The 121,896-nt window shown below is 40.2% G+C and overlaps 8 protein-coding genes across 12 annotated transcripts in view; 7 read left to right on the forward strand and 1 right to left on the reverse strand.

The window, feature by feature from the left end:
* Window positions 1-911, forward strand: part of LOC114556810 (C-type lectin domain family 10 member A-like) — a 5,011-nt gene extending 4,100 nt beyond the window's left edge. Inside the window, exons 6-7 of the mRNA XM_028579853.1 lie at window positions 561-673; window positions 750-911. Of these exons, the coding sequence (XP_028435654.1) occupies window positions 561-673; window positions 750-885 (249 nt within the window). The 3' untranslated portion in view covers window positions 886-911. The remainder of the gene's footprint in view (window positions 1-560; window positions 674-749) is intronic.
* Window positions 912-6,931: 6,020 nt separating this feature from the next.
* Window positions 6,932-8,693, forward strand: LOC114556811 (C-type lectin domain family 10 member A-like). Its single transcript, XM_028579854.1, has 5 exons — window positions 6,932-6,950; window positions 7,043-7,453; window positions 7,544-7,710; window positions 8,472-8,579; window positions 8,661-8,693. Exons 1-5 carry the CDS (start codon window positions 6,932-6,934, stop codon window positions 8,691-8,693), a joined length of 738 nt encoding a protein of 245 aa, XP_028435655.1.
* Window positions 8,694-14,838: 6,145 nt separating this feature from the next.
* Window positions 14,839-17,116, forward strand: LOC114556812 (C-type lectin domain family 10 member A-like). The gene is made up of 4 exons (XM_028579855.1): window positions 14,839-14,857; window positions 14,950-15,360; window positions 15,451-15,623; window positions 17,111-17,116. The coding sequence occupies exons 1-4, from the start codon at window positions 14,839-14,841 to the stop codon at window positions 17,114-17,116; spliced, it is 609 nt and encodes a 202-aa protein (XP_028435656.1).
* A 10,475-nt stretch (window positions 17,117-27,591) lies between these two features.
* Window positions 27,592-33,778, forward strand: LOC114556813 (C-type lectin domain family 17, member A-like). Its single transcript, XM_028579857.1, has 7 exons — window positions 27,592-27,658; window positions 28,875-28,952; window positions 29,029-29,151; window positions 31,336-31,536; window positions 31,627-31,799; window positions 33,450-33,562; window positions 33,639-33,778. Exons 1-7 carry the CDS (start codon window positions 27,592-27,594, stop codon window positions 33,772-33,774), a joined length of 891 nt encoding a protein of 296 aa, XP_028435658.1. The 3' UTR covers window positions 33,775-33,778.
* A 2,873-nt stretch (window positions 33,779-36,651) lies between these two features.
* Window positions 36,652-38,169, forward strand: LOC114556814 (NKG2-D type II integral membrane protein-like). The gene is made up of 4 exons (XM_028579858.1): window positions 36,652-36,670; window positions 37,424-37,587; window positions 37,680-37,792; window positions 37,869-38,169. The coding sequence occupies exons 1-4, from the start codon at window positions 36,652-36,654 to the stop codon at window positions 37,990-37,992; spliced, it is 420 nt and encodes a 139-aa protein (XP_028435659.1). The 3' UTR covers window positions 37,993-38,169.
* Window positions 38,170-41,719: 3,550 nt separating this feature from the next.
* On the forward strand, window positions 41,720-78,130 carry LOC114556640 (asialoglycoprotein receptor 1-like). 4 transcript variants are annotated; one of them, XM_028579645.1, is made up of 8 exons: window positions 41,720-41,796; window positions 52,654-52,731; window positions 52,813-52,938; window positions 56,508-56,765; window positions 56,861-57,033; window positions 58,045-58,114; window positions 77,829-77,871; window positions 77,948-78,130. In XM_028579645.1, the coding sequence occupies exons 1-8, from the start codon at window positions 41,730-41,732 to the stop codon at window positions 78,081-78,083; spliced, it is 951 nt and encodes a 316-aa protein (XP_028435446.1). In that variant the 5' UTR covers window positions 41,720-41,729; the 3' UTR covers window positions 78,084-78,130. The 4 variants fall into 4 exon arrangements, with proteins under 4 accessions (XP_028435446.1, XP_028435445.1, XP_028435444.1 ...); XM_028579644.1 differs by lacking the exon at window positions 77,829-77,871 and having other exon boundaries at window positions 58,045-58,157; XM_028579643.1 differs by lacking the exons at window positions 77,829-77,871; window positions 77,948-78,130 and adding an exon at window positions 67,964-68,107 and having other exon boundaries at window positions 58,045-58,157.
* A 6,354-nt stretch (window positions 78,131-84,484) lies between these two features.
* On the reverse strand, window positions 84,485-102,616 carry LOC114557901 (deleted in malignant brain tumors 1 protein). 2 transcript variants are annotated; one of them, XM_028581615.1, is made up of 23 exons: window positions 102,534-102,616; window positions 102,371-102,419; window positions 101,590-101,731; window positions 101,356-101,433; window positions 100,768-100,794; window positions 100,358-100,672; window positions 98,195-98,485; window positions 97,765-98,076; window positions 97,067-97,354; window positions 96,487-96,801; window positions 95,943-96,242; window positions 95,357-95,665; window positions 93,633-93,947; window positions 92,357-92,671; window positions 91,146-91,445; window positions 90,275-90,583; window positions 87,849-88,163; window positions 86,908-87,216; window positions 86,517-86,810; window positions 86,077-86,412; window positions 85,875-85,982; window positions 84,893-84,977; window positions 84,485-84,772 (listed from the first exon to the last, which is right to left on the reverse strand). In XM_028581615.1, the coding sequence occupies exons 4-23, from the start codon at window positions 101,405-101,407 to the stop codon at window positions 84,628-84,630; spliced, it is 5,040 nt and encodes a 1,679-aa protein (XP_028437416.1). In that variant the 5' UTR covers window positions 101,408-101,433; window positions 101,590-101,731; window positions 102,371-102,419; window positions 102,534-102,616; the 3' UTR covers window positions 84,485-84,627. The 2 variants fall into 2 exon arrangements, with proteins under 2 accessions (XP_028437416.1, XP_028437417.1); XM_028581616.1 differs by lacking the exon at window positions 101,590-101,731.
* A 13,241-nt stretch (window positions 102,617-115,857) lies between these two features.
* Window positions 115,858-121,490, forward strand: LOC114557571 (CD209 antigen-like protein C). The gene is made up of 7 exons (XM_028581113.1): window positions 115,858-115,942; window positions 116,404-116,475; window positions 120,055-120,144; window positions 120,600-120,755; window positions 120,847-121,010; window positions 121,093-121,205; window positions 121,282-121,490. The coding sequence occupies exons 1-7, from the start codon at window positions 115,915-115,917 to the stop codon at window positions 121,403-121,405; spliced, it is 747 nt and encodes a 248-aa protein (XP_028436914.1). The 5' UTR covers window positions 115,858-115,914; the 3' UTR covers window positions 121,406-121,490.
* Window positions 121,491-121,896: the final 406 nt, after the last annotated feature.

Raw genomic sequence — 121,896 nt, forward strand, 5'->3', positions numbered from 1 at the left:
CAAATGTGTTTTAAGTTTAGAAACATGTTGAGTCCCCCCTCCCTTGCCTCACAATGGTTTGGTCCACTGCTTGGTTTTCTGCCTTTACGTTAATGCTAGGAAGAAGTCCCAGGGACTCGTGGGATTCTTTTCTCAAAATTCAGATGCAAAATACGATGTATACATTTCAACTAATATATTTTCAACTTGCTCAAACTCAATAGGCCAAATTCAGCTGCAAAATGTGATGTTTAAAATTCTGTGTTAACATCCGGGAACCCAAGGAAAAGCAATCAACTCTAGATAGCAGACAGATCTGTGTGAGAGCAGCTTCTGAAAGGAGAGATACGTCTCTCTTTAACATGCTTGTAAATAATAATTAATGTCATATGTTTCTCTGCGGCCTGTGTGTGTGTGTGTGTGTGTGTGTGTGTGTGTGTGTGTGTGTGTGTGTGTGTGTGTGTGTGCATGTGCATGACCTGGACTTTTCCAGAACGCACAGATTGTCAGTCCGTCCCTGTCTCAGTGTGATTATTTAGTTATAGTGTTTAAATATCTGATAACTGTTTCTCTGTTGTCAGACTACACTCAATACATACAGCTGGCGTAGTTCAGAAACTGTTGGATACTGGATTGGCCTGAGAGCTGAAGGTGGGAGATGGAAGTGGATTGATGGAAGTGATCTGACTGTAAGGTAAGAGACACATTCCTAAACACTTTGAATCATAAAATCTATCAGCCTTGATCTAAACATCATGTTCTTCCCTCAGCTACTGGACACCACAACCTCCTCCTCCTGCTACTGATGGTCAGTGTGTAATGTCTGTCCAGAACAATAAATGGATATCAGTGAAGTGTACTGAGAAACAAAGAAGGATCTGCAAAATGAAGGCTTTATCTGTTTAAACACTGCAGTCAGACTGCATAATAATATCAACTGGCTTATAAATATCAAACTATTAAGACTTCTACTTCATAATTTAAATGTTTTGTTTTCAGAACTAAAAATGTTCAGGGGATTTATTTTTATAGAAAAATAAGAGAATATTTAAAGTGAATTATTTTGTAAAGCTTGAAAAACAGACACTTAGATTTGAATACATTTAGATATTTGATTATATAGGTATGCTAATGTAAGTCTGTGAAACATACAGTGACTAGACTGAAGGGACACTGTTATCATTGATACCTGTTGAATGGGCTTTTGTTCTGCTTTGTTAGAGATGTGATGCTTATGATTAGTATATCAGCAGATTGATGACAGGGACAGACAGACTGCTCAGTTTCCTGTCTCCTATGTATCATGGAACATATATTGTTGCTACTCATTGGCCAAAATGGGGGCACTGCATCACTTGTTCTCAACAGAATGTCCTCAGAGCTTTTTGCTTCGGCATGTTAGGAATATTAACGTGTAAAATGTTTTCTATCCGACACACTGTTGTTATTATCTTTTTGTTATATAATTCTGATTGAAAATATTTTCACCAATGTAGAACGAACAACATAATTTAGGAAGTTGCAACCTATTGAACAGGACAGGGGCGGTTCTACGTTGAATTACACCCAGAACGAGACCCCCTTCGAGAAAATTATAATTCTCAATTGCACAAATCCTTCATTAGAGCATTTGAAAAACACACTTAATTTAACTATTATTACAACTATTATTATTTAACTATAGCAATTACAATAGGAAACACACTTTTTAAGGTGCACAATCTCCACCTCCAACATTGCCAAAAGACAATGAACACAATTCAGCACAAAATATGACAGTAGGCTATAGGTTATCAGAACTTAAAATAAATATACACTATATATATATAAATGTGCCAAATATATACAATGATCAAAAATTTAACAAGAGCTGAGAGCAACAATAATATACAAATATTAAGAATAATATACAAATAAAATATAGAAATATTCTAAATAGCACAAATCCTTCATCACACAAATGTGAAGACTAAAGATAATCTAATTATTACACTATAGCACTAAGAACAGAGAACACACACTACAACTACAACTTGACCTTTGTGGCCTTCTTTGATGCAAATTCATCAATGATGTCATTGTATGAAATCTGCTCCCTTATTGAGTGATTGATTTTGATGACGGCAAGGCCAGTGATCCTTGGGACATGGTTGACCTCAGGTATGACTTGATCAACTTTAGTTTGGAAAAGCTCCTCTCTGCTTGAGCCACAGTGACTGACAGGGACGGACTGGGACCAAAAATCGCACCTGGCATTTTGGCCCAGACCGGCCCGCCACATAAGATCACAAATACCACCCGTCTTTGCTCTCCCCTGAATGTGTATAGCAACTCCTACTCCTTAAAACTACTAACGCCATGTAATGAGTAAGCAAGAATCGGTGAGAGTTGACATATTAAATACTCCAAAACAGTGCCATTTATTCATACAATGAAACGGTTTACTCCTCATTTCTCGTGAATTCTCGTTAAGAAAGTTTGCACGTTGTGCAACGTTTATACTAATGCAATCATACAGTAGCATGCCTACATCTTTAATTGTTGTAGTGTTATCATCAACAGTTTGTCCACCACTCACCACTAATCAGGTTTTGGCTCAGTTTTATCAAGGGGCAAAGTGTTTTAAGGGGAGTTGTGCTTACCGCAGGTTCTACTCTCACTCTCTCATCTCACAACCTCAAATCAGACCATCACAGTGGAGCGGATGGCCTCCTAACAGCTCTCATACAGGACTGCAGCAGGACTTTAAACATTTATTCAGGATGAACAGAAAACCACAGGAGGAAATTGGTACTTTAAAATATTCTAATGTTTTTGTGTGTACGTGTAAAACATTATCTAATGCGCCCGCTCTACCAACTGATCTATCCGGGAAGCCCTGTTTCTATGTGACATTTTATATAGTTGCCATAAATAAGCCAACAGCCAACATTGAATGAAAATCTCTTACATGTTTTTGTTTTTTATTGTAAATGTCAGAATGCTTTAATCAACAGAGGAGGAACAGCCGTATTCAGGATGCTGTAACATGTTTAATCCAGATGAGACAGAAGCAGATCTGGTCTCAGTGTGTTCGCTGCATTTAGAGTTTACATGTTCCCTCATGTTCACATGGGTTTCCTTCCCCAGTCCAAACACGGGCAGGTCAATCTGTTTCTGCCTTTCACGCAGTGCATGCTGGGATATGCTCCTGTTAACAGACATAAGCAGGTACAGGGGAGGAGAGATGGATGTTTGTTCTCAGTATGATGAACAATGAACTTCTGTTTGAACAATTATTGATTTGTTCATTCATCATTACTGCTTAAGAATATGTGATAATTAGCTGTGTTGAAAGTTTGAATGTTTAAGAGCTCATCAATACATCACTGTGTCCATCAATGCTGCTCGTCTTAATGTAGATATTTATTCTCACCATGTTTGGTCACAAAACAACACACACCACCATAACGTTATTGATCACGGTTTGACCAAAAAGTAGAAATGTTTGTCAGATGGGTCTTTAGTCTCAGCAGAAAGAAATGATTGACTCTCTTTGATTATGATAAAAGTTATGGTGGATTGATGAAAGGTCGACTGACTGACTGACTTTGTTCCCCTTGTGGTCGTCGTACCAAAACACTCACTTCACATTCACTTCCCCTTCACAACAACAAGGTTATTTAACCTGATAATTTGGGAAAACGACAGTCACAACCTGGAAGTAGAAGTCCAGTAAAGAGTCTCACAGCGGAGCAGACGGCCTCCTAACAGCTCTCATACAGGACTGCAGCAGGACTTTAAACATTTGTTCAGGATGAAGAGAAGACCACAGGATAAAGCTGGTACTTCTACATATTCTCATCTTTATGTGTGTACCTGTAATACATTATCTACTGTATTTATGTATCAGGATCTTGTCTACATTCTTTGGGTTTTGTAATGTTAGATGCTTTTGATTGCAGAACTCTAGCACCAAGGTTTATTAAAATGCCCAAATGAATTAGGATTTTTCCACTCTGCTCAACACACTGGGAATGTTAGGATTTCATTTCAGAACTAAAACCATATCTGTACCTGTGTGGTCTTTAGTTCTGCTTTAGTTTGATATCGAGGACTACAGGTGAACAGATCAAAATGAGATCAAAATAGGCTGACTGTTTCTTAGAGAATGTAATGTCTCTTTATCTGCAGGTTGAAACTTTACTCCAGTGTGTTCTACATATTGGCAGTAAAACTGCATATAAACATATGAACATTTGTGTTTGATGTTGATCTTTCAGAGGAAATTAAGGAAGTAGCTGACTATGTTAATGTACCAGCATGCATTGTGGAGAAAGTAGCAGCCCCTCCAGGTACTACTGTATATTTACATTAGGGCTGTCAAACGATTAATTTATTTTAATCGCGATTAATCGCTGAATTTCTATAGTTAATCACAATTAATCGAATGTTTTATCACATGATTAAAATTCTATTATTTTGCATTTCAGAACTTTTTTTAAGTACATATTAAAAATGGAAAACAATTCTTACTTACTTCTTAGTGTATCTTGATTGGGAATTAAATGAATGCAAATAAAGTTACTTTATGAACTTGACTTTAAGATTTGTATTTGTTTATTATTTATTTACTGTACACAAAAGAAGAAAAAAAGAAAAAAAGAAGGGTACTAAACAACAGTCAGGAACTTGTTTATTGTTAAGGCCATGGTCAAAATTAAAGATTTAATAATAATGTAATAACTATAACAATAAAGCACTGTCTGTGTTGTTTAATTCCGACAACGGCAGCAGCTGCGCTGCAGAGCAGACTGTTACATCCCGGTGTTGTAATCCTCTCCAGTGAAATACAGTCACACTTTACACTGTTTAACATTAGCTGTCAGTATTTTAACCGTGATTAATCCAGCTGCTAGCTAAAAGTAGGCTAACGTTACCTGCTGTAAGGTGTAGTGTAAAGTCAGGCACCGAAATGTTAGTTTTTATTTGGTCTCGTTATTACCGTTTAGGTCGTCACGTTTCAGTACCCAACCCTACCTACCAGAGTCAATATAGTGTGCAGTAACTTCTAAATAATTTTGATTACTCACTGACGTCCAGTGATCACCGGTTGATGAGACAGCGTTTGCACTTTGGTTTCGACAACAGGTCGGCGAGTAGCACTCTCCAAAATAATGTTTTGACTGAGCCCACTAGCATCAACCTGAGTCACGTTAACTGTGCTATGCTTAGCTCGTGTAGGTGGTAGCTCAAGCTTGACGTGCTTCAGTGATATTTTAATTAGGCTTTACACAATATGGCTTTTGACTTGTCTACTGAGCCGTCTGGGAGTTTTTGGAAAATAAAAAGCGCCATTCAGAATTGTGTTGCTGCTGCATTTCTCCATCATGCCTGCAGCAGTAGGGTGTGTTAGGAGGAAGTATGACGGCTTGATGATAAGTAAAGGTGCGGCAAAGGGTCAAAATAGTAGCCTGTTAGGCACGACGTGAAGCCCAGTGAAGTGAAAATAAATTAATAAATGGCGGCATGCCATTAATGTGATTAAAAAAAATTAACGTGTTATACTCTGCCCTTAATCGAAACCGCGATTAACGCATAAATGCTGACAGCCCTAATTTATATTTATGTATATTATTTGTGATTTTTGCAAGGTGAGATGCTTCTGATGCTTTACAACATCAGTTTTAAAATTCCCAAATTCGTTCTGACTTTTCTACTCTGCTCAACACACAGGGAATAATAAGATGTCATGTATTTGTTTCTCAGAGAAAACAGAGAGGAGCTGTCTTTTAACAGCACTGTGGATAGAATGGCAGCCAGCTCAGCTATAATTTAAATGATAGTGTTCTCATCAGAAAAAAAAGATGTATTAATGAGCAGAGGTTTTTAAAGTGTGAGATGAGCCTCCCCACATAGACTCCAAACAGTTTCAGGGCAGGTTCAGTGAATGTACTGTAAGTGTTAACATATGACTTTTAACAAAAGAAGATCATAAAGAATAGCCTAAATGTGTGTGTTGTTGCTGTTTTCCCCACTTTCCTATAGTCAGAAACTAATCACGCCTTACAGAGACTTATTTGATGTACCTGGTGTAGTCTGAAGTTATGTCAAACAGCAATATGAGGCTGTTTTGTTGAGGGATCAAATAACATTATCAGGATCCTATAGGCATCACAGTCTCAGACTTTGGAAACCCCTGACTTACAGTATTACGGAAAAGCAAATTTTGTATTTCAAACAGATGATTAGATTTAGTCTCATGGGTCTTCAGTCTCAGCAGAAAGATATTTGATTGTGATAAGAAGTCCCAGTTGAAAAGCTGGAGTTGAAAGGTGAACTGCAGCAGCGTGAGGAGATGTTGCAGACAAACAGTGAGGGTTAAATCCTTCACAATGACTCAGCATTAGCTGCTAACCAAACAACAACTCTGTCACAACTTTAAAGAGGAACTAAAAACATATCAGCCCCATGTGTGGTTTTTAGTTCTGTTTTAGGTTGGTATTGAGGTTTTAAAAGTGTAACGTCTCTTTATCTGCAGGTTCAAACTGTATTTCAGTGTGCTCACAATTTTGACTGTAAAATTGCATATTAACATTTGTTATTGATGTTTATCTTTCAGCGGAAATCATAGAAGAAGCTAGCTATGTTAATGCACCAGCATGCACTGTGGATAAAGTGGTGGCCCCTCCAGGTATATTTGTACACATTCAAAATTGTTAAACATGAGATTTATTTATTAATATTGTTAAAAAATTTGATATTGATGGAGATTTAAAATTTGAGTGTTTAAAAGCTCAGCTCCTTTTTTTCTGTAGGACTTGTACTTGAAATGTATTCAAAGCACCTTTGACTGTTAAATCAACATCATTAACTCAACTGAGTTCTTCTTTTTCTCTCAGACCAGAGGTCTCTCTTCTTCTCTCAGTCTTTTCCACTGATAGCAGTGTGTTGGCTGATACTGTTAGTCATCATGGGCCTTCGTATCTACTGTGAGTACCACTGTCTTAGCTTGTTGTTGGTAGTCCTTATTTAAAGGACAGGTTTGCATTGTTCAACATTGTTCCTCTCTCCGTCGCTGTAGTTACTTCTGTCATTACTGAAAACGATGCAAAGCTGATGTCAGAAATCCAGCAGCTGGAGACACTGATGCAGCATCTGAATTTATCCAAAGACAACGAGACTCTACTGGCTGCCATTCAGCACCTGACAAACCTCAACGACAAACTGAGCTCAGACAATGAGAAGTTGAGGAGGGACTACAACAATCTGACAGTCCAGTTGGGCGACCTGACACAAAACTATACTGTCTTAGAAAGCAAGATCACAAACCTGACTACAGACGTCCAGAACCTGAGAACACAAAACCTGCAGCTGGAGACACAGAGGAAGAACTTAACAAAACGAATACAAGACATGGAGACAAACTGGAATGAGCTCAACGTCAGCCGAGCTCAGTGGAGCATTGATGCCTACTGCCCCAAAACAAGTAACGGTATGTTCAGATCCTATTAATTAGATCCAATAATAATATTAATATCACAATGCAGTAATGTTGTATATTGGTTGGTCTCTGTTGTTTCAGTGAGACAGTGTAAAGCTTGTCAGGATGGCTGGGAACTCACCGGGTCTAACTGCTATGTGATTCATGACGATGCTGATTCTGCTGATCAGAAAACCTGGGAAGAAGCTCGACAAGACTGCAGAGGAAAGAGTTCAGATTTGGTTGTTGTACATAGTCAAGAGGAACAGGTAATGAGAAAACTGTGGACATTTTTATGACACATATAGAGGTGGAAATTGGGGAGGAATCGAGGGGGTCAGGACCCACCCCATCTGAGGGTTACCCCCCTAACAATTTCATTAAAACCACGCTGTGTATGGTACATAATTAAATACTTAAATTAATAGCGTAAGTAGTAAAATAATACAAACACAAACAGGGCAACAAATGTGTTTTAAGTTTAGAAACATGTTGAGTCCCCCCTCCCTTGTCTCACAGTGGTTTGGTCCACTGCTTGGTTTTCTGCCTTTACGTTAATGCTAGGAAGAAGTCCCAGGGACTCGTGGGATTCTTTTCTCAAAATTCAGATGCAAAATACGATGTATACATTTCAACTAATATATTTTCAACTTGCTCAAACTCAATAGGCCAAATTCAGCTGCAAAATGTGATGTTTAAAATTCTGTGTTAACATCCGGGAACCCAAGGAAAAGCAATCAACTCTAGATAGCAGACAGATGTGTGTGAGAGCAGCTTCTGAAAGGAGAGATACGTCTCTCTTTAACATGCTTGTAAATAATAATTAATGTCATATGTTTCTCTGCGGCCTGTGTGTGTGTGTGTGTGTGTGTGTGTGTGTGTGTGTGTGTGTGTGTGTGTGTGTGTGTGTGTGTGCGTGACAGCCAACCTGGACTTTTCCAGAACGCACAGATTGTCAGTCCGTCCCTGTCTCAGTGTGATTATTTAGTTATAGTGTTTAAATATCTGATAACTGTGTCTCTGTTGTCAGACTACACTCAATACATACAGCTGGCATAGTTCAGAAACTGTTGGATACTGGATTGGCCTGAGAGCTGAAGGTGGGAGATGGAAGTGGATTGATGGAAGTGATCTGACTGTAAGGTAAGAGACACATTCCTAAACACTTTGAATCATAAAATCTATCAGCCTTGATCTAAACATCATGTTCTTCCCTCAGCTACTGGACACCACAACCTCCTCCTCCTACTGATGGTCAGTGTGTAATGTCTGTCCAGAACAATAAATGGATATCAGTGAAGTGTACAGAGAAACAAAGAAGGATCTGCAAAATGAAGGCTTTATCTGTTTAAACACTGCAGTCAGACTGCATAATAATATCAACTGGCTTATAAATATCAAACTATTAAGACTTCTACTTCATAATTTAAATGTTTTGTTTTCAGAACTAAAAATGTTCAGGGGATTTATTTTTATAGAAAAATAAGAGAATATTTAAAGTGAATTATTTTGTAAAGCTTGAAAAACAGACACTTAGATTTGAATACATTTAGATATTTGATTATATAGGTATGCTAATGTAAGTCTGTGAAACATACAGTGACTAGACTGAAGGGACACTGTTATCATTGATACCTGTTGAATGGGCTTTTGTTCTGCTTTGTTAGAGATGTGATGCTTATAATTAGTATATCAGCAGATTGATGACAGGGACAGACAGACTGCTCAGTTTCCTGTCTCCTATGTATCATGGAACATATATTGTTGCTACTCATTGGCCAAAATGGGGGCACTGCATCACTTGTTCTCAACAGAATGTCCTCAGAGCTTTTTACTTCAGCATGTTAGGAATATTAACGTGTAAAATGTTTTCTATCCGACACACTGTTGTTATTGTCTTTTTGTTATATAATTCTGATTGAAAATATTTTCACCAATGTAGAACGAACAACATAATTTAGGAAGTTGCAACCTATTGAACAGGACAGGGGCGGTTCTACGTTGAATTACACCCAGAGCGAGACCCCCTTCGAGAAAATTATAATTCTCAATTGCACAAATCCTTCATTAGAGCATTTGAAAAACACACTTAATTTAACTATTATTACAACTATTATTATTTAACTATAGCAATTACAATAGGAAACACACTTTTTAAGGTGCACAATCTCCACCTCCAACATTGCCAAAAGACAATGAACACAATTCAGCACAAAATATGACAGTAGGCTATAGGTTATCAGAACTTAAAATAAATATACACTATATATATATAAATGTGCCAAATATATACAATGATCAAAAATTTAACAAGAGCGGAGAGCAACAATAATATACAAATATTAAGAATAATATACAAATAAAATATAGAAATATTCTAAATAGCACAAATCCTTCATCACACAAATGTGAAGACTAAAGATAATCTAATTATTACACTATAGCACTAAGAACAGAGAACACACACTACAACTACAACTTGACCTTTCTGGCCTTCTTTGATGCAAATTCATCAATGATGTCATTGTATGAAATCTGCTCCCTTATTGAGTGATTGATTTTGATGACGGCAAGGCCAGTGATCCTTGGGACATGGTTGACCTCAGGTATGACTTGATCAACTTTAGTTTGGAAAAGCTCCTCTCTGCTTGAGCCACAGTGACTGACAGGGGGACGGACTGGGACCAAAAATCGCACCTGGCATTTTGGCCCAGACCGGCCCGCCACATAAGATCACAAATACCACCCGTCTTTGCTCTCCCCTGAATGTGTATAGCAACTCCTACTCCTTAAAACTACTAACGCCATGTAATGAGTAAGCAAGAATCGGTGAGAGTTGACATATTAAATACTCCAAAACAGTGCCATTTATTCATACAATGAAACGGTTTACTCCTCATTTCTCGTGAATTCTCGTTAAGAAAGTTTGCACGTTGTGCAACGTTTATACTAATGCAATCATACAGTAGCATGCCTACATCTTTAATTGTTGTAGTGTTATCATCAACAGTTTGTCCACCACTCACCACTAATCAGGTTTTGGCTCAGTTTTATCAAGGGGCAAAGTGTTTTAAGGGGAGTTGTGCTTACCGCAGGTTCTACTCTCACTCTCTCATCTCACAACCTCAAATCAGACCATCACAGCGGAGCAGACGGCCTCCTAACAGCTCTCATACAGGACTGCAGCAGGACTTTAAACATTTATTCAGGATGAACAGAAAACCACAGGAGGAAATTGGTACTTTAAAATATTCTAATGTTTTTGTGTGTACGTGTAAAACATTATCTAATGCGCCCGCTCTACCAACTGATCTATCCGGGAAGCCCTGTTTCTATGTGACATTTTATATAGTTGCCATAAATAAGCCAACAGCCAACATTGAATGAAAATCTCTTACATGTTTTTGTTTTTTATTGTAAATGTCAGAATGCTTTAATCAACAGAGGAGGAACAGCCGTATTCAGGATGCTGTAACATGTTTAATCCAGATGAGACAGAAGCAGATCTGGTCTCAGTGTGTTCGCTGCATTTAGAGTTTACATGTTCCCTCATGTTCACATGGGTTTCCTTCCCCAGTCCAAACACGGGCAGCTCAATCTGTTTCTGCCTTTCACGCAGTGCATGCTGGGATATGCTCCTGTTAACAGACATAAGCAGGTACAGGGGAGGAGAGATGGATGTTTGTTCTCAGTATGATGAACAATGAACTTCTGTTTGAACAATTATTGATTTGTTCATTCATCATTACTGCTTAAGAATATGTGATAATTAGCTGTGTTGAAAGTTTGAATGTTTAAGAGCTCATCAATACATCACTGTGTCCATCAATGCTGCTCGTCTTAATGTAGATATTTATTCTCACCATGTTTGGTCTCAAAACAACACACACCACCATAACGTTATTGATCACGGTTTGACCAAAAAGTAGAAATGTTTGTCAGATGGGTCTTTAGTCTCAGCAGAAAGAAATGATTGACTCTCTTTGATTATGATAAAAGTTATGGTGGATTGATGAAAGGTCGACTGACTGACTGACTTTGTTCCCCTTGTGGTCGTACCAAAACACTCACTTCACATTCACTTCCCCTTCACAACAACAAGGTTATTTAACCTGATAATTTGGGAAAACGACAGTCACAACCTGGAAGTAGAAGTCCAGTAAAGAGTCTCACAGCGGAGCAGACGGCCTCCTAACAGCTCTCATACAGGACTGCAGCAGGACTTTAAACATTTGTTCAGGATGAAGAGAAGACCACAGGATAAAGCTGGTACTTCTACATATTCTCATCTTTATGTGTGTACCTGTAATACATTATCTACTGTATTTATGTATCAGGATCTTGTCTACATTCTTTGGGTTTTGTAATGTTAGATGCTTTTGATTGCAGAACTCTAGCACCAAGGTTTATTAAAATGCCCAAATGAATTAGGATTTTTCCACTCTGCTCAACACACTGGGAATGTTAGGATTTCATTTCAGAACTAAAACCATATCTGTACCTGTGTGGTCTTTAGTTCTGCTTTTAGTTTGATATCGAGGACTACAGGTGAACAGATCAAAATGAGATCAAAATAGGCTGACTGTTTCTTAGAGAATGTAATGTCTCTTTATCTGCAGGTTGAAACTTTACTCCAGTGTGTTCTACATATTGGCAGTAAAACTGCATATAAACATATGAACATTTGTGTTTGATGTTGATCTTTCAGAGGAAATTAAGGAAGTAGCTGACTATGTTAATGTACCAGCATGCATTGTGGAGAAAGTAGCAGCCCCTCCAGGTACTACTGTATATTTACATTAGGGCTGTCAAACGATTAATTTATTTTAATCGCGATTAATCGCTGAATTTCTATAGTTAATCACAATTAATCGAATGTTTTATCACATGATTAAAATTCTATTATTTTGCATTTCAGAACTTTTTTTAAGTACATATTAAAAATGGAAAACAATTCTTACTTACTTCTTAGTGTATCTTGATTGGGAATTAAATGAATGCAAATAAAGTTACTTTATGAACTTGACTTTAAGATTTGTATTTGTTTATTATTTATTTACTGTACACAATAGAAGAAAAAAAGAAAAAAAGAAGGGTACTAAACAACAGTCAGGAACTTGTTTATTGTTAAGGCCATGGTCAAAATTAAAGATTTAATAATAATGTAATAACTATAACAATAAAGCACTGTCTGTGTTGTTTAATTCCGACAACGGCAGCAGCTGCGCTGCAGAGCAGACTGTTACATCCCGGTGTTGTAATCCTCTCCAGTGAAATACAGTCACACTTTACACTGTTTAACATTAGCTGTCAGTATTTTAACCGTGATTAATCCAGCTGCTAGCTAAAAGTAGGCTAACGTTACCTGCTGTAAGGTGTAGTGTAAAGTCAGGCACCGAAATGTTAGTTTTTATTTGGTCTCGTTATTACCGTTTAGGTCGTCACGTTTCAGTACCCAACCCTACCTACCAGAGTCAATATAGTGTGCAGTAACTTCTAAATAATTTTGATTACTCACTGACGTCCAGTGATCACCGGTTGATGAGACAGCGTTTGCACTTTGGTTTCGACAACAGGTCGGCGAGTAGCACTCTCCAAAATAATGTTTTGACTGAGCCCACTAGCATCAACCTGAGTCACGTTAACTGTGCTATGCTTAGCTCGTGTAGGTGGTAGCTCAAGCTTGACGTGCTTCAGTGATATTTTAATTAGGCTTTACACAATATGGCTTTTGACTTGTCTACTGAGCCGTCTGGGAGTTTTTGGAAAATAAAAAGCGCCATTCAGAATTGTGTTGCTGCTGCATTTCTCCATCATGCCTGCAGCAGTAGGGTGTGTTAGGAGGAAGTATGACGGCTTGATGATAAGTAAAGGTGCGGCAAAGGGTCAAAATAGTAGCCTGTTAGGCACGACGTGAAGCCCAGTGAAGTGAAAATAAATTAATAAATGGCGGCATGCCATTAATGTGATTAAAAAAAATTAACGTGTTATACTCTGCCCTTAATCGAAACGCGATTAACGCATAAATGCTGACAGCCCTAATTTATATTTATGTATATTATTTGTGATTTTTGCAAGGTGAGATGCTTCTGATGCTTTACAACATCAGTTTTAAAATTCCCAAATTCGTTCTGACTTTTCTACTCTGCTCAACACACAGGGAATAATAAGATGTCATGTATTTGTTTCTCAGAGAAAACAGAGAGGAGCTGTCTTTTAACAGCACTGTGGATAGAATGGCAGCCAGCTCAGCTATATTTTAAATGATAGTGTTCTCATCAGAAAAAAAGATGTATTAATGAGCAGAGGTTTTTTAAAGTGTGAGATGAGCCTCCCCACATAGACTCCAAACAGTTTCAGGGCAGGTTCAGTGAATGTACTGTAAGTGTTAACATATGACTTTTAACAAAAGAAGATCATAAAGAATAGCCTAAATGTGTGTGTTGTTGCTGTTTTCCCCACTTTCCTATAGTCAGAAACTAATCACGCCTTACAGAGACTTATTTGATGTACCTGGTGTAGTCTGAAGTTATGTCAAACAGCAATATGAGGCTGTTTTGTTGAGGGATCAAATAACATTATCAGGATCCTATAGGCATCACAGTCTCAGACTTTGGAAACCCCTGACTTACAGTATTACGGAAAAGCAAATTTTGTATTTCAAACAGATGATTAGATTTAGTCTCATGGGTCTTCAGTCTCAGCAGAAAGATATTTGATTGTGATAAGAAGTCCCAGTTGAAAAGCTGGAGTTGAAAGGTGAACTGCAGCAGCGTGAGGAGATGTTGCAGACAAACAGTGAGGGTTAAATCCTTCACAATGACTCAGCATTAGCTGCTAACCAAACAACAACTCTGTCACAACTTTAAAGAGGAACTAAAAACATATCAGCCCCATGTGTGGTTTTTAGTTCTGTTTTAGGTTGGTATTGAGGTTTTAAAAGTGTAACGTCTCTTTATCTGCAGGTTCAAACTGTATTTCAGTGTGCTCACAATTTTGACTGTAAAATTGCATATTAACATTTGTTATTGATGTTTATCTTTCAGCGGAAATCATAGAAGAAGCTAGCTATGTTAATGCACCAGCATGCACTGTGGATAAAGTGGCATCCCCTCCAGGTATATTTTTACACATTCAAAATTGTTAAACATGAGATTTATTTATTAATATTGTTAAAAAATTTGATATTGATGGAGATTTAAAATTTGAGTGTTTAAAAGCTCAGCTCCTTTTTTTCTGTAGGACTTGTACTTGAAATGTATTCAAAGCACCTTTGACTGTTAAATCAACATCATTAACTCAACTGAGTTCTTCTTTTTCTCTCAGACCAGAGGTCTCTCTTCTTCTCTCAGTCTTTTCCACTGATAGCAGTGTGTTGGCTGATACTGTTAGTCATCATGGGCCTTCGTATCTACTGTGAGTACCACTGTCTTAGCTTGTTGTTGGTAGTCCTTATTTAAAGGACAGGTTTGCATTGTTCAACATTGTTCCTCTCTCCGTCGCTGTAGTTACTTCTGTCATTACTGAAAACGATGCAAAGCTGATGTCAGAAATCCAGCAGCTGGAGACACTGATGCAGCATCTGAATTTATCCAAAGACAACGAGACTCTACTGGCTGCCATTCAGCACCTGACAAACCTCAACGACAAACTGAGCTCAGACAATGAGAAGTTGAGGAGGGACTACAACAATCTGACAGTCCAGTTGGGCGACCTGACACAAAACTATACTGTCTTAGAAAGCAAGATCACAAACCTGACTACAGACGTCCAGAACCTGACAACAGGAAACCTGCAGCTGGAGACACAGAGGAAGAACTTAACAAAACGAATACAAGACATGGAGAAAAACTGGAATGAGCTCAACGTCAGTCGAGCTCAGTGGAGCATTGATGCCTACTGCCCAAAAACAAGTAACGGTATGTTCAGATCCTATTAATTAGATCCAATAATAATATTAACATCACAATGCAGTAATGTCGTATATTGGTTGGTCTCTGTTGTTTCAGTGAGACAGTGTAACGCTTGTCTGAAAGGCTGGTTAACCACCAATTCCCAGGCAACCAACTGCTATGCGTATAATAACCCTTTTCCTCCTGATCAGAAAACCTGGGAAGAAGCTCGAGAAAACTGCAGAGGAAAGAGATCAGATCTGGTTGTTGTAAATAGTCAAGAGGAACAGGTAATGAGAAAACTGTGGAAATTGTTTATGACACATATAGGCGGAAATTGGGGAGGAATCGAGGGTGTTAGGACACACCCCCATCTGAGGGTTATTCCTAAAAATTTAATTAAAACCACACTGTACATACATAAATACTTCAAATAATTGTCTAAGTAGTAAAATAATACAAACCCATACAGATCAACAAATGGGTTTTAAGTTTAGAAACATGTTGAGTCCCCCCTCCCTTGCCTCACAGTGGTTTGGTCCACTGCTTGGTTTTCTGCCTTTACGTTAATGCTAGGCAGAAGTCCCAGGGACTCGTGGGATTCTTTTCTCAAAATTCAGATGCTAATGCACAATACAATGTATACATTTCCACTAATATATTTTCAACTTGCTCAAACTCAGTAGGTCAAATTCAGTTCAAATTCACATCCGGGAACTGAAGGAAAAGCAATCGATTCTAGATTCAGAGCAGCTCTCGGACAGAGAGATACGTCCCTCTTTAACATACTTATAAATAATAAATAACGCGTTCATTACGCCCGCAATTGCTTGTGAAGCTTTTTAACTCCGAAAAAGCAGATATTCACAGGTTCACGTTAATCTTATAATGGATATTTGTGTTGTGTTATTTAAATAATTGATGGAGGAAATAAACTCCTCTTGTCCCCGAGTCTCTTGAAAGAGCTCCAGCCAGCTGACAGCGGGGTCTGTGAGCTGCAGCTGGCTGCCGCGTCCGAACAAATGTGCAAGTCGCCATCAATTTTCATAAAACTGCCCATATGCTGTCTCTATATAGCAGAGTAATAGCAGACAAAAATTGTAAAAAGCTTTCATCGCAATCCACTATGGCACACTTTAGTCTAGAATCGATTGCTTTTCCTTGGGTTTCCGGATATGAACACTGAATTTTATACATTACATTTTACAGCTGAATTGGCATATTCCCTATTGAATTTTAGCAAGTTGAAAATATTAGTTGAATTTTATACATTTTATTTTGCATCTGAATTTGGTATATTTCATTTTTTTATTTGAATTTCATATTCTGAATTTGTGATAATTAGAAAATTAAAGGTGAAGATAAGTTGTTGAACATTTAAAGACAAACATTTTAAACACAAATTTGAGATACATAATTTCAATGCATAAATATATTCAGTGCTAGAAATTGGCTTTTTAAATTTCATAATCCAATGAAAGAGATTTACTTCCTTAGGATTGTTAACGTTGGCTAGCTTGCTAATTCCACCCACCGTGCTTTCATGCTACACACTGGTTATAGAAAATGAGCCGAACAAAGTCAGTCATCTAAATATAAAACAGCTTTGCCAGCCTACTTACTACACACATCTGCTACAAGTACAATGTTGTATGTATTATCTGTGTCTCCTTCAAAAATTGCTGTTAAGAAATTTTGATTTTAGTGTCCTCCCCATCTGTTAGATGAAATTTACGCCCATGAACACAATTATTAAATTGAAATGTATTTTCTCCAGGTTTGAACACTAAGAGTCTTTAGATAACAGTTTGATTATTTAAGTACAGTGTTTAAATATCTGATAACTGTTTCTCTGTTGTCAGAATGCACTCAGTGCATACAGCGTGGATAGTTCAGGAACTAATGGATACTGGTTTGGCCTGAGATCTGAAGGTGGGAGATGGAAGTGGATTGATGGAAGTGATCTGACTGTAAGGTAAGAGACACATTCCTAAACACTTTGAATCATAAAATCTATCAGCCTTGATCTAAACATCATGTTCTTCCCTCAGCTACTGGACACCACAACCTCCTCCTCCTACTGATGGTCAGTGTGTAATGTCTGTCCAGAACATAGGATGGAGATCAGTGAGCTGTACTGAGAAACAAAGATGGATCTGCATAATGAAGGCTTTATCTGTTTAAACACTGCAGTCAGACTGCATAATGATATCAACTGTAAAGTCTTCTAATTCACAATTTAAATGTTTTGTCTTCAGAACTAAAAATGTTCAGGGGATTTATTTTTATAGAAAAAGAATGAATATTTAAAGTGAATTATTTTGTAAAGCTGTTTGTGTGTCTCAGAATAAAAACAGACAGATTTGAATACATTTAGATATTTGATTATATAGGTATGCTAATGTAAGTCTGTGAAACATACAGTGACTAGACTGAAGGGACACTGTTATCATTGATACCTGTTGAATGGGCTTTTGTTCTGCTTTGTTAGAGATGTGATGCTTATAATTAGTATATCAGCAGATTGATGACAGGGACAGACAGACTGCTCAGTTTCCTGTCTCCTATGTATCATGGAACATATATTGTTGCTACTCATTGGCCAAAATGGGGACACTGCTTCACTTGTTCTCAACAGAATGTCCTCAGAGCTTTTTGCTTCAGAATGTTTGGAGTATTAACGTGTAAAATGTTTTCTATTAATCTATCTACAAGCAAATGTTTTATTATGTTGAATAAAAACGCTGCAACAAATTATTATTGTCTTTTTCTTACATAATGCTGATTGAAAATATTTTCACCAATGTAGAATGAACAACATAATTCGGGAAGTTGCAGATTGAAACAAAAAATGACAATCACAACCATAACCTGAATAAAATAGGACACAACCTCAAATCAGACCATCACAGTGGAGCAGACGGCCTCCTAACAGCTCTCATACAGGACTGCAGCAGGACTTTAAACATTTGTTCAGAATGAACAGAAAACCACAGGAGGAAATTAGTACTTAAAATATTCTAATTTTTATATGTTTATATCTTATCTACTAGATATTTATATGTACCAGGATGTTGTCTACATTCTTTGTGTGTTTTCAAATATGAGATGTTTTTGATGCTTTACAACAGCACCAACGGGTTTTAAAATGTCCAATTACATCTCCAATTCCATCTTTTGCATTATGAGTTTTCCACTCTGCTCAACACATTGGGAATGATTTCATGTGTTTTGTCTAAGGAGTAAACCTCTACATATGTGCACCCGCTCTACCAACTGAGCTAACCGGGCCACCAATAGTATTTTAAAAAGGAAGATTTTAGGATTGATGATTATGGATCTTGATGCTTTGAATGACTGCCAGCAACTGATTTTACAATGTTAGCATTGATCATAAAATCCATCTTTTCTCAACATATTTGCCGTAAAACTGCATATAAACATATAAACATTTGTTTGATGTTTATCTTTCAGAGGAAATGGAGGAAGAAGCTAGCTATGGTAATGCACCAGTATGCACTGTGGATAAAGTATTAGGCCCTCCAGGTACATGTCACACATTTATGATTATTAAGCATGAGATGTATTACATCATCTTCAGATCTTTATTTATCGGTCACAACCTTTTATCTGTGATGAATTAAAAGCTTAATGTTTTCAAAGCACTTTTGACTGTATTAAAAGAAATATGTGGAATTTTCAGAAAGTCCTTGTTACTAATGACACAGTTGGCTGTTAAGTGAACTGCAGTCAACATCCTGTTGCTCGCACTCCATCGACGTCAGCGAGCATCCTGGGCATCATCATCATCATCCAAAACAGTGACATGACGTAAACAAGACTGAACTTTGTACTGTTCCATCATTTATTGTTGGCTAAAATTACCACAGTTTGTCATTATATTTAAGTTAGTAACAATCTTGTTTGCTGTTGAAGTAATTTGGCCAACTAAGTAATCCACTCCCATAGACTGGACTCCTAAAGGCCTTTTTATAGTTGTGCGTCGAATCGACGGTGCAGGGTCCGGAGTAGACGCAGACCCCTCTGCGTCTACGCCGGACCCTACGCCGTAGCCTGACGTGCACCTCTCGAAAAATTTAACTACACGTCGCAGCCACGCACATAGCTTGGCCGTGGCTTGGTAGCGTTGCATTTTCCCCCACATCATTTCCTGGTTCTCCTTCTCCATAAACAACATGAAATCAAGGAGAGGGTTAACTTCTCCTGCTCCAGATTTCCCACCGTGGTCAGAAAGCTCAGGGGAGGCACGTTGTTTCTCTCACTATGACTCTAGAGTCGGTACTCGCTCCGAAGCTAATCCCCGGCACTCTCTCACTTCTCCCTCTAGCACACGCTCCCCACACACACACACACACACACACACACACACACACACACACACACACACACACACACACACACACACACACACGCGGCTCGCTCGACGCACACACCAGCGCACAAGTATAAACATCAGGCCACTTTTAAGGCTACGGCGAGAGCTCTGCGTGGAGCCTCCACACAACTGTAAAACGGTCTTAAGACAGATACTGATCCACCCTGGCCGCACACCCATAGGTGCGGGAAGTGGGGGTGCTGCAGCACCACCTGGTGGCGAAGCTTTTAAACTGACAATAAAATGATAGCTTATAAATATCTCTGGTTGTTGTTTCTGTCCCACGACATGTTGTTTGTCATGTTTGGGGTGTGTGGGATGAAGAGAGGGATAATTTTAATAATTTTAAAACAACAAGCATTCCACTCAGTCAAAGAACTTGCTTACTTTGTATCAGCTCTACATCTACAAACAAGAGGGCTCTTCACCGAGGTGGAAAAGCTGATCCACTTGTGCCTCTGCCTCTGTTTATGTGTGTGCATGTAAAACATTATCTAATCTAATCAAAAATTGTCTCCATTATTTGTGTGTTTTGTAATATTAGATGCTTCTGATGCTTGACAAAAGCACCAACAGGTTTTAAAATGTCCCAATTCATTTCAAATTCCATCTTTTTCATTATGATTCTTTTCACTCTACTGAACATGTTGGGAATAAGATTGAATGTACTTTTGTGAGAGGCAACTAAAGAAGAAGCTGTTAATTTATCAAAGACTTATTTGGGAAAAAGCAAATAGTGTATTTTAAAAAGGGGGATTTTATTTTGGCTAATAATGTATATAATATTAAGACAATACCAACCATATTTGTGTTGGAAATTTGTAGGTGTACAGATTTAATTATTGGTAAATTATCAAAGATGTTTTATCAATATTAATAAAATTATGAATATGGTTATGAAGAACTTCAACTATCAAATCAGCAAACAATCAAAACGGGTTCACCATTCTGCAAAGTCAGGGACCAATAATCAAACTGTGAAATAGTCTCATTAGGTGGTATTCCTTTAAAATACAGATCTTAACTTGGTTAGTCTATCTGGTATTCTTTAAAGGAACAAAAGGAAGGGTGAATTCGAGCACTGACCTGTGTTCAACCAGCAATTATTACTATAAGTACACAAATAATCACAGACAACTGCTAATTAAAGTATAGTAGAATTTATTAACTTCAAAATCATCAATGGCCGATTTAACATCTTAAAATAGAAGATAAAGTGTCGCATCACATTATGAACAAGTAAGTAAGTGGTCTTGAAGGGGATTCTTTTTTTTCTGTCTCGGTCTCGACTACTCCAGGTCTTGAACTTATTTCGGACTCAACTAAGGTGGTCTTGACTAGAGAAATAATAATAACCAATAATAATAATAATAATACTATCACAATGCAGTAATGTTGTTTATTGGTTGGTCTCAGAGAGACAGTGTAAAGCTTGGCAGGAGAACTGGAGACTCACCGAGTCTAACTGCTATGAGATTCATGATGCTGATCCTCCTCATCATTTCCATGCTGGATAAAAAAAAAACTTCTGTAAGGGCCACGAAGACACCAAAGACATTAACGGAATAACGCAAGTGTTAGTGTTTAGTAGCAGAAAATGCAATGTTTCCCTTATTATGGTTATAAAATGATTAAGTCAGTAATCAGAGATGCCGTTCTCTGTCGTATACAACGAGCTCAGGCTCAGACGTATTTTCTGTAGGTCTTCACTGTGAGTCTGTAAATCACAGTGAGTCTGTAAGTTACAGAGTGTTTATTTTTATTATAGTGTACAGTAGTAGTAGTACAGTGCATGCTGGGATTTGCTCCTATTAACAGACATAAGCAGGTACAGGGGAGGAGAGATGGATGTTTGTTCTCAGTATGATGAATGCACTATGTCATATACTGTTTATACTACACTACCTGTCCATACTGTACGTTTTTTGCACTTTTGGTTAGACTATCTGCATTGAATTGTCTCTGTACTTGTACTTTGCACAATGACAATAAAGATAAATCTAAAATTTTAATCTAAAGGTGACTTTTCATTATCAATATTCACTGTGTAATGACTTAGAAAAATATATAATTATGAAGTTTGACCACATAAGTAATAAAACCACATGACAGACCAAATGTAGATATAATAAATATTGAATAATTTGGTTAATAAATATTGCTTTATTAAAACTTGTCATGCTTGGTGTACAACGAGTGTCAGACAAAAAGACACTGCAAGTCGTCACCAATGAAAAGTGAACTCCTGCTGAGTTCAATGATACCTCACACAAGACTCTACAGTTCATTAGCTGTGAAAGGGGCGTGGCCAAAGCATTCGGGGCAAACCTTTACCAATAAAAAGGAAGTCTCAGCAGTTCATTGATACCTCATAAGACTACCTTAAACAGGTTTGAAAGGGGCCATGGCTTAACATAGGGGGCGGGCCAAACCACCAGCAATGAATAAGGAACTCTCTGCTGAGTTCAATGATACCTCACAAGGGTCTACCTTAAACGGTTCAAATGTTATGAAGGGCATGGTCAGAGTAAGTGGGCGTGGTTAAAGTATAGGGGGCAGTATCAGTATCAGTATCACATGTAGACCACACATTATGTCCATGTAAATTGGATGATGTTTTATAAATCATTGCGCTATGAAAAGTCAATTCTTGTCAAGAAATTTTGGCCAAATTGGACAATTAAAATTACAACAACTTTTTCGTTCATCAATAAATGCTCAAAATAGCCGCCACACCACGCCCACACGGTTGGGCGAAAATTTTTGCTATTAATAACTTTTCATTGTTAAGGTCTTTAGATGACATAGACCAAATGTGAAGTTGATCTGATGAAATCTCTAGGAGGAGTTCGTTAAAGTATAGCACCTTGACTTTTAGGCCTACTTCCTGTTGCCACTAGGGGGCGCTATGACTTTGAGCAAATATCGGCCTTTATATGTCCTCAGGATTGGACATTTTTTAATCCTGAAAAGATTCGAGCCAATTGGACAATGTACACTCAAGTTACACCCACTTCCTCTTTCGGTGGCGAAACGCACAGAATGGCCGCCCCACCACGGCCATGCCCTACGACGAAAAGTTTTTCTTTTAATAACTTTTCATCTCTAAGGTCTTAAGATGGCACAGACCAAATTTGAAGTTGATCAGATGAAATCTCTTAGCCTCGTGAGACCGTCCTGATGTTGCGAGCTCCAGTTTTCCACTCGCAGATCAGCCTGACATCTTCAGATAGAGAAAATTTGGAGCCGTTCGCCCAACAACTGACCAATCAGCGTTGGTTTTAGGGCGGGTTTAGGTGTGACGCCACGAGAAGCGTCTATCACCAACATAGGTGGCGATAGACAGATGGTTTATCCAATCAGCTAACCAGTATTTTCAGACAGCGGTAGCCCTAACTCTGTTAGCCGCTTGCTAATGCTTTTTTCTCTTGGATCCTTTTTTTGGAATACGGACCAGGAACCTGAAATGGTGCCTTTTATTTGTAAATTCTCATTACACCAGCGGCAAATATCCTTTAGGGACTATTTGCTATTTATTAAAGGACCGCCAAAAGAGTTTTGGGATCTTTAGCCAAAAAAAGACACAATCCTCACCTTACCAGTAAAAAAATGATTATGACTCTCCATAATGATTTGGAAGAAATGCACAACCCTCTTCCTTCAACTTCTTGATACTTTCTGTACTGTCATGCGCTTGGCAAACACATACATATGCCCATTGTTTTTCTACAGCAATGACATATAGGTTTATACCTCTGCATTCTGATCTGATGCATCCCACTCCTCTGTTATGGTGTGGTGGCCATTTTAGTAGATTTACTCACTAACATTGTTGTGGAAACACAATAAGCATGGAAACTAAATGCACACTTCCTGCATTACTGCATTACTTCAAATACTAAGTTACTCCTCTAGTAAACTAGTATTCACATGACTTAAAACAATAAAGTATTGAGACCATTCAGCAAGGCACTCTGGGTAACATTCAACACACAAACTGGTTGCTATGGACTCGTCACTAGGCTTGCTCCACTTAGCCGTTTAAACAAAGTGGAATAAACGTATAAAAGTCCAAATCTACACAAAACTTGCAATTAATTAGCAAGCTGACATCAAATGTGGCATTTTACCACCGTTATTATTACCTTTATTGCAACCTTGGCACAGCAAGGTGTCCAGACATAGTGCAACAGTCATTTTCGTTTTTTGCGTCCTGCTGCTCCCATCGTCAGCCAGGAAATATTTTTTTTACTAAAGCAGTATATGAAATCAGATGTATTACCTACCACCATTTAATTGTTTTGTGTTATTTAAGATATTTATAAAATATCTGATCATGCCAGACGTAATTATTCCACTCATAGGCGTCGATTTCGGTGGGGACGGTGGGTATGCGTACTTACCAGATTTCGTCATGAGTCATTTTGTACCACTTTTTTTAGCTCTATTTAGTTAAAAAAAAAAAAAGTCCATAACACATATAATTCTTGAGCGACAGATGCCAAAAAATCCACAACAATCTCTATCACCACAGGGCAGGCACACACACACACACCCAGGGGGCATCTCCCCCTGCCCCACAGCAACTCATGGGTCAGACCCATCTGGTAGCGGGGGCCGAGACTAAGAGCTACATGGAAAAATATGCACCAAACAAGCCACTTTGAAATGTTGCTGTTTCATGAATACAAAAGTTGGGTGACCCCCCCCTCTGGACTGAAAAATGTTGGATGACCCTCCCCTCAATAAAGAATAAAAAGACATGACCCTCCCCTATTTTCCTCCGGTGGTACATTCCATAAATACCAAACGGTGCCTTATAAATATCAAACAGTGAGGACTTCTTCTTCACAATTTCAATATATTGTTTAAAAATATTTACAGGGGTTTAATGTTTTTTTATAAAAAAGAGAAAAATTTATATTTACAATAAATTATTTTTTTAAAGCTGTTTTTCTCTAAAAAACAGACATTCAGATGTAATGTATAGGTAAATTAGTTGTTAGCCTGTGTAAAATACAGTGACTGGTCTGAATGGGGACTAAACTGTTAATCATTTATACCTGTTGAATGTGCTTCTGTTCTGCTTTGTTGATTATAATTTGTATATCAGCAGGTTGATGACAGGGACAGACAGACTGCTCAGTTTCTTGTTTCCTATGTGATATTTGAAATTGTTACTCACTGGCCAAAATGGGGGCACTGCATCACTTGTGATCACCAAAATGTTCCCAGAGCAGTTTTCTTTAGAATTTTATAAAAAATATGATTTTGTATGTTTTCTATTCATCTATCTAGAAGCAAATTTATGTTTTATTAAATTGAATAAAAACGCTGCGATACACTGCTGTTATTGTCTTTTTTCTTACATATGACTAAAAGTGTGTGTGTGTGTGTGTGTGTGTGTGTGTGTGTGTGCTATCTACTATATGTAGCAGGATGTTTTCTACCATTTTTGTGTGCTTTGCAAAGTAAATTGCTTCTAAATACTTGACAACAACATCAAATGGTTTTAAAATTCTTAATTCTTTTCAAACTCCATAATTTGCATTCTTTTGACCACATTGGGAATTTTAAGATTTAATGTATTTTTCAGAGGAAATTGTGTGGAAAGGTTGCCGATATATGGACTTATTAAGAAAAGCAAAGGGTGTATTTTAAAAAGGATTTTAGTTTGTCTAATGGGTCTTCAGTCTCAGCAGAAAGATATTGGATTGTGATAAGAAGTCCCAGTTGAAAAGCTGGAGTTGAAAGGTGAACTGCAGCAGCGTGAGGAGACGTTGCAGACAAACAGTGAGGGTTAACTCCATCACAATGACTCAGCATTAGCTGCTAACCAAACAACTACAGGCTCTGCAACCACCGACTCTTTCAAGAAGGGCCCAAAAAGCTTTCTTTTTAAGCAACCATTCTAATACATTTTGTATTTGTTTTGCTACTGTTTTTAGCCTGTTTTTAATGTGTTTTACTCTGCAGCACTTGTTGAAAGCACTCTAACAGTTAAAAGTGCTCACCAAAGAAAATGTATTATCATGAACTGCTCTGTAACAACTTCAAAGCAGAACTAAAATACATTTCACCGTCTGTGTGGTTTTTAGTGGTTTTTGCTTCTGATACTTTGCATAAGGGCCGGCCACTGATTTTACAATATTGATCATAAAATCCATCTTCAATCATGGTTCTTCCATTGTGCTCAACATACAGTATTGGGAGTCAAACTGCATCAGAGGGGGGACAGCTTAAAGTACCTTTTATGATTTATGTATTTATTAATTGATTGAATACAAACCTTGGCTGAACAAAACACATAGGTTAAACACATATTCATGTCTTAAACTACATTTATATGAGCATTGTGTGACAATGTGTGATGTTGCAGCTATGTCAATCAAGTGTCAAAACCACTCTAGCGCCACTGTGGGTGTGCTTATTTGGTTATTGTGGGGTCATTGTTCGTTTTTTTTAGGGAAGGCCTAAAAAAGTGAATTTTGTTTTTCTAGTTCCTATTTGGACATGCATTCTGTAGTTCATACAATGTTAATAGGGAATTTCTTTTTTATAGATTTGACATAGGAGTTTAAGATATCAGATCAATAACGAATGATCGTTTTTAGCCTTAAAAAGGGGAATTAAGATGTGCCTCAATTTTCTCTTTTGACACCAAAGACAATTATCTCAGTCTTGTCTTTGTGTAGCTGCATAGGTTTTGGTACATCCAGTCATTGATTAGGTTAATGCATAGACACAGTAAGTCTATGGTGGCAAAGTCACTTGATATATATGGTAGAGATTTGGTAAGTGATTGTGTTTTTGTGTTATTAAGCTTAGTGAAGGCATATATAAGTTGAATAAGAGAGGTCCCAGAATTGAACCTTGAGGTAACCCACATGTCATGTCTCTTCCAATGTAAAGACAGTGCCAGAGAGTCCAACCTAGTTTTCCAGTCTGTCTAAAAGTAATGCATGGTCAACAGTGTCACAGTGTCAAAGGCAGGCCTAAGGTCTTGTAACACTAAGGCTGGGGTCAAAAACCTGATTCAAATTTGTCAAAGAGATCATCATTTAACATTCTTTGATCTAATAAGTATGTCAGGAGGGATAGAGACTTTTAAGAAAATACAGAGATGATCAGACAGAGCAGCATCAATAGCTGTAACAAATGATGACCCCTTGTGATGAATAAATCTAAGGTATCAGGATAGTCAGTGTGTCCAGAGACATGTTGAGACAGTCCAAAGGTGACAAGTAAGTTACTAAGTTCTTTAATATTGTTTTCATTGGGGTTATCATGAGAAATTTAAAAACCACCTGATATCGACAGACCGTCATATTCCATAAAGATTATGGACAGCAGTTCAGAGAATTCATAAAAAAAATAGAATACTTTGCAATCTCTGTACAATCGGGAGTAAAACATGAGAACATTCCAGGACAGCAGCAGCATTTCTAAAGGATACCAGTTTACATTGAACAGGTCTGAAGAAAGTATAGCTACTCCTCCTTCTTTCTTATCAAGTCTGTGGGCATCGATGGAGTTAAAATTTGGGGGTGCTGATTCAGTAAGGATGGCCACTCCGGTGATGTCATAACCTTGTAGGGTCATGGACTTTCTCAGGCAGCTATGCCAGCACGTTGAATGGCAAAGTCCAAACACTATACACAATGTGTATTTGCATGCATGACTAGCTGATCATATTCAGCCAGTCATGAATGCAAATTACTTTTTCAACCAAATGCGGAAGTTATTCTTTTCAGACTTACAGAGGAACCAAACAGTTCTCCAATGAATATGCGCGGTGGATTAATTTCAGCAGTACTTCTCTGTCTGCAAGTCAGACAGAACCCAACAGAGCGACTGTAACCATGGCGGAGGGGGAGGTTAACTACGCTTCAGTTGTATTCAAAAGTAATAATCATCCTCCACCCCATGGTAAGTTTAGTTTTTTTTTTTTAAATAGAGTGCATCAAAAATACCTTATACCCAATATCTTAAAATGAATCATGCTATCAGTATGAATAAGATACTGTATCTTTGTTCATGTGATCATATGCAATATTGATATCTTGTACTGGTCTTTGTTTCACTAATATTGAATAGAAAATACAGTTCTGATCAGAATAGTGAATCCAAATAGGTGCATAATTTTGGTGATGCCGGTAGAATAGAGTCTAACTGTAGCATATTTAGGATCTGATATGGAATTTAATTAGGTTTTTGTTTACTATAATTATGTAAATTATATTATTATAATTTTATACATACATTTTGTCTTAACATATATAATATTGTCTAAGTATATATATTTTTGGTCCAATAGTCCTACGGCATTATATGTGGTTTCTAATATGGCAATAATGTAGGTGTATGGTGTGTAATTAGGGTATAACTCAGTTTTTTTACTATCTAAAAAGAACGTATTTCTAGTTTTTGTCTAATTTAATATAACATACGTCTTATTAAATAAACCAAGAAAACCCACACAATTCAAATCATGCACATTCTTCAACTACGATAAGAGAAGATTGATTCTGTCCTCTGCATTGAATCCTTCTACCAACTAATCCACTGGAATGGCCCATTAACTGCAGTTACCATTTCCTAAACTCATGATGGATGTAAACTGATGGTCTTTTGTTTAGTATTGACTGTTTACAGTACATAACCCACAGTGGAGATTCCACCCAGACCATAGCTACTAAACTACGAAAATGTGTATCCAAATATTTAAAGTAGTTTAAGTATTTCCCCTTAAAAGGCAGAGTTTCCTCTTTTAATCAAAGATCCGCTAACTGAGACAATTTCAACATCTGTGATTTTAAATGACAAGCCCCTGTGTAAAATTACAACAACCATGACTTATGAAACATACTACAGCTTTTTTATTGTGCGTGCACAAGTTGGTAACAAGTTATTATCTTGTTTGCACAAGATTAAAAAAAATATCACCTAGATAATTAACTTGTTCCCACAAGTTATCTTGTGCTTACAAGATAAAAAAAAAAGACTTTAGGGCCTCCGTATATAAAGCGATCCTCATCAGGAGGGATTTTTTTTGTTACTTTGACGTAAAAAAATAAGCCTTTAAAGTCTTTATTTCACCATGATGCAGTAATTAACTATGAGATTGTGTCTTTCAACCTTTCAGCTAGAAAGGAGGAGGAAACTGTGTACGATGAAGTGAAGGGGCAGAGTAAAAAAACTGAAGAAACTGCTGACACAAACGGTAAGTCATAAAATAAAAATAAAAAATGTACTACTATTACTTACTTGGCAATAAATCCTTTTCTTATTCTCAGCAGGATCCTTGCTAGAAAATAAAGCAAACAACAAATGTCTCCGGTATCAGCGGCTGGCCTGTTGTTTGGGGATCCTTTGTGTCATTCTGCTGTTGGGCATCATAGCAGTCATCGTCCTCTACCACCGTAAGTATACTGAACAGGCAGTCCATGCATGAACTCACACTTAGACATGAGACAAACCTTAAAGAATAACAGTATTAGTTTTTGTCTGAAACCAATATTTGATACAAGTCATGATTTTCCCACATTCAGAATGAGACAGAAGCCCCAATGAGAAAATACACATGCATTGTATGCTTAAAAGGAATTAAAGGTTAAGTCAAGTGATATTCTATATTTTTTGTCTTGTCAACAAATCCCATGATCAGACCCAAACCAACAATAAATGTGTCCATTGTGATTTATCAACTCGTTCCCAGTGTCGGATACCAACACAAAAATCACCCTTTAGCGTCTCTTTGGAATGCAAAGCAGCAGCACGACCACGGCGGCGTAAGATGACGTAGTATTAAGAGCGACAACGGTAGCGAGTAGTATGAAAAAACGACGTGACGCCAAGAGTCCCAACCAAGCGCGTCTTAATATTAGGGGTGGTACGGTTCATGAAAAAACACCCGAACCCCTTGGTTCACTAGTCTCGCTTCGGAGCATGTGTGTACCGCGCGGTTCGTCAGTACACTGTTAATGTGCACTAACCTCTTACTGCCGTGGTGCCCACTTTCGACAACTATGTTAAAACACTTACTGGAAATGACGAGCGGGATAGGCGTGACAAACGCAACCCATGGCAGCTGATTGGACGATTGCGTCACATGGGTCTGGCTGGTCCCTAATTTCAAAACAGACTGTCATGGCGGCTCGTTCAGAATACGATCTCATATTGTACTAAAATAGTTCACGAAACGTGTTTCTGAAAACATTTTAAGAGAGAAATAGGCCATGCAGTTGCTGAATCTGTCTTCATTTCAGATCTACAAAAGGTGAGTTTAAAAGATTTTCGTCAGATTTTGAGAGACACCGAGCCGAACGCTCCTCAAGTGGAGTGGGGTGTCGCTGCAGGTCACGTCACGTCACCTGCAGAGATGTCAAGTGGGAGAGAGGCTGCCCCGAGCTGGAGGATGGGCCAGCGTCGTTTATAGTCTGGTGTGTGGGAACATTTTGGATTTCATGTTACCTATGATGAAATAAAACAATATAGAACTGCCACTGTGTGCATGTTTTGTGCAACATGCATTCAATATGCTAATTTTAGCTATATGCTGAAGTATATTCTGGAGTGTTAGAGATTAAAAGAAAAAATAACAAGAACCGTACAGAACCGAAAACCGTGACCCTAAAACCGCGATACGAACCGAACCGTGGGTTTTGTGAACCGTACCACCCCTACTAAAAATGGTGCTAAAGGAGAATTTTTTGCATCAGTGACAAATGCCAAAGACACCTGACCAAGCATCACTTTTTGGCAGGATGGGAGTGCGAATGTGTTGGATACATCTTCTTCCATTGTCTGCCAGAAACTATTAAACACACATCTGTGAGCCACACTGTTGCACTGGGTGACATATTGCTTCATAACAATAAATATGGCCAGTCTCAATTTGAGTCAATCCCACATAAACCGTCCTGCAACCATAAAGACTTGCAAGTGCATCAAATCAGTGACTGATAGACTTCTCCAACAAGTACATTATTCTATTCTACTATTTACTGCTGTTTGAGTAATGTTGACCTAAAACTAGTGGTCAGCTGTTTTAGGCAATGTGAGATATGTATAGTCTTTAGTATGATCTTAAGGACTTGAAGTCAGAAAACATTGTGAGACAGACTAACAGTTGGTTTAAGTCTTTTCAAGGGACTTGTTGAAATCTTCCAAAAGGCTGGAAAAGCTTCCAAAGGTGGCTAAACGACAACAACAACAACAACAACAAATATTGCATTATCACTATAATTAAAAAGCTAATTATCATTTTGCAGTTGCTACACTAAGTCATCAGAGTGATGAAAGTGGGCTGATGGCTGCCAATCGTAACCTGACAAACCTGAACAACAAACTCAGCTTAGACAATGAAAACGTGAGGAACGACAACAACAATCTGACAGTCCAGTTGGGAAACCTGACTAACCTCAACAACAAACTCAGCTTAGACAATGAAAACGTGAGGAAGGACAACAACAATCTGACAGTCCAGTTGGGCAACCTGACTAACCTCAACAACAAACTCAGCTTAGACAATGAAAAGGTGAAGAGGGACAACAACAATCTGACAGTCCAGTTGGGCAACCTGACACAAAACTATACTGTCTTAGAAAGCAAGATCACAAACCTGACTGTAGAGGTCCAGAACCTGACAACACGAAACCTGCAGCTGAACTCACAAAACCAGCAGCTGGAGACACAGAGGAACAACTTAACAGAACAAATAAAAAACATGAGAACGAACTGGAATGAGCAAAACGTCAGCCGAGCTCAGTGGAGCATTGATGCCTACTGCCCCAAACCAAATGACGGTATGTTCAGATCCTATTAATTAGATCCAATAATAATATTAATGTCACAATGCAGTAATGTTGTATATTGGTTGGTCTCTGTTGTTTCAGTGAGACAGTGTAACGCTTGTCCGAATGGCTGGTTACCCATCGGGTCCAAGGCAACCAACTGTTATGCGTATAATAACGCTGATCCTCCTAATCAGAAAACCTGGGAAGAAGCTCTAGAAGACTGCAGAGGAAAGGGTTCAGATCTGGTTGTTGTACATAGTCAAGAGGAAAAGGTAATGAGAAAACTGTGGACATTGTTTATGTTAACACATAGAGGTGGAAATTAGAGAGGAATCGGGGGGGTCAGGACCCACCCCATCTGAGGGTTATCACCACTTAACAATTACATTAAAACCACGCTGTATATGGTACATAATTAAATACTTCAAATAATTGTCTAAGTAGTAAAATAATACAAAAGCAAACCGGGCAACAAATTGTTTTTAAGTTTAGAAACATGTTGAGTCCCCCCTCCCTCGCCTCACAGTGGTTTGGTCCACTGCTTGGTTTTCTGCCTTTATGTTAATGCTAGGCAGAAGTCCCAGGGACTCGTGGGATTCTTTTCTCAAAATTCAGATGCAAAATACAATGTATACATTTCAACTAATATATTTTCAACTTGCTCAAACTCAATAGGCCAAATTCAGCTGCAAAATGTGATGTTTAAAATTCAGTTTTAACATCCGGGAACCCAAGGAAAAGCAATCGATTCTAGATTCAGAGCAACTTCTGAAAGGAGAGATACGTCTCTCTTTAACATGCTTGTAAATAATAAATAATGCCATATGTGTCTCTGTGGCCTGTGTGTGTGTGTGTGTGTGTGTGTGTGTGTGTGTGTGTGTGTGTGTGTGTGTGTGTGTGTCAGTCGACCAGTGAGGTCATTACGTCCACAATTGCTTGTGAATGTCTTTAACTCCGAAAAGGCAGATATTCACAGATTCACGTTAATCTTATTATGGATATTTGTGTTGTGTTATTTTAATAAACAACCGAGGAAATAAACGCCTCTTGTCCCTGAGTCTCTTGGATGCCGCATCCGAACAAATGTGCAAGTCGTCATCAATTTTCGTTAAACAGCCCATATTCTGTCTCTATATAGCATAGTAATAGGGGACGGAAATTGTAAAATATTTTCATGGCAATCCACTATGGCACACTCCTGATCTATAGTCTAGAACTGATTGCTTTTCCTTGGGCTCCCGGATAGTAACCCTGAATTTTATAAATTACATTTTACAGCTGAATTTGGCATATTCCCTATTGAATTTTAGCAAGTTGAAAATATATTATTTGAATTTTATACATTGCATTTTGCTGAATTTGGTATATATCTTTTTTTTATTTGAATCATATTCTGTGTAATTTAGAAAATTAAAGGTGGAGATGAGTTGTTGAACATTTGAAGACTAAAATTTTGAAGCAAAAATTTGAGATACATAATTTCAATGCATAAATATATTCAGTGCTAGAAATTCAATGGCTTTTTTAATTTCCAAATCCAATGAAAGAGATTTACTTCCTTAGGATTGTTAACGTTGGCTAGCTTGCTAATTCCACCCACCGTGCTTTCATGCTACACACTGGTTATAGAAAATGAGCCGAACAAAGTCAGTCATCTAAATATAAAACAGCTTTGCCAGCCTACTTACTATACACATCTGCTACAAGTACAATGTTTTATCTGTGTCCCCTTCAAAAATTGCTCCTAAGAAATTTTAATTTTAGTGTCCTCCCCATCTGTTAGATGAGATTTACACCCATGAACACAATTATTAATTTGAAATGTATTTTGCAGGTTTGAACACTGTGAGTCTGTAGATAACAGTAGTGTGATTATTAAGTTATAGTGTTTAAATATCTGATAACTGTTTCTCTGTTGTCAGAATGCACTGAATGAATACAGCGTGGGTAGTTCAGGAACTAATGGATACTGGTTTGGCCTGAAAGCTGAAGGTGGGAGATGGAAGTGGATTGATGGAAGTGATCTGACTGTAAGGTAAGAGACACATTCCTAAACACTTTGAATCATAAAATCTATCAGCCTTGATCTAAACATCATGTTCTTCCCTCAGCGACTGGACACCACAACTACCTCCTCCTGCTGCTGATGGTCAGTGTGTAATGTCTGTCCAGACCAATAAATGGATATCAGTGAGCTGTACTGAGAAAAAACAATGGATCTGCATAAGGAAGGCTTTATCTGTTTAAACACTGCAGTCAGACTGCATGATAATATCAACTGGCATATAAATATTAAACTGTAAAGACTTCTACTTCACAATTTAAATGTCTTCAGAACTAAAAATTTTCGGGGGATTTATTTTTGTAGAAAAATAATAAATATTTACAGAGAATTATTTTGTAAAGCTGTTTGTGTGTCTCATTAAAAAAAAAACAGACAGATTTGAATGCATTTAGATATTTGATTATATAGGTATGCTAATGTAAGTCTGTGAAACATACAGTGACTAGACTGAAGGGACACTGTTATCATTGATACCTGTTGAATGGGCTTTTGTTCTGCTTTGTTAGAGATGTGATGCTTATAATTAGTATATCAGCAGATTGATGACAGGGACAGACAGACTGCTCAGTTTCCTGTCTCCTATGTATCATGGAACATATATTGTTGCTACTCATTGGCCAAAATGGGGACACTGCTTCACTTGTTCTCAACAGAATGTCCTCAGAGCTTTTTGCCCCTGCATGTTAGGAATATTAACATGTAAAGTGTTTTCTATTTATCTATATAGAAACAAATTAATGTTTTATTACATTGAATAAAAATGCTGCGACACATTGTTGTTATTGTCTTTTTCTTACTTAATGCTGATTGAAAATAATTTCACCAATGTAGAATGAACAACATAATTCAGGAAGTTGCAACATCATTGAACAGGATGTGAGAGACAAGCAGACTGAAAGAAAAAATGACAATCACAACCATAACCTGAATAAAATAGGGCACAACCTCAAATCAGACCATCACAGTGGAGCAGACGGCCTCCTAACAGCTCTCATACAGGACTGCAGCAGGACTTTAAACATTTGTTCAGGATCAACAGAAAACCACAGGAGGACATTGGTACTTTAAATTATTCTAATGTTTATATGTTAACATCTTATCTACTAGATATTTACATGTACCAGGCTGTTGTCTACATTCTTTGTGTGTTTCAAATGGGAGATGTTTTTGATGCTTTACAACAGCACCAACGGGTTTTAAAATGTCCAAATATATCTCCAATTCCGTCTTCTGCATTATGAGTTTTGCACTCTGCTCAACACATTGGGAATGATTTCATGTGTTTTTTTTCTCAGAGTAAATCATGGAAAAAGCTGACGATTTATCAACTTATACAAATAGTGTATTTTAAAAAGGAGGATTTTAGGATTGATGATTATTTCTCTTGATTCTTTGAATGAAACTGATTTTGCAATGTTAACACTGATCATAAAATCCATCTTTTCTCAACATATTTGCCGTAAAACTGCATATAAACATATTAACATTAGTTTGATGTTGATCTTTCAGAGGAAATGGAGGAAGAAGCTAGCTATGGTAATGCACCAGTATGTACTGTGGATAAAGTGGCAGCCTCTCCAGGTACATGTCACACACTTATTATTTAGCATGAGATGTATTCAGATCTTCATTTATCTGTCACAACATTTTGTCTGTGATGAATTAAATGTGAATGTTTAAAAGCTTAATGTTTTCAAAGCACTTTTGATTGTATTAAAGGAAATATTTAGAATTTTCAGAAAGTCCTTGTTACTAATGACACTGTTGGCTGTTAAGTAAACTGCAGTCAACATCCTGTTGCTCGCACTCAATCGACGTCAGGAGCATCCTGGGAATCTTCTGCCAAAACAGTGACGTGACGTACACAAGACTGAACTTTGTACTGTTACACCATTTATTTTTGGCTAAAATTAACACAGTTTGTGACAATCTTGTTAGCTGTTGAAGTAATTTGGTGAACTAGCCAACTAACTAATCCACTCCAACAGACTGGAATCCTAAGACAGATAAGGTCCACCCTAAAGCCCGCACAGCCAAACACAAGTGTAGCATTCAAGCATACACTGTCAAATGCAGTGAGGAATGCACAGACATGTATATTGGTGAAACAATGCAAGGGCCATCGCTTCAGGTCAAGACTCAGCCGTTTACTTAACATCTAAAGCCGCCGACACATGATCCGTGGTAAAAACGCCTTGTGCTGGACATTCCATTGTTTTCCTATAGGAAGAGAGGTGCCGCAAAACTAGACCGAGCGCTACACTTGGCATCATGCACCTATCGGTATTGCCTCTGAGCGCTGGGTCAATGTTCAAATTAATTCAACAGCCACTTATCCTCCCACTTACAATCCTGTCCTACGCTCGCATTTGGCCTCGTGAGAATGCCAACGATGGTCATTCACACTTGGCCTCGGGTGTCTCCAATGACCATCATGACAGGCTGTCATTACAACAGGCAGGAGTTACAACAAACAAAGTTGTATCAATCATCTTGACAATGACCCCACAGGGGATAAATAGCTTGTTCCCCCTACGCTTCAGTCACAACTGAAGAAGTATTTTGGATGGAAGACGAAACATCTTTGGAGTGCTTTAACCACGTCCAGATGCCTTTGAGTTGAACCCTTCCCTGGATAACTATGACCTGGATCACTGAGAGCCTTCACATACTCTTCGATAGTATTTTGTTACTGATAATGTTAGCGACCAAGAAGAGTAAGGTTAGGCAGCTAATTGTTACTTAACTATGCTGCTAGTTTTTGCCGTTGGTTGCTTCGTTGCGTTCAGTCCCAGAAGTCTGGATGAATTAGCTGACGTTGTTCACTCAAAATAGTATTTTCCTATGTTAACTAGTTGGTAATTCGTCTGCGTTAGCAAACAAGTTACAATCTGTTCACACATTGGCAATGCAACACAATTATTAAATTTCTTCACAATGTACCTTTAAATCAACATAAATTTGACTGAATCCTTATTTTTCTCTCAGACCAGAGGTCTCTCTTCTTCACTCAGTCTTTTCCACTGATAGCAGTGTGTTGGCTGATACTGTTAGTCATCATGGGCCTTCGTAACTACGGTGAGTACCACTGTCTTAGCTTGTTGTTAGTCCTTATTTAAAGGACAGGTTCACATTTTGTCAAGTCTGTCAGATGCCCATATGTACATAGAAACACTTCTTGCTTGGTGTATTCCTTCCTCCTCTTCATACTGGTCTTGTGCAACAATGAAGACGTGACTTTGGAAAATATTTAGACTACTTGAACCTCCTGTTATTTTCAGGTAAAGTTATGAATGTGTTTTATCACAGAAGTAGGACTGTGGACTTTGTCCTCTATCTGTTATATTGGAAGTACATTAGAAAGGGATCTCTTATTCTCAAGTATGAACTTAATGATCAGAGCAAGAAAACCCAGTATCAATGTTCATATGGACACCTGACTATTATTTAAAGATATATTTATAACATGTCGACCTATTTTTAATATCAAATATGATCATTTAAATTGCTTCTTTCATTGTGTATTTCTATAATATAATTCTTGCCTTCAAACAATATCTCAAAGCCCAACACTCTGTCATTATAGTTACCTCCGCATTTCTGAAAATGACACCAAGCTGAGGGCAGAAAACCAGCAGCTGACATCCCAAAACCAGCAGCTTAAGGCACGAAACCAGGAGCTGGAGACACAGATACGAAACATGACGACAGTTGATGATTACTGGCCAGAAGAAAATAAGGTTTGTTAGGATCCAATTAATGAAGTCAAACAATATGCAATAGAAATTATATCACAATGCAGTTGTTTATGGTTGGAGTCTGTCGTTTCAGAGAGACAGTGTAAAGCTTGTCAGGAGGACTGGTTACTCAACGAGTCTAACTGCTATGAGATTCATGACGCCGATCCTTCTAATCAGAAAACCTGGGAAGAAGCTCGAGCAAACTGCAGCGGATATAACGCAGATTTTGTTATTGTACATAGTCAAGAGGAAAAGGTAATGAGAAATCTGTGTCAAATTATGACGAAATTGTGAAAGTGAAATGTACATCATGTTTAAATACCTGATAACCGTTTCTCTCTTGTCAGGATATGATCAATGGTTACAGCTGGGGTAAGCAAGATGAGAGTGGATACTGGATTGGCCTGAGAGTTGAAAATGGGAGATGGAAGTGGATTGATGGAAGTGATCTGGCTGTAGAGTAAGAGACACATTCCTAACACTTTGAATCATAAACTTTTATCAGCCTTGATCTAAACATCTTGTTCTTCCCTCAGCTTCTGGATAGGACCTCCCTTTGTCGGTCAGTGTGCAGTTTCTGTCCAGGGCGTAGGATGGAGATCAGTGAGCTGTGCTGACAGAAAACGATGGATCTGCAAAAAGAAGGCTTTATGTGTTTAAACACTGCAGTCATATTCAGCATGATAATATCAACTGGCTTATAAATATGAAACTATGAAAACTTTCAAAGCTGTTTGTGTGTCTGAAAAAACAGACACTTAGATTAAATGTAACTGAGTTAGATATTGGATTATAGAGGTATGGTGTGTCTGACTACTGACACCAACATTTAAGAAAATACAGTGATTGGCCTGAAGGGGCACTAAACTTAATTATCAATAACTTTAAATATGATTTTCTTCTTCTTTGTCAGAGATGCAATGCCAGACACCGGTTAGTAGAGGATTTTTGGCAATGCTTATTATATTTCCTGTTTCTATGATATTTTATTTTGTTGCTCCTGATTGGCCAACAGAGGGCGATGCATCACTTGTTCTCAACAGAATGTTCCAATATTTCCTTGTACAGCTGATGGTTAAGTGTTATCTTTCTATCTAGAAGCAGTTTCATATTTTAGTCCATTACATTGAATAAAGTGTATGCCAGATATTGTTGCTTTTCTCCGGGGTTTTTTCTCAAAAATGTCAGTGCGTGTTAATCAACTAAGAGAAGGAACAACCTTATTCAGGATGTTGTAACATGTTTAATCCAGATGAGACAGAAGCAGATCTGGCCTTCAATTCATTTCAATTCAGTGAACTTTATTTATCCATCAGGAAGTTCATTTGTGCAGAGCATCAGTGCATGTCCAATCCATATACCCAACAACACAGTTCACATTCACACAGTCACAAGGGTGTAACGTTGGGTTCAACATTGGGGGGTTGAGATCTCCACTTTTGAGCAAAATTGAAATATTTAATTTTGTGCATTCTGGTGAATTTTTGTGCATCAATTTATGGTGCAAATGTCTTTATTTATGTAATGGAAATTGTGACGGCCCTGGGCCTGTTGTACTTGTGTGTGGTTTGTCTTGTTATCTTGCAGGTGTAGCGGAGGTGATGATGATATGATTGGGAGCACCTGGCCGGTCCTCCCAGGCTATTTAACCCCACCTGCCCCGAGTTCAGACAGCTGCATTCTCCTGACTGTGCACCAGCATGTTTAGTCTCTGTTTAGTTAGTTCCTTTGTTAGTTACTGACAACGTGCACCTCACGTTCTCCACTACATTCATACACCCTCATTCACCACTGATACTGAATATCACACCTCATCTTTCTCTTGTTTGCAATATGATTTAATAAATGTCACGTTATTATTGTTAAGTTGGTGTGCATCTTCCTCTTTTGTTGTGGCCCGTGAGTCGGTCGTAACAGAAACTATAATAGTTTTTTTTTTTTTTTTTGTTGTAACCCCCCATCCTCTGTAAATAATGCTTATGCACAGTCACACTGTTCACAGTTCCCATGTACAGTTCACATACTCAGCAACACAGCACAATATACCACACATATCACGTACCTGCAGTCCAGAAGTCAGAAGGTAAAAAAACATGCAAAGCACAACATACAAAGAATGAAGAATAGGCAATAAAAACATTAAAAGAATGTAAAAAAAAAAAGTAGATATGTATAGGCTATATGAATTAATGAATAAATAGATAAGCTATTCCTGAGTTTATAACTTATGGATGTAGGCACAAAACTCAACATGGCTCTCTTACCCCAATGATCCACTCGGCTTGTCTTTGCTGTGTTCCGGCTACGCTGTGGTTTTGTACCGTCCTCCACAACGTGTCATACCTCATCGGGAGTTTCTCAGAAGAGTAGCGTCTTGCTGCCCGACTCAGATTATATTGTGTCTACTTTGTACTTTACAGAACAATCATGTGTTTATTAAGGTAGAATCTACCTTCCACTCCAGGCACTCCTGTAGTTAATCTCCATGTCTTCCTTTTTCTGGCATTGTCTTTATAAAAAATATTTGTGATAGCTATTATGTTTTTCCACCACCCCCAAGTGGAATCTCTCATTGGGGGGGATTATCTAGCATTGACTTGAATGGCTGTGATTGCTCGTGGGGGCACGTGGTGTATCCAGAAAGCAGCGCAGAGGTGCCCAGTAGAAATAGGGGTTAGACCTGAATGAGAGTGACCTGTGTCTCTGACCTGAGGGTAGAAGACTGTGCAGTGTGTGTGTGTGGGGGGTGGTGTCTTAAGCTATCTGTGTTCCTTTTAGTATAGTCCTTCTGTTGTGAATACTGATCAGTTATTTTTATTTTTTTGTACTGCTCATTGATATGACTTTGTTTAGTGGGTTATAATGGATGTTTGATAGTGACCCAAAACAGGCTGATATATTCAGTGGGTTCGCTGCTTTTAGAGTTTACATGTTCCCTCATGTTCACATGGGTTTCTCCCACAGTCCAAACACGGGCAGGTCAGGTTAATGTGTTTGTGTGTTGAATCTGTTTCTTTCTGCCTTTCATGCATTGCATGCTGGGATATGCTCCTGTAAACAGACATAAGCAGGTACAGGGGATGAGTGATGGATGTTTGTTCTCAGTATGATGAACAATGAACTTGAAAAGTAGAATTTTAATTTTGTCTCAGCAGATAGAATGTATTGAATCTATTTGATTATGATAAAAGTTACTGTCTGTTGATGAAAGGTTGGCAGCAGCAGCATGGGAAGATGCTGCAGACACACAGTGTGGGTTACCACCATTAAAGGAGAAGACTTGAGACATTAGCTGCTAACCAAACAACTATTTCATAGCTTCAAAGCAGAACTAAAAACCAAACACTTTTCTGAGAAATGGAAATTAGTACACTGTCAACTTTACCATTCCCCTATCAGCCTTCACACAGGCTCTGTTGTTTTAAAAAGATAAATGTTTCTGCTGGTGAGATACTGTAAGCATTTTTTTTAATAATGCATGATGCTTTTAAAGCATGACAACACATTGACAGGAAATGCTTTTGAAATGGCAAAATTCTCAGCCATGATTTAATCAAACATTTGTGAATCAACACTTATTTTAGGCCACTAGAGTCTGTACGTTTCTAGGATGGAGATCAGTGAGCTGTGATGAGAAAAAACAATGGATCTGCAAAAAGAAGGCTTTATCTGTTTAAACACTGCAGTCAGACTCTGCATGATAATATCAAGTGGCTATCAAACTATGAAGACTTTCAAAGCTGTTGGTGTGTGTCGGAAAATTGACACATGGATTAAAAGTATAAGTGCAATTAGATAATGGATTGATTTTTCTCTTTCTATTGTAAATGTCAGTTTATGTAACATGTTTAATCAAAGATGAGACAGAAGCAGATCTGGCCTCAGTGTGCTTGCTGCTTTTAGAGTTTACATGTTCCCTCTGCCTTTCACGCAGTGCATTCTGGGATACGCTCCTGTAAACTGACATGAGTATAGGGGATGAGTGATGGATGTTTATTCTCAGTATGATAAACAATGAACTTATTGATGTTCAGTCATTATTATTGCTTGTGAATATGTAATATATGTGTAATTCATGACTAGTAATCAGGTCATTGATTAGAAATGACTTAGATAGTGATCTTACATTGAGCAGTGTTGCTTTTATGGTTTTAGTTACAGTACAGATATAAGTTTTAAATAACAGATAGAAGGCTTGTTTTGTTAACAGAGCATGTTAAGTACTAAAGAAAACACTGTATATGGTTTGGAAGATCATATTCAGCCAGTCATGATTGCAAATACCTTTCTCAACCAAAAACAGAAGTTGTTCTTATCAGAGAGATGCGCTGAGGTTTAATTTCAGCAGTACTTCTCTGTCGGTAAGTCAGACAGAACCCAACAGAGCTACTGTAACCATGGCGGAGGAGGAGGTTAACTACGCTTCGGTTGTATTCAAAAGTAAAAATCATCCTCCAACCCAAGGTAAGTATAGTATTTTTTATATATCAATAATAGATATTTTGAAACGTATGCTGTTGCTATGGATCAGATACTCTATCTTTGTTGATGTGATCATATGAAATGTTGATTTCTTGTACTGGTATTTTCTTTACTAATACTGGATAGAAAATACAGTTCTGATCAGAATAGTAAATCCAAATAGCTGCATAATTTGGTGGTATGTGTAGAATAGAGTCTAACTATTTAGGATCTGATATGGAATTGTATTTGATTTGTTTTAATATAATCAAGAAAAATAGTGTCTAACAGTGTATTAACATATATTTTTTTTGGGTTAAGTTGCGTTTTAACCCAAACCTAACCATAACCATAACGATTGCCTAATCCTAGTGCCTTCCAGGCAGCGCTGCCTGGAAGGGGACGTTGGGGGTTAAAACACCGATAAACAGGATCAGCAGAGGCAGATAGATAAAGAGACGGTCAAAGTGTTTTAAGTATTTCCTCTTAAAAGGCAGAGTTTCCCCTTTTTGTCTAGGATCCGCTAAGTGTGAGACAAGTTCAACATCTGTGGTTTTATCTGACAGTTCCCTGTGTGAAAATTTTTTATTACTTATGAAACATACTACATTATAGGACACAAGGACGCAGCCCTTAAAGTCTCAAATAATCTTAATCAGCTGAGTTCTGAAAATGATATGTTGGCTGTGTGCAACATTATTATCATATGAGAAGAAGAGATGCATTGTACCATCACCAATTAAAAAGGAACTCTCTGTTGAGTTCAAGGACACCTCACACAAGCCTGAGTAAGTGGGTGTGGTTAAAGTATAGGGGGTGGCTCAGTATCACTGTGCTGTTAGATCGCAAACGGAGAGACTTTTGTTTTGAGAAAAAGAGACTTTTATTTTGAAAAAGGAAGTTGAGACTTTCCAGTCCTCATGCCAGAAATCAGGAAGTGCAAAGTTATTTTCAAGCACATGCAGTGAGAGGCTGTGAAGCATATGTTGTGAGCTGCTGTTGAAAATAGATGAAGTGGGAAAGGACTTTACTTGCTGGGCATTTCCAGGGATGCTACTGGTGAGATAGCCTAATGGTTTGATGTTGATATTTGTCAAAAGTTTAATGTTAAATGCAAATGTTGATGGTGAAATTGCTAAAGTTAATGTAGTCAATTTCCAAATGCCTTGCACTCATGTTAGTTCATGTGACAGTGTGATATTGGTAGCATGGGAGTAATGCCATGGTAATGACTTGATAATGTTTTTGAAGTAATGTTGCTTATTGAAGTTAATGTAAGGTTAAGGAGAACTTTATATTTGTTTGTATATTTGATAGTAGGCAGTTTTAAGTAATTGCTGTATTTTGTGTTTTGTTTTCTCTTTTCTTGTAAAGGTTTTCAACCTAACCAAATGAAAAACTTCTGATTATTTGCCTAATTGAACATGGAAAACTGTCTAAATAAAGCAAAGAAGGAAGATTAAAGAAGAAATCATTTGAGTTGATTCCATTTAACCCTGGTGATGGCCTAGGCCTTTTTCAAGTTTGGGCAGAAGTAAAGTAAAACCCCCTGTGAACTTGACAGTTGAAAACCAACAGTACAGTTGAAATAAATAAAAAAAAAAAAACGACAACAACACCACGGTGCAGTTGAAGATTGGAAGATTGATCCTTTTTGCTGAAGAAGAAGCTGCATCAAGACTAGAAGATTAACGGCTTCAATGAGTCCAGAGTGTGGATGCAGAGAAGAGTTGCTGAACAGCAAGGTTATTCAAGAGGCACCAGGATTCCAATCAGTTCATCTGATTCAATAATTCAAGAGTTGAAGAGAGATAATACATTATCGAAATCAAGATGGCAGTCGAAGCTCTCGGCAAGACACTGGAGCAGTTAAAGAAAGACAGAACAGTTGCAAAGATCTCCTTCACTAAGCAAGCTAACTATCTCTGTCGGAGAGCAGGTGATTTAACTGAGTCAGAACTCAGACAAGAATTTGTGAAACTCTCTGCCGATTCAAGGAAAGTCCTTGAGGCCAATGATGATTACAGGACTGGGTTAGAAGCAGAGCTTGCAGGCATTGAAGATGGGGAAGATGCTGAGCTAAGTACAGAACAGGATACAAGCCTAAACGAATCTGCCAGTGAATGTGAGCAAAAGTTCAATAACGTAAAGCAGATTGTTCAAACCAACCTCTGGAGCAGATATGGATCAGACACGCTAGAGGCTGCCTTTGAAGAAGAAGAAAAAGCCGGTAGGCATGCATATGGAATACCTGTGGAAAGCAGTAACTGTGAAGGATTTGAAGTCCACCTTACTGTACTGGAAAAGTTGATCAAAGAAACATCTAGCGCATTCACAGCCTGGGAGTCATGGATTCCTGTAGCAGAGGCAAGCAACTTTCGGAAGCGGAGCAAGACCTGAGAGTGGCTTACAATGAGCTTGACATGAGAAAAGCTGTGTTTGCCAGAGCACGGAGGATTGCTGTGGAGAAGCAATGTATAGGCGTGAATCAGGAGCCAACTGGACCGAGAATACCAGTAGTGAAAATTAAGCCGACCAAACTGCCCACGTTTAGCGGCTGTAAAAGAGACTTCCACCGCTGGAAGTCAGACTGGGAGAGCCTTCAGAAGCAGGGCGAGCCAACCGGTTCGCCAGAGGTCAAAAAGATTCAGCTTCTTGATAGTGTGGAAGAAAAAATTGTGAAAGATCTTTGGTAGTCAACCTATAGCACAGCAGATGATGTTTTCAGAGTGCTAGCTAATAGGTATGGTAATAAATCTGCCATTGCTCTAGAGATTGTTGAGGAGATTGAGACGATTCTGCCTGTTAAAGGGAATCAGCCGAGAAAAGTAGTAGACCTTATCCAGACCATAGAGAAAGCGCTCGCTGATCTCACAGATCTAGGAAGTACCGGCACTATCAAAAACCCACTGGTGGTGAAGTCTTTAGAGAGTAAACTTCCGGAGTTTGTGAAGAAGGACTGGCTGATGTTCATGGTGGATCCTAGCAACGGTGTTACTCCAGACAACCACTTTGACATGCTCCTAGCTTTTCTGAAGAAGCAGGAGGAGATCTTCGAGAGGCTAGAGCAACTACAAATCACCGACAAGCCAGAGAAGCCATACCAAGCAGAAAGGAAGTTCAACAAGAAATATGCCTCGACTAAAGCCACGAAGAAAGAGGATTCTAAGGAAGGGTGCATTATCTGTGGAGATGAGAAACATAAGGACAGGATTTTCTTCTGCAAGAAGTTCAAGGGTCTGAAGCTATCAGAAAAGGAAGCTGCTGTGAAAATGATTGGTGCATGCAGGGAGTGTTTGGGATGCCACAAGTATGATGATGGCTGCAGAGACACTTATCTGTGCAGGAATGCAGACTGCAGGAAGAGGGGCTCCTCAGATCACCACTTCTTTCTCTGTCCACGAGGAAACAACAAGAGGCATGAACTTGAGAGACCTCCGACAGATGACAGAGAAAAAAAGGGCTTAACTGAGGAACAGAAGAAATTCCTGGGTGAACTTACACCAGAGTTAGCTGAGAGATGCAGAAAGGCCTTCACCAATAAGGCGTCAAAGGTCAGCTGTCCAGCCAAGTGCCAGGTGAGCCTCCTCAAAGAAGGTGGATTGAGAGAACTCCCCGTCATTATGATGTTGATGGAAGTGACCGCTAATGCAGGTCAAAAAATCGGAGCCCTGGTGGATCTAGCTTCAGACACCAATTATATAAATCATAAAGCAGCCAACAGGTTGAATCTTAGGAGCGAGAAGATCACACTTGTTGTGCATGGAGTTGGTGGAATGGTTACCAAAGTAGCCACAAGGAGATACCTCTTCAGAGTTTGAATCAAAACCTCCAAGGGAACTGAGAGGGCCCATGAACTACTCTGTTATGGGCTGAAGGAGATCGCCAAAGTTCACCAAGTTGTTAGGCCTGAAGAGCTGAGGAGATTCTTCCCTGAAGTTGAACTTGAGGAGCTAAGGAGACCTGAGAAGATTGAGTTGCTCATAAGTCATAGAGAAGGGAGACTTGCCCCACAAAGAGTGAAGGTTGTGGGAGATCTTGTTTTGTGGGAGAGTCCTCTTGGAAAGACGGTGGGCGGAGCACACCCTGATCTGTTTGAGCAAGTAAATGTGGCAGCACATGAGTCGAAGACGCACTTTGCCCGTTCTATGAGAACAGCTGCCATCAGATATGAGGAGATCCCTGCTGAGATCCCCTTCATGACAAAGACACTCCACATTCAAGACACCATCGCTGAAACTAGACATACAGCCGCAACTCACCGCGACTTCCTTGAGTGGTGGAGATGGGACAGTATCGGTGCAGCCCGCGAGCCGAAATGTGGTGGATGCCGCTGTGGGAATTGTCAGCCTGGAGGAAAGGAGATGACCTTAGCAGAGGAAAGGGAACTTGAAATAATAAAAGATGGCCTTACGTACATCATTGAGGATGAACACAGCAAGTCTCCACACTGGGATGCAAGGTATCCTTGGATAATGGATCCTGCCTGCCTTCCCAATAACCGAAGTGGATTTGAGGCCACCTTTTTAAGAACTGAGAAAAGGCTCAGGAAGGAACCAGAGTGGCTTGCTGCTTACACTGCTCAAGTCCACGAGATGGTTGAGCGCGGAGCTGCAAAGAAACTCACAAAGAAGATGACTGAGGATTGGAGAGGACCAGTTTGGTATGTGAGTCATCTAGTAGCACCAAATCCCCACTCAGTCACTACTCCAGTGCGCCTTGTGTGGAACAGCAGTCAAAAGTTCAAGGGAGTGAGCATGAACGACCTGCTGCTCAAAGGGCCAGATGTCTTAAACCCCATCAGAGCCGTCCTCCTAAGGTTTAGGAAAGGAGTGCATGCAGCCTTTGGAGACATCATGAAGATGTATAACTCTGTGTGGTTGGAGGAAAACGAGATGCATCTGCACAGATTCCTTTGGAGGGACCGGCAGGATGAAGATATAGGGGAGTACGTCATTACAAGGGTGAATATAGGGGACAGGCCTGCTGGATGCATAGCACAGCTGGCTATGCGAGAAACTGCAAGGCTCACCAAGTTCTCTCACCTGGAGGAGGCACGAAGGGTGCTGGAGGAAGACAGCTACGTGGACGATGTCCTCACATCCCACAATGATGCAAACAGACTTTGCGAAGTGACCAAGGAGATTGAAGAGATTCTGCAAGCAGGTGGATTTTCTCTGAAGCCATGGGTCCAGTCTGCGCAAAGTAGGAGGCAGGAAAGTGGAGTAACAGACCTCACGCTGAGGACGCTCTCTGAGACGAACAAAATGCTTGTCCTGCCAAATCAGATGAAAGATGAGGACAATAAGGCATTAGGCATCGGGTATCTAGCAGAGGAAGACAAACTCTACATAATGTCATCAGTCAACTTCTCCAGAAGAAGGGGGAAGATGAGAACGGGCCAAGATCTGCTGATGGAGGAGGTGAGATCAAATACACCTGATCCTCTCACTAGAAGACTACTGCTGAGTCAGGTTGCGGGGCTCTATGACCCAATCGGACTGGTCACACCACTAAAGCAGAAAGGTGTCATCCTCGTAAGGAAAGCATTCCAGGAAACAGGGAGTGGAGATCTGGCCCAAAACACTTGGGACAAGCCACTTTCTGAGGGCCTCAGGGAGGAAGCCACCAAGCTGTTTGAGGAGTATGCACAGCTGGGACAAGTAAAGTTTCATAGAAGCCTTACTCCACTAGGCTGGAAGGGAAAACCCTGGGCCATTACCTTCTCAGACGGCAGTGACAAATCCTACGGAGCGGTTCTATACCTTAGATGGGAGACGGATGAAGGTATAGACATCAGGTTGCTGGAATCCAAGGCCAAGCTGACGCCACTGGACCAGAAGGGCGATGCTGTGAAGGCTGAAGTCTGTGGTGCTGTGTTTGCAGCCAGATTGAGAAAGTATGTGGAGAGGCATGGCCGAATGGAGATAGAGCGCTGGTTTCACCTAGTTGACAGCCAGACAGTATTGGGAGCTATTCAGCGAGACAGCTATGGTTACCAAACATTCTCTGCCAACAGGATAGGAGAAATCCAGAAGTCTGTATCAGTTGAGGACTGGTGGTGGATCCCAGGGAACCTTAATATAGCAGACATCATTACTAGGGGAGCTGCTCTGAAGGATCTGCAAGAGACATGGCAAAGTGGACCGGAGTTTTTGAGGAGGTCATTAGAAGAATGGCCAATAAAGTCAGCTAGGGAAGTGGTAACTGACGCTAGGGAAAGCATTAGTAAGCTACAGAGGAAGGCCTTTTCAGCAGTAGTGACAAGAGGTCAAGTGAAGAGATGCCGTGGGGTCACCTCCCAGGAGCACAACAAAGCTGAAGACTCTGTTGAAAGGAATGATTCTGAACCAACTCACCTGACTGTCTGCCCTGATGCATCAGAGATTGATCCAGGAGTGAAGCAGGGTGAAGCCGCAATGAGGAAAACACTTTCCAGTTCAGCTGTCAAAAATCTTTTGGAGGTGAAGAGATTTAGCTGCTTGTCCAGGCTGGTGAATGTCGTTGCTTGGGTACGACAGGCGGCTGACAGCTGGCTAGGCCTGAAATATCAGACCCAAAAGAAATCAAAGTGGGAGGCATCACCCTCAAAAGAAGAAGTTCTTGTTCTCAATGTTGAAAACTGTGACTATGCCTTCAGAACTCTCTCCTTGGCAGCTCAAGAAGGCATAACCTTCCCTGACACTACGCTCAACCGGCTAGTGGTGGTTAAGCACAAAGATGGACTCCTTCTCTGCGGCGGCAGAATCCAGGCCTTCAGAGAAGACAAATCGTTTGTGCCCATTCTCCCTCAAGATGCATGGATTTCTACACTGCTTGCGCGAGAGGCACACAATGTCAATCATGAGAGTATAGCAGGAACACTGTTGAGGATGAGGAGAAAAGCCTGGGTGGTTAAGGGAAGAAGGATAGCCAAAAAAGCAGTGGATAGTTGTGTCATCTGCAGGAAAGCGAGAGGAGAGAGATGCCAGCAAATAATGAGCGACCTGCCGCCTGAGCGGACCGCACCAGCAGCTCCATATCAGTTCACTGCCGTGGACCTATTTGGGCCATATGAAGTGAAAGATGAGGTAAAGAAGAGAGCGAGGCTGAAAGTGTGGGGTATCGTGTTCAGTTGCATGGCATCCAGAGCCATTCACGCTGATATTGTCAGTGATATGTCTGCAGAAGGATTTCTGCTGGCCTATCAGAGATTTACGTCGCTGAGGGTACACCCCAGCAAGGTATGGTCTGACCCAGGCACCAACTTTGTTGGGGCCAAACCTGCTCTTGAAGACCTGTATCGGTTCCTGGAGCACCTGGAAAGATCAGGAGTGAAGGAAAAGGCGGCCAAGCATCGCACAAAGTGGTCCTGGAAGATCCATCCAGCTGACTCGCCTCATAGAAATGGAGCAGCTGAGGCAGCAGTGCGAACTGTAAAGAGAGCCCTCCAGAACGTAGGTGGCAATGGAGTCTTCACATGGGGAGAATTCCAGACTTTTGTATATATGGCTGCCAATCTCGCAAACGAGAGGCCTGTAGATGCGAGAGCACAAATCCAGGAGGATTGTGTGGAGTATATCACTCCAAACTCTCTCCTGCTTGGGCGAGCGAGCTTGAGAGGAGACTCAGGAGACTTCCAGTTCGAGGGTTACCCCTACAAAAGGCTGAGAGTGATCCAGTCAGATGTGAATAATTTCTGGAAGAAGTGGTGTCAATTGGCAGGCCTGAACCTCTTCGTCAGAAGCAAATGGCACACGAAGGAGAGGAATGTTGCAGTAGGAGACGTTGTTTGGCTTGCAGATCAGAATGCCTTAAGAGGTCAGTTCAAACTAGGCAGAGTGATCAGTGTGTGTCCTGACGAGAAAGGAGTTGTGCGAGACGTCAGAGTCAGGACGTTTCCCAGCTATCCGGTCATGATCAAGAAGCCATCCCATGAAGAACATAGCAGGAGTACGCCAGCAACGAAGAAACTTTCCAACAAAATCCCTGCAACAATCCTACACAGAGACGTTAGGCGTCTTGTTGTGTTGATTCCAGTGGAGGAGCAATGAAGAGAAGATCCGGCACGCTCCAAAGAAACTTGACGTGACCTCCTTGGGTTCTGGAACCAGGAGCTCAAGTGGGAGGTGTGCTGTTAGATCGCAAACGGAGAGACTTTTGTTTTGAGAAAAAGAGACTTTTATTTTGAAAAAGGAAGTTGAGACTTTCCAGTCCTCATGCCAGAAATCAGGAAGTGCAAAGTTATTTTCAAGCACATGCAGTGAGAGGCTGTGAAGCATATGTTGTGAGCTGCTGTTGAAAATAGATGAAGTGGGAAAGGACTTTACTTGCTGGGCATTTCCAGGGATGCTACTGGTGAGATAGCCTAATGGTTTGATGTTGATATTTGTCAAAAGTTTAATGTTAAATGCAAATGTTGATGGTGAAATTGCTAAAGTTAATGTAGTCAATTTCCAAATGCCTTGCACTCATGTTAGTTCATGTGACAGTGTGATATTGGTAGCATGGGAGTAATGCCATGGTAATGACTTGATAATGTTTTTTGAAGTAATGTTGCTTATTGAAGTTAATGTAAGGTTAAGGAGAACTTTATATTTGTTTGTATATTTGATAGTAGGCAGTTTTAAGTAATTGCTGTATTTTGTGTTTTGTTTTCTCTTTTCTTGTAAAGGTTTTCAACCTAACCAAATTAAAAACTTCTGATTATTTGCCTAATTGAACATGGAAAACTGTCTAAATAAAGCAAAGAAGGAAGATTAAAGAAGAAATCATTTGAGTTGATTCCATTTAACCCTGGTGATGGCCTAGGCCTTTTTCAAGTTTGGGCAGAAGTAAAGTAAAACCCCCTGTGAACTTGACAATCACATGTAGACCACACATTATAAGTTTCATGTAAATCGGTTGATGTTTGTCATATAATCGATCAAAATCTAGGATCGAATTTAAAATCCTCCTCCTGACCTACAAAGCTCTAAATGGTCAAGCACCATCATACAGAGCTCTTAGTACCTTATTGTCCTAGTAGAGCACTACGCTCCCAGAATGCAGAGCTACTTGTGGTTCCTAGAGTCTCTAAAAGTAGACTGGGAGCCAGAGCCTTCAGCTATCAGGCTCCGCTCCTGTGGAACCAGCTCCCAATTTGGGTTCGAGGGGCAGACGCCCTGCTGTGATGTTCATACTCACAGAGTAGTCAGGATCCGGTATAGGACACTGCACTACTCAGTGTGACATGATGTGCCCTGCTATGACATGAACTTCCACGATGACCTTCTAAGTCACTGTTCCACTATCTTTAATGTGACTATTATTTGCCACTGTTCATTACACCCCCAACCGGCCCCGTTAGACACCGCCTACCAAGAGTCTGGGTCTGCCGAGGTTTCTTCCTAAAAGGGAGTTTTTCCTCGCCACTGTTGCAACAGCCACTGCTAATGCTTGCTCTTGAGGGAATTACTGTAATTGTTGGGGTTTTGGAATTTATAGAGTGTGGTCTAGACCTAATCTGTAAAGTGTCTCGAGATAACTCTTGTTATGATTTGATACTATAAATAAAATTGATATGAATTGAATATAAGGCAGATTTCCTGTTGCCAGCGGGGGGGCACTATGACCAAAAGTTAATTTTTGCCTGTATATGTCCTCAGGCTTGGACCCTTGTCAATCTTGAGAAATTTCGGGCAGATATGACAATGTACACTAAAGTTACAAAAACGTCTTTGTTCATCGTAAGGATAATAATATATATATATATTTCATATTATGTTGTATATTCATGTCATTGTTACCCTAAGGAAAATGATTTGCCAGGAACGTGCTGTTTATTCATAGATAGAGCTTTATTAACACAAAACACAAACACAATCAGAAAAAAACATACAAAGCATAGGAGACACACAGCACACACAACAAATATCCCTCGCTCACGAGAAGCCAAATCCTACAGCACCGTCAACTGTCTGCCTGCCGCAGCTGCCTCGGAGCTGTAGGTAACCGGCAGCATTCGGTCTGAATTCGGGTCCATTTTGCAGACGTCTGTGGTGCGTTGTCCTCTATGTCTATGGTGGTGCACTTCCAAATGTCCACCTCACCCGCAGCCAGCACACTCTCTCTCGCTTCCAGCAGCTGTAAAATCAATAAATAAAGACAATCAGTACTGCGCGATATACTGCTTATGGACACAAGACATCTATGAATGCACCTGAAAAATATTCACATTGACCAAAAACGGATCTAATCTTACCCTCTTTTCTTCTCGACCGACTCCGAGCTGAACTCTTCACAGCTTCTGCCCATTGATGCCACATCTGGTTGTTTCTACCTGAAGCTCCTGCATGCTGTCTCGTAATATGTTTTACAGGCAGCTGGAAAACAATTAAATGAGAGTGGTATGAATAAAAAAACGTAAGTAGCAGGGGCTCAACTTGTTTAACTTTGTAGGGGGTGCTAGCGAGCCATTACTGTGCGCCTATTTCCTAAACCCTTAACATACGTACATTTTCACCAGGATTGATGCGACTGCCAATTTTGCTGAGTTTGAGTATGTTAAGCCCCTCAAAAAGGCGATTCATTTGCCATAATAATAATTCCTTCAGTTTCAATAGGGCCTTCGCCGCTGTTGGCAGTCTGGCCCTAAATATCAACTATTACACCCAACAGTATGCATTATTTCTAAGATAACTAACTTGTTCCCATGAGTTATTATCTTGTGCTTACAAGATAAAATGGATTATTTATGGCGCTTTAGGACCTCCGCATAAAAAAACGATCCTCATCCGGAGGGATTTTTTGTTACTTTGACATGAACAAATAAGCCTTTAAAGTCTTTATTTAACCACTACGCAGTTATTAACTATGAGATTGTGTCCTTTGACCTTTCAGCTAGAAAGGAGGAGGAAACTGTGGATGATGAAGTGAAGGGGCAGAGTAAAAAAACTGAAGAAACTGCTGACACAAACGGTAAGTTATAAAATAAAAATATTTTTTTTTAAATGTTATTACTATTACTTACTTGGCAATAAATCATTTCCTGATTCACAGCAGGAGTTTTGCTCGACAAGAAATCAAACAACGGACGTCTCCAGTATCAGCGGCTGGCCTGTTGTTTGGGGATTTTTTGTGTCATTCTGCTGTTGGGCATCATAGCAGTCATCGTCCTCTACTACCGTAAGTATACTGAACAGGCAGTCCATGCATGAACTCACACTTAGACATGAGACACACCTTAAAGAATAACAGTATTAGTTATCATCTGTAACCAATATTTGATATCAGTCATGTATTTGCCACATTCAGAATGAGACAGAAGCCCCAATGAGAAAATACACACATGCATTATACGCATAAAAGAAATTAAAGGTTAAGGTTGCGTTCACACCTCCATCGTTTGGTCCGTTTAAAACAAACCCTGGAGCGTTTGGTCCGATAGTCCGGTTTGTTTGGGGCGGTGTTAAAGCTCATCTGGACTCTGGTGATGATCAAACAACCAAACTCTGGTCCACTTAAAAAAGAGGGTCTCAGTTTACTTCCAAGTGAACTAGAGTTCAGTTCACTTCAGGTGAGAACGCGATCCGACCCAAATACAGGAAGTGAACCAAAACAGCATTTACTAGCCTGCAATTTAACCTTGCACACAATGTACAGACTTATATATGACGTAAGGGACGATAACTTTCAGATCCATAAGCTGTTCTGAGCACACATGGCTGGTATTATTTCTGAGACCAGAAGAGCTTTGGATATTCTGTCCAATATGCGAGCAACCGTCTCTATTACGTGACGTGTGTTTACAGTGGTTGGTGTGTTTGACATAGTGCAGTGTGAAAACAAATCGAACCAAATGAAAAATGCAACAATGTTGCAACTTCAGCCATGAATCACACCGAGTCCACCGAACTATAGGTGTGATAGCGCCCTAAGTCAAGTGATGATCTATGTTTGTTCTTCAACAAATCACATGATCAGACCCAAACCAACAATGGATGTGTCCACTAACAAGTATACAATGTGTGTATCAAAGTCACATCTATCTTTTATAATGGAGTTCTGTGACGCAGTGAGCCACACTGTAGCACTGGGTGACTTGTTCCTTCATAACAATAAAGATGGCCACTGTAGCTTTGGAGTCAATCCCACATCACCGTCCACACCACATACAGCGGTTGGTTTGAGCCTTTCAAGAGATTTGTTGAAATATTCTAAAGACACTGGCCATGAGATAAGTGTTATATTTTTCACGTTTATGATATTTTAGAGTGATTTTGTTTTAGAAAATTTGTTCTTGTGGATATTTTTAAAATGATCTTCTCACAACTTTGATAATCAGGCATTGAATGCCCGTATCCTGGGGGATACATTGCCCATATAAGGGTATTTAACAGGGCTCATCACTCACAGATATACTTATGTTTTGAGGCCTGTTCTACGGTGGCTCTGAGAGGCCACAGCACGCAACAATAAGACAACACGTGCAAATAAACCACAGCACGCACTAATAAGAGAACACGTGCAAATAAGACAACACGTGCAAATAAGACAACACGTGCAAATAAGACAACATGTGCAAATAAGACAACATGTGCAAATAAGACAACACGTGCAAATAAACCACAGTACGCAACAATAAGACAACACGTGCAAATAAGACAACACGTGCAAATAAGACAACATGTGCAAATAAGACAACACATGCAAATAGCCCACACTACAACGGAAGTGTTTCCAGGGGACACTTTTAAGTGATGCACATGTGCCTCAACCATTAGCTTTCTGGTACATAGACAGACCAACAACAGGACAATTTTAGAAATTTTCGCCATTTTATTCATCACTAAATTCACTTCTGAATACATTTTAGGCGAGAAATAAACTCTTTAGATTTCGAATATAGGCAGTCTTTCAAAAATCGTTGCCGAATTGACAATTTGTTTCAAAGTTTTTGGAATTGAGTAGCTCCATAAAGTGACGCGACAGCCAGCTAGCGCCTGCCGGGGTGCTCTGAGAGGCCACAGCACGCAACAATAAGACAACACGTGCAAATAAACCACAGCAAGCACTAATAAGACAACACGTGCAAATAAACCACAGCATGCACTAATAAGACAACACGTGCAAATAAACCACAGCATGCACTAATAAGACAACACACACTAATAAGACAACACGTGCAAATAAGACAGACAGTGTGTGTGTGTGTGTGAGACGGCCGGCCAGCGAGGTTGTTAAGCCTGCATGCGCTTGTGGAGTTTAACTCCAAAAACGCAGCTAACCACAGTTTACTCTTAAAATGGACATGTGTTGCGATACTACGAACAAATAATCCGTCAACGGCGAAATAAAAGCCTCTTATTTACGAGAGCGGTGTGAGAGACCTCCAGCTTAGAGCGGGGTCTCTGAGCAGGACTGTCTGAGCGACGAGCTAGCGCCCCGGCAGGCGCTAGCTGGCTGTCGCGTCACTTTATGGAGCTACTCAATTCCGAAAACTTTGAAACAAATTGTCAATTCGGCAACGATTTTTGCAAGACTGCCTATATTCGAAATCTAAAGAGTTTATTTCTCGCCTAAAATGTATTCAGAAGTGAATTTAGTGATGAATAAAATGGCGAAAATTGTCCTGTTGTTGGTCTGTCTATGTACCGGAAAGCCAATGGTTGAGGCACATGTGCATCACTTAAAAGTGTCCCCTGGAAACACTTCCGTTGTGGTGTGGGCTATTTGCATGTGTTGTCTTATTAGTGTGTGCTGTGGTTTATTTGCACGTGTTGTCTTATTAGTGCATGTTGTCTTATTTGCACGTGTTGTCTTATTTGCACGTGTTGTCTTATTAGTGCATGTTGTCTTATTTGCACGTGTTGTCTTATTTGCACGTGTTGTCTTATTTGCACGTGTTGTCTTATTAGTGCGTGTTGTCTTATTTGCACGTGTTGTCTTATTAATGCGTGTTGTCTTACTAGTGCATGCTGTGGTTTATTTGCACGTGTTGTCTTATTTGCACGTGTTGTCTTATTGTTGCGTGCTGTGGTTTATTTGCACGTGTTGTCTTATTGTTGTGTGCTGTGGCCTCTCAGGGCCACCATACTGTTCTCTACAGATATTGAATAGAATAAAGGTGTGCAACATTGATTACTTTTTATTTTACTCTCAAATGTGTATTATTGATGAATTCACCAGTATACACATGTTTTCAGGGAATTTCTGTCAGCCGTTTCTACAGTACAAGAAACAGCTTCCATTGCTCATAGAATATATCTGGTGTGGGGCAACACAGGGAATATGGTAGAATTAAAAAAACAGGAAAAATGTGTTCGGCGCATGAACTGCTTAAAAAGTTATGAAATGTTAAATTTATATCCTACGTGGACAATGTATCTTGGGAGATAAACTTTCCAATTTTTTCTAATGCTGTATAGGTAACATAAAATAATGTAGCTAATTAATTGTTTATAAAATATTTTAAAAGTTGGCATATGAACTATAATAAAAAGAATACAATGCAAAATGTTACCCTAAATGGGCAATGTATCTCGGGAGATACCGAGTGTAACTAAATAAAGATCATATTTAAAAAAACAAAACATGAACTTGTGTCATTTAAAGTCTAGATACATTAAAAAATAGCAATGAATAATTTTTCAATCAAATTTATTTATGCTTACCACTTTAAGGGTTAAGTGATGAAAGTGAGCTGATTGCTGCCAATCACAACCTGACAAACCTCAACAACAATCTCATCTTAGCCAATGAAAACTTGAGGAGGGACAACAACAATCTGACAGTCCAGTTGGGCAACCTGACACAAAACTATACTGTCTTAGAAAGCAAGATCACAAACCTGACTGCAGAGGTCCAGAACCTGAGAGCAGTAAACCAGCAGCTGGAGAAACAGAGGAAGAACTTAACAGAAGAAATACAAAACATGGAGACAAACTGGAATAAACTCATCGTCAGTCGAGCTCAGTGGAGCATTGATGCCTACTGCCCCAAAACAAAAGACGGTATGTTCAGATGCCTTAGGTTGAAAAATAAGCAATAATAATAATAATATCATATTGCAGTGATGTTGTTTATTGGTTGGTCTCTGTTGTTTCAGTGAGAGTGTGTAAAGCTTGTCTGGAGGGCTGGTTACCCAAAGAGTCCAAGGCAACCAACTGTTATGCGTATAATGACGCTAAACCTCCTCATCAGAAAACCTGGGAAGAAGCTCGAGAAGACTGCAGAGGAAAGGGTTCAGATTTGGCTGTTGTACATAGTCAAGAGGAAAAGGTAATGAGAAAACTGTGGAATTTTTTATAAACCAATGATTACATCGAAATGTATTTTTTGTTGGTCTGAACACACTGAGGGCTAAATTTACTAACACTAGCGCAGTTTGCGCTGCGTCTGTTTATGCGAGTTCGGTAATAGCGCACGCTAAGCTTCCACATTTTGCGTAGTATTTATCAACCCTGACACCCATCAGGCAATCAGCGTCTTTCTCCACCCACTACACCGTAAATTGCGCTGTAGCGAAGCGGTACTTGTGCTATGATACGGCTGAGTGCAGACTGCGATATTCCCACTGCTGATGCTATGACTGTTTGAAATGATCCTGATGCCAATATTTGTAATGTAGCGAGGAGTTTAACATCTGCTGGAATGGAATGTGAACGCTGAGTGGGTGATTCAATTTCATCTTTGATTTCTTCCAGTAACTCTAATATTGCATGGCTGCTTGATTTGTAACGCTAAATGATGTTGTGTTCACTGACAAGGTGTGATTCTTGTGTTAAAAATATTTTCAGCCTCGCCTATGTCTTCATCTTGCTCAAATTACTGTTGCCATTTCACCAGCGGCATAAAGGTCTACCAGGAAACTCGGCTGCGGCTGGTTTAGACCTTCCTTTAAGAGGCGGAGAATTTCCTCCGCAGAATAGAGGCGCGCTCTTACTGACAGTCTTTGTAAATACCACGGAATATATAATTAGGCGCACTTTGCGCTTATCCTCCCACCTTTTTGGGTGCAACTCCCACTTTCCCCACGACCCTCCCACGAATGCATATTGGAAGCGCAACTTGTCTCTTCTCGCTCATGTGGCAGACAATCTGCGATTTTACCCAAGTGCGCCCTGTTTGTAAAAAGCCCGCATCGGTTACGTCCGTCTTTGCGACCAAAAAGCGCCTGGAAACAGGCGCAAACGGCTTGATAAATCTAGCCCAGAGTTTCTTAATGAAATCACATTGTGTTTATTTAAGTACAGTGTTTAAATATCTGATAACTGTTTCTCTCTTCGTCAGACTTCACTCAATACATACAGCGTGGGTAGTTCAGGAACTAATGGATACTGGTTTGGCCTGAGAGCTGAAGGTGGGAGATGGAAGTGGATTGATGGAAGTAATCTGACTGTAAGGTAAGAGACACATTCCTAAACACTTTGAATCATAAAATCTATCAGCCTTGATCTAAACATCATGTTCTTCCCTCAGCTACTGGACACCACAACCTCCTCCTCCTACTGATGGTCAGTGTGTAATGTCTGTCCAGAACAATAAATGGATATCAGTGAGCTGTGCTGAGAAAAAACAATGGATCTGCAAAATGAAGGCTTTATCTGTTTAAACACTGCAGTCAGACTCTGCATGATAATATCAACTGGCTTATACATATCAAACTGTAAAGTCTTCTACTTCACAATTTAAATGTTGTTTTTTTTAATAAAAAGAATCAGGCGTTTCATTTTTATAGAAAAAGAGAAAGGAAATATTTACAGTGAATTATTTTTCAAAGCTGTTTGTGTGTCTCAGGATAAAAACAGACACTTAGATTTGAATGCATTTAGATATTTGATTATATAGGTATGCTAATGTAAGTCTGTGAAACATACAGTGACTAGACTGAAGGGACACTGTTATCATTGATACCTGTTGAATGGGCTTTTGTTCTGCTTTGTTAGAGATGTGATGCTTATAATTAGTATATCAGCAGATTGATGACAGGGACAGACAGACTGCTCAGTTTCCTGTCTCCTATGTATCATGGAACATATATTGTTGCTACTCATTGGCCAAAATGGGGGCACTGCATCACTTGTTCTCAACAGAATGTCCTCAGAGCTTTTTACCCAAGCATGTTAGGAATATTAATGTGTAAAATGTTTTCTATTTATCTATATAGAAACAAATTAATGTTTTATTACATTGAATAAAAATGCTGCGACACATTGTTGTTATTTTCTTACATGATGCTGATTGAAAGTAATTTCACCAATGTAGAACAAACAACATAATTCAGGAAGTTGCAGCCTATAGAACAGGATGTGTGAGACAAGCAGATTGAAAGAAAAAATGACAATCACAACCATAACCTGAATAAAATAGGGCACAACCTCAAATCAGACCATCACAGTGGAGCAGACGGCCTCCTAACAGCTCTCATACAGGACTGCAGCAGGACTTTAAACATTTGTTCAGGATGAACAGAAAACCACAGGAGGAACAATATTTTAATGTTTATGTGTGTGCATGTAAAACATTATCTAATGTGTCTTTATAAGTACCAGGATGTTGTCTCCATTCTTTGTGTGTTTTGTAATGTTAGATGCTGCTGATGTTTGACAACAGCACCAACAGGTTTTAAAATGTCCCAATTCATTTCAAATTCCATCTTTTGCTATATGATTTTTTTCACTCTACATATTGGGAATGATAAGATTTCATGCATTTGTGTCAGTCAACTAAAGAAGAAGCTGCTAATTTATCAAAGACTTATTTGGGAAAAAGCAAATTGTGTATTTTAAAAAGGGAGATTTTATTTTAGCTAATAATGTATATAATATTAAGACAATACCAACCATATGTGCCAGGATATTGTCTATATTTGTGTGTGATGTTTATCTTTCAGAGGAAATGGAGGAAGAAGCTGACTGTGTTAATGCTCCAGTATGTACTGTGGATAAAGTGGCAGACCCTCCAGGTACATTTCACACATTTAACGTCTTAAAATAGAAGATAAAATGTCTCTTGCGTCATATCATTATGACCAGGTAAGGAAGTGGTCTTGAAGAGGATTCTTTTTTTTCTGTCTCGGTGTTGACTGTCTCTCATTTGGACTCGGTCTTGATTACTCCAGGTCTTGGACATGTTTCGGACTCGACGAAGGTGGTCTTGACTATAGAAATAATAATAACCAATAATAATAATATCACATTGCAGTAATGTTGTTTATTGGTTGGTCTCTGTAGTTTCAGTGAGACAGTGTAAAGCTTGTCAGGAGGACTGGAGACTCAGCGAGTCTAACTGCTATGACTGCAGAGGAAAGAGTTCAGATCTGGTTGTTGTACATAATGAAGAGGAAAAGGTCAGGAGAAAACTGGGGGAGTTTTCATGACACAACTTAGCCCTGAGGTATTTCTTTTTCTTTTTTATGATCAATTTTTATAAACATTCAGAACATACAAACACAATTGAACAAGAATAACAACCCTCTTCCACCCTTCACCCCTCACCCTCTGCGGTCTCGATGAAAGAAAACAAACAAATAATAAATAACACACAACAGGAATCAGGAATCCCACCTTGCCTAGTCGCTCTCCTCTACTTCTTGTTATGATGAGGTCATTAGGCCCGATACCTGGGCTGCTGCGTTTTTCCATAGGTCTATAGTAGATGACTTGGCTTTGTTAATCCTTGCTGTAGAGAGCTCAAGCATAACTATATGCAGAAAATATGCCAGCGCTGAGCTATAATTTTTTTGGTCACGGTTGATCCAGCTAACCAAACTTTCTTCTGTCTCCCAAGCAGGTGTAATTTAGAGTTATCATTAAGTAACAAAACAATTGGGTCAATAGGAATTCAACATCCCATCACATCTGAGGAGTCCAGTATGTCCTATGGCATATGTTGAAGTGGATCTGCTGGTGATTTGGGTTCTTGGAACAGTGGGAAATGTTGTCCCAAACTGTCTCCCAATTAATTACGTTCCCCTCCGGGCTCAGCTCTCGCTCCCATTTCTTTACTAATGGGAGTTCTCCTACGGATCTTTGTATTAATTTAGCATAAATCCTGGACACTAATCCTCTCACAGGAAAATCAACAAGCCATTTAATGATTGGGTGGGTCTCAAGATTGTTCCCCCATGGTACTCCATGGCTACTGAACAAGACCGTAAGGACTGTAACCGAGGGAACTGCATGAGTCTATATTCAAACGGGTGTCTATAGAACCTATAGACACCCGTTTGAATATAGACTCACAACTCCTCCCCCCCACCCCTGCCGCCGCCGAGGGCACGCGAACCGGTGACCTCTATTGATTCGGTAGGCCAACCAACGACCGTCCGGTTGAACCGACGCGCGTAAAAGAGTCGGTTGTCCCATCACTATTTTCTGTTATCTATCATTTCACTGTGTGGGGAATTGGCAAATCGGCGCCCCCTGCAGCTGCAGGCGCCCTGCTTGCTGAGAGAGGAGCATCTCGCTGCAGCCCGCTGGAAGGTGGAGGTCAAGCCCCGCCTTCCCGCAGGCTGCACAAGATATAGGCTACTTGTGCACAGAAGCCGTGTAAGAAAGGAAAAGGGCGCGGGTGACAGTTCACCTCTGTGTCTTGCAAATGGAACGGTCCGGACAAAGGGGGGGAACAGGGGACCACAAGCCCAGAGATCTACCCCAACTTTTGGACTGCTCTCAGGATTGTACTTACTCTGCCAGTCACTGTGGCTCAAGCAGAGAGGAGCTTTTCCAAACTAAAGTTGATCAAGTCATACCTGAGGTCAACCATGTCCCAGGAACGGCTCACTGGCCTTTCCATCAGTATCAATCATTCAATAGAGGAGTAGATTTCATACGATGACATCATTGATGATTTTGCATCAAGGAAGGCCCTGGTGGCTGAAACGGATAATTACATCTGGCATGACCAGATATTTTATAAATATCTTAAATAACACAAAACAACTAAATCGTGGTAGGTAATACATCTGATTTCATACACTGTTTTTGCAAAAAACTTCCTGGCTGATGATGGGAGCAGCAGGACGTAATTAGTTTCCATGCTTATTGTGTTTCCACAACAACGTTAGTGAGTAAATCTACTGAAATGGCCACCACACCATAACAGAGGAGTGGGATGCGTCAGATGAGAAATCAGAGGTTCAGTCACATAAGTCATTGCTGCAAAAAAACAATGGTAATCTGTATATCTTTGCTAAGTTCAAACCAGTACAAAAGGTATCGATAAATTGTTGGGGGAGGGTCATGCCTTTCTTCCAAATTGTTTTGGAGGGTCATAGAAAAATTATTATTGGCAATGGGAGGGTCATGTCTATGTTGACTAAAGGTCCCAAAACTCCTCCGGTGGCCCCTGAAATAAATAACGAACAGTCCCTAACTGTCTCTGTTGTCAAAAAGTACTCAATGAATACAGCTGGAGTTCAGGAACTAATGGATACTGGTTTGGCCGGAGAGCTGAAGGTGGGAGTGATCTGACTGAAAGGTAAGAGACACATTCCTAAACGCTTTGAATCACAAAAGCATGACAATATTAACTGGCTAATTTTTGACAAATGACAGCAGCATTTAGGAAAATACAGTGACTGGCCTGAAGGGGCACTAAACTGTTAATTATCAATAACTTTAAACGTGCTTTTATTTTTCATTCTTACAGATGCAATGCTTTTATTTTCTGTTTCTATGTGACATTTTATATTGTTGCCATAGATAAGCCAACAGCCAACATTGAATTAAAAATCTGTCACATGTTTTTTATTGTAAATGTCAGAATGCTTTAATCAACAGAGGAGGAACAGCCGTATTCAGGATGCTGTAACATGTTTAATCCAGATGAGACAGAAGCAGATCTGGTCTCAGTGGGTTCGCTGCATTTAGAGTTTACATGTTCCCTCATGTTCACATGGGTTTCCTCCCACAGTCCAAACACGGGCAGCTCAATCTGTTTCTGCCTTTCATGCAGTGCATGCTGGGATATGCTCCTGTAAACAGACATAAGCAGGTACAGGGGAGGAGAGATGGATGTTTATTCTCAGTATGATGAACAATGAACTTCTGTTTGAACAATTATTGATTTGTTCATTCATCATTACTGCTTAAGAATATGTGATAATTAGCTGTGTTGAAAGTTTGAATGTTTAAGAGCTCATCAATACATCACTGTGTCCATCAATGCTGCTCGTCTTAATGTAAATATTTATTCTCACCATGTTTGGTCACAAAACAACACACACCACCATCACGTTATTGATCACGGTTTGACCAAAAAGTAGAAATGAATGTTTGTCAGATGGGTCTTTAGTCTCAGCAGAAAGAAATGATCGACTCTCTTTGATTATGATAAAAGTTATGGTGGATTGATGAAAGGTCGACTGACTGACTGACTTTGTTCCCCCTGTGGTCGTACCAAAACAGACACTGTGTGTGAAATTCACTTCCTCTTCACAACAACAAGGTTATTTAACCTGATAATTTGGGAAACCAACAGTCACAACCTGGAAGTAGAAGTCCAGTAAAGAGTCTCACAGCGGAGCAGACGGCCTCCTAACAGCTCTCATACAGGACTGCAGCAGGACTTTAAACATTTGTTCAGGATGAAGAGAAGACCACAGGATAAAGCTGGTACTTCTACATATTCTCATCTTTATGTGTGTACCTGTAATACATTATCTACTGTATTCATGTACCAGGATGTTGTCTACATTCTTTGGGTTTTGTAATGTTAGATGCTTTTTATTGAAAAGCACCAAGGTTTATTAAAATACCCAAATGAATTATGCTTTTTCCACTCTGCTCTACACACTGGGAATGTTAGGATTTCATTTCAGAACTAAATACCATATCTGTACCTGTGTGGTTTTTAGTTCTGCTTTAGTTTGATATCGAGGACTACAGGTGAACAGAACAAAATGAGATCAAAATAGGCTGACTGTTTCTTAGAGAATGTAATGTCTCTTTATCTGCAGGTTGAAACTTTACTCCAGTGTGTTCTACATATTGGCAGTAAAACTGCATATAAACATATGAACATTTGTGTTTGATGTTGATCTTTCAGAGGAAATCGAGGAAGTAGCTGACTATGTTAATGTACCAGCATGCACTGTGGGTAAAGTAGCAGCCCCTCCAGGTACTACTGTATATTAATATTTATGTATATTATTTCTGTTTTTTGCAATGTGAGATGCTTCTGATGCTTTACAACAGCACCAACAGGTTTTAAAATTCCCAAATTCATTCTGACTTTTCTACTCTCCTCAACACATAGGGAATAATAAGATGTCATGTATTTGTTTCTCAGAGTAAAAACAGAGAGGAGCTGTCTTTTAACAGCACTGTGGATAGAATGGCAGCCAGCTCATTTTAAATGAAGGTGTTCTCATCAGAAAAAAAGATGTATTAATGAGCAGAGGGTTTTTAACCCTTGTGGTGTCTTCCCGTCGACCATGAACTTGTGTTCCTAGCGGCTCAGTATTGAAAATGCACTTTTGGGCGCTTTTTTAAACGTTTTTGTCACTTTTATCAACACTTTTCTTCATTAAGGGTCAATAAACCTAACTTACATGACATTATACCAAAAGTTTGAGTTAAGAAAGCAGACATTATAAATAATTTTTACTATTAGTTAAGCTCAATCGGAGGATATTGTGGTGGATCACAGACTGTCAAAGTTTAGTCAAGATACGGTTTTGAAACCATTTAAAACATTTTTTAAATGTTATGAAATTGAATAAAACACCAAAAAATAATCATAATTTTTTGTTTAAATGTTGTATAGTTCCATACAATTTACATCCATGTTATTTTTGGGCAATTTGGTTAAAGAAACCCATATTTCTGATAATTAAAACTTTTTGTCACATTGACCCGAGGACAACACAAGTTTGAGTCAGGCCTCCTCACGTGGACTCCAAACAGTTTCAGGGCAGGTTCAGTGAATGGAAGTGTTAACATATGACTTTTAACAAAAGAAGATCATAAAGAATAGCCTAAATGTGTGTGGTGTTGCTGTTTTCCCCACTTTCCTAGAGTCAGAAACTAATCAATGCCTTACAGAGACTTATTTGATGTACCTGGTGTAGTCTGAAGTTATGTCAAACAGCAATATGAGGCTGTTTTGGCTCAATTGTTGAGTGTCTATGGGATCAAATAACATTATTATAGGCATCACAGTCTCAGACTTTGGAAACCCCTGACTTACAGTATTACAGAAAAGCAAATGTTGTATTTTTAAACAGATGATTAGATTTAGTCTCATGTGTCTTCAGTCTCAGCAGAAAGATATTTGATTGTGATAAGAAGTCCCAGTTGAAAAGCTGGAGTTGAAAGGTGAACTGCAGCAGCGTGAGGAGATGTTGCAGACAAACAGTGAGGGTTAAATCCTTCACAATGACTCAGCATTAGCTGCTAACCAAACAACAACTTTGTCACAACTTTAAAGAGGAACTGAAAACATATGTTTATCTTTCAGAGGAAGTCATAGAAGGAGATAACTATGTGAATGCACCAGCATGCACTGTGGATAAAGTGGCAGCTACTCCAGGTACATTTTCACACATTCAAAATTGTTAAACGTGAGATTTATTTATTAGTATTGTTAAAAAAAATTTAATAGTGATGGAGATTTAAAATTTGAATGTTTAAAAGCTCAGCTTCTTTTTTCTGTAGGACTTCAAATGTATTCGCATCACTTTTGACTGTTAAATCAACATCATTAACTCATCTGAGTTCTTCTTTTTCTCTCAGACCAGAGGTCTCTTTTCTTCTCTCAGTCTTTTCCACTGATAGCAGTGTGTTGGCTGATACTGTTAGTCATCATGGGCCTTCGTATCCACTGTGAGTACCACTGTCTTAGCTTGTTGTTGGTAGTCCTTATTTAAAGGACAGGTTCACATATGTACATAGAAACAGTTTTCTTGCTGTAATACTTCTCCTCTTCATACTTGCTCTGTGTAAAGATTTATTCAAAGGTTTAGCAGAAGCTAACATGAGGCTTCAGCAATTAAGAAGCTAATTTTCATTTTGCAGTAGATACACTAAGTCATCAGAGTGATGAAAGTGAGCTGATGGCTGCCAATCGTAACCTGACAAACCTCAAGAACAAACTCAGCTTAGACAATGAGAAGTTGAGGAGGGACAACAACAGTCTGATAGAACAAATACAAGACATGGAGACAAACTGGAATAAACTTGTTGTTGGTAGTCCTTATTTAAAGGACAGGTTCACATTTTTCAACACCATCTTCTGTCTGTCACTGTAGTTACGTCTGTCATTTCTGAAAACGACGCCAAACTGACGGCAGAAATCCAGCAGCTGGAGACACAGAGGAAGAACTTAACAGAACAAATACAAGACATGAAAAAAAGCTTGAATGAGCTCAACGTCAGTCGAGCTCAGTGGAGCATTGATGCCTACTGCCTCAAAACAACTTATGGTATGTTCAGATCCTATTAATTAGGTCCAATAATAAACAATAATACTAATATCACAGTTCAGTAATGTTGTTTATTGGTTGGTCTCTGTTGTTTCAGGGAGACAGTGTAAAGCTTGTCAGAATGGCTGGTTCCCCACCGGGTCTAACTGCTATTATTATGACGCTGATCCTCCTGATCAGAAAACCTGGGAAGAAGCTCGAGAAGACTGCAGAGGAAAGGAGTCAGATCTGGTTGTTGTACATAATGAAGAGGAACAGGTAATGAGAAAACTGTGGATATTTTTATGAAACAATTATTACATTGAAATGTATTTTCTGTATCTGAACACACTGAGTCTGTACACTGTAAGAAAAAAAAAAAACTGAAACTGAAAGAAAGGAAACACAAACATTAAAACATTACAAAAGTACAACATGGTAAAATGACATTAAAAACCTGTAACTGTAAATATTGGCCATTTTGAAAAAAAAAATTAAATTGTATTCACAACATTTTAAAGCTACATTGTGTAAGAATTTCTCCCATCGGTGAAATTATATATGACAACCAACTGAATAGGCCCCCGCCATTCCGAGCGCGTTTAAACTACTACGGTGGCCGAACCCGAAATTAGCGTTCCTTCCAGTGTAATAATAGTTTTACGTTATTTTGGTACCATTTCATAGCTAACATCAGCCATCAGGTTCCCAAACATATGCAAGCTAATGTTAGTAAAGTATCAGTAAAGTATGTAAAACTTTGAATTTACACAAATAGGCAGAAATACTTTTTGAGAAGAAAGCAGGCAACTTCAGTGTCCCTTTTTAAAATCCTTGCTCCTTATGATCTCTTTCTATCTCGGAAAAGCCACTCTGATATTAACTTTGGTCTCGTTGCTTTGACTGTTGCGTTGTCGTTTTAATTCTCTTTGTAACTCTGTTGTTACATGATCCTCCATTTTTAACAGGCTTTCAAATCTGCCGGTAGTCACTGAGTAATCTTCTCCCCCTCCCTCCCTGGCATTCGTCACAGTCAGTGCCACTGAGTGAAAAGGGCAAAATGCAGAGGTTTGTCCCTCTTTGGCTGATGTATTTTAAAAATGGAGACACTACATGGTACATGCAAGCGAGTCGCTCGTATGTATTCTAAATGGCAGATTCTACTATTTAGTTTATGGAAGTAATTACACATGAATGAGCACATATTTGTGAAAGAACGTTTTTTTTTTTCTTGCTAAGAATCAACTCAAAACATTACACAATAGAGCTTTAAGTTCCCAAATATTAATATTTTACGTTCTATGGTAAACTTTTAAAGTCAAGTTATACATTTCTTAGATTAGATCAAATTTTTTTTTACAGGTATATATATATTTTATTAAACAAGTATAAGCAAAAAAGGACACAAGATTTTATGTCAAATTAAAGCTACGAACTATATTTTCATATTAAAAATAACTTTTTTTTTGCAAGAAAGTTATTTTACAGCATTTCTTTGGTGTCCCAACTTTCAGATTATTACCATTTTTTGAAGGATTTTTTAATATTGTAGATAACAGTGTGATTATTTAGTTGTAGTGTTTAAATATCTGATAACTGTTTCTCTCTTGTCAGAATGCACTCAATACATACAGCGTGGGTAGTTCAGGAACTGTTGGATACTGGATTGGCCTGAGAGCTGAAGGTGGGAGATGGAAGTGGATTGATGGAAGTGATCTGACTGTAAGGTAAGAGACACATTCCTAAACACTTTGAATCATAAAATCTATCAGCCTTGATCTAAACATCATGTTCTTCTCTCAGCTACTGGACACCACAACCTCCTCCTACTGCTACTGATGGTCAGTGTGTAATGTCTGTCCAGAACAATAAATGGATATCAGTGAGCTGTGCTGAGAAACAAAGATGGATCTGCATAATGAAGGCTTTATCTGTTTAAACACTGCAGTCAAAGTCTGCATGATATTAACTGGCTTATAAATACCAAACTATGTTTTTTAGAGATGCAATGCTAGAAGCTAATTCATATTTTAGTCCATTACATTGAATTAAGTTGTTCTCTTTCTATTGTAAATGTCCATTTATGTAACATGTTCAATCAAAGATGAGACAGAAGCAGATCTGGCCTCAGTGTGTTTCTATGTGACACTTTATATTGATGCTCCTGATTGGCCAACAGAGAGCGCTGCATCACTTGTTCTCAACAGAATGTTCCAGAGAGGTTTCAATATTTACTTGTACAGCTGATGGTTGAATGCTATCTTTCTATCTAGAAGCAATTTCAGATTCTGCCACATATTGTTGTTTTTCTCTTTCTATTGTAAATTTCAGCACGCTTTAATCACGTGAGGAGGAAAACAGGACTTGAGGAGGATCGGGGCTTGGCTTTGTGATTTCTTGATTAAAAGTATAAATTATTTAAATAAACTGAGTGAAATGCAAAACGGTGATTGGCTTGTCCAGCTTGTTAATAACAAGTGTTTGATCATTTTAGTTGCCCAGTTTGTAGATGTTAGTTAGATGGCATAAACATTTGGCGTAATCACACCTGGCCTGGCAACCCAAGGCCAAGGTTTCGTTTCCAGATGTGTGCGGTGACTTATGATGCGGGGGAGTCTGCGGATCCTCCCCCGGAAATTTTTTAAAACATTAAACACTTAATTTCCTGCATTCTGGTGAGTTTTTATGCACCTATTTCTACCTTTTTCTGAATCAACTTATGCTGGAAATATCTTCATGTAAAGTGAAGCATAGATTACAATTCAAATATAAAAACATAATGGAATATATTGAAGTAAGGCTCTGAGGCATTCTGTCTTGCTTTCAACTATTTATTCTCCTGTGGATCAACTTTTCTAATTATATCTGAGTCAGCACACATGTAGCCTATAGGCATCATTTACTCTTCCCTCCTCTTTTGCGTCTTTTGTTGGGGAAGTAACCTCCTTAAATGTGCATATGACAATTATTCACCTCAATGATACATTCATTAATTTTAATGAATTAATAAATCACTGGACTGTAATATTTCTGATGTGTTTGAGAAAGATTTCTGCTCATGTTCAAAACTTTGTGCACATTAAAAATATAACTAATCCCATCTGTGTTCTCTGAGATTTGGAGGAGTTGTGACATTTTGAGAAAAATAAAGTGATAATAGGCTATTACAAGAATAAAGTCACTATATATCATCTACCTGCACCATAGTCTGCTGTGCATTACGTGATTGCTCTGCTGATGTGTGTGTTACAGTCTGAACCAGAGACTGGAAACGTCACAGAAACTTCAAACACCATCATTAGTATAGCACTCTTAAACTTTGTGTTGATGGCATCAATGTATTCGACTGATTTATGATTCCTCCGAAAATACACCTTTTACAGCTTTCCTCACTTAGAGACGGTTGCTAGGTGATAGCAACAAATACGGGGCTGTAGCCAGGGATGTCCAGGCCTAATGACGCCACTGTGGTTTCACAAAGCTAGTTCAGCATAACTCTGAGTCAGTTACCATGGCAACATACTCTGTGAATCTAACCTGCTTACTACCAGCTTTTCTTCAACTTCAACTATCTTCCACCTTATAACCCAACGTGTTAACCTTCCTATGTATAAAACAACAATATGCCTTTCTATTAATGAAGTCTTCTTTATATCCTACAAGTACAAATGCAGTAGCCTGCTGTACTTAATAGTTCTCATGTTGTTGAAACAAGTAAACTCATCCACCTCACTCACCTTTAACTGATCTATTATAGCTGTGGAATTTTGAAATCTGTCTCTTTATCTGTAGCTTTATGTATTCCATTTCCAGATTTCTATATAGATTTCTGATCTTATTCTCTAAGTAGACCTTGTACAGCTGTTTCACAGGGAGCTATAGAAACACAACATTACATAACATTTTCACAGTGCCAGGCCTTCTTAATTTCATTGTAAGTCATGGGCTAATGCTGAACATCTTACAGAGCCAAGTTGGGCTGTAGAAGTGGATGGCCTCTCTTCTTCGTACTTGTAATCCCCAGCATTGGTCTGTTTAAGAAATAAAGTTTTATCATGGTACACCATCAGTAAGACTGTTATTTTTAAAGGTGTTAACCTCAATACGCCTCTGTATCTTCCACTGTAGCTGACAGTGTGACTCATCTTTCTGTAAGTAAATTAAAAAAAGTTAATTTAAAACATTTTGTGTTCCACTCTCTAATCCATTATGAACCATCTGAGATGATGATGTTAAGTCCATCCATCCATCCATCCATCTTCGTCCGCTTATCCGGTGTCGGGTCGCGGGGGGAGCAGCTCCAGCAGGGGACCCCAAACTTCCCTTTCCCGAGCCACATTAACCAGCTCCGACTGGGGGATCCCGAGGCGTTCCCAGGCCAGGTTGGAGATATAATCCCTCCACCTAGTCCTGGGTCTTCCCGAAGGCCTCCCCCCAGCTGGACGTGCCTGGAACACCTCCCTAGGGAGGCGCCCAGGGGGCATCCTTACCAGATGCCCGAACCACCTCAACTGGCTCCTTTCGACGCAAAGGAGCAGTGGCTCTACTCCGAGCTCCTCACGGATGACTGAGCTTCTCACCCTATCTCTAAGGGAGACGCCAGCCACCCTCCTGAGGAAACCCATTTCGGCCGCTTGTACCCTGGATCTCGTTCTTTCGGTCATGACCAAGCCTTCATGACCATAGGTGAGGGTAGGAAAGAAAACTGACCGGTAGATCGAGAGCTTTGCCTTCTGGCTCAGCTCTCTTTTCGTCACAACGGTGCGATAGATTGAATGCAATACCGCACCCGCTGCGCGCGATTCTCCGACCAATCTCCCGCTCCATTGTCCCTCACTCATGAACAAAACCCCAAGGTACTTGAACTCCTTCACTTGGGGTAAGGACTCATTCCCTACCTGGAGAAGGCATTCCATCGGTTTCCTGCTGAGAACCATGGCCTCCGATTTAGAGGTGCTGATCCTCATCCCAACCGCTTCACACTCGGTTGCGAACCGATCCAGTGAGTGCTGAAGGTCGCAGGCCGATGATGCCATCAGGACCACATCATCTGCAAAGAGCAGCGATGAGATCCCCAGCCCACCAAACTGCAACCCCTCACCACCCCGACTACGCCTCGATATCCTGTCCATAAATATTACAAACAGGATTGGTGACAAAAAGCGCAGCAGCCCTGGCGGAGGCCAACCCTCACCTGAAACGAGTCCGACTTACTACCGAGAACCCGGACACAGCTCTCACTTTGGTCATACAGAGATTGGATGGCCCTGGTAGAGACCCCCTCACCCCATACTCCCGCAGCACCTCCCACAGTATCTCCCGGGGACCCGGTCATACGCCTTCTCCAAATCCACAAAACACATGTAGACCGGTTGGGCATACTCCCAGGCTCCCTCCAGGATCCTTTGAGAGTGAAGAGCTGGTCCGTTGTTCCACGACCAGGACGGAATCCGCATTGTTCCTCCTCAACCCGAGGTTCGACTATCGGCCGAACCCTCCTTTCCAACACCTTGGAGTAGACTTTACCAGGAGGCTGAGAAGTGTGATACCCCTATAATTGGCACACACCCTCTGGTCCCCCTTTTAAAAAGGGGAACCACCACCCCAGTCTGCCACTCCTTTGGCACCGTCCCAGACTTCCACACAATGTTGAAGAGGCGTGTCAACCAGGACAGCCCCTCCACACCCAGAGCCTTGAGCATTTCTGGACGGATCTCATCAATCCCGGGGCTTTGCCACTGTGTAGTTGTTTGACTACATCAGTGACTTCCGCCTGGGAAATCGGCGACAATCCCCGTTATCCTCCAGCTCTGCCTCTAACATAGGGCGTATTAGTCGGATTCAGGAGTTCCTCAAAGTGCTCCTTCCACCGCCCTATTACCTCCTCAGTTGAGGTCAACAGTGTCCCATCCTTACTGTACACAGCTTGGATGGTTCCCCCCCCCCCTCCTGAGGTGGCGAACAGTTTTCCAGAAGCACTTTGGTGCCGACCGAAAGTCCTTCTCCATATCTTCTCCAAACTTCTCCCACACCCGCTGCTTTGCCTCTTTCACGGCAGAGGCTGCAGCCCTTCGGGCCCTTCGGTGCCCTGCAACTGCCTCCGAGTCCTCCGGGATAACATATCCCGGAAAGACTCCTTCTTCAGTCGGACGGCTTCCCTGACCACCGGTGTCCACCACGGTGTTCGTGGGTTACCGCCCCTTGAGGCACCTAAGACCCTAAGACCACAGCTCCTCGCCGCAGCTTCAGCAATGGAAACTTTGAACATTGTCCACTCGGGTTCAATGCCCCCAGCCTCCACAGGGATGCACGAAAAGCTCCGCCAGGAGGTGTGAGTTGAAAGTCTGTCGGACAGGGGCCTCCTCCAGACGTTCCCAATTTACCCGCACTACACGTTTGGGCTTACCAGGTCTGTCCAGAGTCTTCCCCACCCCTGACCCAACTCACCACCAGATGGTGATCGGTTGACAGCTCTGCCCCTCTCTTCACCCGAGTGTCCAAAACATACGGCCTCAGATCAGATGAAACGATTATGAAATCGATCATTGACCTTCGGCCTAGGGTGCTCTGGTACCAAGTACACTTATGAGCATCCCTATGTTCGAACATGGTGTTTGTTATAGACAATCCATGACTAGCACAGAAGTCCAACAACAAACAACCACTCTGGTTTAGATCAGGGAGGCCGTTCCTCCCAATCACGCCTCTCCAGGTGTCTCCATCATTGCCCACGTGTGCGTTGAAGTCCCCCAGCAGAACAATGGAGTCCCCCACTGGAGCCCCATGCAGGACTCCAGTCAAGGTCTCCAAGAAGGCCGAATACTCCGAACTCCTGTTTGGTGCATATGCACAAACAACAGTCAGAGTTTTCCCCCACAACCCGCAGGCGTGGGGAGGCGACCCTCTCGTCCACCGGGTAAACTCCAACACAGCGGCGCTCAGCCGGGGCTTGTGAGTATCCCCACACCCGCCGGGCGCCTCACACCCGGGGCAACTCCGGAGAAGAAAAGAGTCCAACCCCTATCCAGGAGTATGGTTCCAGAACCGAGACTGTGCGTAGAGGTAAGCCCTACCAGATCTAACCGGTAGCGCTCCACCTCCCGCACCAGTTCCGCTCCTTCCCCCACAGAGAGGTGACGTCCACGTCCCCAGAGCCAGCGTCTGCCGCCCGGGTCTGGTCCGTCGAGGCCCCTGACCTTCACTGCCACCCATGTGGCATCGCACCCGACCCCAACGGTTCCTCCCACAGGTGGTGGGCCCATGGGCTGAGAGATGGGAGCCACGTAGCTTGTTCGGGCTGTGCCCGGCCGGGCTCCGTGGCAAACCCGGCCACCAGGCGCCGCCCGACGAGCCCGCCGTCTGGGCCTGGCTCCAGGCGGGGCCCCGGCTTCCTCCAGGCTGGGTCACTCCATCTCTACCTTGCTTCTTCATTGGGGTTTTTGAACCATTCTTTGTCTGGCCCCTCACCTGAGACCACTTTGCCTTGGGAGACCCTACCAGGAGCACAAAGCTCCAGACAACACAGCCCTCAGGTTCACAGAGACACACAAACCTCTCCACCACGATAAGGTGATGGTTCACGGAGAAGATGATGATTATGATGTTAAGTGCCCAACATAATTCAATTTTAAACAGGTAAAGCATCAAGCTTATTTCAACATTGGTATAACCAGACGGCCTCCTAACAGCTCTCATACAGGACTGCAGCAGGACTTTAAACATTTGTTCAGGATGAACAGAAATCCACAGGAGGAAATTGTAACTTTAACATATTCTGTTTATGTGTCTGCATGTAGGGAATTATCTGCTATATGTATTTATGTACCACAATGTTGAGGAAATCAAAGAAGAAGAAGATGACTATGTTAATGTACCAGCCTGGACTGTGGATAAAGTGGCAGCCCCTCCAGGTACATTTCACACATTTAATATTGTTAAACATCAGATTTATTTATCAATCATTATGTCAAAAAATGTGATGATGACATTTTAAAATTTGAATGTTTAAAAGCTCAGCTTTTTTTCATTTTCTTTTTTTTTTTCATCATTAACTCAACTGAGTTCTTCTTTTTCTCTCAGACCAGAGGTCTCTCTTCTTCTCTCAGTCCTTTCCACTGATAGCAGTGTGTTGGCTGATACTGTTAGTCATCATGGGCCTTCGTATCCACTGTGAGTACCACTGTTTTAGCTTGTTGTTGGTAGTCCTTATTTAAAGGACAGGTTCACATTTTTCAACACCATCCTCTGTTTGTTGCTGTAGTTACTTCTGTCATTTCTGAAAACGACATCAAGCTGACGGCAGAAATCCAGCAGCTGGAGACACTGATGCAGCATCTGAATTTATCCAAAGACAACTCAACAATGAGAACAGGAGGAGAGACCACAACAATCTGACCCTCCAGTTTGACTACTTAACACAAGACTACACTGTCTTAGAAAGCATAACCACAGACATGACTGCAGGTCAAATTACTTTCTCAGACCATAGTTTTTTTTAGACTTACAGATGCCCTGTGGTTTAATACTTCTCTATCTTCAAGTCAGACAGAACTCAACAGAGCGACTGTAATCATGGCGGAGGAGGTTAACTACACTTCTCTTGTATTCAAAAGTAAGAAACATCCTCCAACCCAAGGTAAGTTTAGTATTTTTTTTAAATACAGTTTGTCAATAATATATATCTTGAAAGTTATGCTGTTGCTATGGATCAGATACTGTATATTTGTTCATGTGATCATATGCAATGTTGATTTCTTGTACTGGTATTTTCTTTATTAATACTGGATAGAAAATACAGTTCTGATCAGAAAATTTTAATTAAATGTGGTGTCTAAATAGCTGCGCCATTTGGAGAATAGTGTCTAACTGTAGCATATTTAGGAGCTGAGCTGGAACTATTTTTGATATCTAGACTATAATCCTGTAGAATGGTGTCTACAGTGTATTAGGATCTCCTATTGGTTTCTAATTAGAGTATAATTTGCTATAATATGGTCTAAGTATGTATTTTAGGTCCAATACAAGTCCTTGTCATTTCACCACTACATATTAAATAACTATTTGATTGCGTCATTCAAACTTTCAGATAAAAAGGAGGAAACTGTGTATGAGGAAGTGAAGGGGCGGAGTGAAACAACTGAACAAACTGCTGACACAAACAGTAAGGTTGTCAAAATGTATAATTATAATAATATTTTAGACTTTGAACTGTGTCGAGTTTGAACGTCTTAAAATCTATCTTCTTCAGGACAGTGTTTGACGAGTGCTTCAAGTTTAACTAATGTTACAGCCAATACTACTACAAAAATAGTATAAATACTTCCACAGTTATTGTTTCTACTGCTATATTTAAGCATAATGACAACAAAGATTTTTTTTTCTTTTGGGAGAGGTTACCATGTTTTTAAACTGTTAGATGTTATATGAATATTGAGTTTTAAAGAGATCCATTCCTAATTTGCTTGTAATGTAAGATATGGGGGACCAAATCTACAGTCCTTGTTCTGTGTAAAAATGTATTCCAAAGTTTATCTGAAACTGATACTAGGCTTTATCAGTCAGAGTTAGTCAAATTAAGCATGTACCTTTCCTGTCTTATACAATACTGTCTTTTTACTATAAAATTCCCTCTCTCTCTCTCTCTCTCTCTCTCTCTCTCTCTCTCTCTCTCTCTCTCTCTCTCTCTCTCTTCTCTTTCTCTCTCTGTTTTCTCACACAGTGTTTCCTTGTATAGGAATATTGACGCAAAGAAGTAATTTTGTACTAAAAGACTTTTTTGACTCTTTGAAAGATACCCTCTGAATTCGGTTAACTCAGACTGCATATTTATTTGTATGTTTGTTGTTTAGTCTCAGCCGAATTCTTACCAGACAAGAAATCAAACAACAGACGTCTCCAGTATCAGCGGCTGGCCTGTTGTTTGGGGATTCTTTGTGTCATTCTGCTGTTGGGCATCATAGCAGTCATCGTCCTCTACTACCGTAAGTATACTGATCAGGCAGAGGCATGAATATGTTTATTATACTGTAGAATTCTGAATACTATCATATACAAGACAGAAGCCACAATTACCAGAAAATACTGACATGTATCCTTAAAAGGAGTTAAAGCATAAGTCAGGTGATATTCTATATTTTTCTTCTTGTCAACAAATCCCATGATCAGACCCAAACCAACAGTGAATGTAACTACTAACAACTGTGTGTGTGTGTGTGTGTGTGTGTGTGTGTGTGTGTGTGTGTGTGTGTGTGTGTGTGTGTGTGTGTGTGTGTGTGTGTGTGTGTGTGTGTGTGTGTGTGTGTGTGTGTGTGTGTGTATCACAGCCTGGTGACTTAAAATTACAGTGTCTGTTTTAGGCAATGTTAGGTATTTAAGTCTTCAATGGGAGCCAAAGGGCTCGGGTCTGAGTGTCTGTTGGAGAAGTCAGAAAACATTGTGAGACAGACTAAAGGTTGGTTTGAGTCTTTTCAAGGGACTTGTTGAAATCTTCCAAAAGGCTGGAAAACCTGAAGTGAGGCGAACAGGAAATAGATTCCAAAGGTGTCAAAATAAAAACAATCCAGATTGTGTTATCCCTGATTAAAAAGCTAATTTTCTTTTTGCATTTGCTACATTAAGTCATGACAAAATTGAGCTGATGGCGGCCAATCACAGCCTGACAAACCTCAACAACAAACTCAGCTTAGCCAATGAAAAGTTGAGGAGGGACAACAACAATCTGACACAAAACTATACTGTCTTAGAAAGCAAGATCACAAACCTGACTGCAGAGGTCCAGAACCTGACAACACGAAACCTGCAGCTGGAGACACAGAGGAAGAACTTAACAGAACAAATACAAAACATGGAGACAAACTGGAATGAACTCAATGTCAGTCGAGCTCAGTGGATCATTGATGCCTACTGCCCCAAAGGATATAACAGTATGTTCAGATCCCATTAATTAGGTTGAAAAATAATCAATAATAATATTAATATCATATTGCATATAGTCCAGAGGAACAGGTAATGAGAAAACTGTGGATATTTTTATGAAACAATTATTACATTGAAATGTATTTTCTGTATCTGAACACACTGAGTCTGTACACTGCAAAAAACAAAAAACAAACTCAACACAAACGTTAAAACATTACAAAAACACAACATGGTGAAAGAACATTAAAAACCTGTAACTTTGAATAATTATTGCAATTTTGAAAGAAAAATGAAATTGTTTTCACAGAAAAAGACCATTTCCTATTTATTTTAAGTTCCCAAATATTAATATTTTACATTATAGGGTAAACTGTTAAATTCAAGTTATACATTTCTTAGATTAGATCAAATTAGTTTTTACAGATGTAAATATCCTTTATTAAATATGTATAAGCAAAAAAGTACATAAGATGTTATGTCAAATTAAAGCTACAAACTATATTTTTCATTTTCATAACTTTTTACAAGAAAGTTATTTTACAGCAGTTCTTTGGCGTCCCAGCTGCCAGATTATTTCCATTTTTTGCAGAATTCTTTTTTTTATCATTGTAGATAACAGTGTAATTATTTTTTAAATCTTTTTATTGTTTAAAGATCTGATAACTTTTTCTGTCTTGTCAGTATGCACTCAATTACTACAGTTGGTACAGTACATTAACCAGTGGATACTGGTTTGGCCTGAGAGCTGAAGGTGGGAGATGGAAGTGGATTGATGGAAGTGATCTGACTGTAAGGTAAGAGACACATTCCTAAACACTTTGAATCATAAAATCTATCAGCCTTGATCTAAACATCATGTTCTTCCCTCAGCTACTGGACACCACAACCTCCTCCTACTGCTACTGATGGTCAGTGTGTAATGTCTGTCAAGAACGTAGGATGGAGATCAGTGAGCTGTACTGAGAAACAAAGATGGATCTGCAAAATGAAGGCTTTATCTGTTTAAACACTGCAGTCAGACTCTGCATGATAATATCAACTGGCTTATAAATATCAAACTATTAAGACTTCTACTTCACAAGGTGTGATATGCAGTGTGGGCGTATTGCAAATGATTTTAATATTGCCCAATAGTGGTGATCGTATTCAATGAGTAATAGATATTGGAGAATGAGAGTAATGATATTGCACAGTATACAGGTATTGCACAGTAATGGAATTGCACAGTAATTATCAATATTATCAATAGTATTAAACATTAAATATTGCACAGTAGTTGTAGAGGCGAATTGTCCTCAGATTGAACAAAACAAACTCAAAACTCAAAGTCCAAAAGCCACTGAGGCACCGAAGGAGTGAATCTTACGCCGAGATAAAAGCGTTCATTGTCCAGGCACAGATGGCATTTCTGTGAGGTTTATTAATCCAATTTCTCAGCAAACAAACATTTCACACAAAGGAGCAATGGCGTCTCTAGGCTCTGTTAAAAAACCATCAGCCCTCCCCGGTGTCTATCTCCCACTTGTTCACCCATATCTGTAGAGTACACCTGTGGCTAAGGCTGCTTGATACTTTCAAAACAAAAGCTCTAGCTGATACTGAAAATAAGCAAAATAAAATACTAATGATAAACAATTTTACGTAGCTATATGATTCAAGCAAAAACAGAAATTAAATAAATGAATATTTAACTATTAAATATAACAAAACAATGACTATGGCTCTAACAATGACAAAACAATGAATAGCTCCAACATTCCAGCCCCTAATTGTGAAAAGTGTAAACTCACAATTACCTTTCTTTATTTCTATAAAAGGGAGCTATACTCTCTACGTATACTCTAACTTGCCTATATCAATTATGTTCTCCTTAGTCCGTTAGCTGTAAGAGAAACAGACAGAAAGAAGACAGGATAGAATGAGAGAAAGAAAGAATAAATGTCCATGATGCTACACTGTGGCCTCCAGCAGCAGGCAGATCTTCGTTACAGGTCTCTCCAACACACTGGTCTTCGTTTGGAGGCACACAGAACGAACCAATCCCTTGCAGTCAGACTTGGTACTCAGAACTCGGCCCATCATCCAAGATCCTCTTGGAGTTGTAGTAGGGGCGCACGATATTGAAAAAATTTGATATTGCGATATCGATAATGAATATTGCGATATCGATATTAATATCGATATTTTGAAACATGTAAAATTACCAAAGTTATGTTAAGTTAAATGCATCAAAATAGATTTCATACATGCAAACTCAGAAGGGCTGAAAAAGGTGACACATCTCACCTGGAGAGAAGCTTCTTCTTGCCTGCGCCCATTTTTGTCTTTCCTGCATCACAAGAAAGTACTCAGATGTCCATCTTTTCCAAAAGATCACTGTAATATACTGTAGTTGCTTCCATCTTCTTCTTATATGCAAGTCACTCTTCTCAAAGATGCAGTTTGCATAAATTTGATGTCCTCTCTTGACATTTCCAACTGCTCCTCAGCTGTTCTTTCATTGAAATCATGATTATATTGTTTGATGAGCATCTCTTCTAGATTTGTGTCTTTATTACGTGCGAGAGAAAATAAATGATCTGAGAGCAAAAGTTATCACACTGATAGCAAAAAAGCATTTTATGAGAGAAAAAAAATATCTGAGAGAAATAGAGATGTGTCACCTTTTTCAGCCCTTCTGAGTTTGCATGTATGAAATCTATTTTGATGCGTTTTCCCATAACTTTGGTAATTTTACATGTTTAAAAATATTGAAATTAAAGGAGAATTCCGGTCGATTTCAACCTGTACCTCTGTTGTTTGTAAATCAGGAGTACGAGAAAAACGAAAACAAACGGTGCCGCCTACACCAAGTTATCCTCCTGCTAGATTTTGCACCCAACAGTCTTAAACAAGGCTTAAACAGGGCAAGTTTTAAACGTGTTTTTAGCCTCTAAACGTGTTCGAAATGCCATTACTAGTGCTTAGCCATGTGCAGTTATTCCTTACGTAACAGGTTACAGCCTGTTGATCCATGCTCATTACTATGGACACGACCTCAGGAAATTGTTTTTTTGTGGAAAAAATTATTGATTGTATGAGATCGGCACTCGATTGTTGAGGACTTGACCGGAAAGCAGTACATAAACAGAGGTAAGGATTAACACAACTTTTATGCCTTTCTGTCACATCTACTGCCGTCAAATTCGCTGTGTTCCCTCGTAAGGAATAACTGCACATGGCTAAGCACTAGTAATGGCATTTCGAACACGTTTAGAGGCTAAAAACACGTTTAAAACTTGCCCTGTTTAAGCCTTGTTTAAGACTGTTGGGTGCAAAATCTAGCACAAGGATAACTGGGTGTAGGCGGCACCGTTTGTTTTCGTTTTTCTCGCTACTGACAGTAGTCCTGATTTACAAACAACAGAGCTACGGGTTGAAATCGACCGGAATTCTCCTTTAATATCGATATCGCAATATCACATTTTTTCAATATCGTACACCCCTAACAGGTATTACAGTAGTAATAATAATAATAATAATAATACTAATATAACTTTTATTTATATAGGGCCTTTCATGAAACCCAAGGACACTTTTCAGAATTACAGTGGCTAAGCTAAAGGAGGTTGTAGGCTGTGGTAAACAGGTGGTGTTTCAGGAGTTTGTTTTTTTAAATATCAGGGATGTAGCATTTCACATATCTGCAGGGAGGGTGTTCCAGAGGGATGGGGCTGCAACACTAAAGGCTCTGTCTCTGAAGGTACAGAGTCTGGTGTGGGGAATGGAGAGCAGGCCAGCGTCTGAGGACCGCAGGTTTCGGGCTGGGGTGTATGAAGAGGAGGTCGTATGAAGAGGAGGTCGGCGAGGTACTGTGGGGCCAGGGCACGGAGGGATTTGTAGGTGAGAAGGAGGATTTTATATTTGATGAGGGACTTAATTGGGAGCCAGTGAAGGTGGATGAGGGTTGGGGGTGATGTGTCGCCACGTCTTGGTGTGGGTGAGGACCCTGGCGGCAGAGTTTTGGACATACTGTCTAGGGTTCTGCTGGGGACCCCAGACAGTACTCCATTATGGTAGTCCAAACAGGAGGTAATGGAAGCTTGTATTTGGGTTTTTGCCACAGAGTCACAAAGAGTGATAGCCGGAGTCTAGAGATGTTTTTGAGATAAAAAAAGATGGATTTGGTGTGAGTATGGAAAGAGAGGGTGGAGTCCAGGATTACACCAAGGTTGCGGACCTCAGAGGATGGGCAGATGGCGCACCCATCAACATCCAGGATGAGATCTCCAACCTTCTGGAGCAGTGCCTTGAGGGCCACAGCCAAGAGCTCTGTTTTATTGCTGTATCGTACCTTGGGTGGAGGGTGGTCATATAAAGTCCAGAAATTGCGGGTCAAGTTAAGAGATCGGGCTGGACAGCACGAGGAGTCATAGGTGCATTTTTCAAAGAAAATAATGGATGATCAGACCATTTTTGAGACAAAAGAATAACAGAAAGACAAACACTACTACCCAAACTACAAATAAAACAAAATAGGACATTTTTTTCTATCAGTATAATACCTTTGCAATTAATCAATCAATATCAAAATCACCCCCATGATGTGGGGGGCACTTGGTACATTCTGATTGGCCACTTCCTGTATTTATGAGCTCTGCTTAGGTGGCCATCTTTTGCTCATGTCTGACTAAATGTTTGCCAGCAGTGGCACCTTCAGCCCTGGTAAGTCAAAAAACTTTGAAGGACTTAATGCAAACTTATCTAAAGACAAACTGTGTGATGTACAGAAGCTAAATACATGAGTATACATGAGTGCTAGAAATACAAACTAATATACTGCCAACAACAGCCAAAAATCTAGAAGGACTCTTGGCCCATGCTACACCATTCCACCAGGATTCAAAATCAGGACAGTACATAATTTTGCTGACAGAGTAACAAACAAACAAGCCAAATAAAAACATAACCTTCTTGGTGGGGGTAACTGATATATAAAACAAAAGCTGTGTCATCATTTATCTGGTTACTGGTGTATGAGAAATGTACACCAAGTCAAAAGGTCAACAAACTCAATGAAGAGAAAATGAACTATTAAGTCAACTCAAAACTAAGGTGTGTGCAGGAGGGTTTCCGACATAGTATAGTCTACTAAAAATATCACTCTCATGCCTCAAGTCAGCAATGCCTTTATTGCTTAATTATAACTGTAAAGTTTTACCATGCTTTGGTTCCTATAAGAGTGGATATTGTTGGAAAAGCAAATTAAACGTTATGTATGTTCGCAACATTCCTAGATCTCAGCAAATAATTTAACGAGGACAATTATTACTGAGAGGAATGATGACCAAAACTACAAAAACCAGCCCCAGGTTGTATAAAACTGTAATTTCTAGGGCTGGACCCGAATATTCAAATATTCGAATATTTGTTCGGTGGGTTGGTATTTGATTTTAAAATTTGACATTTGAATATTCGTTTTTTTTTTTTATTTTGGTTTATTTATTTTCTGCATTTATCTCTCGTTCACACTCCAGTCCAGTTGGGGGCGGTAATGCACATTTAAGTTGGTTTGCCAACCGCCAATAAACTACAAAGAAGAAGAAGAAGAAGAAGAAGAAGAAGAAGAGACTGTCGGTACACGATGACGCCCACTTCAAGCATTTAGCAAGCTGGGCAGAGAAGCTAGCAGCAATAAAAAGTGCGGAAATGGAAAATTGTTTCCCGTTTTTCCGTTGTGAACGTTGTGAACATTGTGAGGCGAAGAGATCGTTTTGGAATATAAAGCTTGGATATTACATTTCCTTGGACTCTTGGGGATTTATGAAAACCAAGTTTTGGTCAAAATACCACTTTGTTGCTGACAGGACAACGAAAACAGGTATGCATGCACGGCTGAGTTGTTTTATTTTCTTTTACTTTGTAACAGTTGTGTACATGGCTGTATATTTTAAAGATTTAATACTTTAAAGTTATAAAAACGCTCATGAGTGGAAGTTTTATCGAGGTTACAGCGACGCCCCCAGTCACAAAGTGTCCCGTTGACGAGACGGTGATCCTCGAGAGGTTAAAAGTTTATTAATTCATAACGCGTCTGGCCTGTCTATCTATATTGCACCAAATATGACACTACACTCCCTTGTGAAGTTGTTTGGATGAAAGGTTCTCAAAATAATCAAAATGCAAACAAACAGACAGACACATAGAGATTTCTGCCTTTATTAGAGATAGCTAATAATATTTTCAGCCCCCTCTCTCCGAAGCTTCGAATATTTGATGCTCATTCCTACCGAAGCTTCGAAGCTCAAAAAATGGTATTCGGACCAGCCCTAGTAATTTCCCTTTTGTTATGTAAATATTTAAACCAAAATACCAAAAAAAGCAATACAGTAAGAAGAAGAGATCAAGCTCAGACTAAAACAGATTGAAGAATAGCTTGAAATGCAGTAAGCGGGTGTAAAGGCATACAATGATGAATGCAAACGTGTAGATCATTATAATAAAAAAGAAAGTGTCTCACCTCCACCACTCTTTATCCATTCCCTCATCTCTCCAGCCCAATCAATCTCTCCCTCCCCCCTCACTAATGCACTCTTTCATGTGCTCTCTGATTTCTGCCCCTCTCTGCCGCCCTCTCTCTCTCACCTGTCTCATGGTCCTTTTGTAGGCCCTCTACATTTTGGGGATTTGGGAATAAAGTTGTTTTTTTAATTTTTGTTATTTACACATCCAGCAGAAACAGAGCAGCAATAGAATTTAGAGTTGTGTTACGGACCACCGGACTAATCTGTCAGGGGATATTTGTTTTTGGGTTTGTCACTACGAGCAACCTCTTTCACATTGTTGGTTAGATATTGTTAATATTACAAATATTGCATCCCTGTCTCCTAAAAATAGTCCCCTATCTGCCAACTGCTGTGTCACAAAGAGGCTCGGATTACACTCACTCACTCACTCACTCACTCACTCACTCACTCTCGCTCTCGCCGAACACACGTTCATTGCTACACACTCACTCACACGACCCAAAACACACCCACTTCCCAACGATGCACAAGGGCATTTCAAGCAATTTTGTCACTCTAAATTTTGTTCAACTGAAAATCATTTTATCCTCACTTGTCACCTCTTTGAGTGCAAATGTGTTTAACCGAGTCTGTTTGTGTGTATGTGTGCACACTTGAGTTAGAAGTTGTTGTTGTTATTGGCTGCAGAAATTCAGCTGCAGTGGTGCTTTCACATAATATTTACACAATGATATTTTTGATAATCATCAGTAATGTGGATATAATGACTAAGTGGGTAAAGGCAAATAATAGAACAGTTACAACAGTCTGGTAGGTTCAGAAAATGACATCACTTTACTGTAATGCAGCCTTTATAACCAGGAAAAGACAACACTGATGTCATATTACGATATTACCAAAATCTAAGACGATATCTAGCCTCATATCACAATATCGATATAATATTGATATATTGCCCAACTCCATTTTTCACCCTGTTGTTATGTTACTCTTTGAATTTAGTGAAATTGCATGACATAGGTGATTCCTTGAAGCCTTTTGTTATCACGAGAGAACGAGTGGTTGAAGCTCATAACACACTCTCCCAGCCAGGTCTTCAGGGACCCTCTCAACAGAGTTATCAACATCAGCAGCGTTGTGTTCCGGGCTGCGACTCTGTGCATTCTCATTCACTCGGGTATTGTGGATTCTGAGGGAGATAAGGAGGGGGACAAATGCAATCAGAAGGATATATTTTAAGTTGTTTGATGTAATAAATAAAACGTAGATCTTGGCAAATAACATCAGCTAGGTTTTCCTTTTTTACTACCTTCCATCGAATGCTCCATTACTCCTTTCATCCACGTCCTGCATTATTGCTCCTCCAAACCTGTTACTAAACTGAACAATGGTACCTAAAAAGTAGTACAAAAAAATGAATAGTTTAAGCTGAATCAAATACAGGGGAAATCTAGAGAAACTAAGTCTGTCATTTATAAACCTGCATTAACTGTTTGGCCACTTGGGAGGCAGCCAACAAGCTGTGGACACAACATTGACATATTCCATAAGCCCCTCTGAGCAACATTAGCATTAATTTGGTGCTTACAGTGATAGTTCACTATCCCTTTAGATATGTTTAGTTCAATAACTCTGAAAAAGATCTGGTTCTTTAGCTGCTTAATGCTTCACTATGTTCACCAGCTAGTCCCTAACATTGCCTGTCTGCTGTGGTGCTGGGCAGCTCATGCTCACTGGGTTTATTAGAGCTTTTTGAATGAAAACAGCTGTGTTCTGCAGCTCAAAGACTGAACCGAAACGGAAGCGGCCCAGAAAATCCGAAACAATGAGCTGAAAGATGTTAAAACACTTCTTCGTGCTGAGGGGAAATCCAAAATCGATGATAATTATCAGTTACATATTGTTGTTTTTTCATAATGAACCTCTTGGAGTCAGCAGAAACAATCTGTAAACCCAACACCAACGTATTATCACCTTTTGCTGCAAAATGTTCCACTATGTTCACAAACTAGTTGCTAAGATAATCTTTTTTTTTTCTTTTCTTTTTTTGCCGAAAACAATGACACTATGTGAATCAAAACATTAAAGTTGCGGTTGAACTGTACAGTCAAGTGATAATTATTAGTGCGTGTGTGTCACGACAAGCTGCAAATTTCATATTATAATGACATTTTTTTTTTTTCATTGATTCATTGACTTGGTGCAGCTTTAAACAATCTAAACACATTATAAGACCGTAAAACAAAGGGGGAATCGGGCTATATTTGTAAAATAAGAAGTGTGCCACTTACCAGCACCTCGCCTTCTTCTTCTCCAGACCAGGTAACCTATAACCAGCACGAGTACCAACACCAGCAGCCCACCCACTAGTCCTGAGACCACTGAAGAGGATAAAGTTGCTGTAGGGGTTAAAAAATAATGTAGTAGAGTTAGCGAGGGAGAAAACTACTTATAATAAGACAAATACACTCTCAAGGACTCTTTGGGTCTTACCAATTACAGTGACTTGAAGTGACTTGGAGGGAACAGAACAGAAGGACATTGAGGACATGTTAAGCCCGTAGACACAGTTATACTCTCCTTGGTTTGTATAATCGAGAGCAGGGAATTCAAAGTGGGCCATGTACAAGATAGAGTGGCCAAATGCTGGCAATGAAGCGACTGTGCTCTTGTTAGACTTTGTCAGATAGAAGAAACCTCCCGGATCTGTAGAGTGAATGGAGCATGTGATGGAGAAGCTGCTGCCTTTGGTGACCGATATTTTGTCAGGGCTGTAGATCACCATTTCATGTGGAGATGTCAGGGAGATTCTGGGCTTCTCCAATTTCACTGCAGAATAGAAATCATAAAGGATCATAAAACCTGTTTGAAATCTGGCACTGTCAAATTTCCAACAATTATGTTCAATTGGATGAAAACAAAGCACACGATACCTATGACAGAGAGCTCAGCAGCATTTCCTTGAGGATAATAGATGACTTGATTGGGTAATTTCTTTTGATATTCACAGAAGTATGACCCCCTCTGGCTGAAGTTCGCTCTAGGTAAGATGAAGGTTGCAGCTTCGTTCTCTGAGATCGTTTTCATTTGAAATGATCCTTGAGTCTTTTTAAGGATGAATGTCCCACCCATGTGCTCTGTTACTACACTGCAGGTGATCTCAACTCTTTCACCCCAGTTTACCTCCGGAGCCGGACTGAAAGTGATTTGGGGCTTCTGTAGCGCACCTGAAAACAGATAAGTGTTTTCATAACAGCAAACGCAGCTTCATCTAATACCTGTTGGAAGGTCATTCACAGATTAAAAATGAGCCAGGCCTCTTACCTAAACAGATAACACCAGCATCTTCACCGTGCCCGCAGTTATTTACTCCCAAACCGGGATGCGTACAATGTGTGAGAGCAGGCTCTTGGCCTCTACAATTCACATTATCCAGCCATATTGGGCCAGTGCCTCTACCGAAGTGGGCACTCACAGGAGCAGAAATGGCATGACCACAGCCAAGCTGTCTACATACCACATCTGCATTGCTCATTCCCCACTCATCATCACACACAGTTCCCCACTGGCCTTTATAGAAGATCTCCACTCTACCAGAGCATTGACTTGAGCCACCAACCGCCCGTATCTGTGCTGCATGTGAAAACAGAAATTAAGTGAGTCCAAATGGGACAGTCCTAGAGACATGTATTTACATAGAAGTTTAGTATATATGTTGTGGTAATTACATTTGCATGTACTAATACACATACATTTTCAATTAAAAACACAATACATTTCATATTGTATTTTGAAAGTACTCTTTGTCCCACCGTCATATCAGTTGTAATTTCAAAAGCAAAAAGTGAAACAATGGTGGACTGACAGAATAATAATGATGTGGAATATGACTTATCTTATGTCACTTTTGTCATGCAGGTGACACATTAAAGCAACAGTTAGACATTCTGAATTTTGAAAAATGCTAATTTGCTTTTGTGCTGACCGTTAGTTACGTAAACATAACTAGAGCCAGCTGCTGGTTAGCTTAGCTTAGCATAAAAACCGGAAAGAGGAAACCTTCTAACCTCGCTCTGTCTGAAGGTAACAAAATTGACCAGCACCTCTTAAGCTAACTAATTAGCACTTTATATCTGTTTATAATTCATTTAGGTTAGCTGTTTCACAGTGTGTAAACAGTATACATATGTGAAACAAATGCTGGTGATATCATATTTGTCCAACTGCATGAGAGAATTCCGAACACATAAATTAAAAGCTATTACCTGCACATAGAGCAGAAGCATCATGTTCGTGCCCACACCTTGCTCCTCTGAAACCTTTGAGTGAGCATTGCTGAAGAGATGTGACATTGTCAAAACATGAATTGCTAGCCTCCACTACTGATCCACTGCCTTGGCCAAAATGGGCAGCGCCAGGAGCGCTCAATGCCTTTCCACATTCCAGCTGCTCACACACCACCCCAGCTTTACTCAGGGTCCAGTCTGTGTCACAAACCGTTTGCCACACATTGTCATGACGGACCTCTACTCTGCCAGAGCATTCATCTCTACCATTAGCCAACCGGACATCCAAACTTCCTGTAATGTAGAGTAAACTAGAATGATTATATGGTATCAGACATTTCAAATTCATTTTAATGTAGTCAAATATATGACAGATAATTAATCAAAAAAGAACACTAGTGAAGTACTTTATTCCTTACATTGCACACTATTCAGATTTGCAAAATTATGAATATAATAATATTAATAATTCATAATAATAACTTGTATTTATATAGTGTCTTTCATGAAACCCAAGGACACTTCACAGAATTACAGTGGCTGTACTAAGGGAGGTTGTAGTAGGCTGTGGTAAACAGGTGGTGTTTCAGGAGTTTTTTTTAAATGTGTCCATGGATGTAGCATTTCGAACATTTGCAGGGAGGGTGTTCCAGAGGGATGGGGCTGCAACACTAAAGGCTCTGTCTCCGAAGGCACAGAGTCTGGTGTGGGGAATGGAGAGCAGGCCAGCATCTGAGGACCGCAGGTTTCGAGTGGGGTGTATGGATGGAGGAGGTCGGAGAGGTACTGTGGGGCCAGGGCATGGAGCGATTTGTAGGTGAGAAGGAGGATTTTATATTTGATGCAGGACTTAATTGGGCACAGCAACACAATCCCTTTTTTCCTTTTGAGTCTGACCATCTCAGCACCACCTTTCCCTTTTATTTTTTGGCTTTCCATTATTAGACTCACTCTGTCTGTTAACGATAGACTTCCTAACGTGACGAAGAAAAAAAGAGGTGTTCGATGTCTTTACGTCATAGGTCGACCAGGGCTATGCCATTTGGGCAGGGGCCGCTCAATGAGCCCCCTATATTTCTGAAAATCCTAGACATACGTTAGTGCTTTCTGATTGGCCTGTGTTTGTATTGAAGTAAGAGGCTGCTGCGGCCCGCCGTAAGGGTTGAGCAGAGGCTGCACAGTTTGACCAGCGAGCAGCGACCGCACACCAGGCCGCCGGATGGTGTTGTTAAGAACTTGCAATGTAGAACTATTATCAGACCGGCCCTCGTGGCCTCGAAACACTACCGGCCCACCGGGAAAAGTCCCCTCTGTCCCGCTTGCCACTCTGCCTCTGCTGCCAGGTCTTGGTGTGGGTGAGGAACCTGGCAGCAGAGTTTTGGACATACTGGAGCCTGGTTAGGGTTTTGCTGGGGACCCCAGACAGGACTCCATTGCAGTAGTCCGAACGGATGTATGAGTGTTTCTATATAATATAACAACCTGTGACGTGCTGATAAAACACTAATCAGTAGAAAGACAAGTTACCTGCATCAGTGATATTAATTTATTCAACCACAGATTTAATACAGCCTTAATAGGCAGAGTGAGACAATCTATTTTTTTCTTTCCTTTCTTTCATATGATGGATTGAGGGATTTAAAATGTAGTCATGAAGTTAATGGGGACACTGAATGTCACACTGAGAGCAATGAAAAAACTGTGTTCAGCTTGAAAGGTCATTCTTGATCTTTGACCAGTGGCAGGAGTTACGCCCCCCAGCATTTACAAGCCCCTATTATCACATGACCGAAATTCCATACGTAGGTATTTAATAACTTCTAAACCATTTTCATGACAACTGAGCAACTACTGTTTCTGCGGAGGAAGACCAGAAAATGTGGTTGAAACACCAAGTAAGTGTGAACTTTTCTGTCAAGCCATGTGGGAATGAGATTGAAAGTGGCAATATATAGAAACAAGTTTTGTAAAACTAAGCAAAAAAAAAACATACATGAAATTGACATAGTTATGGGAGCAATACAACAACAAACAAGACTGTATTATCTTTAAATATATGGTGGCCTAAGACAAATTGTTTGTGATTAAGTGCATATGTCTGTAGGTATGTATATGTGTACGTATATGAGTGTATATATATATATATATATATAGCATGTAGACATGTATGTGTGTATGAATACACGTTTACGCATTTATATTGTTTATGTTTAAATTCTGATGGGTAGATGTTGTTTTGTAAAAGAGGGTAGGCGTAATAAGCCATGGCTTCAGCCTACACCTTTTCGGTTACCACCCTTGTTTCTAATGAATTTGCTGTACATATATTACGTTCTATGTTCAGTAACCGAATAAACTTTCATTCACTTTCATTCATTTTGTCATTTTTGTATGCTTTTTCTTACCTGTGCAGACAACACCAGCAACTGAGCTTGTGTTGCAAGGTTTGTATCTAAATGGTCTCTGTGGGCACTGACTCAGTGTTGACTCCTTTCCATTGCATTCAATTTGATCAATCCAGGTCTGTCCCGTACCATGGCCATACTCAGCCGCAGTGGTAATTTTATGAGTCCTGCCGCAGTTCGTCTGTCTGCACGCCACATCTGCATCATTCACATCCCAGGATTCACCACACACATTCCCCCACTGGCCTTTGTCGTAGAACTCCACTCTTCCAGCACATTGACTGGGCCCATCAGACAACTTCACATTACCTGGAAATGACAGTTGTTATATGAATTTATAGTCAATCTTTAGTGTTTGTTTTTATTTGTGTACTTTTTTCATGTCAAAGTTGTAATTACCTAGAAGAAAAAATGTAAGTATTACGTAATTATTTTTCTGTGATAGCGCCCCCTACATAAGTGTTCCAAATGAAACCCCAAATGGGGGGGCCACCAACATTGTTAGTTGTTGCTGGGTCCCATCTGTGATTTTTGCATTATTCCGTGACTATGTTAGTTACTCCATGATTTAAATGACGAGGTAACATACGGAGTAAAGAGGTTGCTGGACTATTACTGGACTCATTGCTTTGACTTTGACAGTCTGGCCATTTGTCATATTGTCACCATATCTTGACACGTAAAAAGGGGCAGCTAAGGCTAGCTCCGCCCCCCTCCTTTTGGAACCTGCCTCAGCAGGTGTTGAAATAGGCCTAACATGAATGCATTGGTCGCTGCACATTAGCAGACTCTCATTGTAGCTGTGTTAGCTCGCTAGCACATGCGAGGCATGTGAGGGGAATTCCAATTTCAATTCAACTTCAAGTCTTACCTGAACATTCGACAGATGCCTCTTCAAAGCGATCGTGCCCGGTCCTGACATATTCTCTCAGTGTGCACAGTGTGAGAGAGCTCTCTCTACCGCTACAACTGATCGTATACCCTCCTGAATGTCTGCCCTGACCATATGATCCTGAGAACCTGACAGGATCTCCACAATTCATCTCTCTGCACACCACTGCAGTTTCATTCATCCCCCAGGTAAGATTATATGCTGCTGACCATCGGCCACCATGGTAGAACTCCACCCTGCCTGAGCACTGGTCAGTCCCATTGATTAGTCTAATGTTAGCTGGAGAGAAAAAAGAGAATCAGCCATTAGTTAGTTGCAGAGGTGTATAAAGTACTAGAGACCCACACTTGTACAAAATGTACAATTATCACACTGTGCAAGTAAAATGAACATCCTCTCCAGCACAGTAACGATTAAAGCCCCAAAAAGCGAATCACACACTAGCTAGTAACATGTGTGATGAACAGGAACGTTAGCAAGCTAGCAACATCCAGATAAACTAGCAGCTTCACATCACAGGGTCAAACGGTTAACATTCAGGACTCACTGCAGACTCAAACAACTCACGAAAAGCTTAATCTGCTGCAACAATAGCTAAATAGAAAGAGTACAAACTTACATCGTCTCTGACTTCTGAACGGGTAACCGTAGTGAAAAGAAACGCGAGGCGATCTTGGGGATTTCTTACGTAATCAGTGTACATAACTTGTAGCTGTAACTAGTTACGTAGCTGTAACTCCACCCACTGTAACCCACCCAGTCTCTGTAGCATGAGGAATTCACAACAGTAACGAGTAACGATGCAGCACATCAAAAATGTATCGGCGTAAAAGTATTTAATTCATCGAAAATAAATACTCAAGTAAAAGTGGAAGTAGGAAAAAAAATAATACTCCAGTAGAGTACAGATACAGCCTTTTAGTACTTAAGTAGAATAGTGAAGTAGTTCTACTTCCTTACTATACAACTCTGGTTAGTTGGGTTTTGGACATATTTGAAAAGAATAGCTGGTTAATTCAAATTGTATGTGATATTCTGATTGATATCGTAGCAGAAACAACTATGATATTATTTTTGACAATAATCAGCAAAATATTCATTTGAAGCATTAGGGGCGACGGATAAATGTAAGCATAAAAACACTGTGTCAAATAAAGTAAATAACATGCTAACAATAATCAAGATGATACCTGAGCATACCACACCGGCATCTTCCCCATGACCACAGTCATGTCGTCCGAGGTTGGAATGTCGGCAGTGCATAAGAGACGTCTCATTACCGATACAGCCTACATCATCCAGCCAGATGGCTCCTTGGCCTTGACCAAAGAAGGAACTGGATTTGGCTGTCTTAGCTGTTCCACAGTCCATGGCTCTGCACACCACCTCAGCATCTTTGATGTCCCACAGATCATCACACACCGTTCCCCACTGGCCATTATGCTGAACCTCCACTCTACCAGAACATCTGTCAGTGCCATTGACAAGCCTTAGTGGTGGATTACCTGAGGACAGATCCACTCATGTTAAAAGTAATAACGAGCTAAAGTCAAATTATGAAATAGTGGGCTTCATCTGGACTGTCAAATGTACTCCGTTTTGTAGTTATAAAGGTAGTTACTTATTTATGATAATCAGGCCATTTAAGTAAGTAAGTAGAAGATTAAATGCACATAGATAGGCCGATCTTGTTTTTAATGACCACATTGTCCTTTGCTATTCCAACAAAAACGCCTCTCAAAATCTGACAAATCTTTTAAACTGACCTTTGTCGATCTCAAATGAAGACAGATTCAGCAACTGTATGGCCTATTTCTTGCTTAAAATGTTTTCAGAAACACGTTTCAGTGAAATATTTTCGTAAAATACGAGATCGTATTTCGAACAAGCCGCCATTATTGGTCAGCTTGAGAAGCCAGACCCATGTGACGGATTCATCATTTCTGGTTTTTAATTTTTTGTATTACGTCTCGCGCATGCTCAGAACTTACGCTCAAGTTGGCATCGCTTCGGTGTGTTCCAAGGCACTTTTTGGACCTCGGGGAGCCGACTGATCAGTCCGACTGCCTTTTCTGCCGACGGTCAGCCGTCGGGTTTGTGTGTCAGGGCCATAAAGCTAACTAATAAGCACTTTATATCTTTTTCTAGCTGTTTCATATTTTTCCCAGTTTTTATTCTAAGCTTGGCCAACCAGATTTTGGCTCCAGTTACTTATTTACCTTACAGAGTGTGGTATCGGACTTTACATCTAACTCTTGACAACAAAGCAAATTAGTGTATTTCCTAAAATGTCAAACTATTTCTTTAAGGGATGATTGCACTTTATTGAAGAAGTATGAGTAATTATTTTCCACTCCACTGTTTTTACTTGTGTAAACAGTAGACATATGTGAAACAAATTCTGGTGATAGCCTATTTGTCCAACTGCATGAGAGAATTCCGAACACATAAATTAAAAGCTATTACCTGCACATAGAGCAGAAGCATCATGTTCGTGCCCACACCTTGCTCCTCTGAAACCTTTGAGTGAGCATTGCTGAAGAGATGTCACATTGTCAAAACATGAATTGCTAGCCTCCACTACTGATCCACTGCCTTGGCCAAAATGGGCAGCGCCAGGAGCGCTCAATGCCTTTCCACATTCCAGCTGCTCACACACCACCTCAGCTTTTCTCAGGGTCCAGTCTGTGTCACAAACCGTTTGCCACACATTGCCATGACGGACCTCTACTCTGCCAGAGCATTCATCTCTACCATTAGCCAACCGGACCTCCAAACTTCCTGTAATGTAGAGTGAACTAGAATGATTATATGGTATCAGACATTTCAAATTCATTTTAATGTAGTCAAATATATGACAGATAATTAATCAAAAAAGAACACTAGTGAAGTACTTTATTCCTTACATTGCACACTATTCAGATTTGGAACACAATACATTTGAAAAATATGAATACAATAATTAGGGCTGTCAAACAATTAAAATATTTAATCGTGATTAATTGCATTAATGTCATAGTTAACTTGCAATTAATCACACATTTTTATCTATTCTAAATGTCCCTTGATTTCTTTTTGTACCATTATTTTTTCTAATTTTAATACTCTTATCAACATGGAAAAGTGTATCGGCTTGCTTTGTGCTTTTGTCGCCTGGCTTTGACGAGGGGGCGAAAATTTTGCATCAGTTGTGTGCTTGGCCCTCTGCTGTGTGCTTGGCCATCAAGTGGTATTTCAGACTGGATGTGCTGCAATGATAGCTCAGTTCACGACAAAACACACAGATCATGTTGGTCTTGTCAATGGAACCATTTGGCGACTTTTTAAAAGTAAACTTTCCATTCAGAATCTTATTGGCATCCATTTCGGTGTTGCACGCTCGCCATCCACTCAAAATGTAATGTTAGCCTACTACTCTTTGGCCGGCTCGCAAGCCCAAACAAGTTTTGTGGCGTGCCAAATTTTTTTTTTTTCTGGTCTAGCTAGATCCGGTGTGGTGTTGTAGTTTTTCTAACGTTACTAGTTGTTGTAACAGCATGTGAAAAAACTACAAAGTTTGCTAGGCCAAGAAGAACGTTAATCTTGCGCTACGTTACAATGGGTTTGCGTTAACAGCGTTAGTAACGTGTTTAACTGACAGCACTAATAATAATAATAACTTTTATTTATATTGCGCCTTTTATGAAACCCAAGGACACTTTACAGAATTACAGTGGCTGTACTAAGGGAGGTTGTAGTAGGCTGTGGTAAACAGGTGGTGTTTCAGGAGTTTTTTTAAATGTGTCCAGGGATGTAGCATTTCAAACATTTGCAGGGAGGATGTTCCAGAGGGATGGGGCTGCAACACTAAAGGCTCTGTCTCCGAAGGCACAGAGTCTGGTGTGGGGAATGGCCACATGACCAATATTCCATACGTAGGTATTTAATAATGACTAAACCATCTTCATGACAACTGAGCAACTCTACTCTTTCTGCGGAGGAAGACCAGAAAATGTGGTTGAAACACCAAGTAAGTGTGAACTTTTCTGTCAAGCCATGTGGGAATGAGATTGAAAGTGACAATATATAGAAACAAGTTTTGTAAAACTAAGCAAAAAAGAAACATACATGAAATTGACATAGTTATGGGAGCAATACAACAACAATCAAGACTGTATTATCTTTTGTCATTTTTGTATGCTTTTTCTTACCTGTGCAGACAACACCAGCAACTGAGCTTGTGTTGCAAGTTTTGTCTCTAAATGGTCTCTGTGGGCACTGACTCAGTGTTGACTCCTTTCCATTGCATTCAATTTGATCAATCCAGGTCTGTCCCGTACCATGGCCATACTCAGCCGCAGTGGTAATTTTATGAGTCCTGCCGCAGTTCAGCTGTCTGCACACCACATTTGCATCATTCACATCCCAGGATTCACCACACACATTCCCCCACTGGCCTTTGTCGTAGAACTCCACTCTTCCAGCACATTGACTGGGCCCATCAGACAACTTCACATTACCTGGAAATGACAGTTGTTATATGAATTTACAGTCTCATTGGACTCATTGCTTTGACTTTGACAGTCTGGTCATTTGTCATATTGTCACCATATCTTGACATGTAAAAACGGGGGCCCCCCTCCTTTTGGAACCTGCCTCAGCAGGTGTTGAAATAGGCCTAACATGAATGCATTGGTCGCTGCACATTGGCAGACTCTCATTGCAGCTGTGTTAGCTCGCTAGCACATGCGAGGCATGTGAGGAGAATTCAAATTTCAATTAAACTTCAAGTCTTACCTGAACATTCGACAGATGCCTCTTCAAAGCGATCGTGCCCGGTCCTGACATATTCTCTCAGTGTGCACAGTGTGAGAGAGCTCTCTCTACCGCTACAACTGATCGTATACCCTCCTGAATGTCTGCCCTGACCATATGATCCTGAGAACCTGACAGGATCTCCACAATTCATCTCTCTGCACACCACTGCAGTTTCATTCATCCCCCAGGTAAGATTATATGCTGCTGACCATCGGCCACCATGGTAGACCTCCACCCTGCCTGAGCACTGGTCAGTCCCATTGATTAGTCTAATGTTAGCTGGAGAGAAAAAAGAGAATCAGCCATTAGTTAGCTGGGGTTTGGACATGTTTGAAAAGAATAGCTTGTTAATTCAAATTGTATGTGATATTCTGAATGATATTGTAGCAGAAACAACTATGATATTATTGACAATAATCAGCAAAATATTAATTTGAAGTATTAGGGGCGACGGATAAATGCAAGCATAAAAACACTGTGTCAAATAAAGTAAATAACATGCTAACAATAATCGAGATGATACCTGAGCACACCACACCGGCATCTTCCCCATGACCACAGTCATGTCGTCCGAGGTTGGAATGTCGGCAGTGCATAAGAGACGTCTCATTACCGATACAGCCTACATCATCCAGCCAGATGGCTCCTTGGCCTTGACCAAAGAAGGAACTGGATTTGGCTGTCTTAGCTGTTCCACAGTCCATGGCTCTGCACACCACCTCAGCATCTTTGATGTCCCACTGGTCATCACACACCGTTCCCCACTGGTCATTATGCTGAACCTCCACTCTACCAGAACATCTGTCAGTGCCATTGACAAGCCTTAGTGGTGGATTACCTGAGGACAGATCCACTCATGTTAAAAGTAATGACGAGCTAAAGTGAAATTATGAAATAGTGGGCTTCATCTGGACTGTCAAATGTAGTCAGTTTTGTAGATATTAAGGTAGTTACTTATTTATCACAATCAGGCCATTTAAGTAAGTAAGAAGAAGATTTAATGCACATAGATAGGCCGATCTTGTTTTTAATGACCACATATCCTTTGCTATTCTAGTTGAACTGTGCTACAGTACAGTAAATTCCTATTTTTTGTGTCTTACCTCTACATGAAAGAGAAACACCTTCACATCTCCCTGTCAATTCTTGAAGTGTGCATTTGGAGATAGAAGTCACATTGCCAGAGCATCTACTTGTATAGGCTCTCAGTCCACTGTCACCAAAATTTAAGCTTTCTTGAGTTGGTTTTGGAGGGCCACAATTGAGTTCCTTACACACCACCTCAGCATCTTCATTGCTCCAGTTATTACAAATTTTCCCCCATTGGCCATTGTGGAAGACCTCCACTCTGCCAGAGCAGCGGTCAGTCCCATTGAACAATCTGACTGAATCTGGAAAGCAGTTGAGAAGGTATTGTGTTTAAAATGATAAAGAAAAATGTCAATATTTCAGCAATGGCATAAATATGATTTGTGGCAAGTAGAACAGCACTGCCTCTAAATATGTGATAATGCACCAAAGAACAACTAAGAAAAGACAAACAGCAAAAAGATGATGGCTAGTAGAAATTTTTAAGTAATGTTTATGAAAATTCTAATTCAGTATACATGCAGGAGTTTAAAAACGAAAAAGATAAGTGTGGTATTTTCAGCTCTTGTTTTGGTGAAGTACAAAGTCATGATTTTATTTGGTTAATGTTTGTTTTTTATATTTCTCTGGCACTCGAAATTGGGGTGTCATCAGGATTTTGAACTTGATTTTATTCATGTAATGTACTTACACATAGTAAAGCATGTATTACCTGAGCATACAACACCAGCATCTTCAGCGTGGGCACAGTTGTGTTGTCCCAAACCTCTGTGAGGGCAGTCAGCAAGAGACTTCTCATGACCAGCACACTCAACATCGTCCAACCAAATCTGATCCTGACCTTCGCCAAAAAACGCCCTGTAGTGGACCGAGAGGGCACTCCCACAGTTCATCTCTCGACATACAACATCTGCTTCCGGCATCCCCCATCTGTCATCACAAACCGTTCCCCACTGTCCATTGTGGTAGACTTCCACTCGGCCAGAGCACCGACTAGTCCCGTTACTCAGCCGAAGTAGTTTGTCTGTCAGGTGGAAAAGAAAAAAAAGACAATGGCATGTTTGTTCAGAAGCCATCCGAGAGTAACCACATAACGTTCAACACATAATAACGGATGTAGTTTTAACAGATAGATGACTTACTTTTACAGACAACAGTAGCACCGACACAGCTTTCCTTGAATTCCTGAAGTCTGCACTGTGAGAGAGAGCTCTCATTCCCAAAGCACTTGGGTTTGATGCCACCCAGGTCATGTGTCTCTCCAAAATATAGCACTTCAGCCTGATCGACAGGAGTGCCACAGTTAATCTCTCGGCACACCACGTCAGCGTCTGCCTTGGTCCAGTCATTACACACTCGTTTCCAGTTGCCATCATGGTGGACTTCCACTCGACCACTGCATAGATTGCTTCCGTTGACCACTCTCACATATTCTGCAAAATATGTAGATCGAAATTGAACTAAAATCAACAAATATGCAACAAATGATTGTGTGTAAGTAGAACAGACAGCAAAAAATAATTTAGCTGGGCTCTGTCCAATGCTCTTTGCATTTTACAGCAGCTGGTCATGTACTGACCTGTCTGTTGTATTTCTGCTGCAACAGCAACATGAAGCAATCATTTTAAAGCAGACAACACATTGACTACGTTTACAAGCTGTCAATTTTCGGGTTATGGTCGGGTTAAGGTCACCATTCGGGTTTCTGAAACATTCGGAATAACACGTTTACATGCGTGAACAGAGAGAGTTACTCCTGTATACATGGAATTTGTAATCAATTGGCAATATCCCGATGTAAACGGCAACGCACGGTTAGCGTCTGTACGTACGGACAACATTAAGACGCAATAACTTTTCGGTCACCTTCTTATAAATCTCACTATCTCGGTACTTTCTGCCATCAACAAAAGACATTATATTCATGGTTTTCACCACACTAATAAAGAAATCTGTTTCCTCCTCGCTCCAAAAGTGTGGTGCTATGCTGCGTCTCGCCATGTTTACCTCTACTTCTTGTTTACTTCCGGTATACTGCGCGCAGGTTTTCTGCATTGACATATATCTATATAACTATATTATTATAGTATAACTATATTATTATAGTATATAATTATTATTATAACTATGCTTTCTGGCGCATACAAGAAGTTCCTCTGCTCAAAAGACCAAGATTCCTTGCGAATAGAACATGCGCAGCAGCGCAGAACACAAATCAATGTTCCTTTTGATGGGGATATGCCGATACGCGTTTACATGACAAAAATTTCGGGTTAGAAAAGGGGTAACCCAGGTAGTATATTCAGGTTTTTAAAAACCGGAATATGAGCATATTCAGGTTTTTGCCGGTGTTTACATGGCCGTGCACGACCGGGTTATTGCTAATATTCTAGTTTTGAACGGGTTATTGGCTGCATGTAAACGTAGTGACTGTGATCTGACAATCAGGCCATGCGAGCAGAGTGGAGCAGTGAGATTTTCCGCTCCTCACTCACAGAGCTGTTCTTTCCCTCCGCTCCCCTGCTCAAAGCCGGAGATAAAGCTCCAACATTTTAAAAATTCACTCTGCGCTCCATCCAAAATCCTCCAGCTTGAGCTCCGCTCACACGCTCTGCTGACAATACAATCGCTAGGTTTTTGATGCAATAATATGATCAGTTGCTAAGATAAATGCTGCTTTTCTACACAGCTGTATTTCCCAATTTCTCTTCACAGTTCCACATTACTGGTCTTCATATTATTTTATTTCATGAGCTTGTGATTAGAGGTTCGTGCCTAATTAATGTTTAAAGAAAAATATTTTGGATAATATGCTTACTCGCTTACAGACAAGAAAGTTAGATGAGAAGATTGATATCACTCATATCCAATGAAAATAAGTCTAAAGCCAGCAGCCAATTAGCTTAGCTTAGCAGAAACACTGGAAACAGGGATACGGCTGTCCTGGCTCTGATCAAAGGAGACAGCTTCCATTTACCAGCACCAAAGCTCAATAATCTGCATATCTTTTCATGTAAAAATAACAATTTGCCTTTTTATGTTTCCCATGTTCCCAGTCTTTTTGCTAAGCTAAGCTAAGTTGCTGTAGTCTTAATGGACGTATATGAGAGTAGTATCAATCTTATCAACTCTGCAAGAAGACCAATTTCCCAAAGACAAATGTCCAACTATTGCTATAATTAAGGAACAAAGTGTATAATTTGAGTCGTATCCAACCAGTAATTCAATTTAAAATAAAACACAAGTGGGTGTAAAGCAAACATAAGTGAAGTAAGAATATACTATAAGAATGAACCCAGTCTTACCTGAACAGACAACCCCCGCGTCTTCACTGTGGTGACAGTTATTTTCCCCCATTGGTCTTTGTGGGCACTTGAGGACAGAAGGCTCATGACCAGTACACTGAACATCATCCAACCAGATCCTGTTCTGTCCCTCTCCATAAAAGGCGCCTTTCTTGGCATCAAGAACTGTCCCACAGTTTAGCTCTCGACACACCACGTCAGCATTGGCAATGCTCCAATGATCATCACACACCGTTCCCCAACTGTCATTGTGGTAGACCTCAAGTCTACCAGAGCAATTGGAAGGCCCGCCGACCAGCCTAATTTTGTCACATTCTAGAAATTAAAAATGAAAGCATAATAGCTGTAGGTTGTGTCACCAAACTCAATAAACATAATTTTGGCATCAAACATAAATAGAACTTACTAACCTGTAAGCAGTGGTAGACTCAGTAGACCTACAGCAGAAACACATAGTAAAATGTTCAGCCCAGAGATTGGTCATGGATGAATGAATGCACAGCGTTTAGTGCTGTAATTTAGCAAATGTGTTACGTATCAGGATAGCCCCTTGAGCTGTAGCATAAAGTTACAAAAAAAACATCCCTCAAAATTGTCCAACATTAACTTTGTCAAATTGATCAAAGAAAGAACATTTGAGAAAACAAAACACTTATCAATAATAAAGGAATATTCTTTGGATACAAACAATGAGGCTTTCACTTCTGGTCAGAAACCGAATCAGAAAGAGATTTATTGGCAGGTATGCAGCAGGAATTTGTCTTGGTTGAATGTGCATACATTAAAACAATAATATAAAATAAAGTAACAATAAATACAGAAACAAATAAATACATACATACATACATTCTATACTATTTAGCATTAATTGGGTTAGTGAATGCATCTTTTTCATGGTTTTGGGAGCATGCAACCAAAATGTTTGACTAAATTGTACTTATATGATTTGATTTAAGAAATTAAAAGGAAGAAGTCAATTTAAAAAAACAGAAACTCACCTATTGACAAATAAAAAACAAAATGTAGTTTTTCAGCAGTAATGAAGATCATATTGTGTCTTCAAAGTAGATCAAATGCTGTCAAAGTACAATAAAAAAAAAGGTATTGTTAAAAAGTTTGGTACTTTACTGTCTCTATCTGTCTTCGGCAAAGTTGATTTTTGGGAGCCATCCAGTTATTTTTCATTTTTATTTTTACAAAAATCTGCGAAGGCGATTAAGTAGCCCTCTTACCTTTTGAATCCACCAGGCTATTTGAACTCACAATTCAAAATAAAAAGCTGATTCCATCTGAAACATCAAAAGGATAGATACCCCATGTGCAGATCCAGTAATTGTTATGAATAAAAGAGGCTGCCTGGACTTGGACTGCAACCTGGATGCATGTTGACATTTTGATAAATCATTAAAGACAGGGGATTTTATTTAGTTTTACACAACATCTACATTACTATTTTAAAAAGAAATGTATATTCAACAGGGAAACACACCCACGTGTATAATAATGCTGGTAAGCAGTTGTGCATGAAATCGCAGATTTATGGACAGAACAAATAAACAAGTCAAGATGTGACAATCAACTCCCAATGCTAACCCAAACACCTGTCCCCTCCCACCTCTGGTTATCATTCACAGCAGTCCTTTTGTTTTGAATTTGTACAAAACACAGCCAATTCGCTTCCTTTCTTTAAATTTCAATGAAGTGGTAGCCTCAATAAACAGGCCACTTAGCTGTTTATTTGCTGCATCTGCAAAACATCGTAAGATCTTTAAGAAAGCCTCCACAGAACATATGACTTGGTGTGAGTACAAATCTTTTAAAGAAATATGTAAAATAAAAAATGACACTATATTGTGAAAAGTTCACAATGCTGTTGCAATTTTAATCTTGGCATTAATTATGCATTTTCAAACATGAAAAAAACATTGTTTACATTTTCCATTGTGTTGTTTTTAATGCATCAAAATTTAATATGGTCAGTCTTGGTTAATATTATCGCATTTTTTTACTCACAATGTGATCCAAGCCCTGGATTATGCTGCAAAACAATCCAGGCCACTTCCTGGAAGAAAAAGCCTCCTCTGTTAGTTACATGCACCACATTTTGAGCTTTAAAATGATTCTTTTGTTGACACAAAATCACTGAAATATCATATTTTACAATTAATTTTCTTACCTTACAAAATGAGTTGAGGACTTGTTCTGTCACAAACACTTGACTTGACAGAACCAGTTCATGTCCCACATCTTAACATCAACATGACTCATTGGGAGTGGGAATGGCTAACACTTCCAGCCTCAGTATTTTTTCATTTGTTCAGTTCCTGTTATAGACAGCAAAATACTGCAGCACAGTCTACTTTCAGAATTATTATATCACCACTGCACCTTTGGAGCAACAATTTATGCCGTGTAGATCCAACTAGCTAGGCTAGGGACAACAGCGACAACCTTTAGCCTAACGCTGGCTCAATTTGACTTTTTCTGTCGATCAGTAAGCAGTAAATAATAAATATATTGCATAGACAGCAAGTAGATTCAATCTGATGTTATCTGTTAGTCGTGGTTATCCCTGTGTGTTTTGTTAATTTCAATGAATGTAGTTGTTTTGTTATTGGGGGAGAGTCTGAAATGTGGTTTTCGCCTCAGCTAATTTTTCTGACATGTTCTTTTGCTTTTTATTCATAATAATATACTGTTCGATTGAGGCTGTGGCTACGTGATATTGCATAACGGAATTGTCTATTCAGCATTTTAGGTTGACTGGTTCGGCCATCTGTTTGCACGTTTAAAGAATTTCCTTAATTTGCCTCCGGTTCAGTTGCATGTGTCACCATTTCACAAAATAACTACATCCCAAACTTCCTCTTGATGCTGTTGCTTGTCACATTATTTCATGTACACGTGTATACTTTGCTTTCAGTTGGCAATTTGGCTTTTCTGCATCACAAAAAAACAACAAAGGGACTTCAGATTGATCCTCTCAAAACAAAAGGTTGTTCAGGGTGGTTTCAAATATGCAAAGAAAACAACTGTGTGTACCACTTTTGTATTCGTATCCAGGGCTTTAAAGATTTTTTTTTCAGCAGCCAACCCAGCTAGTAGATTACAAAAGTTACCAGCCAATCATATTTTCTACTAGCCACTTTTTTTTTCTCCTTACTAACTTAACTTTAGTTTCAGCTCCTCTAATTTGTTTGGCTCCAGTCCGTTCCTCTTTTCCGTTTCAGCATAGCTCGTGATCAATAACACGCACGCTATAGGCACGTAGCCAGCGGTTGTCTGACACGTTACGACTTGGTGTTCATGGGAAAATTTAGGATTAGTACTACAAGCAGTGTTGCCAGAAAAAGATTACATTTCCAAGCCAAAGACACAAACAACTGCCAAACTGTCTTGGCAGAAAACAGACCAATCTGGAAACACTGACTTGTTGCATCGTTTCTGCAGCCTGCTGATTCAAACAGATGCTTGGCTTCATTCAGCACCAGCCAAATTAGCTATAACTTTAAAATTTTAAGTACATTTTTACCCGCAATTGGCAGGTTGGTGGGTGTAAATCTAAAGCCCTGGTAGTATCACATGATACTGAGGCAAAATAACTTAAACATTCCATACAGTGAAGTTTCATTGCGTATAATTCTCAAGACAAACAGAAAAATGCCTCAATTAAACACAACAGAGTCACGGACAGAGAGGTGTAAGATAAAGTACATTTAGTCAGTCCAACAGGCTTGTATGTATCTAATATTTCACAACAAAGTCATTACATGATTTCACAATACACAAGCATACAACTCAGCAAAATAGGAATGTCGTTAGTGGCAGAAATACATTAATGTCCCCTCCGTGGTTAAAACTGAATAAAAATGACATCCTTTCACGTGATGGCACAACATTTAGGGAAGAATGGCTAGCGAACGTACATCTGTTTGTGTGCGTCCTAAACAAAAAGCAATAAATCAACCACATACCCGTAATAATTTAATAAGGACGAGAGACTTAAAGAGAAAATGCTTAGTGTTGGTGTTTGGGACAGAGAAATACAGATTGGAGGACAGGACTACAAATTGGCCATGATGTATCAACCTATGATCATTTCATAATATGTAAAACCCCGGGCAGTCTGCTCACATTTCAGCATTTATTTACTCAAACATTTTGGAAATATAAGGGGAGGCTCAGCAAGGGAAGCTGAGTCTATGTTTTTCATGTTGCCAACAAATCCCATGAAAAAAACTAAACCAACAATGAATTGATCCTACTGACAAATATCATATGTTCAGCCAAAGCCTGTGTGCCATAGAGCTCCATAGTGGTCCAAAAAAACAAATAAAAATTAAAAAACACCTGAATGAGCCACAACGTTGCACTGGGTGATATGTTCATGTAACACCGTCCTGCTGCTGTAAATACTCAGAGCACCAAATGTGTATTAATCCACATCTTAAAATGAATCTTCAAAAATTAAACTATATATTTGAAACCTATTTAGATACTCAGTAAAAAAGAATGGGCTCAGGGCTGAGTGGCACAGACAGGGTAGGGAAGTCAGAATGTACAAAGTTGTTTTCATTGTTGGTTTTTGTCTTATTATTGGATTTGAAGGCAATAAGAAAAAAAGAGAAAATAACGGACACCCTGTCCTTTAAACTAGTTTGGCAGTGGAATAACACATGACCAATGTTTGTTTAATTTGATGACCGTGACTACACACTTAACATGAACCCTGGCATTGATATTAGGTATGTGTCTATCCCTCATATCTTTTAGGATTCATACCACTTGGTCTCATCTGCTTTGTGGTAAACTGTAGTGCCACTAGCATGTCTGGGACAGCATCCTGTCACACTCAAACACTCACATACACACACACACACACACACACACACACACACACACACACACACACAGACACACACACACCGAGGCGGGTCTAAAATGTGGTTTTCGCCTCAGCTAATTTTCCTGACATGTTGTTCTTTTGCTTTTTATTCATCATAATATACTGTCCGATTGAGGCTGTGGTTACGTGATATTGCATAACTGACTTGTCTATTCAGCATTTTATCTCTCATCTAGCTCTTGGAAAGAAAGCCAATAAGCATTTCCCAAAATATCGAACTATTCTTTTAATTTCCTCCTGTGTTGCCCTATATCTATATATCCCAGCTCAAGTCTTAACTCATCTCAGCTCAAATTAAAGGGAATATGCCTTTATTGGTAATACTGGAGTTTGTATTAAGAGTACTCTGTGATATCTCTCCTCTCGTAATGAACCAATCACAGAGTCCAGGGGCAAAGCCAGCACAGGAGAGATTATAATGTAAAGCACACACATGGTTAGACAGTTTAACACACAGCAGACTGCTGTCACAATGTATGCACATAGTCTCACAGTGTGAATTTTAATTCTGATTTGATTGGAATTAAAGTGGTTTTAAGCCAGAGTTAATGGGTTTAGACTGGCTCTGGTTTAATGGTTTAATGAAGGCCTTGGTGGGCTTCTTGCCTCTTTCATCATCCTGGACTTCAGCCCATCATAATCCAAGTTTTTGTGTGTGTGTGTGTGTGTGTGTGTGTGTGTGTGTGTGTGTGTGTGTGTGTGTGTGTGTGTGTTAAATATGGTCTAATAAGGCTGTCTATATGCATTTTTGGAAAGATGGTCTTCAAGCACTTAAGGGATAGCTTGGTCATTCTTGACTTTCCTTCTTGGTCTAGTGTGTGTGTGCATTCGTCATTGTGCACACTCAAGTGTGTGCTCCCTCCCACCCTCCTCATCCCTATGCTTTCTATATATAGCTAGTAAGTTTGTTAGTTCATTCACTATAAGCTCACACAGTTTATTCAAAAGAGATATTTGTACCATTGACTCCTGTCTCATTACTGTCTGCAAACCATTCCTGTTTTGGGGAGGTAAAATAAACGGTGCTACACAGCTAACATGCTACAATAGCTTCTTTAATTTTGACTCTTCTGTGCAGGGCCGTACTGGGACTGAAATTCAGCCCGGGACTTTAAGATGGAGAGGCCTTTTACGCGAGTGCCCTTGGTGCACAAGCAGAAGGATTTTTTGCAGTTATTTTAATTCTAATAATGTTTTTATGGTATAAGGAGAATCAGATTACGCTGAAGACCTTCAAGAAACTTTAGGATGACACCTACCTCCTCAGGTTGTATAAGCAAGTCACCACTGCACTGAACACAACCAGGTCAGCAAAATGTAATCTCAAACACATAAATCACAGTATACTGCTAACTACCAGCATGTCATGTGCACAGTCAGTTGGAGTGATAAAATAGTTACAAATACTCATATACTCAAAAACTACAAAGAAGTCCCATAAAATAGAGATTTTTGTGTGTGTGTGTGTGTGTGTGTGTGTCCTTACTTTCTCAGCTTGGCTCCCTGGCTCAGCTTCCCCTGTGATGGACCCTGCCTCTGCTTACTGATTGTGCAGCTACATATGCATGAGAAGAACATCAGTTATAAATATGACTAAGAATAAAACATTTTCTAATTCAATCTGTGCTTCAGTCAAGTTATTATCTAGTATGTGGAACTATTGGCATTTTATCCTATATGTAAATATCTGATTGATTGATATGCCTAATATGATTGCCTACCCAGCCCTGCACACTGCCCCTCTACCTGTCTGTTTCCTGCTCTTCCTCTCTCCTCCTCCTCCTCTCTCCTGCTGCTCCTCCTCCTCTCTCCTCCTGCTGCTCCTCCTCTTCTCTCCTACTGCTCCTCCTCCTCCTCCTCCTCTTCTCTCCTGCTGCTCCTCCTCCTCCTCTCTCCTCCTGGTGCTCCTCCTTTTCTCTCCTGCTGCTCCTCCTCCTCTTCTCTTCTGCTGCTCCACCTCCTCTTTTCTCCTGATGCTCCTCCTCCTCTTCTCTTCTACTGCTCCTCCTCTTTTCTCCTGCTGCTCCTCCTCATCCTCCTCTTCTCTCCTGCTGCTCCTCCTCTTCTCTCCTGCTGCTCCTCCTCCTCCTCTCTCCTCCTGATGAGAGTGTATGTGTGCAACAATAGAAAATAGAAAAAATTAGCTTATCAAAGCAAAAATTTGGAGACAGAAACAACTCAGGTGTACAGGCCTAAAACTCCTAAAAACCTAAAACTGTCCTACCTCACATCACCAACAATCTTCGGAGGAGTTCACTGGACTCTGCAACTCTGTCTATGACGCCATCGTTGTCTAAAGTCATTAGGATCTCTTTCTCTGTGCACATTAGCATGAATGCCTCAAGACGCTCCTGTGTCAGGGTGCTCCTCAGTCTGTTCTTTACAAACTTGAGTGTAGAAAAGGTCCTCTCATAGGCCACTTGACTGAAAGAGAGTGTAAGCAAGAACTTGTAGGCCAGTCCAGTTACATGATAGGCGTCAGTGAGGAGGTTGTATTTGGAGAGGATATGATAAACACAAATTACACAATCTTTACAGGAGGTGCAGCTGGTGTTATTCAGTTCCATGTCTTCTCCATCCTCTGTCTCTTCTGCAGTCCGGACAGTGTATGACTCCAAATGTGGCAACTTAAGTCTCTCCCACTGGTTGGCCAGACTACAGAGCTCGGCATTGAGCCTTGCAGATGTTGCTCTTTCATCAAACCTAAGGAGGCATTTACTGAGGTGTTTGAGTGATTCAGATGGAAGCCCCCTATCTCTTAGTGTACCAAAATTCCTTGGGTCGAGGCGTGCAAAATCATCATAAAGAGCTCCATTTGCAGAATAGCGAGTCTGCATGCTCTGAGTCACTGTGTCCAAAATGACATTGTGCACCTTGATCCTGTACTGATCCTCTGTATTCAAAGAATGTTCTTCCTCTGCTACTTAACCTGGCATGGACTTCTTTCTGATTTTTTTTTTTCAGGTAGAGCCCCCTGAACCACCTCTTTAGATCCATTCTCGTCCAGCTCCTTGTTAGCCCATTCAACAAAGACTTTTGCAGCTTTTGTGACACCATCCATGTCCCTGTTGCAGGATTTTAGGCTGTCTTGGGCCTCCATAACTAGTCGATGAGCAGTGATTAGGTCCATGACACTGGTCTGGAGGTATCTGGAGAGTGGTGAGGTAATCTCAAAGATTCTAAAGAATATCGGCGCTGTCAGCACCGTCTCATGCTTCAGTAGGGACTCCATGTACCCCAATTAGCTCTTGCTCTGACATGTGCTTTGATTGACATATCTTCAACTATCCTTTTCAGTGTTATGATTAAATCAACATACAAAGCATTGTCTGGGTTACCAAAACAGCCAAATATCTTGCCTAGGGCCTGGTCCTTGGCCCACCATCTTGTCTCCCCGATAGGAGACATCCGTCTGTGTCGCTTAATCACTCACTTCCTCCCACATTTTCATACGCTTGTACGAGTCCTTGATAAATACAGCAACATCATTCACAATGGAGAAAAGGGATGCACTTTCTATCACAGCACTCGTTGCGTCTCCCAGAACAAGATTAAGCACATGTGCATAGCACCAGACGTGCACTTGGTTAGGTGACTCTGATGACAGTAAAGCAGAGAACCCTTTGTACTGGCCTTGCATGTTTGCGGCTCCATCCGTTGTTGCCAAAACAGTTCCTAAGCTCAATATCCACCTTTTTTTATTAAGTAGCTCCACAAAATACTCCCCAGTTGATGACTCACATTCAACCACACCTATGAGCTTCAGTAACATATCTGAGGATAACAGCACATTGGTCTGTGGAGGTAACATCTTGTGTGGTGTCAATCTGCAGAGAAAACATGCCTTACTTCCCTTGAAATGTTTTCTTTGATTACGTTGCTGATTACATCAATCACTTTGTTGACAGATGTTTTAGAGAGCAGTGTAACGAAAGATCCTCTGCCTTTAACACTTGTCTTATGTAGGCTTTTGCTTTTTTGAACACATTCACATGTTCTTGCAGAGAGACATCAAATTTGCTCAGCAGAATGATCATTTCCAAGAAGTTTCCATCATCAACAGCAATGTTGTCCCATGTGTATGCAGCTTCAAATTTGGTGCCTCTATAGCTAAGACCACACTTTCCGATAACTTTTATCACTTCTATGACACGGTCCATGACTTGGCATTTCTTTCTGACTTGGTCACAGTGAAGAGACACTTGTTTTCCACTTGGTAAGCTTGCTATGTCTGCTTGACTGTCCTTTATAAAATATGCTTCTGCACTGTCTCTGTGAACTTGGCTTCTTTTGTGCTCTTCTATTCTCTGGTGTACATGCTTCCAGGCTGTCATTCCCCCCTTATTGAATGCATTTTCATTTGCAGATGGCTTTGCATATGCCAAACATACTGTGCAGTACAGTGATTTTTATTTCTTACAGTATGTAAGCCACTTTCTCATAATACCATCTTTGGTGTGATAGATACTCGTGCCTTTTCTGGGGGGTTGTTGAGGGTGGTAAGAAAAAAAAAGAAAAATTAAAGCCCTCATCTTCAGCTCTGTGTAGGTCTATCCCTGACGCATCTTCACCTGTGTTGGATCCTGCCTCTGTCTTTACTGGTTGTACTGCATGAGAAGAACGTCATTATATCTTTTTCTATCTATGCATAATATGATTGCCTACCAAGCCCTGGACACTGCCCCTGTACCTGTCACTGTTTTTATACTGGTTCCATTCTCCTCCTCCTGCTCTTCTTTCTCTTGTTGCTCTCCTTCCTCCTGCTCCTCCTCCTTCTCTCCCTCCTCATCAATATGACAGCAGGGGTCATCCTCAACCTGTCCCTCTCCATCACTGACCTTAATAGCTAATATACATACAGAGATACAGAGATTCTTTGCTTATAGAAGGATGTTGTCTGTGTGTGGTGACACGCTGCAAAGTGCTGTTTATAATATATATATCTAAATATGTAAGGGATAAATGGCTATAACATGATAACAGCACCTTTTTATTACATGGCTACCTATCAAATAAATCAATAATTTGACACACAGTATTGATTTAAAAAGGAGTTTATTGTTTTAAAAAATGATTGTATTGCTTCCACTAAAGAAAATAGTTCTGTCTCTATGGTTAGAATCCTGCGTGTCCATGGCAACGCTCTGCTTTGAGCGGACTGTTATCAAGCAATAATCGCATTCATTGGCACGAAACTAATACAATCGTTTTTATAGCAAACCGCCTCGCTCTACATTATCCCTTATATAATATATATGCTTCTCCGTGAACCATCACCTTATCGTGGTGGAGAGGTTTGTGTGTCTCTGTGAACCTGAGGGCTGTGTTGTCTGGAGCTTTGTGCTCCTGGTAGGGTCTCCCAAGGCAAAGTGGTCTCAGGTGAGGGGCCAGACAAAGAATGGTTCAAAAACCCCAATGAAGAAGCGAGGGAGAGATGGAGTGACCCTGCCCAGAGGAAGCCCGGGGCCACCGTCGGGAGCCAGGCCCAGACGGCGGGCTCGTCGGCGAGCGCCTGGTGGCCGGGTTTGCCACGGAGCCCGGCCGGGCACAGCCCGAACAAGCTACGTGGCTCCCATCTCTCCAGCCCATGGGCCCACCACCTGTGGGAGGAACCGTTGGGGTCGGGTGCGATGCCACATGGGTGGCAGTGAAGGTCAGGGGCCTCGACGGACCAGACCCGGGGAGCAGACGCTGACTCTGGGGACGTGGAACGTCACCTGTCTGTGGGGGAAGGAGCCGGAACTGGTGCGGGAGGTGGAGCGCAACCGGTTAGATCTGGTGGGGCTTACCTCTACGCACAGTCTTGGTTCTGGAACCATACTCCTGGATAGGGGTTGGACTCTTTTCTTCTCCGGAGTTGCCCAGGGTGTGAGGCGCCGGGCGGGTGTGGGGATACTCACAAGCCCCCGGCTGAGCGCCGCTGTGTTGGAGTTTACCCCGGTGGACGAGAGGGTCGCCTCCCTATGCCTGCGGGTTGTGGGGGGGAAAACTCTGACTGTTGTTTGTGCATATGCACCAAACAGGAGTTTGGAGTATTCGGCCTTCTTGGAGACCTTGACTGGAGTCCTGCATGGGGCTCCAGTGGGGGACTCCATTGTTCTGCTGGGGGACTTCAACGCACACGTGGGCAATGATGGAGACACATGGAGAGGCGTGATTGGGAGGAACGGCCTCCCTGATCTAAACCAGAGTGGTTGTTTGTTGTTGGACTTCTGTGCTAGTCATGGATTGTCTATAACAAACACCATGTTCGAACATAGGGATGCTCATAAGTGTACCTGGTACCAGAGCACCCTAGGCCGAAGGTCAATGATCGATTTCATAATCGTTTCATCTGATCTGAGGCCGTATGTTTTGGACACTCGGGTGAAGAGAGGGGCAGAGCTGTCAACCGATCACCATCTGGTGGTGAGTTGGGTCAGGGGGTGGGGGAAGACTCTGGACAGACCTGGTAAGCTCAAACGTGTAGTGCGGGTAAATTGGGAACGCCTGGAGGTGGCCCCTGTCCGGCAGACTTTCAACTCACACCTCCGGCGGAGCTTTTTGTGCATCCCTGTGGAGGCTGGGGGCATTGAACCCGAGTGCACAATGTTCAAAGTTTCCATTGCTGAAGCTGCAGCGAGGAGCTGTGGTCTTAGGGTCTTAGGTGCCTCAAGGGGCGGTAACCCAAGAACACCGTGGTGGACACCGGTGGTCAGGGAAGCCGTCCGACTGAAGAAGGAGTCTTTCCGGGATATGTTATCCCGGAGGACTCCGGAGGCAGTTGCAGGGTTCCAAAGGGCCCGAAGGGCTGCAGCCTCTGCCGTGAAAGAGGCAAAGCAGCGGGTGTGGGAGAAGTTTGGAGAAGACATGGAGAAGGACTTTCGGTCGGCACCAAAGTGCTTCTGGAAAACTGTTCGCCACCTCAGGAGGGGGAAGCGGGGAACCATCCAAGCTGTGTACAGTAAGGATGGGACACTGTTGACCTCAACTGAGGAGGTAATAGGGCGGTGGAAGGAGCACTTTGAGGAACTCCTGAATCCGACTAATATGCCCTCTATGTTAGAGGCAGAGCTGGAGGATAATGGGGGATTGTCGTCGATTTCCCAGGCGGAAGTCACTGATGTAGTCAAACAACTACACGGTGGCAAAGCCCCGGGGATTGATGAGATCCGTCCAGAAATGCTCAAGGCTCTGGGTGTGGAGGGGCTGTCCTGGTTGACACGCCTCTTCAACATTGCGTGGAAGTCTGGGACGGTGCCAAAGGGAGGCAGACTGGGGTGGTGGTTCCCCTTTTTAAAAAGGGGGACCAGAGGGTGTGTGCCAATTACAGGGGTATCACACTTCTCAGCCTCCCTGGTAAAGTCTACTCCAAGGTGCTGGAAAGGAGGGTTCGGCCGATAGTCGAACCTCGGGTTGAGGAGGAACAATGCGGATTCCGTCCTGGTCGTGGAACAACGGACCAGCTCTTCACTCTCGCAAGGATCCTGGAGGGAGCCTGGGAGTATGCCCAACCAGTCTACATGTGTTTTGTGGATTTGGAGAAGGCGTATGACCGGGTCCCCCGGGAGATACTGTGGGAGGTGCTGCGGGAGTATGGGGTGAGGGGGTCTCTACTCAGGGCCATCCAATCTCTGTATGACCAAAGTGAGAGCTGTGTCCGGGTTCTCTGTAGTAAGTCAGACTCGTTTCAGGTGAGGGTTGGCCTCCGCCAGGGCTGCACTTTGTCACCAATCCTGTTTGTAATATTTATGGACAGGATATCGAGGCGTAGTCGGGTTGGGGAGGGGTTGCAGTTTGGTGGGCTGGGGATCTCATCGCTGCTCTTTGCAGATGATGTGGTCCTGATGGCATCATCGGCCTGCGACCTTCAGCACTCACTGGATCGGTTTGCAACTGAGTGTGAAGCGGTTGGGATGAGGATCAGCACCTCTAAATCTGAGGCCATGGTTCTCAGCAGGAAACCAATGGAATGCCTTCTCCAGGTAGGGAATGAGTCCTTACCCCAAGTGAAGGAGTTCAAGTACCTTGGGGTTTTGTTCGCGAGTGAGGGGACAATGGAGCGGGAGATTGGTCGGAGAATCGGGCGCAGCGGGTGCGGTATTGCATTCAATCTATCGCACCGTTAGACGAAAAAGAGAGCTGAGCCAGAAGGCAAAGCTCTTGATCTACCGGTCAGTTTTCGTTCCTACCCTCACCTATGGTCATGAAGGCTGGGTCATGACCGAAAGAACGAGATCCGGGGTACAAGCGGCCGAAATGGGTTTCCTCAGGAGGGTGGCTGGCGTCTCCCTTAGAGATAGGGTGAGAAGCTCAGTCATCCGTGAGGAGCTCGGAGTAGAGCCGCTGCTCCTTTGCGTCGAAAGGAGCCAGTTGAGGTGGTTCGGGCATCTGGTAAGGATGCCCCCTGGGCGCCTCCCTAGGGAGGTGTTCCAGGCACGTCCAGCTGGGAGGAGGCCTCGGGGAAGACCCAGGACTAGGTGGAGGGATTATATCTCCAACCTGGCCTGGGAACGCCTCGGGATCCCCCAGTCGGAGCTGGTTAATGTTGCTCGGGAAAGGGAAGTTTGGGGTCCCCTGCTGGAGCTGCTCCCCCCGCGACCCGACACCGGATAAGCGGACGAAGATGGATGGATGGATGGATGGATAATATATATGCCTATATTTAAATGCAAATATAAATAATTTCAGTGTATAATAAACACATCACTAATCGTGCACCTGTCCTGTCCATGCTGCTGTAACGTTAGGGGAGAACCGGGACGAAGGAAACCGTTTTTAATTAAACGTCATTTACAAAGACATCGTAAAACAGTGAAAGCTAATATTTTGTCACTAGCAACCTAAATCTGTCCTCAAATACAGTTGCATTGTCAGTTCTGAACTAAACCGTTGGGGAGTTATTTAAGCAGTAGTCTGACGTGTGTTTTGTTTCATTCGTCCCTCCTGGCCTGGACGAATGAAACAGACATGGATGACGAAAGAAACATCCAGTTTAAGCTATGTACACTTCCCACAACTTCAATATTTGGCAACATATCCCGAATGTAACTTCAGATAGGTGTTATTTCAGATAGATTGGTGCAGGGCTATACGTCTTGGTGAATGTCTGTTAACAACTCATTGCCGTCATCGTGAAGCGCGTATCTCACAGTTATGGAAATACCATGCGCTATGCCATTTATATAGCTAGAATAATACATGTTTCCAATTATATAATGTTTCTATAGTACAAAATGTTATTTCACTCTGTTATTATGTGGGTAAGCCACCGCACATCCAAATAAGTGCGCTTCATGAACCATAGCCGTCAGTCTCCATAGGATAACATGGGAAAACTCGACCCCCTACCTGATAGCCCCAAATATATTTACATCTTTCTAAAACCACTTTTCCATGTCTCACCTGTATAAAATATAGTATAAACGCAGATATGTGTGCAATTACTTAGAATACACCGACAGATTTGCTGCTCCTTGCAGCTGAGAGAAGCTTCCATTGAAAATGAATAACTTCCAGTAATTTAGAAGCTCAAGTCGGTGGCGGTGTGTACGTAAAGTTGACTAAAAAGAGGAATAAAAAAATCATCTTTTGGAAATTGATCTTAATGCCTCTTTAAGGACACCAATTTTGTTTGTGAATGAATAATGTATCGTAAATAAATAAATGTTCTTCCTTAAAATACAGGGGGCATAAGTAAGTACACCCCTATGTTAAATTCCCATAGAGGCAGGCAGATTTATATTTTTAAAGGCCAGTTATTTCATGGATCCAGGATACTATCCATCCTAATAAAGTTCCCTTGGCCTTTGGAATTAAAATAGCCCCACATCATCACATACCCTTCACCATACCTAGAGATTGGCATGGTTATATTTCAGTTAGCCTAATAGCTGGTTTGATTTGCATTGAGAGATGATTTTATGGAAAGTACCCCATGCCAATCTCTAGGTATGGTGAAGGGTATGTGATGATGTGGGGGGGCTATTTTAATTTAAATTTTTAGTCAACTTTAGCATGGGTGTCCTAATTTTTTCACATGACTGTAGGTATGCTAATGTAAGTCTGTGAAACATACAGTGACTAGACTGAAGGGACACTGTTATCATTGATATCTGTTGAATGGGCTTTTGTTCTGCTTTGTTAGAGATGTGATGCTTATGATTAGTATATCAGCAGATTGATGACAGGGACAGACAGACTGCTCAGTTTCCTGTCTCCTATGTATCATGGAACATATATTGTTGCTACTCATTGGCCAAAATGGGGGCACTGCGTCACTTGTTCTCAACAGAATGTCCTCAGAGCTTTTTGCTTCTGCATGTTAGGAATATTAATGTGTAAAATATTTTCTATTTATCTATCTAGAGGCAAATTCATGTTTCATTACATTAAATAAAAACGCTGCGACACGTTGTTGTTATTGTCTTTTTCTTACACAATGCTGATTGAAAATAATTTCACCAATGTAGAACAAACAACATAATTCAGGAAGTTGCAACATCATTGAACAGGATGTGTGAGACAAGCAGATTGAAAGACAAAATGACAATCACAACCATAACCTCAATAAAATAGGGCACAACCTCAAATCAGACCATCACAGTGGAGCAGACGGCCTCCTAACAGCTCTCATACAGGACTGCAGCAGGACTTTAAACATTTGTTCAGGATGAACAGAAAACCACAGGAGGAAATTGGTACTTAAAAATATTTTAATTTTTATATTTTTATATCTTATCTATTAGATATTTATATGTACCAGGATGTTCTCTACTTTCTTTGTGTGTTTTCAAATATGAGATGTTTTTGATGCTTTTCAACAGCACCATCAGGTTTTAAAATGTCCAAATACATCTCCAATTCCATCTTTTGCATTATGAGTTTACCACTCTGCTCAACACATTGGGAATGATTTCATGTATTTTGTCGTTTGTTGAGTAAATCATGGAAAAAGCTGACAATTTATCATCTTATGGAAACAGCAAATAATGTATTTTAAAAAAGAGGATTTTAGGATTGTTGATTATTGATCTTGATTCTTTGAATGAAACTGATTTTACAATGTTAACATTGATCATATGATCCATCTTTTCTCAACATATTTGCCGTAAAACTGCATTATAAACATATAAACATTTTTTTGATGTTTATCTTTCAGAGGAAATCGAGGAAGAAGCTAGCTATGGTAATGCACCAGTATGTACTGTGGATAAAGTGGCAGCCCCTCCAGGTACATTTCACACATTTATTATTATTAACCATGAGATGTATTTACAGATCTTTATTTATCTGTCACAACATTTTGTCTGTGATGAATTTTTGAAATGTGAATATTTAAAAGCTTAAAGGTCCAATATGTAATATTTATACTGTAATAAATCCAAAAATGACACCAATGCCTCATCAGATATTAAGGAAACATGTTAAACTGAAATACTATCTTTTCTGACAACAATGCTAATTTCAGTATTTTTTCTTTTTGAAATTTACATTCCGTGACGGAATTTATGTTTATGTTTTGATCTGTGTGTTGTTATCAACGGCCCAGATTGACAGCCAGGCCGGGTTGCCAGATATACCTGTAAAAACGTAAACCCAGCGCGCTACAGCTGTAACGGTAGTACAGCCATGAAAGCAGCAAACAAACAAACAGGATCAATGGAGATAGATTCTACATGACATAAAAAAAAGAAAACAGCATGTTTCTAACAGTTGCGTGACCAGAGACGTAACAACCCCCTGGTAAATATTGGAGATGTATTTGAAAGATGGAGACAGCTTAGATCCCAAAAGGACACAGAGTTGGTTTATTTTCTCCTGAACAGGTAAGCATTAGCTTCAGGCTAATTTATCACAGCTACTAGGGACGGGCATTTTTTGTCATTTCAACATTTGTGTACTCACATTGAATTATATAGCTAGAGTAACCGAGTTGGTTACTCGCAAAAACAATTGAGACATAGCCAGTAAAGTGATCCCGACTGGTCCTGGCTAACGCCGCCATGCTAACCCTGCTAACTGCTAACGTTACCGGGCAGCCCATGGCTGTTTACAGCGTGTAGCCTCTTCAGCGGCTGGAGCCGACAACGGTGAGTTATTTTAAACCACGAGAGGGGGGCTGTAAATCGGAAAGAGAGGACTGTGAGTTTGCAGTGTGTTTAGCAATTGTTGCCATAATTCTAAGCCAATGAAGTGTGTCGGCAAGGTAGTGGTATTTTTAGCGTTTCGTATTGTAATTCTAAGCCGAGGAAGTGTGTCTGTCAGTTGGTTACAGAGCTCCGCGTCAGCACGGGCTTTTATGACTGTCAATATAGCCAGCATCTAACGTTAGCTACTCCGCTGTGCTGTGGAGTAATGTCTGGCTATGTGAGACTAGCATCTAACGTTAGCTACTCCGCTGTGCTGTGGAGTAATGTCTGGCTATGTGAGACTAGCATCTAACGTTAGCTACTCCGCTGTGCTGTGGAGTAATGTCTGGCTATGTGAGAAAAGCGTCTAGCAACATTGTTGTGAATGCTGCGGTCTCAGCCTGGCAACCCCCGTGAACTTTGAGTCTGAGCAGGAGGGGGCGAGGGAAACGACTCTCCAGTATTTTGAATTGGTAGTGCAGTAACTATTTCAACCGCTAGCTGCCAGTATTACACACAATATTGCATATTGCACCTTTAATGTTTTCAAAGCACTTTTGACTGTATTAAAGGAAATATGTGGAATTTTCAGAAAGTCCTTGGTACTAATGACACAGTTGGCTGTTAAGTAAACTGCAATCAACATCCTTTTGCTCGCACTCAATCGACAAATCATCAAGGTCAGCGAGCATCCTGGGCATCATCTGAGAAAACAGTGACGTGACGTACACAAGACTGAACTTTGTTTACACTCACATCTTTCGTTACTGTATTAGAGCTACACTTATGTCAACAACCAGGCAACAAACCAAGAAACCAATATGTTAACAAGTAAAAAGTGACAGACATATCCTCTTCTTCCATTTCTACTCTGTCCCTTCTGTCTTATCCTTTAAGATAAAACAAAACCCTGATGCTAATTTCATGACTTTTGAAAAATGCAAATTGGTCACATGAAACAACATCCAAAATGTCCAAAAACAGAGAAACAGAGGCCAGACAGCTTATAAGTTGGTAAGTTAAACTAATATGACAAATAGCAGTACAAGAAAAAGAAAATAATAGGCATCACTGCATCCTTTATCATGTAAGATATTAAGACGACTCCTATTTAAAGTGGCTACTGTCTAAAAACAAGAACCTGATGATGGAAGGAATAAAAGATTTGGAGTAATGATTTCTGTATATACTGTATGTACTGTATAGGATTGCTTTCATTTTATTTTTACATGTGTATCTGTGGGCATGTGCTCATCTTTAGCCTAGCCTACATTTAGGCAACATCTACAAATGTATTTATCACAGCCTATGAATGAAGAACGTTAAATTGTTTAGAATATAGCTAGCATGTATAATAAATATAATGAAATAATTTAGCTATGCATAGTACCTAGACCTGCCAACAAATTCTTATTGTTAGAAGAAAACCAAACAATCCTTAGACCTATAGACCACTACTGACCTCAATCACACCGTCTCCCTCAGAATCAACTGCTCTACCAATCTCCTGCTTCTCTTTCTCTCTGCTGAAATATCTTCCAATATCCATCTCATCTGCTCCATGAATTGAAGGATACAACGGTACAACAGCATTAACAGGGACCCTATGGCATTTAGTTTTCAGTGACAACAACATTCTATGGGGATTGATATTGTTTTAGAATAGGCCTACTATAGAGATAGGCTATATTATTGGCAATGAATAAAGAGTTGTGATTAGCTTGCTAAGTTAACCATTTCTTGTATTTCGCTCGTTCACTCTAGCTAGACTTTAGTTTTCCATAGCAAACCAAAATATCCCCTTTCCTTTCCTCAAGAAAACGTAGCTAAAGGTAAGCAGGTCATTAAAAACAACTTACAATTTCACTCTGTATCACTATGTGTAATCAATCTTCCTTTCACCATTAACGTGTGTATCGGTGTGTGTATGTGTGTGTGTGTGTGTGTGTGTGTGTGTGTGTGTGGGGGGGGCGGAGGGTGCATAACGAGTTTAGACCAAAGAGTAGCGACGAGATGAGATGAATCTTCCAGTTACTCACAACGCTCTGAAAGCTGCCAGTTCACACCAATGCAACGAGACTGTACGGTGCATCATCTTGATAGCACAACGACTCTTTGTACTTCTGTCTAACTTCTGACTTTTCAGCTATTTTTTTGTAGCTGGATATATATAATTTGTTGCGTCTAAATATGAATGAGGACAAATCAAATTGTTATTGTTGTTCTTATAATTATTTAGGGGGGCTTAGGAACATTTTGGGGTAGCTTCAGCCCCCCTAAAACAGGCCTAACGACGTCCCTGTAGCCAATTTACCAGCCAGTTCAGTCCCAGAAGTCTGGATGAATTAGCTGACGTTGTCCACTCAAAACTAAAGTTGATAATTTGGTAATTTGTCTGCATTAGCAAACAAGCTAACTTTGTTGGTAACTGTTGGCCCTGTAGGAAAAGCTGACGAGAGGCAAGTCATTCTAAAGTGTGCGTAAATGTCACATCCTTTGGATTTTTAAATGGATGAATTAGCTGATTAGCTGTTAGCTGTTTGCTATTTCGGGGAATGTCTCAGTTTTTAAGTTAAGTTACAATCCGTTCACACACTGGCAATGCAACGCAATAATTACATTTCTTCACAATGTACCTTTAAATCAACATAAATTTGACTGAATCCTTATTTTTCTCTCAGACCAGAGGTCTCTCTTCTTCACTCAGTCTTTTCCACCGATAGCAGTGTGTTGGCTGATACTGTTAGTCATCATGGGCCTTCGTATCTACTGTGAGTACCACTGTCTAAACTTGTTGTTGGTAGTCCTTATTTAAAGGACAGGTTCACATTTGTCAAGTTTGTCAGATACCCATATGTACATAGAAACAGTTCTTGCTTGGTGTTATCCTTCCTCCTCTTCATACTGGTCCTGTACAGCGATGAAGACGTGACTTTGGAAAATATTTAGACTACTTGATAAGGTAAAATTATGAATGTATTTTTCACAGAAGTAGGACTGTGGACTTTGTCCCCTATCTCCTATATTGGAAGAACATTAGAAAGGGATCTCTTATTCTCCAGTATGAACTGGAGGAATGATCAGAGCAAAAAAATCAATGTTCATATGGACACCTGACTATTGTTTAAAGATATATGTCAGTCTATCTTTTAATATCTAATATGATCATGTAAATTGCTTCTTTCGTTGTGTATTTCTATAATATAACAACACTCTGTCACTATAGTTACCTCTGTCATTTCTGAAAATGACGCCAAGCTGAGGGCAGAAAACCAGCAGCTGACATCCCAAAACCAGCAGCTTAAGGCACGAAACCAGGAGCTGGAGACACAGATACGAAACATGACGACAGTTGATGATTACTGCCCCAAAGAAAATAACGGTTTGTTAGGATCCAATTAATGAAGTCAAACAATATGCAATAGAAATAATATCACAATGCAGTTGTTTATGGTTGGTGTCTGTCGTTTCAGAGAGACAGTGTAAAGCTTGTCAGGAGGACTGGTTACTCAACGAGTCTAACTGCTATGAGATTCATGACGCCGATCCTTCTAATCAGAAAACCTGGGAAGAAGCTCGAGCTAACTGCAGCGGATATAACGCAGATTTTGTTATTGTACATAGTCAAAAGGAAAAGGTAATGAGAAACTTTTGACGAAATTGTGAAAGTGAAATGTAGATCATGTTTAAATATCTGATAACCATTTCTCTCTTGTCAGGATATGATCAATGGTTACAGCTGGGGTAAGCAAGATGAGAGTGGATACTGGATTGGCCTGAGAGTTGAAAATGGGAGATGGAAGTGGATTGATGGAAGTGATCTGGCTGTAGAGTAAGAGACACATTCCTAACACTTTGAATCATAAACTTTTATCAGCCTTGATCTAAACATCTTGTTCTTCCCTCAGCTTCTGGATAGGACCTCCCTTTGTCGGTCAGTGTGCAGTTTCTGTCCAGGGCGTAGGATGGAGATCAGTGAGCTGTGCTGACAGAAAACGATGGATCTGCAAAAAGAAGGCTTTATGTGTTTAAACACTGCAGTCATATTCAGCATGCTAATATCAACTGGCTTATAAATATGAAACTATGAACACTTTCAAAGCTGTTTGTGTGTCTGAAAAAACCGACACTTAGATTAAATGTAACTGAGTTAGATATTGGATTATAGAGGTATGGTGTGTCTGACTACTGACACCAACATTTAAGAAAATACAGTGACTGGCCTGAAGGGGCACTAAACTGTTAATTATCAATAACTTTAAATGTGATTTTCTTCTTCTTTGGTAGCGATGCAATGTCAGAGACCGGTTAGTAGAGGATCTTTGGCGATACTTCTATTTCCTGTTTTTATGACATTTTATTTTGTTGCTCCTGATTGGCCAACAGAGGGTGGTCATCTATCACTTGTTCTCAACAGAATGTTCCAGAGTCTGTTTCAATATTTCCTTGTACAGCTGATAATTAAGTGTTATCTTTCTATCTAGAAGCAGTTTCATAATTTAGTCTATTACATTGAATAAAGT

This window comes from Perca flavescens, chromosome 6 (genome assembly GCF_004354835.1).
Source record: "Perca flavescens isolate YP-PL-M2 chromosome 6, PFLA_1.0, whole genome shotgun sequence".
Classification (NCBI taxonomy): Eukaryota; Metazoa; Chordata; class Actinopteri; order Perciformes; family Percidae; genus Perca; species Perca flavescens.

What these genes read in the sequence shown, in the direction of transcription:
- LOC114556813 (XM_028579857.1), top strand. Translation starts at nt 27,592, where the DNA reads ATGGCGGAGGGGGAGGTTAACTACGCTTCAGTTGTATTCAAAAGTAAT. An exon ending in TAATCATCCTCCACCCCATG is followed by an intron (nt 27,659 to 28,874) that starts GTAAGTTTAGTT and finishes TCAACCTTTCAG; the next exon opens with CTAGAAAGGAGGAGGAAACT. An exon ending in GGAAGTGATCTGACTGTAAG is followed by an intron (nt 33,563 to 33,638) that starts GTAAGAGACACA and finishes TTCTTCCCTCAG; the next exon opens with CGACTGGACACCACAACTAC.
- LOC114556814 (XM_028579858.1), top strand. An exon ending in TACATAGTCAAGAGGAAAAG is followed by an intron (nt 37,588 to 37,679) that starts GTAATGAGAAAT and finishes CTCTCTTGTCAG; the next exon opens with GATATGATCAATGGTTACAG. An exon ending in GGAAGTGATCTGGCTGTAGA is followed by an intron (nt 37,793 to 37,868) that starts GTAAGAGACACA and finishes TTCTTCCCTCAG; the next exon opens with CTTCTGGATAGGACCTCCCT.
- LOC114556812 (XM_028579855.1), top strand. An exon ending in CTGCCCAAAAACAAGTAACG is followed by an intron (nt 15,361 to 15,450) that starts GTATGTTCAGAT and finishes CTGTTGTTTCAG; the next exon opens with TGAGACAGTGTAACGCTTGT.
- LOC114557901 (XM_028581616.1), bottom strand. Translation starts at nt 101,407, where the DNA reads ATGATCTTCATTACTGCTGAAAAACTACATTTTGTTTTTTATTTGTCA. An exon ending in TGTTTCTCTTTCATGTAGAG is followed by an intron (nt 96,802 to 97,066) that starts GTAAGACACAAA and finishes ATCTGTCCTCAG; the next exon opens with GTAATCCACCACTAAGGCTT. An exon ending in GGCATCTGTCGAATGTTCAG is followed by an intron (nt 95,666 to 95,942) that starts GTAAGACTTGAA and finishes TGTCATTTCCAG; the next exon opens with GTAATGTGAAGTTGTCTGAT.
- LOC114556811 (XM_028579854.1), top strand. An exon ending in CTGCCCCAAAACAAGTAACG is followed by an intron (nt 7,454 to 7,543) that starts GTATGTTCAGAT and finishes CTGTTGTTTCAG; the next exon opens with TGAGACAGTGTAAAGCTTGT. An exon ending in TTGATGGAAGTGATCTGACT is followed by an intron (nt 8,580 to 8,660) that starts GTAAGGTAAGAG and finishes TTCTTCCCTCAG; the next exon opens with CTACTGGACACCACAACCTC.
- LOC114556640 (XM_028579644.1), top strand. Translation starts at nt 41,730, where the DNA reads ATGGCGGAGGAGGAGGTTAACTACGCTTCGGTTGTATTCAAAAGTAAA. An exon ending in AGAAACTGCTGACACAAACG is followed by an intron (nt 52,732 to 52,812) that starts GTAAGTTATAAA and finishes CCTGATTCACAG; the next exon opens with CAGGAGTTTTGCTCGACAAG. An exon ending in CTGCCCCAAAACAAAAGACG is followed by an intron (nt 56,766 to 56,860) that starts GTATGTTCAGAT and finishes CTGTTGTTTCAG; the next exon opens with TGAGAGTGTGTAAAGCTTGT.
- LOC114557571 (XM_028581113.1), top strand. Translation starts at nt 115,915, where the DNA reads ATGAACAGAAAACCACAGGAGGAAATTG. An exon ending in CATGGGCCTTCGTATCTACT is followed by an intron (nt 120,145 to 120,599) that starts GTGAGTACCACT and finishes CTGTCACTATAG; the next exon opens with TTACCTCTGTCATTTCTGAA. An exon ending in TACATAGTCAAAAGGAAAAG is followed by an intron (nt 121,011 to 121,092) that starts GTAATGAGAAAC and finishes CTCTCTTGTCAG; the next exon opens with GATATGATCAATGGTTACAG.